This window comes from Emys orbicularis, chromosome 2, assembly GCF_028017835.1.
Source record: "Emys orbicularis isolate rEmyOrb1 chromosome 2, rEmyOrb1.hap1, whole genome shotgun sequence".
In the NCBI taxonomy this organism is placed as follows: domain Eukaryota; kingdom Metazoa; phylum Chordata; order Testudines; family Emydidae; genus Emys; species Emys orbicularis.
This window is the reverse complement of record NC_088684.1, coordinates 154,708,559-154,852,737: the sequence shown is the minus strand read 5'-3', so window position 1 is coordinate 154,852,737 and position 144,179 is coordinate 154,708,559. Positions and strand designations below refer to the sequence as shown.

General features: G+C 42.3%; 1 protein-coding gene across 1 annotated transcript; it reads left to right on the top strand.

The window, feature by feature from the left end:
• The first annotated feature begins 42,185 nt into the window (after nt 1-42,185).
• BASP1 (brain abundant membrane attached signal protein 1) lies at nt 42,186-111,906 on the top strand. Its single transcript, XM_065399973.1, has 2 exons — nt 42,186-42,232; nt 111,159-111,906. The coding sequence occupies exon 2, from the start codon at nt 111,169-111,171 to the stop codon at nt 111,904-111,906; it is 738 nt and encodes a 245-aa protein (XP_065256045.1). The 5' UTR covers nt 42,186-42,232; nt 111,159-111,168.
• Nucleotides 111,907-144,179: the final 32,273 nt, after the last annotated feature.

Here is a 144,179-nt window from a genome sequence, read left to right as displayed (position 1 = left end):
GAAAAGTGTGACTGTTTGACCGTGTGGTTGTTTGTTTGAAAAGTGTGAATTGGGAGTGCTTTGTTCCAGGTGGGCCTTGAGTGGTTGATTGGAGGGAAGGCTATGAGCCAGGGCAACACAGGAGAAGCAAATGGAGGAAGTTCGCCTGGGGGGAGTTCCCACAGAGTTTTTTTGCCTTTCAGGCTTCTGTGAGCAGTAAATACAACATCTGAAGAGGCTCTTAGAAGGAAGACAATATGGATAGTGAGCGATCAACTGTTGTGACCTGCACAGGATGTGGACGTTTGTCTTTCTCCCAGAGGATAGAAGCGACTTCATCTGTACAAAGTGCAAGCTGTTCTTCATATTGGAAGAGAAGGTTAAAGGACTAGAGACCCAAGTATCAAACCTGCATTGCATCAGAGAAAATGAAGACTTTCTGGATAAAAGTCAGTGTTTGGTACTGCAGGCACAGTATGGTGAAGAATCAGAGAGGGCAGTGCAGAACAGGGAAGAAATTGGCAGCATGTGACCTCCAGAAGGAAGAGGAGAACCCATGTACCCCCATACCCATGTATGCAGATAGAGGTGAGAAACCGTTTTCAGGCTCTCTATATAGGTACCACGGTGGAGAATGGTTTGGAAGAGTCATCTGAGGGAAGGGATCAGAAGAAGACCCCATCGACCAGAAGGCATGAGATGCATTGTCCTATGGATGGGGGTTCCACAACTACCACTCCCAAGAGAAGGAGGTGGTGGTGGGTGGGGACTCCCTCCTAAGGGGGATGGAGTCATCCATCTGCCATCCAGACCGGGAAACTCGAGAAGTGTGCTGCTTACCGGAAGATAGAATTTAGGATGTGTAGGAGTGTCTGCCGAGACTGATTAAGCCCTCGGACCACTACCCCTTCCAACTTCTCCATGTGGGCACCAATGATACTGCCAAGAATGCCCTTGAGCAGGTCACTGCAGACTATGTGGCTCTGGGAAGAAGGATAAAGGAGTTTGAGGCGCAAGTCATGTTCTCATTCATCCTCCATGTTGAAGGAAAAGGCCCAGGTAGGGACCATCGAATTGTGGAGGTAAATGTGTGGTTACGCAGGAGGTGTCGGAGAGAGGGCTTTGGATTCTTTGACCATGGGATGTTGTTCCAAGAAGAAGGATTGCTAGGAAGAGATGGAATCCACCTAACGAAGAGAGGGAAGAGCATCTTCGCAGGCAGGCTTGCTAACCTAGTGAGGAGGGCTTTAAACTAGGTTCGCCGGGAGATGGAGACCTAAGCCCTGAGGTAAGTGGGGAAGTGGGATACCAGGAGGAAACACAAGGAGGAAGGTGCCACAGGGGAGGCCTCCTGATTCACACTGAGAAAGTAGGGCAATTGGCTAATTATCTTAGATGCCTGTACACAAACGCAAGAAGCCTGGGAAACAAGCAGGAATAATTGGAAGTCCTGGCACAGTCAAGGAACTATGATGTGATTTGGAATAACAGAGACTTGGTAGGGTAATTCACATGACTGGAGCACTGTCATGGATGGGTATAAATTGTTCAGAAAGGACAGGCGGGGGAGAAAAGGTGGAGGAGTTGCACTATATGTAAGAGAGCAGTATGATTTCTCAGAGCTCCAGTATGAAACTGGAGAAAAGCCTGGTGAGAGTCTTTGGGTTACGTTTAGGGGCAAGAGCAACAGGGTGATGTCATGGTGGGCGTCTGCTATAGACCACCAGACCAGGAGGATGAGGTAAACAAGGCTTTCTTCGGACAGCTAACAGAAGTTTCCAGATCACAGGCCCTGGTTCTCATGGGAGATTTCAACCACCCTGACATCTGCTGGGAGAGCAATACAGCAATGCACAGACAATCCAGGAAGTTTTTGGAGAGTGTTGGGGACACCTTCCTGGTGCAAGTGCTGGAGGAACCAACTAGGGGCTGTGCTCCTCTTGACCTGCTGCTCACAAACCGGGAAGAATTAGTAGGGGAAGTAGAAGTGGGTGGGAACCTGGGAGGCAGTGACCATGAGATGGTTGAGTTCAGGATCCTGACAAAAGGAAGAAAGGAGAGCAGCAGAATATGGACCCTGGACTTCAGAAAAGAAGACTTTGACTCCCTCAGGGAACTGATGGGCAGGATCCCCTGGGAGGCTAATATGAGGTGGAAAGGAGTCCAGGAGAGCCGGCTGTGTTTTAAAGAACTGAGAAATCTTCGGTGAGCTTAAACACAAAAAGGAAGCTTACAAGAAGTGTAAACTTGGACAGATGACTAGGGAGGAGTATAAAAATATTGCTCAAGCATGCAGGGGTGTAATCAGGAAGGCCAAAGCACAATTGGATTTGCAGCTAGCAAGGGAAGTGAAGGGTTACAAGAAGGGTTTCTACAGATATGTTAGCAACAAGAAGAAGGTCAGGGAAAGTGTGGGACCCTTACTGAATGGGAGAGGCAACGTAATGACAGATGATGTGGAAAAAGCTGAAGTACTAAATGTTTTTTTTTTGCCTCAGTCTTCACAGACAAGGTCAGCTCCCAGACTGTTGCACTGGGCACCATAGTGAGCAGGTGGAGAAGGTGAGCAGCCCTCAGTGGTGAAAGAATAGGTTAAGGACTATTTAGAAAAGCTGGACATGCACAAGTCCATGGGGCTGGATGCAATGCATCTGAGGGTGCTGAGGGAGTTGGCTGATGTGATTGCAGAGCCACTGGCCATTATCTTTGAAAACTTGTGGCAATTGGGGGAAGTCCTGGAGGACTGGAAAAAGGCAAATATAGTGCCCATCTTTAATAAAGGGAAGAAGGGGAATCCGGGGAACTACAGACCGGTCAGCCTCACCTCAGTCCATGAAAAAAATCATGGAGCAGGTCCTCAAGGAATCCATTTTGAAGCACTTGGAGGAGAGGAAGGGGATCAGGAACAGTCAACATGGATTCACCAAGGGCAAGTCATGCCTGACCAACTTGATTGCCTTCTATGATGAGATAACTGGCTCTGTGTATATGGGGAAAGCGGTGGATGTGATATACCTTGACTTTAGCAAAGCTTTTGATATGGTCTCCCACAGTATTCTTGACAGCAAGTTAAAGAAGTATGGGCTGGATGAATGGACTATAAGGTGGATAGAAAGCTGGCTAGATTGTTGGGCTCAACGGGTAGTGATCAACAGCTCGATGTCTAGTAGGCAGCCAGTATCAAGTGGAGTGCTACAGGGGTCGGTACTGGGGCTGGTTTTGTTCAAGATCTTCATTAATGATCTGGATGATGAGATGGATTGCACCCTCAGCAACTTTGTGGATGACACTAAGCTGGGGGGAGAGGTATTTACACTGGAGGGTAGGGATAGGGTCCAGAGTGACCTAGACAAATTGGAGGATTGGGCCAAAAGAAATCTGATGAGGTTCAACAAGGACAAGTGCAGAGTCCTGCACTTAGGACGGAAGAATCCCATGCACTGTTACAGGCTGGGGACCGACTGGCTAAGCAGCAGTTCTGCAGAAAAGGACCTGGGGATTACAGTAGACGAGAAGCTGGATATGAGTCAACAGTGTGCCCTTGTTGCCAAGAAGGCTAACGGCTTATTGGGCTGCATTAGTAAGAGCATTGCCAGCAGATTGAGGGAAGTGATTATTCCCCTCTATTCAGCACTGGTGAGGCCATCACTGAAGTATTGTGTCCAGTTTTGGGCCCCCCACTACACAAAGGAAGTGGACAAATTGGAGAGAGTCCAGTGGAGGGCAACAGAAATGATTAGGGGGCTGGGAGTCATGACTTATGAGGAGACGCTGAGGGAACTGGGCTTATTTTGTCTGCAGAAAAGAAGAGTGAGGGGGGATTTGATAGCAGCCTTCAACTACCTGAAGGGGATTACAAAGAGGAGGGAGCTAGACTGTTCTCAGTGGTGGCAGATGACAGAACAAGAAGCAATGGTCTCAAGTTGCAGTGTGGGAGGTCTAGGTTGGATATTAGGAAAAACTTTTTCACTAGGAGGGTGGTGAAGCACTGGAATGGGTTACCTAGGTAGGTGGTGGAATCTCCATCCTTATAGGTTTTCAAGGCCTGGCTTGACAAAGCCCTGGCTGGGATGATTTAGTTGGTGTTGGTCCTGCTTTGAGCAGGGGGTTGGACTAGATGACCTCCTGAGGTCTCTTTCAACCCTAATCTTCTATGATTCTATGATATACCAGGCATCTTGTAGGAGATGCAATCAGTTTTGTGGCTACCGGGTTATTCCACGTGCTTAGAGTGGTGAAGAGCCTAGGCTTTTAATTCAGCAGTTGGTAGAAGGTTCTAGCTTTTGTACTGTAGATTAACAATTGCAGAACCTCAGATTGTTGCTGCCAAAGACCTTTGTGGTTTGCTGAAAATGCTTAAGAGAATTCTCCTTTGTTTCAGAACTTCACCCTGAAGCCTTTCTTCAGGCCCAGGTAAAACACTCCTTTTGATGTTGATGGAATTCTTGTCTGATTAGAAACTGAGGCCCAAATCATTGTTCCCCTGTAAAATGATATAAGTTATGTGGGGAAACTCCCTGTACCTAAATGGAGAGGTTCCAATGTATGATGTCTTCCAAGGAAGGAGTTTTCATTCCTGCAGACGGGACAAGGCCATGGTCCTCAAATTGCTTTGATATGCTTTGTCTCACCCAGACCACAAGATGTCTGCCTGGAGGATAAGCCCCTTCGGACTAGAGTCTAGGCACCTGCTTCACCACTGTTATTGAACAGTGAAAAAGTAGAGAAACCCAATAGTGAATTAGGTCCCACATCAGCACCCCCTGGCAATATGGTTTCTGCAGGAGCTGTATTGTTATTGGTCTGGCCATGCTTATGTCCTCTTCTTGCCCCACCTCTGTGGTAAAAGGTGAAAAACTAGGTGAAGAACTAGGTGTACACATCACTGCCTGGAGTATTCTGGGCCAATAATGCCTCTAATTTTTTTGAAGCACCAGCAACAGGTGAGATAAATTGTAGGAAATTATTCATATGATTGGTTAATCTCTCTGTTTTAAATGTATGCCTTATTTTTAGTCTGAATTTATCTTGCTTTATCTTCTAGTTATTGGATTTTGTATGCCTTTGTCTGCTAGATTAAAGTGACTTCTATTATAAAATCTTCCAATATAGATATTTATAGACTGTGGTCTACAGAGTGGGTACAAGATCAGATAAACAAGTCTTTGGAGAGTTTTGAGTTAGAGAAAAATGTTTGAAATGGATGTGGACATGGACAAGTAACTAGTGACAATGAAAGACGATTGGTCCCAGATAATGGAGCAAGGTAGGTCCCTTTAACTTTAGAGAGTAGGGAACTGTAAAGATCATGTAAGTGAGGATATCAGTGGTTGCAAAGAACAGAGATATATGAATAAGGCTTTCAAGCATTAGGGTAGGAGTAGAAACAATTTCTGGCAACATTCTGAAGACAAGGTTTACAGAAAAAAAGTTGTATGATTTCAGCAAGAAAATAAATATTTGCCAATAGAAGTAGCAATGCTTTGTGTTAAGTATTCTACACCAGAAGCTATTTGCAGTGCACAGCAGGTTTTATTAGTTCTACAAAGCCAAGAACTATGCTACATATTCTTCTTGAGTGCAGTCTACTGGCACCTTAACTACAGGATTAGTTGTTTAAGTGTTGTTACTGTCTGACTGTTCTTTTTCTTAGTGTGTGGTGTGGCAGGGCACCTCCTCTGTCTCCTCAGACTTAGCATGACTTCCCCCTAAATATCAGAGGGGTAGCTGTGTTAGTCTGTATCCACAAAAACAACGAGGAGTCCGGTGGCACCTTAAAGACTAACAGATTTATTTGGGCATAAGCTTTCGTTGGTAAAAAACCCACTTCTTCAGATGCATGGAGTGAAAATTACAGATACAGGCATAAATATACTGGCATATGAAGAGTAGGGAGTTACCTTACAAGTGGAGAACCAGTGTTGACAAGGCCAATTCAGTCAGGGTGGATGTGGTCCACTCCTAATAATTGATGAGGAGGTGTCAATACCAAGAGAGGGAAAATTGCTTTTGTAGTGAGCCAGCCACTCCCAGTCCCTATTCAAACCCAACCACATCAGGCACACCATCAGGGGCTCATTCACCTTCACATCTACTAATGCGATATATGCCATCATGTGCCAGCAATGTCCCTCTGCCATGTACATTGACCAAACTGGACAGTCTCTACATAAAAGAATAAATGAATAAACACAAAATGAGTAAACACAAATATATGAACACAAATAAACACAAAATAAAAGAATAAACACAAATCAGACATCAGGAATGGTAACATACAAAAGCCAGTAGGAGACCACTTCAATCTCCCTGGACATTCAGTAACAGATTTAAAAGTAGCCATCCTGCAACAAAAAACTTCAAAAACAGACGTCAAAGAGAAACTGCAGAGATACAATTCATTTGCAAACTTAACACCATTAATCTGGGCTTGAATAGGGACTGGGAGTGGCTGGCTCACTACAAAAGCAATTTCCCCTCTCTGGGTATTGACACCTCCTCATCAATTATTGGGAGTGGACCACATCCACCTGGCTGAATTGGCCTTGTCAACACTGGTTCTCCACTTGTAAGGTTACTCTCTTCTCTTTATGTGCCAGTATATTTATGCCTGTATCTGTAATTTTCACTCCATGCATCTGAAGAAGTAGGGTTTTTACCCACGAAAGCTTATGCCCAAATAAATCTGTTAAGTCTTTAAGGTGTCACCGGACTTCTCATTGTTCCCCCTAAACAGGCACTCAGTTCGGTTATTTCCCCTGTAGGGAAGAGAACAGCCTCTTACCCTGCTGCCACTAGTCCTGCAGGAACTTGTCTCTCCTCCTCCTCTCTCACCTGAGGAGGAGGTTTTTTGTTTTTTGTTTTGTTTTTTTTTAAGATCCCAGGCAGCTCTTAATTGGACTTAGGTGTCCCTAGTTGATTTAAAGTAACCCCTTGTCAGCTGATAGGGAAAAGGGCCCTTACCATTCTGAGACTAATATACCTGTTTTCCACCACTCTCTTACAGCTGTTCAGCCTGTCTTTGGCACAGTGGTCATATATTCAGCCTTGGGAAGACATGTATGACCCAAACAAAGGAAGGCAGCATTGCCAACTATCACAATTTTATCATGAGTCTCACAATTTTTGGCATTTTTCTTTCAATGCCAGCTCCTGGAATAATCCAATTACTTGAGAATTTGCAATTTCATTTTAAAATGAAAGCAAGTTTCTAGTCCTCAGGACTGGAGAAAAGTTGGAAAATGTGGCCCAAGTGCACCTTAATGGCTCCAAAACCAGAAAGCAAATAGAAATACACATTTTAATGCAACCAAATGCAAAATCAAACCTAGGAACAAAGAGTGTAAGTCACATTTAGAAGATGGGGGACTGTATCTTGGAATGCAGTGACACTGATAAGGATGTTGCATGTGAAAAAGTGGGTTTTTTACCCACGAAAGCTTATGCCCAAATAAATCTGTTAGACTTTAAGGTGCCACCGGACTCCTCATTGTTTTTGTGGATACAGACTAACATGGCTACCCCTCTGATAACTGATAAGAATTGGAGGCCTTGGTAGATAGCCAATTGAACATAAGCACCCTACAAGATACTGTAGCTAAAAAGGACAACATAACCTTGGATACATAAAACCTCCTGCTTATGAGTCATGAGAAGTAAGAGTTTGGAGGGGATATTACCCCAGCATGCATGAGTAATGAGATGCATGAGATACCATGTCCAGTTCTTGCATCCACACTTTTAAAAGGATGTGGATAAATTGGAAAGGGTTCAGGAAAGAGCGACAAGAATTATTTGAAGTCTGGAAAGCCACTTCTTGGCTTTTTCTGAGGTTTTTTTTGGTTCCAACCCTATGACTTTACTTCCACCATTAGGTTCTTTCATCATCCATACCACTTCATCTGTCTGGGAATTACTGACTCCTTCACTCCCATAGTCACGTCTCTTCTAATCTCAACTGCAAATTTACCTCTGTTTTAACTAGTAGTATGACTCAACCCCACCACAATCACTCTCATACATTCTTGCATTCTTCCCTTCCTAACTCATTGTAATAGGGTCTGACCCAAAGCCAACTGAAGTCAATAGAAAATCTTCCATTGGGCTCTATGGATTTTAGACCAGCCTTACAGTGTGCAGTTGTTCATTTATTCACTTTAATAATACTTCAATTACAGCTTCTCTCTTAGAGCTGTCCTACACTACCACGGTAAATCGATCTAAGTTATGCTAATTCAGTTACGTGAATAACATAGCTGAAGTCGACGCAGCTAGATCCACTTACCATGGTGTCTACACCATGCTGTATCGACAGGACATGCTCTCCTGTTGACTTCCCTTTCACTTCTTGGGGAGGTGGACACTCTCCCATCGATTTAAGCGTGTCTTCACCAGACACGCTAAATTGACACCACTGCATTGATTGCAGCAGTGCCAATTTAGCCGGTAGTGTAGACATGGCCTTATTCTGCTTCTTGTCCATATGACCTTCATCATGCTCAATGTATGAGTTGAATCTTTTCTTTAAATAATGTTCTCTTCTTACATTGGTGAAATTACTATTGACTGACACTAGTACAGGGGTTCTCAAACTGCATTGCACCATGACCCCCTTCTGACAACAAAAATTACTATATGACCCCCGAAAGGGGGACCGAAGCCTGAGCCCAGCTGAGGCCTGCCACCCTGGGTGGGGGCGAAGTTGAAGTCTGAGCCCCGCTGCCCCAGGTGGGGGGCCAAAGCCCAAGCCCCACTGCCCCGGATGGTGGGACTTGGGCTTCGACTTTGGCCCCTAGCCTCAGCAAGTTTAAGGTAAGCTATGGCGACTCCATTAATATGGGATCGTGCCCCACTTTGGGGTCCCGACCCACTGTTTGAGAACCGCTGCACTAGTATATGTGGGAAATCTGTTTCTGAAACTTAGCAGCATCCATATCCTCAACTAAAGAAAAATCTTGCTCTGTTTGGTTTGGGAAACATAAACTTTGACATCTTTGTAAGTGGTGCTTGGAATAAGATAGACCTATTATATCTAATTCTATTTAGGCATTTGATTTTGCTCCCACTGAAGTCCATAGCAACACAATGAGGCTCTTACGTAGGGTTACCAGATAGCAACTGTGAAAAAACGGGACGGGGGTGGGAAGTAATAGGCACCTATATAAGAAAAAGTCCCAAAAAACCGGACTGTCCCTTTAAAAATGGGACATCTGGTCACCCTACTCTTACTAAGCATGTGGAACTTGCATGTTTTGTCAGTGGAATAGGAAATCTGTAACTGAGTTTCCTTCTTTCATGAATCCTGAAAATGTGTTTTTATAAAATATTGAAAAATTCTAATTCAGATGAAGGAAACACTAAAAATTATCAACCAGTTTTCTTCAATGAGCTCTACAAAAACAAACAAACAAACAACTGCCCCCCCGCAACAAACCACAGCCTGCTGTTTAAAACGTTTCTCTCCTTTTATTTTTGTGTTATTTCAGCACAACATTTCTGGTCAGAGCATATGGGAAGTGTATATTTTTCATACCTGAATAATTAAAAAATAGCTCAACAGATTTTTCTCAAAATTTCTAAAAAAGAATCACTTTTGGGCTGAGATCAAGCATGGAAAATTGAAGCCCCAAAGGAGTTTGAGTTATAAGCAATGCAAAAAGGGGGGGTAGGATAGCAGCTGGATTTCAACATTAACTACCCATACTTACTATCATAAGATATTTTTCTTAATTATAATATTTGAACTTCCAAATAATATCCATTCAGAATATAGAAACAAATGTGAATTGTTCAACATTAACTACCCATACTTACTATCATAAGATATTTTTCTTAATTATAATATTTGAACTTCCAAATAATATCCATTCAGAATATAGAAACAAATGTGAATTGTTCAACATTAACTACCCATACTTACTATCATAAGATATTTTTCTTAATTATAATATTTGAACTTCCAAATAATATCCATTCAGAATATAGAAACAAATGTGAATAAGTGACATACTATCCCTAAATGTGGGTAAATGGTTGAAATTTTCAAAGACACAAATGGGCGTATCCTCCAAATATCGCAGTACATTTGCTGCATTAAATTGGCGATGGAAGAGTAAACTGTCACTGGGGAAAAAATGAAAGGAAAACCAAGCCTTTTGAGAAGCTAGATTTTACAAGATGCATCTGTAGAAAGTTTGACTATCACAAGAATTGGAATTATGGTGTTGTCCGGCTGGCTCCAATTAACTACGAATCCTTAGCAAAGCCCGCTGGCAGTGGGAGGGGCGTGGGGTCCTGTATAATACAGGCCCAGCTCAGTCCAAGGGTGACAGGAGGACAGGCAGTACAGGAGAAGGATGGGCTTCTGAGCGACTGCTAGGAGGAAACAGCTCCAAAGAGGAGAGAGAGTATTTGATTAGTGTCTGAGGAGAAACAAGGACTTAGAAAATAAGTTACTAGATTTGGAAGACTCTGGGGTTCACAGCATGGGGGAAAAGTTTGAATGCACTTTGGGCACACAGAACATGGAGAACCTATGGGAAATGTGGGACTAAAAGTAAACAACTGTAGATGGTGATAAAATGAAGGGGTGGAGTAGGGGCAGGGCCTGGGGCTGAGCAGGAGGTTTGGGGGTCCGCAAATTTTTTTAAAATGAAAATGGGGGTCCTTGGGTTGCTCAAGTTTGAGAACTGCTGACTTAGGAAATATAGTGCAAAGCTTACCAGAGTCCAGGGGCAGTATTGTATTTTCCACTGAGACCAGGGAGCTTCAGAAAATCTCCTCTTCACACTGTGGTCTAGGATCTCAGCTGTGCCCTGTATCTGCTGAGAATAGCCAACGCGGGTCTGGAAAGGAGGCCATTGTGGCTGCGGGATCTGCTGCAGCTATGGTATAGCTACACTGCGTTTTAAAACCCACAGCAGCAAGACTCAGAGTCTGGGTGTACAGACGTGGGCTTGCACGATGGTGCTAAAAACAGCTGTGTAGAAGTTGAGCTTGGGCTCTGAAGGCTGGTGAGAGGGGTGAGTTTCAGAGCTGAGCCACAACATTTACACTGCTGTTTTTAGCACTGTAGCATGAGCCTGAGTCTGTAGATCTGGGCTCTGAGACTTGCTGCCCCAGGTTTAAAACACAGTGTAGACACAAAAGGCAGCTGGCTATGACCTCAATGGGCTATCCAGTTGAGGACTGCTGCAGCACAGTAGCCCTTTGGCCATTCATTCTCCTGCACCCAACTTGTCCCTTATGCCAGGCTGTGTGTGTGTGGGGGGGGTGAGGTTGGGGGAGGGTGCAATGGGAATAACATAACTGGTTTATCCAGCTCCGCACCAGCTGAAGAGAACAAAGGAGCCAGAATCAACGGGAGATTCTGGCCCTATGAATATTTAGCCATAAGTTCATAAAACAAAAATAACAGGAAATTTGATACAGTATTCTACTGACATCTATATATGTTTCACAGTGATCAAAGTCTGACGTTTTTGTTTTACTCTGTTGTATCTTCCTCTCTACTCTCAGTCTCTCAAATTGAACAACCAAATGCTCATTGTACATGATTACAAACTGAGCATTCTTGTAGGGGAAATGTCACAATAAACTGAACATACACCCAACTTGCAACTGATTAGCATTCCATATGTGAAATTATTTTCTTTTAATCCATAAAGATTTGTTTTGTGTATGTTAACATTCCTTAGTACATTACCAAGTACAAACTTCCTTTGGTTATTCTAGTGGGGGAGGGGAGGGGAGTTGGAAGAAATGCAAAAGTAAGCCAAACTCCATTGTTAGACCAGTGTAAATCCAGAATAACGCTATTGAAGACAAGAGTAAATGTAACCTTCAGAGTAAATATTGGAATTTGGGCCATCATGTTTAATAAAAAACATGGCTTAAGTCCAGATTGGTTGAAGTCCAGCTGCATTCTTTATCGTTTGGATCTTAAAGATCTTTTGGTTTTAAAATAATCACTCCTGACTTCCTGTGGAAAGCCTGGTTTACTAACTCTATAGTGTTGTTGGATTAAGATTCTGTGAATGCCAGGCTCCTTATAGGCTTTTTTCCACCAGGAGGAATTCAGGGCTCTCATGTTTCTTTGTTCAGCTACAAATAGAACATATAGATCCTACAGTAATTTAACCTATTTTTGCGTGTTGAATCTGTCACTCTCTACAGCTGACTCTCCCGTTGAGTTCTCTGGTGTCTGGGATCTGTACTGCAGAGCGAGCTATATTGCATATTTTGGACATCCCCACCAGAATTTTTACTGCCAACAATGAGTTTCGTGATGATAATGTGTGCAGATTAAGCAATGGAGATCCACACTGTGTATTACCAAGAACAGAATTTATACTGAATTCAGTGTGGGGCTAAGAGGCAGACGGCCTGGGGTTTTTCCAAAATTGTCACTGACTCACCAGGTCAGATCCTCAGCGGATGTAAATCGTCATAGCTCTTAACTTCAGTGGAGTTTTGCTAACTGCCCCCTTTGAGGATGTGGTCCACTGTGTGATCCTGGAAAGTCACTTATCCTCTCAGGGTTTGTCTACACTGCATCTGGGAGCAAGCCTCCTACCCTGGATAGACAGACGTGCGCTAGCTGGGCTTGAGCTAGCACGCTATTTTGAGCAGTGTGGATGTTGCGGCACCGGTAGAGACACAGACGAGCCAGCCAAACTCATTCCCAGTTGCAATGTAGGGCCTGATTTTTAAAGGTATTTAGGTATCTAGGCACCTTTGAAAATGCCACTAGGAATCCATCTGCATCTTTAGGTGCCTAAGTACAGTTAAAAATCTGGCCTTCTGTGCCTCACTTTCCCCACCTATAAAATGGGAATAATACCCATCTCTTCATAGCACTGTGAGATCTACAGATAAAGTGATATAGTCTTATTAACTCATCATAACTACAGTACATAACTGGCAACAAATTTCTGTTCTTCCTGCTTCACTAGTAAGCTTACTTTAAATGCAATTAAAATGTATTGAGCCAACAGACCTGAAGCTGAGGAACTCTACTGAACTGCATACGGTAACATTAAAGCAGGGGTCGGCAACCTTTCAGAAGTGGTGTGCCGAGTCTTCATTTATTCACTCTGATTTAAGGTTTCGCGTGCCAGTAATACATTTTAACGTTTTTAGAAGGTCTCTTTCTATAAGTCTATAATATATAACTAAACTATTGTTGTATGTAAAGTAAATAAGGTTTTTAAAATGTTTAAGAAGCTTCATTTAAAATTAAAATAAAATGCAGAGCCCCCCGGATCAGTGGCCAGGACCCGGGCAGTGTGAGTGCCACTGAAAATCAGCTCGCGTGCCGCCTTCGGCACACGTGACATAGGTTGCCTACCCCTGCATTAAAGGATCATTATATTAGAATTTTTCAGTAGTCTACTGGAATGAGTTACGGAAGTTATGGGCCATAGTGTAGCACTAATGTTTGAGCAGAAATCACTGTTAATATCCCTGGGGATTTCAACTTTAACATTGGTGACAAGATCTGACCCCCCATTTGTAATAGTCCACGTAAAAAAAAATCAACATTGCAAAATTGGCTGTTTCTTACGCATTTCAGAGTGCCTACAGCTTCAGATTTTTGTGGTGAAAGCATAACCTTTCAAATACATTCCTGTTTCACAAACAACTGGCAGACTTCTGTCCTTTTCAGAAGCACATGAGATTTAAACATATCTATAAAAGTTGCCCTCAAAGCATTTCCTTTGGGTGAGTATGGAATGCTGACTATTCATTAAACCAGTAGTTGTATAAAGTAGTTTCTTGCCCCCCTGATCTGCTGAAGCTTTTGGCATGAACAGCTGCTTATCTCATGAATGGAATTTCCTGTTAGTATACTTCCAGCCTAACTGTTCACCAAAAGCACAGCAAATGTCAACAAATATAAATGTATTAGGCCCTAATTTCTTAAAGACAGTGGAGAAGTCGTATATGCTTCACTCTCTCTCTTTTTTTTTAATTTAAAGGGATCTCAGTTCTAGTAATGCACATGCTCTCATTTTTGTTGTCACAACCCATTCTTATGGCCTGCCTCTGATCTCGTTTACTTTGGTGACTCCATCAGTTTAAATGAAATCAGGCCCTTCGTGCCTTTGCAATGTTGTTTCCTGATATCGGATAATATACAGAGCCCTTTAAGAATGAAAGCTGAAATAACCGGGTTTATTGTTACAAAAAATGATGCTGCTCTTGCTAAATGACTGAGTCAAATTCTGCATCAGTTACACTGGAGTAAACCCACAATAACACCTCTGCTTGCTTCAGCTGAGTTAGTCTGAATTTGCACTGGCATAACTGGCCCATTAGCTTTTCAGTCAGGAAACTTGTCTCTGCTTGGCGCAGCCCCTCAGCTGACGGAGTTGATGTAGGTGCCAATGAAGTCAAGGGTGAAGTTGATGACACCAGTTGAGGAAAAGCCCCTGAAGTGCTGCTAACTCTTGGGGTGGACTGTGGTGACTGTTTAATGGCACGTGGAATCACTACATAAGAGTTTAAAGACAGGAAATAGAGAATATCAGATCCACATAGAGGGGAGCTGTTAGGACTTCAGTTTGAGGTCCCCTTCAAAAAGAGGCTGCCAGCACTGTGCTAGGACTCTGGTTCAGTAACTAAGGGCTGGTCTATGCTACAGCTGTAAGCAGGGCCGGCTCCAGGCACCAGCCGACCAAGCACGTGCTTGGGGTGGCACCTTGTAAGGGGAGGCCAATCTTCAGATGGCCGGGGGCGCTCGGGTTTTTTTTTTTTTTTTTTTTTTTTTGGTTCGGCGGGGCAGCGCTCGAGGTTTTTGTTGTTGTTGTTTTTGTTTCGGCGGTGTGGTGCTCGGGGGAGTGTTTCGGCGGGGCGGGGCGGCGCTTGCGGGGGTGTTTCGGTGGGGCGGCGCGGCGCGGCGCTCGGGGGCGGTTTCGGCGGGGCGGCGCTCGGGGGGGGGTTCGGCGGCACGGTGCTCGGGGGGGCTTGTTTCGGCGGCGCGGCGCAGCGCTCGGGGGGGTGTTTCGGCGGGGCGGCACGGCACTTGGGGGGGGGTTCGGCGGGGCAGGGCAGCGCGGCGCTCGGGGGGGTGTTTCGGCGGGGCGGTGCTCGGGGGGGTGTTACGGCGGGGTGGTGCGGCGCTGTGGGGGGTGTTACGGCGGAGCGGCCCTATTTTTTTTTGCTTGGGGCGGCAAAAAAGTTAGAGCCGGCCCTGGCTGTAAGTCAACCTAAGTTACGCTACCTAAATCGACGTAGCTTAGGTCGACTTACAGCAGTGTCCACACTATGCTGTGTCGACAGGAGACGCTCTCCTGTCAACTTCCCTTACGCTTCTCAGTGAGCCGGAGTACAGAAGTCAATGGGAGAGTGCTCTGCAATCGATTTAGCTTGTCTTCACCAGATGCACTAAATCGACACCACTGCATTGATCACAGCAGTGCTGATCTAGCTGTAAGTATAGACCTGGCCTAAGTCAGAGTGAAGAGTGCCACCTTTTGAATCACTAACATTACGGTCAGCAGCACCTGGCTTTTCCTTGGTAGTGTTGCATGGAAGGACTTTCCTCTCCTGACAATGCTTAGCTTATTAGATGGGAGAACAAACATACAACTGATGTTAGTCACATTGCTTAATGCACTGCTGGAAGATGCTCAGACACTACAGTGATGAATGTGGTATAAAAATCTTTATAGAACAGAATAGATCTGTCAAGGCCATGCACAGCCCATGGCAATATAGGTGTAGGCTGTGGATACCCTTGACTACTCTTGGTTATATTTTCAGTATCCAGTTATACGTCCCTCAAATCTCCTACATTAAATATCAGTAGCAAAAATGAGAACTGTTTAGAAATATAATACTAATGATAAGCTTTGCAGTGATATTTGGGAATAATCACTCAGCACTAGCTTTGACATGTTTATAATTTAAAACTTTGTCTGGGTTTTGTATAAGAAAAAAAATCTCCCTCAAGCAGAAGAGACAGTGGTGTATGTGGAGGGGCAGGTTTCCTTACTGCTGGCCATAGAGACTTGCTGCTGGGCAATACTGCTGGGCTCGGACATGAAACTTCCCCAGGCATATTAACAGGAGTGTGATATGTCAGAGGGTAGGGTAATTACCTCCTGTATACTTGGCACTGGTGAGGCCTCAGATGGAGTACTGTGTCCAATTCTTGGCACTACACTTTAAGAAAGATAGATATAAACTGTTCAGGAAGGACAGGCAGGGCAGAAGAGGTGGAGGAGTTGCACTGTATGCAAGAGAGCAGTATGACTGCTCAGAGCTCCAGTGTGAAACTGCAGAAAAACCTGAGTCTCTCTGGGTGATGTTGTGGTGGGAGTCTGCTATACACCACCAGACCGGGGGATGAGGTGGACGAGGCTTTCTTCTGGCAACTAACCGAAGTTATTAGATCACAGGTCCTGGTTCTCATGGGGGACTTCTCTCTGCTGGGAGAGAAATTCAGCGGTGCTCAGACAATCCAGGAAGTTTTTGGAAAGTGTAGGGAACAATTTCCTAGTGCAAGTGCTGGAGGAACCAACTAGGGGCAGAGCTCTTCTTGACCTGCTGCTCACAAACAGGGAAGAATTAGTAGGGGAAGCAAAAGTGGATGGGAACCTGGGAGGCAGTGACCAGGAGATGGTTGAGTTCAGGATCCTGACAAAAGGAAGAAAGGAGAGCAGCAAAATAGGACCCTGGACTTCAGAAAAGCAGACTTGGACTCCCTCAGGGAACTGATGGGCAGGATCCCCGGGAGAATAACATGAGGGGGAAAGGAGTCCAGGAGAGCTGGCTGTATTTTAAAGAATCCTTATTGAGGTTGTAGGAACAAACCATCCCAATGTGTAGAAAGAATAGTAAATATGGCAGGTGACCAGCTTGGCTTAACAGTGAAATCCTTGCTGATCTTAACACAAAAAAGAAGCTTACAAGAAGTGGAAGATTGGACAAATGACCAGGGGAATATAAAAATATTGCTCAGGCATGCAGGAGTGAAATCAGGAAGGCCAAATCACACTTGGAGTTGCAGCTAGCAAGAGATGTTAAGAGTAACAAGAAGGGTTTCTTCAAGTATGCTAGCAACAAGAAGAAACTCAAGGAAAGTGTGGGCAGCTTACTGAATGAGGGAGGCAACCTAGTGACAGAGGATGTGGAAAAAGCTAATGTACTCAATGCTTTTTTTGCCTCTGTCTTCATGAACAAGGTCAGCTCCCAGGCTGCTGCACTGGACAGCACAGCATAGGGAGGAGGTGACCAGCCCTCTGTGGAGAAAGAAGTGGTTCGGGACTATTTAGAAAAGCTGCATGAGCACAAGTCCATGGGGCCGGATGCGCTGCATCCGAGGGTGCTAAAGGAGTTGGCAGATGTGATTGCAGAGCCATTGGCCATTGTCTTTGAAAACTCATGGTGATCGGGGAGGTTCCGGATGACTGGAAAAAGGCTAATGTAGTGCCCATCTTTAAAAAAGGTAAGAAGGAGGATCCGGGGAACTACAGGTCAGTCAGCCTCACCTCAGTCCCTGGAAAAATCATGGAGCAGGTCCTCAAGGAATCAATTCTGATGCACTTAGAGGAGAGGAAAGTGATCAGGAACAGTCAGCATGGATTCACCAAGGGCAAGTCATGTCTGACTAACCTAATTGCCTTCTATGATGAGATAACTGGCTCTGTGGATGAGGGGAAAGCAGTGGACGTGTTATTCTTTGACTTTAGCAAAGCTTTTGATACTGTCTCCCACAGTATTCTTGCCGGCAAGTTAAAGAAGTATGGGCTGGATGAATGGACTATATGGTAGATAGAAAGCTGGCTAGATCGTCGGGCTCAACTGGTAGTGATCAATGGCTCCATGTCTAGTTCGCAGCCGGTATCAAGCGGAGTGCCCCAAGGGTCGGTCCTGGGGCCGGTTTTGTTCAATATCTTCCTTAATGACCTGGAGGATGGCGTGGACTGCACCCTCAGCAATTTTGCAGATGACACTAAACTGGGAGGAGTGATAGATACACTGGAGGGTAGGGATAAGATACAGAGGGACCTAGACAAATTAGAGGATTGGGCCAAAAGAAATCTGATGAGGTTCAACAAGGACAAGTGCAGAGTCCTGCACTTAGGACGGAAGAATCCCATGCAATGCTACAGACTAGGGACTAGGGCCGGCTCCAGCGTTTTTGCCACCCCAAGCAGCGGAAAAAAAAAAAAAAAAAAAAAAGCCGCGATCGGTGGCACTTCGGCGGCAGCTCTACCGCCGCCGCTTCATTCCTCAGTGGCAATTCGGCGGCAGGTCCTTCCCTCTGAGAGGGACTGAGGGACATGCCGCCGAATTGCCGCCAAAGAGCCGGATGTGCCGCCCCTTTCCGTTGGCTGCCCCAAGCACCTGCTTGCTGCGCTGGTGCCTGGAGCCGGCCCTGCTAGGGACCAAGTGGCTAGGCAGCAGTTCTGCAGAAAAGGACCTAGGGGTTACAGTGGACGAGAAGCTGGATATGAGTCAACAGTGTACCCTTGTTGCCAAGAAGGCTAATGGCATTTTGGGCTGTATAAGTAGGGCCACTGCCAGCAGATCAAGGGACGTGATCATTCCCCTCTATTCCGCATTGGTGAGGCCTCATCTGGAGTACTGTGTCCAGTTTTGGGCCCCACACTACAAGAAGGATGTGGAAAAATTGGAAAGAGTCCAGCAGAGGGCAACAAAAATGATTAGGGGGCTGGAGCACATGACTTATGAGGAGAGGCTGAGGGAACTGGGATTGTTTAGTCTGCAGAAGAGAAGAATGAGGGGGGATTTGATAGCTGCTTTCAACTACCTGAAAGAGGATGGATCTAGAGTGTTCTCAGTAGTACCAGATGACAGAACAAGGAGTAATGGTCTCAAGTTGCAGTGGGGGAGGTTTAGGTTGGATATTAGTGTAACTTCAGCGCCCTCGTGGCCGATGGAGTCTGCTCTGCAGGCAGCTCTGGCCAAGAGAAGGCGTGCACAGGAATGCAGCAGGATAAATCCCTTCCACCCCAGGGGCACCTGTTCCAAACCCCTCAGAGTGAACACACCCACCCACAGGAAAAGTACAATGGATATAACAAAGGTAAATATTTATTTACAGAGGGATGAGAGGAGAAATACAACAAGGGGAAATATAAGGGAGGGTAAAACAGGGTTGCATCCAAACCAAGGCCCCACGGGCCCAGTGGTAGCACAGTCTGGAAGGGCAGACACTGAGCAATGTGTCTGCACACAGAGTTCAGGAGTCCTGAGCAAAGTTCCAGTCCAGTGGTGAGTCTTGGGTGTTCCTGGTCGTCTTCGGCGCCAGTGAACTTTCCCCAACAAACCCCTCCGGTGCCCTCTTTTGCCGCTCTCTGCAAAGCCACACAGAGCGACAACCTCCCCACTTAACTATCTGGCAACCTCCCTCCTTGTTCCCAATTCAGAGTCACAAGCCCCAGTACTCACAGCCCCATGCAGCTCTGGGCAGCAGTGATACTGGGTCCAGATCCGGCCTGTCCTCTCGGGACGATTCCTCCCTGGCACAGTGCTCCTCCTGGCTCCTGTCCTGGGGTGTCCCCGATCGGCGGCCCTGGCCTTCCCAGGCTTCAGGCAGGTTCTCTCCAGCTTCCTTTGCCAAGGCCTGCAGGCTGCCCTCCTTTTTTCTCACTCTCTCCCCTCCCCTAGGAAAAAGTTTTAAAGGGGCCATGCTCTCTAAACCCCAAAGAGGTTACATTAGGAAAAACTTTTTCACTAGGAGGGTGGTGAAGCACTGGAATGGGTTACCTAGGGAGGTAGTGGAATCTCCTTCCTTAGAGGTTTTTAAGGTCAGGCTTGACGAAGGCCTGGCTGGGATGATTTAGTTGGGGGTTGGTCCTGCTTTGAGCAGGAGGTTGAACTAGATGACCTCCTGAGGTCCCTTCCAACCTTGATATTCTATGAAAGAAAAGAGGAGAGCAACAGAAATGATAAAAGGTTTAGAAAACGTGAACAATGAGGAAAAGTTTAAAAAAAAGGGCATGTTTAGTGTTGAGAAAAGACGACTGCTGTGGGGACCTGATAACAGACTTCAGATATGTTAAGGGCTGTTATAAAGAGGACGGTGATCAGTTGGTCTCCATATCTACTGACGGTAGGACAAGAAATAATGGCCTTAATCTGTAGCAAGGGAGATTTAGGTTAGATATCAGGAAAAGCTTTCTAACATAAGGATAGTTAAGCTCTGGAATTGGCTTCCAAGGAACACTATGGAATACCCATTATTGGAGGTTTCTAGGAACAGGTTGAACAAACACCTGTTAGGGATGGTCTAGGTTTACTTGGTCCTGCCTCAAAACAAGTGGCTGGACTTGATAACTTCGAGGTCCCTTCCAGCTCTACATTGCTATGATTATATGATTTTATGACAGGGAAACGAGTAGCTGCTCCTCCCAGAAACAAAAGGAAGATTTTTATTTTCAAAAGAAGAGGAAAAAGAGAGGGAGAGACAAAGTAAGGAATGCAAACCAAACAGAAAGGAGGAAAACCAGAAATCTAGAGGGTTGGAATTAAAGATAGAGGTGTGTGATGTTGCACTTTATATGATTTTATGAAAATATGCTAATGTAACTGGAATATGCTTTATACAAAAGGTCTCTTGTATGGTATCATTACAAAGCTTATAATCTACTGAGTGTGATCATCCTATTTGTATAAATGTACCACCCTTGTATCTGAAACTAGAAATATGAAATATAACTCTGAGGGCCTATTGTAATTATGCAAAGTGTGGGCCATTAATGGTAGTTTGGAATCTTGATGACTCCCATTAACCAGGACAATTGACTGCAGATGGCTCTGATTTACCTGTAAGTCTTCCTGTATACATGTGTGCTGGCAAGGGGTAATGAAGTCTTACAGTGACATGTGATCATGTCACCTGAACTGAAATCCATCTTTAACCTAGTGCTTTTCCATGGTGAAGCGGGGTGGGGGTGGGAACCCAGAGGGACAAAGGATTCCCGCCTTATGCAAAAGATATATAAATGGGTGGAACAGAGAAAAGAGGCAGCCATCATGAGGAATCCCCTAGCTACCACCTGAGCTGGAACAAGGGCTGTACCAGGGGAAAGACTAGGAAGATGTCCAGTCTGTGAAAGAAACTTATTGAAACATCTCTCAGGGTGAGATTTTATCTGTACTCAATTGTATTACTGTATTAGGTTTAGATTTGCGTGTTTTATTTTATTTTGCTTGGTAATTCACTTTGTTCTGTCTGTTACTACTTGGAACCACTTATATCCTACTTTCTGTATTTAATAAATAGTTTTTATTTATTAATTAACTCAGAGTATGTGTTAATAACTGGGTGGGCAAATAGCTGTGCATATCTCTCTATCAGTGTTAAAGAGGGCGAACGATTTATGAGTTTACCCTGTATAAGCTTTATACAGGGTAAAACGGATTTATTTGGGTTTAGACCACATTGGGAGTTGGGCATCTGAGTGTTAAAGATAAGAACACTTCTGTGAGGTGCTTTCAGGTAAGCCTACAGCTGTTAGGGGATGTGATTCAGACCTGGGTCTGGGTTTGCAGCAGTCCAGCGAGTCTGGCTCAAACCAGGCAGGGCACTGAAGTCCTAAGCTGACAGGGCAGGAAAGCAGGGGCAGAAGTAGTCTTGGCACATCAGGTGGCAGCTCCCAAGGGGGGTTCTGTGATCCAACCCATCGCAGGGTGGACAGAAGGGAATAAAGAACTATATACATGAAATGAAAAAGCAAAGAAAGATGCTGGCAGCTTTTTAGGTTAGCATAATTTATTTGTATTTCTTTCCCCTGGCAGGCATCCCGTGGGTCTGTACATTTTGGGGAAGGGGAATCCAAAATATCATTGGTATGGAGATTTGAATCTTACAGGGGAAGCATGGTCCAGTGGTTAGGGCATTAGCAAAGGACCTTGGAGATCTGGAATCACTGCTCTGCTACAGACTTCCTGTGAGACCTTGAGAAAGACACTTAAGCTCTTAAGTGACAAAGTCACTTTTGAAATGGAACCTAAGTCACGTAGGCCTTGTCTGCACTAGGAGGGTTTTGCTGGTACATTTATACCAATTAAGCTATACAACAAAACCCTGTAGCATGAATGAAGTTATAGTGGTATAAAAGTGTTTATATTGATTTGGCTTATGCTGACTTGGGGAACCAGCATAAGGTATACCAGTGTAACTACTTTTATACTAATATAAATGCAGCCACTCTATAGGGTTTTGCCTGTATAGCTATGCTGGTAAAAAAAATCACACCCTGAACAGACTTACATTTTACTGGAATAGTTAAGTGTAGACCAGCCTTTAGTCTCTCTCTCTGTGTGCCTCAGTTCCCCATATGTTCAATGGGATAATAGTACTTCCCTACTCAAAAGGGATGTTGTGATGCACCCAGATACTACATTAATGGGGGCCACATAAGCACCTTAGAGAGACTCATTCTGCTTTATGATAATTGTCGGAAATATATCTATACAAACCCATGCTGCTGCAGGTGTGTGGCATTATAAGAGGGAGCCTCAAAATAGCTGGTTGATGTTGGTTTGATTAGCAAGTGGCACTGCTGCCCTTCCTTTCCCCCCTCCCATTGCAATAATTCTGACATACACCAGTTAGAAAAAATAATGCCCTGGATTTTTTTCTCTCTATTAATGTGACCAGAGGGAGGGGAAATGCCATTTAAAATGCCAGAGTTTATACGGCTGTGTGAGTGGGTGGAAAGCTAATTATATTCTAACAAGTAACTAGGTTTCAATCCAATTTGGGTCCTGAATGCAGATTCCAAATTCCCCTCTAGTACAGTATGAGCCTCTCTCCAACCTATAGCTAAAAATTGACAGGCAGGTGCACTTTTTCTTGCATGTGTAGTGTACACCTGTAACTGGCTGATATAATGCTTGTGGTTAGACTATGAAAGATTCCTAAACTTTAGTTGTGTCCTGAAAAGGAAAAATAGTTTGGCTTGTGCCTTCTTTGCTTCTTTATGATGGATAAAGAAGTGTGCAAGGTTTTTTCATTTTGTTTTGAAAAAAAGGGGTGGGGTGAGAGCAAAAGTGGGGAGGGGCTTAGAAAGGAAGTGTGTGTGTGTGTGTGTGTCTGTCTGTCTCTGTGTGTGTATGTAAGAGACAGAAATGATAGAATTTGAGGTCTTACCTACCCTGAAAACTCTAGAGAATTAATAAATTACTTATCGCTAGAGACTGGCAGTTGAGCAGTTGAGAGGGAAAAGACATTTAGTCACTATTTTTTTAAACATCTACTTAACTTCAATGCCCAAGTAACAGTGTTGAAGAAAAATGGGCTTTGTTAAAGTTTCAGCACCTTTTCTGTTAAGGTGTAAGCGCTCACAATACACATCTCCTAAGGCTCTCAAGAACACCTCCAGTAAAATAAAGGCTGACTGTATTTGGCATTCTTGATATTTCTGAGGTGATAAAAATATTATGATTATTACTTATTTGTATTATTGTACCTCCTAGGGACCCAAAGATAAAACTATTTGTTTTGGAAAAACCTCTCTGCTTTTAACCATCATAAAAAAAAATCCAGACCCAACTTCTTAAACTCATTTGCAGATTGTCTTTAAAAGAGCTTTGTGGGTCTGGATAGTTGAAAGGATTGGTAATGGACTATGGAGCCTTTCCCCTGTAGCAGGGGTGCTGGAGCAATTTTTATAAAGGGGGTGCTGAGAGCCATTGAACCAAACTGTAAACCCTGTAAATGGTTGAAACCACTTCAAGGCCGGAGGTGCTGCAGCATCCCCTGCACTCCTAGTTTCAGCACCTTTGCCCTCTAGCCTTCTTTTTAAATTTGATTTAGGCATACAGTGACTGAATGTTAGTTACATTAGTTGGCTGTGTAGTGGCCTGAGGGAAATGAATTGGCAGTCTCAGTCCAGTTCCTGGACAGTAGCCTACATCACCATTGGCAGTGTCAGCAGAAAGGCCAAAGATCAAATGGACAGTGGATACTAAAATTCTCTCACCCCTAGAAGTAATTCCTTTAAATTAAGGCCTAGAATACCCTTAAAAAATTAGATTGACCTAACTATGCTGCTCATGGTTTGAACAATTTTGTGCCCTGAATGCTGTAGTTAGGTCGATCTAAACCCTGGTGTAGACACAGGTAGGTCATGGAAGAATTCATCTGTTGACCTAGCTACCATGTCTTGGAGAGGTAGATTAACTACAGCAACTGAAAAACCCTTTCCATCAATGTAGGAAACATCTACACTACTGTGTTACCATGGTACACCTGCAGCACTGTAGCTGTGCTACTGTGACAGCTGTAGTGTAGACTTGGCCTAAGTCAAGGTACTTGGCAGGGCAGTGCAGGGAAGCTTGTACTGCTGCCCCTGCTGTACTTGTTCTATGCTTAAATAGGGGATTTAATTTCCCAAGGCAGAAAAGTCCACTGCTGTCACAAGCATTAACGGCCCCCACCCCCGACCTGTAAATCCTATGTTGCCTCCTTCTTACAAACATGCTGCTTTTTACTCATGTACAAATAAAAGAAACACCCAAAGCTGCACAAACTAGCACAGGCAGAGCAAGAAAATAAAATCCATGTGTCAGTAGATTGTATTGGGCTAGCCAATATTCCTACATGGTTTGCATTACAGTTTAGTGAAGATTAGACCATCAAACCACACAAACATCAGGGCTGACTTGCTCGATGATGAATCCACGGTGGCTATCCAGAATGACTTGGCATTTCTCAGCATTGACCATGTCTCACCTCTAGTGGCAGGGCATAGTGTTCCCACACTGGAAACTTATACAGAGCCTGTTGGAGCATTAAAGATTGTCCCCCACCCCTTACTACTGGAGGGCTCTATGCAAGGGATAGGATCTAGTCACGCTTCCCCAGGAGCAGACCAGGGACCAGACTGAGACTTGGAGTCACATTCTGGCCCCTGGTTTCTCCCTTACTCCAAGGACAAAGTGATCTGTGCTAGTCCTGTAGCTAGTGCTGATTATTTCCCCCATCTGTGCTAATTTGGCTGTGTTGAAGGTAGAGCCAAGACTCCTCCCAGTACTCACCCATGTCCACCTGTTCCCTAGCCAGTTACACAGGAGGGAGAGTAACAACCCCATGGAAACTCATGTCCCTGACTCACCATATGCTTCTACTGGTGATACAGGGAGCCCTTAGGCCCAGATCCCCAAAGGTATTTAGGTTGCTAAATTCCATTGATTTCAATGGAATTTAGCAGTCAAAATACCTTTGAGGATCTGGGCTTTTATGACCCCTTACTTTTCTGTGTGGCTGTGTAGTCAGGATCATGCTTTTGCCTATTATTTATTTAGTTCTGCTAGTGCCCACTGTGATGTTGCACTCCATATGCTCTATGGAAATATGCTTATGAATATGACATAACTGGAATATGCTTTACGCTAAATACCCCTTGTATGGTGCCATTAGAAAGCTTGTAATCTACTAAGTGTGTTCATCCTATTTGTTTGCATGTATTATTTCTCTATCTGGAGTTAGGAGAATAAGATATAAACTTGCATCACTGATGTAAACATATTAAGTGGAAAGCAACAGAGGGTCCTGTGGCACCTTTAAGACTAACAGAAGTATTGGGAGCATAAGCTTTCGTGGGTAAGAACCTCACTTCTTCAGATGCAAGGGATGACTTGCATCTAAAGAAGTGAGGTTCTTAAAGGTGCCACAGGACCCTCTGTTGCTTTTTACAGATTCAGACTAACACGGCTACCCCTCTGATATTAAGTGGAGGCCATTAATACAATCAGTTGTAAATGGCGTTAGTTACTTGAAAGCCTTCCTGTGTACGTGTGGGCCAGCCCATGGGGAATGGAGACTAGGAGTCTTACAGTGACATGTGACCATGTCACCTGATAATGAAATCCATCTTAAATCTGGTACTTTTCCATTTAGAAGGAGGGGTGGGGACCCAGAGAGACAAAAGATTCCTGCCTTGTGCCAAAGCTATAAAAGGGGGTGGAGCAGGACAAAAGAGGCTGCCAGTCATAAGAAAACCCCTGCTTACCACCTAAGATGTCTGCTGGAACTAACAAGGACTGTACCAGGATAAAGGATTGGGCCCAGACTAGGAAGGAGTCTAGTCTGTGAAAGAAGCTTATTAGAACATCTCTGAGGGTGAGATATTACCTGTAATCAGTTTCTTAATGTATTAGGCTTAGACTTGCATGTTTTTGCTTTATTTTGTTGGTGACTTACTTTGTTCTGTCTGTTATTACTTGAAACCACTTAAATCCTACTTTTTATACTTAATAAAATCACTTTTGTTTATTAATAAATCCAGAGTAAGTGATTAATATCTGGGGAAGCAAACAGCTGTGCATATCTTTCTATCAGCGTTATAGAGAGCGGACAGTTTAGGAATTTACCCTGTATAAGCGTTATACAGAGTAAAATGGATTTATTTGGGGTTTGGATCCCATTGGGAACTGGGTGTCTGGGTGCTGGAGAGGTAACCTCGGAGGTGTTTTTGGTTAAAGTCTGCAGCTTTGGGGGCGTGGCCCAGACCCTGAGTCTGTGTTGCAGCAGGCTAGCGTGTCTGGCTCAACAAGACAGGGTTCTGGAGTCCCAAGCTGGCAGGGAAAACGGGCTCAGAGGTAATTTCAGCACATCAGGTGACAGTCCCAAGGGTATCCCTGTGACCGAACCCATCACACCCACAATGAGCCAAGTGCTGTATACGCATAAATGAATCCCCCACCCCAAAGAGCTCACACTTTAGGAAGACAGCAGAGACAAAGGTGGAAAGTTGGGAAAGGGGACCAAAACAACAAAGTGGCCAGGTGGTGACTGCAGACATTTGTGTCTGTATTATCAATTGCAGACTCGACCTCTCTGTAACCCAAGAACCTCTTAATGCCAACTGGCCAGGGAGTGTAGAGAAGTTAAAGAAATATCCTGAGTCTGGTGTGTTCATTCTAGTTCACCAAATAACGTCATGTTAGGTCTTAAATAAAAGTCTGTGTCATGCTGGTCATTGATAGCAGTGTGAAATGTATGTACGGCCACTATTTAAAGAGTTATGTATATATACTAAAAATGTTCTTAGAATCTGTGTAGGGAGGGTTGGTCACCAGCAATGGTGAAAAACAGGTTTTCTATCAGACAAAGAGATGTTTATGCACCTGCTTGTTTGAATAAATTGAGTATTGTCTCATTCACAGTGGGTCTCCAATCACCAGTCTGAATTGAATGCAAATGAAGGATTGTGGGAACTTCAGAAAGAAACTTACAGGAAGAGAAAAACAGCAGGGGAAAGAGGGGAGAGAACCTTATCTTGAGGTTTCCTTGACTATATCTGGGGGGAGGGGGAAGAAGAGAGGACACCTGGGTATTCCCCACCTTGGAGGTAAATGGATAGCAGATTTGCTTCATGAAAGTGTGATCTCAGCCAGGCTTGGTTGAAAATGCTGAGACCTTTGGGTGAGATAAGCTTCTTCAGCAGGAGAATAACTTGTTAGTTAAGTTTAGTCTCTAGAAAGCATGTTATGATTTTGTTCTATATGAAACCATTTGTTTCTAATATTCTCACTCACTGTCACTTGAATCTCTGTTCTTTGATAATAGATAAACTTATTCTTCTTTTCACTATAAATGTAAGTGCTGTGTGTTCAGCAGGGCTGAGTTGTGAGGTATAACTAGTAAGCTGTGGTGTACTGTTCCTTCAGGAGCAGCAGGCCTGGTAGTTCTGTTAGTGTTCAGCGGATAACGGGGGGACACTACAGGGAATGCTCAGAGGACTCGGGGGTTGGTGTGTGCCTATCACTACATGTACAGAGAAAGCGAGTCTTGCAGAGGCCTAGAAGGTGGTGCTTGTGTTGCCAGAGGCTGGTGGTTTCAGGGAGCTGATCCACAGCAGACACAAACAAGGCTGCTTCAGACTAAGGGCGAGTGGGAGTTAAGTGCCTCACAACCCTGGGTACCGTCACACTCTCCCAGTATAATGCTGAAACACAATATAAACACATATATATTACCAGTTTTGGGGATAAGAGCTTTGCTGACCTAAAGGGAGTGAAGGAGAAAAATGATAAGGGAGGGAAGGGTAAACAATAGGAAGGAAGAGTGAGGGTGAAGGCAAAGGCCAAAGGAATCTCTTAAGCTTTTATTTATTAAACACTTTACATTTCAGCAGATGTAGAGCCATTCTGGGTTATGTAGTTCTTACCCCTTCTTTCATTTTAATTTGGAAAGTTTAATTAAAAATATTAGTATTGTATAATAGCTGTTTGAGGGAACTTCCTTTTAACTCAGGAATAACCATATACTGGGCTAACAAATTCCTTTGCTTTGCTTTTAACTTTCAAATTGTTAATATAAACAGCTCAGCTTTAGGCTTTGGAGTTCATTCTGTGCAGAATACCATTATTATCTAATATAGACAAAGCACCTTTGAATGATAACTGTATTAACCTCATTTTACAGCTGGCTAAAGCAAGGCACAGACAATGACTTAATTGAGATTATAGAACAAGTAGGGCTGGTTGAAAATTTGGATAGTATTGTCACAAACTGTTATGATGGTGACACTTTATCGTCCAAATCTGAAACTTGGGAAAATGTTGACCTGCTCTAACAGTGAGTCAGCATATAGAACAGGAGAACCCTAGACGCTTGAGCCTAAGCTCTTGCTGTCCCTAGCTGATGCCAGCTCCTCTGTGTGTAGCTCTCTGAAGAAGCAGAGAAGGGCTCACAATTAGCAATTTTTATACAGGCGTTGGGTAAACAGTCCAGTGACATTGAAACCTCGTCTCTACAGAATGTTGTTATTCACGCTTTCTGTTCAAACAGAATGCTCCTTGAATGGGCTTTGCATCAGGCCTGAAAGACAATGAGAAACCTTCCAGCAACTTCAGTGGATTTTGTATTAGGCCCTAATTTCTTCGTCCTGTATCCATACAAACCAAATAAATGGAAACATTTGCTGCCATTTTTCAAAATCAAGCTTGGATGGTCTTGGCAATCAATTGACCTTGCCTGAGGGACCTAGTGGTGTTGGCAGCTTGTGCCTGCCATGAAGGCTGTTACCAGTCTCTCCCTATAAGTCCATCCATGTCACTGGGCAAGCAAACATCTGCCTTTGCGATGCACAGGCATGCAGGTCAGCAAGTTCTAATCGCTCAAGCAGTAGATACTTAGTGGTCCCTTCACTGTAGCTGAGTGCATCATCTGTTTCTCTATCTTCACAGACACCACTGGCTTCTCTCTCATTTCCTTTCTGAAGTTTTGTAGTATAGCTACAGGATAGTCATTTCTAGTGTGTATATAATACAAATATCTAATACTGAAAACAGCCTTGATCCTGCCATATGTTTTAGGCCTCCCCCATTTGTTCATTCATTTGTGGCATCCACACAAGTCACCTGATATAGGCAAAAGGTATAGCAATTAGATCCTCACTCAGTCAGAGATAGACAGCTGGTAGTACACATCTTCAAGATTCTTTAAAGCTCAAGTTCTTTCTCCCTCCATGGTCACTAAACTTAGCACATAAACAGATGAAAATAAACATCTCAAAAAAAATGGGGTAACATTTCAAAGCATGGCTCAGGAGACAGACAGCATGTCTCCCTATAACACAGACAAGAGTCCTGTGTCTAAATCCTTGGTGCACCACTGTGGGAATGTATCCTACTTAATGTGAGATAGCAAATTAACTTGTATGCAACCACACCTTAATGACCAATGTCCCTGTTGAAACTCAAGTCTCCCAGTTTGAAGGTCAGTAGAAAACAGCTATCTTCAGTGACCATTGTGCTATATACTCTTCAGAATCTTCTGCCAACATTTTCATTTAACAGAAGAGTCTCATAACTGTTGACTATTAATTTGCCAAACGAGAATTCCATTACCACATGGGAGCAATCTATATTACAGAATAATGTATTTTCTTGACACGGTTTAATGGTTATAGCTGAGGACTGACAGTCAGCATTCGCTGCTTTGCCAGCTTCTATGTGACTTTGGGTGAGTCACTTATTCCCAAATTTTAAAAATCTCTCCTTCAGTTTTAGATGCCTTCACTTTTGGGTGGTTAGCTTAATTTGATTGCTAGAGTTCAATTCCCAGCTGTGCCATGCTCATGCCCTAGGTGGATGTATGGTATATCCTTGTTTGCCCTCTTGGGTACTGAATTCTACAAAAATCAGATCTTTTGAATCACTTAGGCCCATAAACACTTGTGCCCTTGCTTAACTCTGTGCATGTGAACAGGTATGTTGATTTCAGCAGGACTGCTAATGTGCATGAAGTAAAGCATGTGCATAAGTTTTTGCAAATTCAGGGCCTTGATGCTATATAGGGGCTATGAAAGACCCATAGTGCAGTAAAACAAATGTGGTTCTTCTGGGCTACGGATAGGGTTGCCGGGTGTCCGATTTTTGACCAGAAAGTCCGGCTGAAAAGGGGACCTGGCAGTGTCCAGTCAGACATACTGACCAGACACCAGAAGTCTGGTTACCACTGGTGGGGAAAGGCACCAGGTCATCAACCCTCACCAGCCCCTGCTCAGCTAGGGCCACCTCCTACCTGCATCTTGTGGGCGGGCAGTCAGCAGACTTCATGTCAGGCTGCATCTCCTGTCCCAGCCCTGGAGCAGAGGGAGCCTAGCTGGAGGGAGGGGAAAAGGAGGTGGAGAGGATCCAGCGAGGTGGAAGGAGGGGGAGAGGAGCAAGTGATGAGGGAAGGAGGAGGAGTGAGTGGGGGCAGGGCCTAAAGGGAAGAGGTGGAACAGGGGGTGGGGTCTGGGGGAAGAGGTGGAGCAGGGGAGGTCCAGTTTTCAGAAAGTAGAAAGTTGGTACCCTAGCTATGGACCTGAATCTAGAGAGGTCACATCACTGAACATGGCAGCCTCCTGAATGGCACAAAGCCAATCGCTCTGGCAGAGCAGTCCACGGGAGCACAGAAGGAGGGGTGGGGAAGAAAGGGGATGGGCCTGTCCACACTATGCAGTAGTAACCACAGGGTGTCCACTATGGCAGACTGGGGCTGAGGATTGCCTTCTTCAGCGCCAAGTGCATGTGCATTCAGGTTGTGTGCTTTTTTCAGAATTTGGGATTTAGCCATATTGGAACAAGGATACTTGTATACATAAACATTCTGCTTCCAGGAATGGAGCAGGCAAATAGGGCCAGTCCCTGCAGACTTTTCTGATGTTATATTAATAAAAATCACATTCTTCTTCCTCTGGCCTGTCAATCAATCATCAAGTATTTGTATAATAAAGTGGAGAGATTTATGATGGAATTACTTAGATGTCAGATATCGCTCATGGGTGTGATATAAGAACCAAAATAGAATGGAATTTTTTGTGTATATATATATTGGAATAGCGCCCAAAATGTGCTCAGCACTTACAAACATATAGAAAGGCAAAGGCCCATATCTTCAAAGGTATGGAAGCTCCTAACTTCCATTGAAGCTAGGAGCCCAAATACCCTTGAGGAGCTGGGCCAAAGAACTTTTCACAGGAATTTGCAGGCAACACTCTTATAAGATCACATTGTGCTATGAGCTGTGTTGTTGTTATGTTAAGGCTGAGCCCCAGTGCTTTAGAAACAAGCCCCAGTAATGACTAAAAAATACAAAAGGTTTCAAATACAAAACTTGCGAAAATACCTCCCCCATACTTTAAGCTTTATGGGCCCCCACTCATCAGTGCCCTGAATGTGGGGTAGTTAGGTATACTTGTGTAGGTGTGCATGCAACCAGATTAGAATAGGGTTTTACTCCCAGTCTGCACCGATTTTGCACTGGTGTAAATGACTGCATGAAGTGCAGGTCAACAATGAATTGGACTTTTAATGCATTTTAAAATCCTCTTCAAAAAACGGAGTGACAGACTACTAGCAGTGGTGCATTGACCTTTGAAATCCCAACAGCAGTGCAGCGTTGATCATCATATGGAAAAGGACAAATGGTCATCATTACTTAGGGAAATCTCAGCATGAGTGAAAATGGTACAAGAATTGACTGCCTTTCCTTCCGTGAAGCGAGAAGTAAAGGCTTCTTCCTGAAGCATGCGATGAACTGAAAGCACCCCCTTGTGGCCAATTCATGGAAATACCTTTGCAAGTTGCTCAGAATGAAGGATCTTCCAGATGCCAGGCCACTGAGGCAGATGGTGCCGTCATAGTTGACAGATGCACAGTTTTGAGTTGGAATGGTGATGGGCCATTTCTTTTTTAGTTTTTATTTCTGATCACCCATAATCTAAATGGAAGGGGAGAAAGACTTTTTTCTCTTGCCATGCTACCCTCTTTCCAACATCTGGAGGAGGGGCAACTGGACATTTGTTCATCTCTTTGTTCTTGCTGACCTCTGCCAAGCATTTTGCCCCTTCCCCAGAGGGTAAAACTGAGGAGGAAAAGGGAAGAAACCTTCACTGTTTGCAAGCTCCTGCCACTGATTGCCAGTACAGATGTGTATGCAAGTGTATGCTGCAGACTGGGGCTGTAATCACTCCCACTTATGGTTAGGCAACAGCTGTATTTTCTTGGCATCTTCTTAAAGCTCCCAGGGGGCAGTAAGCTGCCACCAGTGGCTTTTCAATGTAACTGAAAGCAAACCATGTAGCCTAAGGCTTCCTAACACTTCTCCTGCTGACCCCTGCCTGTCCCTGCACACTTCCATTACTTGCAAGTAGAGTGTGTGTGTGTAAACGTTGTGGAATCTTTGCAGATTAGGCTGTAGCAAAGAAAGCGTGTGGGGGCTATGAGCAAAGAAATCCCTGCTGTCCCAGCCCACGCCACGCCCAGCTGTGCTGATTATCAGAGGTTAGACTGTAGCAGGGTTACTGAGGGGAGAGTGGCACACCAAGTGTGGGTTTGTGTTTGGTTTGGCCATGTGTCCTCAATTTGCATATCGTTCTATAAAGAAGATGGAGGGCTAATTAGTAAAGCACCTGCCTGGCATGCTTTCAGTTGTGCCCTCTAGCTAATTAGCTGAGAAAAGTCACTCTCCCAGGTGTGATAAAGGAAAACAAGTCAAAAAATATCCTGCAAAACCAGTAAAGGGGCAATTTTTGGCTTTGCCAGGCCTCTCCTTTGTTTGTCTTGCTCCCCCCCCTCCCGTATACTCAGCACATGTTGGTCTTTAATTCTCCAGGTGTGTTAGCTTCCATTTCATTCACTCTCCCTGCCCATTTTCCCCAAGATTATTCAATTGTGATTATTCAACCTATGAGATACCAGCTTTCCCTCCAACCTGTCATTGTGTGTGCTTCTATTATGAATAGGGCCCTATCCAGAGCTGGACTCTGAAGGTAGCACAGCCGCAGAACTTCCTGCAGCTGGGGGAGGTACCCAGAGGTGGGTCTGATCTCCCCCCGAAGAGTGGCCATGCAGGGGAAGCGGAAGTCCCATCCCTCTCCAGCCCCGGAGACTAGCAGCTGGAGCCTGGTGAACAGTAGGAGCTCCCAGCTGGGGTGCCCCCAGCTCTGCCCACTAATAGCTAGATTTCATGGGAGAGGTCTGATTTCATGGTCAGTGATGTGTTTTTCACAGCTGTGAATTTGGTAGGGCTCTAGTTTTGAAGGACAGGAGGGAGGAACAAATCCCTAAAGTTCTTTAGTCTCTCCCCCCCCTTTGTGTGATGGGCATACTGATGTAGGACTATACTAGAATCCCTACTTCATTGTTACATTGTGTCACTCTCTGCATTATCTGCTGATTGTCTGAGTGCATCATACAAAATGAGCACTGTTCTTTGTCAGCAACTCTTGAGACACCTGATAAATTCACTACACCCAACACATTGCTTTCATAGTATTTATCCAAAGAGGGTCCAGTGAGGTATCTAATAAAAGCTTATGTCAGACTGTTCCTCATAATTGTTGTGAGATGTATGCACAGATGATATTTAAGGAGTAATATGTAGGTACTGATGATAGGTTTAGAAACTGTGTCCCAAGCAGAGCTGACAAACAGGTTTCTTCCAGGCAGGAGATAAGATGTATATCTCTGCCTGGTTGTAAGTCAATACAATGGAAGCTCCATCTGCATGTGGCTCCAACAAGGCTCTGTGGGCTAGTCTACATTGGCAACGTTAAAGCGCTGTTAACATGGCTTGTGTGGTCGCGGCTCTAAAATAACCACTTCCACGAGGGGCGTAGCTAGCAGTGCTGGGAGCACGGCTCCCAGCGCTGGTGCACTATCTACACTGGCGCTTTACAGCGCTGAAACTTGCAGCATTCAGGGGGGTGTTTTTTCATACCCCTGAGCGAGACAGTTGCAGCGCTGTAAAGTGCCAGTGTAGACAAGCCCCAAAGGAAACCAACAGGGAAGAGTTCGCCAAAGAACAAACAACAGGAGAGCATTTCAAAGATTTACTGAACTATAATTGGGAGACAAGAAAGACATTTGTCATCCATTCACAGGGGAAACCCTTTGAAGGGTGTGGGGTGTTCAGTTCATGGAAGTTTGGATCCTGATTTTTGACTGGAAATCAACAGCTTTGTCAAGGACTGAATCCTTGGCAGAAAATCTCTTTTATTAATTAGGAAACATAATCATTAATAAGTGTAGGGCTAGGAGTGCATTATATGTTTTGTTTTATATTTGAAGCCATTTCTGTTTCCACTTATTATCCTTACTCACTGTCTCTTAAAAATTAAACCTTTGATAATAAACTTATGAGTATTCCACTAGAAATATATTTCAGTGCTGTAATGTTATAAAAGACCTGATCCTGAGTTGTGCCAGTCATGTATTGCACACAGTCTCTCCGGAGACAGCTTACCTGGTAATTTCTGTGAGTGTGTGATGGGCTGGAGATGATAGGGGGACACTTTCAGAGGGGTTCAAGGAATGGGGGGCACCTATTGTTAACCTGCAAGGCAAAGTAAGGGCTGGCAGAGTTCTGTGGAGATTGTTTGGATGGCTGACAGACTGCTAGCATCAGGGAGCTAAGTGCAAACAAGTCCCCTTCTTGCTGAGACAGGGATAACAAGGTGTCTCACAATTAGGGCACCCCAAGATAGCATCTCACACACTCCTTGTGGGATTCTGAATTCAGATTGAAGAAAGGAACATCACTGACTTTCTGTGAGCCTAAATAGAGCTTCCAAACTCTAAGCTCAGGGCACCCTCTAGAGGTCTGTGCTGATAAACTTACAAACTTACACTCTAGTTCAGGGATCTGCAACCTTTCAGAAGTGGTGTGCCGAGTCTTCGTTTATTCACTCTGATTTAAGGTTTTGCGTGCCAGTAATACATTTTAACGTTTTTAGAAGGTCTCTTTCTATAAGTCTATAATATATAACTAAACTATTGTTGTATGTTAAGTAAATAAGGTTTTTAAAATGTTTAAAAAGCTTCATTTAAAATTAAATTAAAATGCAGAGCCCCCCGGACCGGTGGCCAGGACCCGGGCAGTGTGAGTGCCACTGAAAATCAGCTCGCGTGCCGCCTTCGGCACACGTGCCATAGGTTGCCTACCCCTGCTCTAGTTCCTATGATACATACTGACTTTTTCTTTTAAAAGAAAATGGCACATGTAGATAATAGTGCACATTGACATTTATGAAGTCCTCAGGAAACACAACCATTTGTTAAAATTCTGAAGTTCATAAAGAGTTTATTCTTATGAACTGTAGTATTTCTTCAAGCCTGGGAAAAATACCTAGCTTACTTTATCAGTGTGCTCTAGGACTGTAACAATGGCTACTGCTATGTAAGGCATCTGTCTTCTCTTTAAATGGTGTGATTTGGTAAATAATGAATGCTATTGAATTATACTTGTTGAACGGCATATCATGTTTCACAATGCACCTGTTGTTTATTAATGAGAATTTTTTTGCAAGCGTATGAGAACCTGAAACCAAAATTGATTAAGGACTGGCTACTCACTGGATTTAATTATCCCAGGTGAAAAGTAAAGAACATCGTTTTGTGAAACACAGGCCAAATGCTTGTTTTGTAACTCCTTTAATAACCTAGTCTCTCTTCTAAGTTAGGTAACTTGTTTTTTTTTTAATTGAACAGTGCCCTCCTAAAACATACAATTTATGAACCTAGCTATGGATGTAGGTTTCACGTGGTGCATAGGTGAAAGGGAAAGCATGATGACTCTTCCCAGGAGAGGCTGGATCGCAACAAAAGCACGTTTCTCCCGTCCTTTTAAAAAAAAGGTAATTTTCTCTGTTGTCACTGCCATTAGTCATTTCCTCTTTATGTGCTCTTTAAACCAGCTTGCTCAGTAAAATTCACTGGGGAGAAGGAGAGAGAAATAAATATTTGAATACTAACAACTCTGGAGAAACTGCTTCTATGTAATATACCAATTAAAGTATACTACCCCCCAAATGGCATCCATTTGATTTGGAAAATGGATCCCCTTGCCAATAACTCACAACACAATTTTGACACCATATCAAGTAAGAGAGTTTAAATTTGATATCTTTTATAACTGATGAGAAATTTTCTTAAAGAACTTTTTTCCTTAAATCCTTGGGGCCAAATCCCTCTCTAAAGACCCAGGGGTTGCAGAGGAAATTACACAAATTGTAACATAAGAGTCTGGAGTTCTAGTTCAAAATACAGTATTTTGCTTTTTCTCCATACTCCTAGTATCTCAGGCTGTTTATTAATAACTGTAAGGGCATTAATCACCCTGCTGATGTTGAGAGGTCCATGAGTCTGACATGACTCTGGCCAGTTTAACACATTTTAGAGTAGGGTGACCAGATAGCAAGTGTGAAAAATCAGGATGGGGTTGGAGGGTAATAGGCACTTATATAAGACGAAGCCCTGAACATTGGGACTGTTCCTATAAAATCAGGATATATGGTCACCCTATTTTAGAGTAAAATCACTCATCTTTGGCTAAACAGAGTGTGACAGGTTGGATCACAGAAACCCCCTTGGGGCTGCCAACTGATGTGCCAAGACTACTTCTGCCCCTGCTTTCCCTGCCAGCTTGGGACTCCAGAGACCTGCCTTGTTGTGCCAGACACGCTTGCCGGCCACAAACACAGACCTAGGTCTGAAGCATGTCACACAAACTGCAAGCTTAAGTGAAAGCAATTTACAGAAGTGTTCCTGTCTTTAACACTCAGATACCCAACTCCCAATGGAGTCCAAACCCCAAATAAATCTGTTTTACCCTGTATAAAGCTTATACAGGGTAAACTCATAAATTGTTCACCCTCTATAATATATAAAGATATGCACAGTTGTTTGCCCCCCCCCCAGGTATTAATACATACTTCGGGATAAATAATAAGTAAAAAGTAATTTTATTAAATACAGAAAGTAGGATTTAAGTGGTTCCAAGTAGTAACCGACAGAACAAAGTGAATTACCAAGCAAAATAAAATATAACACGGATGTCTATGCCTAATACAGCAAGAAAACTGAATACCGATAAAACCTCACCCTCAGAGGTATTCCAGTAAGCTTCCTTTTACAGACTAGTCTCCTTCTAGTCTGGGTCCAGCAATCACTCACACCCCCTGTGGTTACTGTCCTTTGTTTCAGTTTCTTCCAGGTATCCTTTGGGGGTGGAGAGGCTATCTCTTGAGCCAGCTGAAGACAAAATGGAGGGGTCTCCCACGGGCTTAAATAGACTTTCTCTTGTGAGTGGAGACCCCCTCCTCTCTCCTATGCAAAGTCCAGCTCCAAGATGGAGTTTTGGAGTCACACGGGCAAGTCACATGTCCATGCACAACTCAGTTTTTACAGGCAGCAGCCATTGCCCACATGCTATCTTGAATGTCTCCAGGAAGACTTCTTATGTGGATTGGAACCTTCCAAGAGCCATTGTTCGTTAAGTGTTTCTTGACTGGGTACTTAATTTGCACATTCCTTTCTCAAGAAGCTGGCCAAATGCCTTACTAAGGCTATTTAAAATCAAACAAGTATATTGCCAATATTCATAACTTTGAATACAACAATGACATATGCATACAAATAGGATGAATATATTCAGTAGATCATAATTTTTACATAGATATGTTACATGGCATATGTAGCATAAAACATATTCCAGTTATGTCATAGATACATTCATAAGCATATTTCCATAAAGCCTGATGCGGTGCACCGTCACACAGAGTGCATAGGTTTGTTAATGCATTTGCCTATGATACACTAAAGAGATTTTGGTGTGTAGGGCCATTGTGTGTGTGATGCATTACTTACAATGTAAATATCAGTTGCATACATATCTGCACTAGCACCCCAGTAACCTTCCTATAAGTAACTTCATTTCTGACTTCCATTTTCTCCTCTGTTCAGTATGCCTTTAGGAGGAATATTTTTGAAATACTATGCACATTTACCTCATAACTGCATTTTCCTTTGGTATATATGGTCGAATCCTGTTAACCCTACAAATCATGAGTAGATTTAGGGCCATATACATGAATGAGCATGCATGTAAGAACTAGTGGCGCTCTGATTTCGTGAAGGCAGGAGTCCCACCTACCAACATTCAAATCACAGTCTGTTCAGAAGTTATGTACTCCTGTGGACATGGTATTTGTCCTACTGAAAAATAACTTGGAGAAACGGACACACGCACGTGTAATGTCTGTGGACCTCATTCTCCGCTTTCTTCTTGTGTAATCATTTATGCCTGTGCAAAGCCAATGTAAATTGCTACCACCATTCTGAGTGGACTACTCTGATTTGGCACTTTGCACTAGTATAACTGATGACACAAAATGGAGGGCAAAGGGGAATTGAACCCTATGTTTGCCCATATATATAGATGAGTGTAAATGATGTGCAAGGATTGTAGCAAGGCACTGCAATTCTGCCTCAGTCTCCCCGCTTTACTTTTTCTGATCTCCATGTGAATAAGCATATCTGATCAAAGGTCTCTTATGAAACACTGAGGGCCAAATCTCTTTCAGAAGAGGCTGTTTGAGTATTTTTAGTTCTGTAATTTTTTCACACTAAAACTAAGCAGTTCACTTTTGTTTCCCTGTCTATCTAATACACACTCCCTCCCCACCCCACTTCAACATCAGATTTCTGCACACAGCATGTCCGAAGCAGGTGCAGCAGCAGGGTAACTGTCTGATGCAAGTTTGTTTAATGTCACTCTCTGCAGGGCAATAATGTGAAACTGATCAGACTCAAGTCAGTTGCACTCTGGTTCAGGTGCCACAGGTGAACACATAGGTGCATGAGCACGAGCAGCAGTGGCCCTATACACCTAAAAGTGGACACCTCAAAATGTTTGAGAGTGAAGAAAAGCAACATTGGGCCCTTGCAATCAGGCACCAAATGTAACTGTACTGTCTCACCCTCTTTCTTGACAAACTCTGCTGGGTGTTAGGAGAATATTAGTCTGCTTAGTCAACATAGCCGTTCCTGCAGTGTCATTGTACCGAACTCCAACCTAACTTAATTGGAACTGCTGCTTTAACTTGGTGGAAAATCCCTGGTTACCAATTAACCAACCTCCTTTAACCAAACAGACTGGTTTCAAGGCTCTGCAGTCAATGAAATTAATGCAGAAAGGTGTCAAAAAGCCATTTTACATTACAGTATTTTGCCATTTCACCGTACCTAAATTGCAAATGATTGCTCAGTGGAAGAGGTGTGTCTGTATGTGTGTGTGTGTGAGAGAGAGAATATACTGTGATGTCTTCATACTGTCTGAAAAAGATTTAAAGGTTAGTAAGAAATCTCCGTAACTGTACACATTGGAAGCTGTCAGAAGACATTTTTACAAGTACTGAATTGTTCTTGGTTTACAGGCTTAAAGATATTAAGGGTGGCATTAGTTAAACACTGATTTATGGTAAGACTTTGAATATCGAGATTTGTTACGCTAATACAACCATTTAATCAGTGCATACGAAGAGTGCAGCATTTTTGATCTTGATAAGAACAGCTACTAGGAAACCACAAGCTGCTGTATTCTTGTGAATTTGCAGCTCTTAATCCCGATGCAGGCTCTCTCTCTAGTTTCTATGGTAACTTGTGGATCTATATTCCAATCGCGTTCTCTCGGGCTTGCTGTCCCCAGCGTGAAAGCGAGCCAGCAACACAGTCGTGTGGATTTCTTGACGCTTTCCATTTTTGGAAATGTACGGGAATGGCATAAACTATTGCATACTGGAAGAGGCAGATTAGCTAGATTGAAAGGACAAATTTGAAAGCGGAAATTTGCATGTCGGACACAGACTGTTGTATTTGAATTTCTACAAAACCCTGGCTCGTCGTTACTCCTGAAATATAGACAATGTATTGTACATAATACTCGAGTGCTATCACTTTAGCGAGATCTTTGGCTTATGCTCACTAACTCTCACCGTCTAGTGTATTTATGTAATTCTGTGTATTACAAAGTGTCCATTTCAGGAAAATGGGAACTGCATTAATTTCCTAGCTATGCGCGCCTCTCTAAACAGTGTGATCTATTGATTTGTGTACGATGTGTTTGGAGTGGGGCTGTATATACATATAAGTAGACCCTTCTTACAGACGTCTTCCATTCAACTTGACAGTAATCAGAAGTTCCTAATAGCCACAGCTTGTACCTTGTGGTACCCAGAAACAATTCATTTTACTACGTTATAAAACAAGTCCCGCTGTATTAGAGTTCACTAGACGTAGGTCTCCTTGCATATACCCCTGCAGCAAACCTGCTAGTATAGTCTGGTGTACTCAGATATTTATTCTCCTTGCCTCCAAGTCTGATATATTAGAAGATAATATTTTGGTTTCCTGCCTTTTAAAGTTCTGGCATACCTGTCAATTTCACTTCGTGACTATGAACCAGTCAGTCCCCCAGAGGAGATGCCACAGCCACTATTTTAACATTTTGTTCAATGAAACGGGTCCAGATTTACGATGTCCGATTCTTCTTCCCTTTCACTAGATCGCAAGATATACTCATCAACGCTGTAGCTAATCCTATCCCGTTACTTGTATTTACAAACTGTCCTGACTTCCTTTAAGGCGCAGAGGGCGTCAAAGTGCTGCAAATCAAAATATCAGGTGAATAGGGTTTTTTTTTTTTTTTTTTTTTTGGGTAGCAATTTCATTGACATGTAGACCCTTAATCAAATAAACAGCTGAGTTAACTGCAAATAAAGTTGTTCCCCTAAACTCTGTGTTTGGGGAAACACTGAAATTCCAGAATGCGTGTGGCATTCATTTTCATGTGTGTGTGTGTGGGGGGGGTGGGGTGGGGGGGTGGTGTATGATCCGAGGGCAGGATTGCCCCTACGGTCTATGCAAGCTCTGAACATGACAAGAACTGCGGTGAGGTCAGACCTTACAGAAACTTGCGATCTCCAGGCTAGCTCGGCAACTGCGGGAGCGATCGAGTCAAATCCTCTCCGTTCTCTTGAGAAACGAGTGGCCTTCGTGGGTTTTAAAGGGCAGACCTGGTCCTTAGCTTGTTAATGGAATACACGGCTGGTTAGAGCTCTCCTCATCTCCCCGTTATGCCCCTCACACCGGGCTTCTTTAATCTCCTCCAGCAAAGGTGACACTTGAGGCAGGCAGCCCAGCTTGCAACTGAACGGACCCATCGCGGCTCCCAACACCACAATGCAGCCTCCTGCTAAGGTTTGCCGAGCTCCGCCTAACTTTAGGAGGCCGCTGATCTGCGTGTACTCCTGTGAGCTGCTGGCCGGTCTGCCGCACAAGTGCAGTGTGTGGAAGGCTCTTTTGTTGATGTCTCCAGACGCAAATCCTGTGTTGGAAGTGGCGTAGGAGCTGCTGCTGGTAAGGAACAGCTTCGCCTCGCAAAGGGCACCTGCCTCCCTCCCTCTCTCTCTAGAGAGAGAGAGACGGGCTGTCAGAGATCTCTTTGGGCAGGAGGAACGGTTCCTCGGATCCAAACAACCCACCGCCAGGATCCTTTCTGGGATTCTATAATTGTACACGAAAAAGAGGGTGATGCACCTTCCCAACAAATCTTCCTCTAGCGTGCAAGCCTGTATTTAAAACCTTGGGTCAGGGCGCCCCCTACGCGTGAGCGTGGGCAAGCACCTCGCCTGCCTACGAGCTTCTTAAATAAATAAGGGTGCGTGTGGCTTTTGAACTGCCCACAGACTGTCACAGAGAGAGAGGGGGGTGGGGTGGGGGAGAGAGAGAGAGAAATGCAGAGGCAGCAGCAGCAGTAGCAGCGGCGGCGGCGGCATTGCTCCAACAAGCACTAGTCACTCCAGTCCCAGCAAGCGAGCAGGGGAGAGCCACACACCAACTCAGCCCAAGCCAAGCGGGCGCTAGGCTACCTAGGACTCTCCCTGTGACACCAGAGCACACAAACACACAAAGGGGGAGAGAGGAAAATATAAAAAAGGTAAGAAGCAGCGTCTCACTTATGCCATTTCCGTGGCAGACACCACGAGCTTTGCATTTGATTCTTTTCTGTCTAGATCTGTCTCAAATGTGGGGAAAGGATTAATTTTTTTTAAACAGCTCCAGTGGAGAAAGGATAGCAGATTTGGAGGTGCTTTAACACCCATCTCTCACCAGGCACGCTGTGAAGGCTTATATTCCTCGAAAGGGAGAGAACGTATGAATTCATGTGAGGCTCAAAAATGAATTTAAATCCAGTCCTTACATTTAAATGCCTGTTACCACGCTTTGGGGAGTGTGTGTGTGTGAGGGTGGGGGAACAGGGTGTTTGTAATACTGCGTAATTTTTAGTGGCTTGAATTTTCTTAGGAAGGTTGCTTTAAACAACACACCTCCAAACCTACTCATGAAATGAAGCACATAGAGAAGAAAATGCATCCATGTTAAGAACATGGAGGGGAGGAGGCGAAGAGACACCATAGCGAGATAACATATAGCTGCTACAAGGGCAATGTCCTAGATTTGGAAGGATGGTTTTCTATTTTACCTGTGGGGCATTTTGGCTTTTGGAATAGGATGAGATAGGGAATGTGTTTGATTAAAATAATAAATCTTGACGCAAACCCTCACTAACTGGGAGCTAGATCCTTTTAAATGGAAGCTCAGCCAGTTAACCTATTGTGGCTTTTAACAATGTGATTGTTCTTGATTAGGCAATAAAAGAGCTTGCTTATTGCTTTAACAATCACGGGTGTGCTTGAAAATGACAGCATACGAGGCAACAATTTTAATCCCCAGATTTGTCAATGCTTTATGCAAATTTTTGGAGGTTTAGCAGCGTTAGTTCTGTCTGGGCAGCAGCTAACAAACCAGACGTCCCACCAGGGAAAAAAAAGAGAGAGAGAGAGAGAGAAAGGACCATCTCCTCTCCTAATGCAGCCTGTATTTCAGTAAATGTGCATGACTCCTAAACGCATTTTCCCCATGAATATGCATCGAATGCTTTCTCTCTACTCCAACAGATCTTTTTTCCCCAGTCAAAGCTACGTGTCCATGTAATTTTTTTTTTGCCTTATTTTCTCCCTCCATCAACCCCTTTTGATGCAGGGAAGGATCACCTCACCACACACACAATATCTATTTACAATGAGAGACTCTCTCGCAACTAACTTCCAGATGTCTTTATTGTGTTTTTAGTGACTAATACCAACACACACACACAATCCGTCCGCCACATCTGGTGGGTGTGAATAAGCCCCATGGTATTGGTTCTCTTTGCTAACAGAGCAATACTGCAGTGAAAATGAATGAAACTGTACTGTAATTACCTATTCCTTTGTCTTTGCCTCACGCATGCGCCGGAGAGCAGGGTGTGGAGAGAGGGACAAGTCAGAAAGATCTCTCCATCATTAATCACGCTCATATCAGAATCAATGGAACAAAGGCATTCAGAGATGTTGCAATATACACATGGAAGCCAGGATGTTTGTAGATTTAATCCCCATCACATTCCTCTCCCACGAGCTCAAATAATGTTTTAAAGAGCATAATATTTTGCTAGGATCTTAATTTTTTTTTATTGGAGAATTTAAAGGGGGAATAAATTGCACACCCCTCCAATTCCATGTAATTTTTTTATCCCGGTAACTACGCCATTGTTACACTAAGGAAAATTTTACTGGTTTATTTTTTAATGGTACTAAACCTATGTTTTGGGCGGGGGCAACCTTCTTGCCTCCCAAATTTTGATCAAGAAAAAGTGACCATGAAAAATGAGGTTGCGGGTTTTGCAGAATTCGCTATCATTGAAATGTAAGTCTTCTAGCAAAATGGCCTTTCGAGGTCTGTGCTGCAAATGGGGTAACCATGTTCGGCTGGCATGTCTCTCAATGTTCAGTTTCTTGTGGGAACTGCTGTCTGGACAGCTCGTAGACAAAGGGGTATTATGTAGCAACACTAATGAGGCAGATCCATTTGTGAGTCCTCGTGGCTGAGGACGATTAAGTGGGTTTAATTTATCTACTGCAGTTAAAATCCACGTTAACGATCTTGTTTAAAAAAAAAAAAAAAAAAAAAGGCCATGCTGTGGGGGAGGGGGACACTTGCTGTGACAGCTCCTACCAAGACTCCATCAAGAGGGAGACTCTCGTGGTTTTTAAGGCAGTCTCCTAAAGCACCTCCCTCTATTTTACTGAGATTTCCATGAGACATTTTCTCTCATTCAGATTGTCGCATCTTGGCAGCTGATCTGGTATTTCTCTTTCCACTCTCCTCCGAACACACTCTTGTCAAGGATTATGATGCAGGCTATGCTTGTTTCCTGGTGGAAAACTCTTGGAGGTGGTGCAGATCTTGTAGGCTTTGTAAATTACGACTGTTTAGACGATGTGTCTACAGTTACAGAGCGAGTGGATCTGTATGATTAGCTTCTGCCAAAACGTGTTCTTTGTAGGCGACCCCCCCCCCCCCCCCAAAGCCGCAGTCATTCACCAGACCGATCTTGGCTGTGGATTTTATTACCTCTCCTCAAACCTCACTTATGAGCATTGGCTGGAAATCTCACATTCCCAGGCCTTCTGTCCCCAATGGATGATTACCTCGTACTCTTTAATACTGTCATTAAGGGCACTTGGGGGGGAGGGGGGGAAGCAGATGCACTGTCCATTATCAGAGCCTTTGAATTTGACTGGAGCCTGTGTACGCCTTGGAGTACAGACGCATGCCAGACACACTACCTGCAGGGCTGAACAGACTTCAGACACGCAGACGATTTTTAAGCACAACTGCTTCTCCCCTCCCACCTCCTCCAACAAAAGCCTCGCAGGAGAAGCAGCAGGAGGCTGGGGGCGTGGGTGGGGGGAGCTGTCAGTGAGGCCGCCGCGTCAGCTGCAGAGATGGAGTTTCCAGTAGAAGTACCTCTACCAGCAGCCTCTGTCAATTGGTTCTGGTGCTTAATATAGAGTGGGAGAAGGAGGGAGGAAAATACAACAATAATAATGAATTAATACAACTGGCTTTAAAAGGAGGTGGGAGTAGGGAGGGAGAAAAGGAACAAAGGTTCTTGCGTTTGCTGTCGCTCTATCGTTTCTTACAGGACAGGAACTTCCTATCAAGAAGATGCTTGATTTTATGATCTTCCTCCCTGCTGGATTAGTGAATGAGCAGTGTGTGTATGTAGGGGTTTCAGTTTCAGAGGGAGAATGTTAGCTACATTCCATGGTCTGGGGGGGAAAAAAAACCAAAAACACCCCATGCAGAGACAGGAAAATCATGGTGGTTCTTTCTCTTGGTGTGCCTTAATGTATAAAACAGCTGATTGTGTAATTCAGGGAATTTGTTAGTACATAGCTGCTGGAAGTGCACACCACACAGCATTTTTGTATCTAACTGAACCCCTGAGAATATCATAATTGTATCCCATTAAAATAAAATCTAGGTTAAAACATGAGACTATTCAGTTCTGTTTTTTCTGTGCAGTAATTTTTCTGCCTTTGCTTGTTTTCCTATGGATTTAAACGTGTTTTGTTTAAACAGTGTGTCAGCAAGATAAGTTAAGTGATATGTTATCCCTGTTAACTATTTCTGAAATGAAGATTTCAGTTTTTATCCTCCCACATACCTTGAAAATGTAACCCTGAAATTACATAAGGAGCATGCACTCCTTATGAATTTTGAACCTTCCTAAATTTCCATGAAAATATTTGTGTATAATCACCTTTAAACATGAAGCCACTGGAATAAATTGTATTATCTAACTAATGCTTCATGTATTTGTCCTATCTTCCATTTGTGGATTTTCCCCTAATACAACTAGTCCTGAAAACCTGCAACAGAGTGTTCTGCGTGCTGGACAACTTTTAGTCTGAAAAATACCATTCTGTGACTGTAAAACAGAGCCATTTTTTATTGGACACATCTTTACTGAAAACACCAGTATTACAAAAACCTTTCCTGCAGAACTTCCCCATCTCAACTTGTCTTTATCTCTTTAGCAAGATTACTTCCGGCTTAGTGGCTAAATCAGCTGATGAGACAGTTATCAACTATTTATACAATTAAGACTAACATACACTAATCAAACTTGCATTTCATAGGCCCAATATAGATATGTAGGATATCCTTTGATCAGTGTAGTTTCATTGCACTTTGGATGCTGAATCTTTTGATTTACCTAGAATATTTGTTCTTGTATCCAGTCTTATTACAGATGTATGAATTTATAGGCATTAATAAATATGAATTAGTAAATTAAATAATGTGTGAGAAGTAACATCTAAAAATGAACTGCAGCACCAAATGGCTTAGATTCTTTAATATACTGGAGACTACTCTGGTAACTGATGCAACGATCTTGGCTTTACTGGTCTTATCAGACAAAATTCCTTGAGATGTGCATAATGCTAGTTGCTCAGGTTTATTAGACGTTAGAAACATCAGTGTTCATATTACATAATTAATCAGGAAAGCTATATTTTGAAGAAGAGTTAAGACAGGCTCCTAAATCCATATTCATTCTTGGGCATCCATTTGGCCTTGGGGAGCTGGATCTTGGTTTAGGTCTCTAGATACTACTGTAATTTCTTCTATACTTCCTAAATCTAAAGACTAGATCTTAGTTTCTCAAGCAGGAAAATGGGCAGTAGTAATTGTTCAGATACAAAGAAGTGATGGCTACTTAGTTTTTTCAAAATCATTCTCTCTTCCCTTCCCTGCACAAAGAAGAGAGAGAGGAGGACCATAAAGGACCAAGACAGTTCCAAAGTGTAGATGTGATGGAATAGTTTCTTCCTTGATCAGAGTTTGAGAAACAGAATACTAAGGGGGAGACTCTGACAAGGAATAAGCCAACAAATCAGTGTGAATAGGAGTGAGCCAACAACCAGAGAAGTCAAAGAAGTAATTCCTGAAAGCATTAAAGCCCTGAAAATAGAAACCATATGCAACATAATGGAAGCTTAATGAATTAGGAAATACTTTCAAGACAAAATATTTAAAAAGTTTCTTATGGAGAATGAAAAGAACTTAAGATTCATGTCTAGCCTACAGCATTTTAACATCTTGCTAATCATAACTTTCTTGCTCAAAATAGTGATGCCAACTAAGCATCTTTTTTCAAAATGGAGAAACTTGGTTAGTAGAAACATGTAGATGTTGGTTTTCTGATGTAAAACTCATAACAATTTTTAAAATTGAAACTGATTATGTTTGGAAAAATGTGCACTATTCATATATGTAAAGGGATTTGTATAATAATTGGTGATTTGGTAGATTTTGAGAATTGCCCACTTCCCACAGGATGTCTATAAAATTTTTTTTCAGCACATCAGTAGATATAAAGAGAACTAATTTTCAACATGTGACATAGTCAGAATTTTCCTGAGAGCAAGATGTGTAGTAATTCCTACCTCAAATATGATTGAATGGACTTTAATTCTGGGGAAACAGTTTTAATAACAAAATCCTTCTGATTTAGATTTGCCTTCTTATCTAAGTACTGTCTTCTGATCTGTTTGGTACACTGCTCTGCAAAATGGACCTCGCTAGCTTGCATACATATATTATCCAACTTTCTTCTAGGTTGCAGACTGCTGTGTACCTTCACCATAACTGAAAGCCATATGGCACTGTCAGTTATATGCTACATAGTTTGAATTTTAAGCTGGAAACATAAGTGTCACATGATTTATGTGAGAATATCCTGCTGATCCCGGGATTTTTCATTTTAGTTGTGTCCACCACATAGGAAGTTGGATATCCTTTTGTAACTAACTCTATGTGAATCTCTCCTCTAGCTATTCAGAGAACAGCACCCATTTGGTGCTGTATACCATGGGCTCTGGCCAAGTGAATTTCAATATTAATTAATTATAGGCATAATCTCAAGGGACTCAGCACTAACACTGAAACTTTTAAATGTAATAAAATAATCAGATTTTCACCTCCCCTCTTCCCTCATTCTACAGGTATCTCATTACAGAATAATTACTTATAATGTGTTAGAATAACAACTATAGTGACTTTACTTGCTCTGAATAGGAGATACTTTAATGCTCCATTGAAGCATAACTCTCAACTACTGGCAAAAGTCAAGTGGCTACAATATAAATCCTGTAATGTTTCTTTAACAAGGATTCATTTTAATGGCAAAAATGTGTGCCATAAGCACCAAGTGAAAAATAGAAGTTGCTTTATGTGAAAGTAGTAAATTCAGTGACTAATATCCAGGTTACATTTAAATAAACCCTAAAATACTCAAAGGGAGGACTCTTTTGGTTGCGTAAGGCCTTATACCTTCACAGAAAATGCTAAATTGACAGTTGTAACTCTTCCTTTTATTTAATTGATGCCTTGATGGAAAAAGTAGAAATAGAGGCCTGTGTTCAACATTATATGTTGGAATTACTGACAAGTTTAGAATCAAACTAGTATTCAAACAGCAAGGTGCAATATGTGATCACATTCTAGACAAAGCTAAAATGGCTACAGGGGCACAGAGGGCAAACAAAACAAATCTACAGACACAACAGACTAACAATAACAGGGCTGCTACACATCTCTCCTTACTATCGGACTACTTAGTAAATATGCAGAATGTGATCACCAACTGGGAGGTAGAAATGCAGAGCATTATGAATGGGTAGTAAGCATGCCAGAGACTGAAACCAAATCGCAGCACCCAGATCCATCTCGTCTGTCCCAGATACCCAGGAATGCAAGAGACGTACTTCTTCAAACTCTCAGAAATAATAACACTTCCTCAAAGCAGAGAAGAGTATAATTGTGGGAGAAAGCACAATAGTATAGAGTAAATTGCTACTGAACTGGCAATGGACATTGACCAAAAAAGAGAGGACAATTCACTATTAGTATTAAGGGCTTTACTGGGCAAATGTTTGATGTACTGAGGAATTGCACACAAATACCTCAAAGCAATTTTTTTTGTTTTGCTGACTGGGAAATGTATGCAACTATTGGCAGATGTGTGTGTTAGTTGATTACTGCTGTGAATGACTTATTTGCTCCATGCTTGTTCTGAGGGGAGCAAAATTACACTGGATAGGGAGGAAGGAGAGAATGGGCAGAGGGGAAAGCAGTCCCTCTGGGAATCTCACCTTCTCCTAATGTGACTGAGGTAAATGGGGACGACCTAGTTAATAGCTGCTCTAACAGTATGGCTCTGTGTGCAGACTGAAGCTGGCAGGGTAGGGGCATCCTACTTAGAGCAGCATCAGTTAGTTCTGTGCACGCACTCACATCAGAGTAGGCATGGCCCATGCTGCCACTGCTGGGAATATGTGCCTGGCTGTGGCATGGGCTAGAGTTTCCTGTGGATCTCTGCTTTTTTCTCTTTTTCTTCATGTCTGCCAGCATTTTGCACTGGGATGCATTTTCTGTTTTGCTTCAAAGACTGGAAATAAAGATCCTGTCTCTTTATACAGCTACTTAGTCTCTGCCATAATCTAAGAGGGAGGATGGAGATGGGAGCATGCTGCTGACTAATCATTTGCAGTGTGCATGCAATCACTTTGGCCGGGACTGTCCTTTCATAGGTTTCTTCACTACCAAAGCTGAAAGGGTGGTGATGTGGTGTAGTGCTGCCTTGTGGCATTCTCTCTTTCCCTGTCACATTGCAGAAGCTCTTCTATGATTCTGCACAGAAGCTGCTTGACTAGGTTTGTGGAGAGATGTCTTGGGGCAGTAAAGAGCAGGTCACTGGTCATATTCCATGTTCTCTGTGGACTGGCTAGATTTTGGTGTCAGATTTAATGCAACTGTTAATGGCATTAACACTCTGCCTTCCCTCCATGATTTCTACTGAGCACCTCCAGGGGGCCTAGCCAATGGCACCATGGCACTTCCAGAGCCATGTTGCCAGAATGAAGAGCGTGCAGCTGAGCAGTTTGGAGATACAAGTCATCCATGTAGATGACTTATCTCTATGGATCTGGTATTGTCCTTCCTGTGGATATGAGAGTCTGGGAGGCCTGGTCCCCTTCTCACGCCACATTCCTACCTCCAGAAAGATTTTTTCCATATTAAAGAGGCAATTTACAGTTTAGAGATCTCAGTAGGATCACCCACAAAAAACCTGGAATCTAGCTTGTGTGAATACATTACTTTACCTGTTTAATTCATTCTTATGTAGAGGGCTTCCTGTAAATGCTATCTCTTGCTTCTTAGGATGCAGGAGTTGAGGAACATCACATCATCTCAGAATAGAAAGCTGGAAGATCCAATTTTAAGCCCAATTGCCCCACCTTAATTGCACTGTCCCAATGAACAATATATTTTTCAGAACTGACGTCAGTAATTGCTGGCAGGCTCAGTCAAGTACTGTAGTTCACTAGAAGGTATTCAAGAGTTCTGTTCATAGAACATTGAATAAAGTCACTAGAATAGCTCCAGAAAATGAACAGCACAGTAGCTTTTTTCATAGGCATTTGAGTAATTATTAGGTCATAGAAAGTTCAGCTGTCAATGCTCTCTCTAGATGAGTCACGTACTGACAAACAGATATATAAACAAACTATTGATAGTTATGGAAAGAGAAGTGTGGAGTTCCTCATAGCAACTCAAACTTTGCTGAACGGTGTACAGTATTGACAGAGTCCTTTAAGGCATGACATCTAAGTTCTTGTGGTAATGGGTCACTTCCCGCAGTTGGTAGCTTGTTTCCAAGTGCTCAAACTTCGCTGCATAACATTTGAAGGTATTTCTTTGTGTGAACTTCTCTTTTAATAGTACTGTCACCAAGCAATATAGCCAAGCACAAACATCTCCAGGTTAACAAACCACTAGACATTTTTGTAAGGTCTCTCTTGTATAGCTGCTATAAGAGCATTGTGGAGTTAGACTTGGGCCCAAATGTTCCCCTCTGTTTGGAGCCAATATGTGGAAGCAGCTCAAAAGTTGGGGGGAAGGAGTGGAGTTTATATTGCATGTTCCTCCACAGCTATTTGGGAATAAAGTTGGTTATGTGGGGCAAGAAGTTGAATAGCCCTCTAGTCACTACCCCCCCCAAAGGAAGAAAAAAATTCCCCCAAACAACCTGAATCCTGTAAAAGGACAGGAACTGCAATCCAGAGGAACTCCAGTAAAGAAATACACTGGGGAACCCTGACAGTGTCTCCATAGGCTGATAATAGAAATGTTTCCTTCAGCAGCTTCCCCGAACTTTCTGTAAAGAGCTCTCTTTGGCATGAAAGCTCAGGCTTCCTCCTAGTTAAAGGATAACGTCTTAGGTAAAGTGTGCGCCAGAGTGTCATGCTTCACAAAAATTTGTTCTGTGGTGATATGCCTTGGTCTTCCCACCCACCCAACTACCATATACTTTGTGGCAGAATGGTGATGTTTTTGTACATATGAAGACCAATGCATTTTTATTTAAAATATTCATTGGTCTTCAACAAAACCTAGGTGCACATGACTTTTTAAAACATTTGAAAAGGCTGGGTGGTTAATCTTGGAGTTACTACTACTAATAAAGAGCTTCATGAAGTCTCTAGCAACTATAAATTCTTCAGGAATGTGTAACCTACTCTCTAAACTCCATAAAACTAAGTAGCTCTTCTTTAAGGAGCTTACAGCAGACATTTTATCAACATGCTGAACAGAGCCCAACAGCAGTTCTGAAAGAAATTGATTGCCTCTGAGTGGTAAGGTTGTAAGTCTGCAGGCTTTGCTGGCAGAGCTTACAATGCCTGCTGGTGCAACCCATCCTATGGCTCCCTGTGCAAGGTGCTGACCACCATGGATGTTACAAGGTACTCTGATTTTATCTACAGAGTTCCTTCTCAAAGTCTACACACTCTATAGTGATCATGAGAGTAGGGCAAATAACTGATTTTTTTTCAGTTTGTTGGCAATTTCAGAAAAATCAAAAACAATTTGTTCTGGGATAGACCGAACACAAACATATTTTAAATTTTTTTGGCAAATTGAAAAGTTGAGAAATTCATTTTGTGGTGAACAAAACATTTTGTTCAGCTCAAAATGAAACCCTTTTCAAGCTTTTTTTTACATTTTTTAAAAAAACTTTAAAATAAAATTAAACAAAATTTCAAAATGAAAAGTTGTTTCATACCAAAAATCAAAATGTGTTTTGTTTTGAAAATGTCAAAGTGAAAAAGTATTGGATTTTTTTTAAAATGAACAGTTCAGTGAAACTTACATGAATTCATGAAATATTCACTATCACCAAATCTGCTTTAAAAAAAAAAATTTGGTAAGTAAAATTTTGTTGGGCTCCATTGACCACTTCAGAGTCCTTTCAACTCTTGCAGAGCTGGGCCTGTGGACCTTTTCCTGTTTATGTGACGCACTTGCTACAAATGAAAGAACCACATGTGCCAAAATAGGCTCAGGTTTTACTGTCTCCCCACAAGGGTGGGGAGGAGGAGACAGCAGCCAGCGGTTGTGTAGAATGTAATAAGATGTTGTTGTTTATAGTAAACAAAATGGACAGCTTTTCTTGTATAACATTAATATACTTGTATATCCATGTGACAGGCAGGGATATGGGATTAGAATTAAACCTTAATTCTGATTTCATTTCCATTCTAAACTCTAAACAAGAGTTGTTAGATCATAGTAGTAAGTGTGTGTGCGTTAACGTCTAACTCAATTCTCTAGGTTATGATATTGTCAACTTAAATGCTTTAAATTCCATTTAAGAGCAAGCTAACACTTCTAACAAAATGTAGAAATCTTTCACCCCTTCAATCAGCATAAAGGTTTCTGCATCTCTAATCTTTTAGAATTTGAGGACATGTTAATTGTGAGTAATCCTTACTGATTGAAGATGTTCAGGGAACAGCATTTTGATTTTTTTCCTTCCCTTTCTAAAACTGATTTTGGTTTTTAAGGGTAACGTGGTGGCTTGCCTATACCGACACTTTCTAATTTCCAGAACAATCAGACCTCTGTGATTCTTGTGGTGTATTAAACAAATCGCTGAATTAGTGAATATATATCACGATGAATGGCAATTGCTTTCCAAAGTGCCTGTGTAGTGGGAATCGACATCATATTACAATGGGTATGGGTTGTTTGGCAAGCTTGTTCAGGGTAGCTATTAAGTAAAGGGCTCCATCCTGTTTGCCTTATATTGCTTGCACTAAAGCAGGTAGCACACTTTCTTTGGATTTGTTTTAACTGCTTGAAACTGCCATCGTGCTTGATTAGAGTACAGCATCTATAGATGATGGGTGACATTCGCATGACTGCTCTGAGAATTCATTATGAATGCTGTCTAGACAAATGCCATGCTTGGGCCAAATGAATTCATGATGGCAAACTTCTACAGTAAACATTTCCCAGCTACTTCTGATTGAGATAAATAAATTGAAGATAGAAGGCAAAATTCTGATTTCAGTTACAATCTTGCGACCACATTGGCTTCAGTGCGATTGTTCCCAAGCATAGCACTTGGTCCAGCATGCTTGGCATTGTCTGCTGTGGTAAATCAGAGAGTCAGTAGCAATGTCGGATGAATACTTGCATCGTATAGTAAACCTGATGGTTAACAATTAAAAAAGAAATACTGTAAATGCTTTGGCAAACTTTAATTAAACCAGCTTTGTGATTCTGGTCCCTGATTTAATTAGCTGGGGAGGCAGTTAAATATAATCCTGTGATTCTGGACTACTTTGGCTCCCCAGCTAGTTAAATCCACTTGCAGTTCCTAAGAGACTAAGTTGTCAACGTTAAATATCAAGGTTTAGAACACTTCCTAGCTAATTTTACTGCACGTTTGCCAGAAATACAAATGTGCCACTTTAATCTTAAATATTGCATCTAGCACTCTTGTAAAAGTGCTTTACAAAAGCTGGTAGGTATTTTCCCTGTTCTCTGGGTGGAGAAACTGGCAAATAATTGTATTTCCAGTTACTGACTGGTATTATGGCTTCCATCATTTGAGAGGATGCACGCAGCCTTAAGACTTCCTAGTGTGGACTCTGCACAGAATAGGTTAAGCTCCAAATCTGAGGTAGATTCTGTCCCCCTCCCACATTCAATTTAATCAAATTTAACTGATTAATACGGGGTGTAAGGCAGTGCGAAAGGGAGAGAGTAATTTGTGAGAGAGTTCAAGTAATTCAAAATAATCTTTAAATTTGATTTATAAACTCTCTTGGTGAGATATAGACATTCCCCTATGATGGGCCAGATACTCTGCTTTGCTAACAGCTCTTTGCACCACCAGGAAAGCGCAAAGGAATCTTAAATCTGTCCAAAATGAGCAGCTGAGGATTCCTCTGGCTTGTTTTTGCTATTTAATATTCAAAATGTGTTACTTAGTTGTGATGGGTCACAAGCCACATGAAACAGAAGTGTTGTCCTAATGCATGAGCATGCAAATGTGTCTGATGCAAACACACGGGTGACTTTGGTATTTGAGAACTTTTGAGTTATCATCTTGCTCTAATGTTCACAGAACTTCAGGCACAATTGAAGAAAGCGTGGGTGAAGTACATTAACTTTACAAATTGAATGACCATCGGTAAAATTTTCAAAAGCACATAAGCCCCATTTTCAAAAGTTCCTGAGGCACTTAGGCCCCTAAGTCTCATTTCAAGTCAATGGAATTTAGTGTCTGAAGTCACTTAGGTGCCATTGAAAAATTTTACACCATCACACATTGGACCCCAGAATGAAGTCTAGTATTGTACACTTGTGCAGTGTTGACTTGAAAGGGCAACAGTAGCATACACTGTAGCCTAAACTATAGGCTGCAGAAATGTATTCTTGGGATGGTCCATAGAGCAACAAGAGAATTAAACGATACACAAAGATTTGCAACACATGGTTGGTCAAAATTAATAGTGTCATAAGAATAGTTTTGAAGATTGAGCCTGGTACAGGTTTTGGCTAAGCCTAAAGAAATCCCTCGTTTGTGTTTTTAAATTGTTTGAACAGGCTCAACGCTTGGCAGAACAAACACCGTTTTCTGTGCAGGTAAGTGGCTGAAGTGATATTTCCAGTCGCATACCACAGGCTAACCAGGCTGCAGCTGCACAGCACTACACAATTGACAAAAATTGTAAACCTTTTGTCCCTGAAGTAGACCTGATATTTATTTAATTTCCGTACCTGCCCTTGTTTGCTTACTGGAAATTTGCAGCATGCTCTTAAACATTTACAGGATTCACATGGTATAAGAAAGCAAAGATTCGTGTGCATTTGCCAATGTCTTAGTTTCACTGGAGGTGGGAAGTGTTCACCTATATGCCAGTTTCTAACAACGAAAATATTAAGCTGTCTAGTCTCTGAGGCATGCACAAAAGAGTTGTGATAGCATTACTTCCATGTATTAGGGCTACTAATTTGACTGTAAAGATTGCATTCAGATCCATATGTATGTGTGTCTGGGGCGGGGGGAGAGAAATAGAAGACGCTACAGGCTTGACCCTGATTTTATTTATGCCATTGTAAGTCATGACTATTTCCATTGAAGCCAGTTGAGTTATACCAGTATAAACAAGTGCAAATAAAATCAAAATGAGGTCTCAGAGCTACAGTTGAATTTTGGATGAATAGAAAGAAACTGTCTGAAATAGTCACTGGGCATGCTCAGTACTGATATGAGTACAAAATATATTCGTTTGTTTGTAACCACAATATACAGACACTTGCAATAAAGCTAAAGAAAAAGAAACTTGCTTATCTTCATCCAACACACTGACTCCTGTGCATCTTTCTCTTCTCCCTCCCCCACAATATTTATTTTAGTGGATTGACTCTTTGCACAAAAGGTTCCTACATTAACTTGTAACAGGACAGTCTCTAGTAGGTTCAAATATACTAGTTCTGTTCATGGTCCTTCATTTATTCCAGTACACTAAATGCAAAGTCAAAGAAAAACTAATATAGTAGTCCAATACTGATTCCATTGAAGTTAGGGTCAAAAGTCTCATTGATGACAGCAGAAGCAAGGTTGGCTCCTTTATCTCTAGAGGACACCTATCTGTAGCAATGCAATTGCGCCATGATGGGCAGTTAGGTCAGGAAAAGCCATAACTTAGAACAAAGCTGCTGTAGGACGGGATTCTTCTGAGCAGTGGCAAAAGTCTCCTGCACCATGCCCACACAGTCACTTCCTAGTATTAGATTTGAAGGCCCATATAACGGGTATAAAGGGGCTGTAGGGCACACATAAACCCCTTCCTCTCAAATACCCCAGTGCAGGGGGCCTGTATACTAGGAACAGAGGTGATGGTGGTGTGTATTGAAGGAAGGGGAGTGTATAGCAGGAGAATAGGGGGTGTGGGCAGGGTAATCCACATCGCTGCAATAGACTTCTGCACAGAGGCCATTGAAGCAGGGGTGTGTGTTAGATTAGCCTCAGGGCTGCTCTAGCTTGCGCCTGGGGCTGCCTCAACCTCCTGTGACTAGAGTGGGTGACATTGTTTGCCTGAAACTTTTTTTGCTGAAAAATGCAGATTTGGGTTGACCGAAACAGTTCACAAAGCCATGTTAGTTTCCGCTATTATTATTATTATTACCTAAGCAAACAGAAATGGTTCGACATTTCTGGAATAAACCATTTAGCTTTTTTTAGGCTACATTCACAAGGAAACCACTGACATTCACAAAATAAGGGTTGTGGTGGTAGTGCCCTGTAGCCCAATGGTTAGTGCACCTAGCTGGGAGTGGGGAAACCCAGGTTTGAATCCCAACTCTGGAGCCAGGAACTTGGGCTCAGATTTGCCACCTGCCAGATGAATGCCCTAACCATCAGACTATTGGGCATTCTGGGGGTATTTGGGTATTCTGGGGTCAGCTGCTCTCAATGTCTCCTGTTGAAGCTATTCCACTTTGTATAAATATTAACTGGAACCTGTCCTGTCCAAGGCTATTGTCATTGTCTATCTGTCTCTCTCCCTCTGGATCAATAAATATTGAAGTATTTCATGCTTCAGTAGGAGTGATGAAAAGAGATCTGTCCCAGAATATCCAATATCCCACTGATTTGGGCACTCACCTGGAAGTGGGGGGAGTTCTGAGTTCAAATACTTCCTCCAGAGTGGGGATTCAAACCTGGGTTTCCCACATGCAAGGTGAGTGCCCAACAGTTTGGTGATAGGGTATAGTGGGGGCACCATTTTGTGAATGCCAGGGGTTCCTAAATCTCCTTGGCAGTCCAGCACCTTTTTATTTAAAAGGGGGGAAAATGCCAAACACAAAATAATTTTTCCCAAACGCTTTGATTTGCTTAAATTCTGAAAATATTTGATTTCAGGTTCCGCCCAACTCCCCCCCAATCCACCCAACTTCCAGAACTGCCAGTAAACTGAAAAATGAGTTAGGCCTGGTCTACACTACCCCCCAAATTCGAACTAAGGTACGCAACTTCAGCTATGTGAATAACGTAGCTGAAGTCGACATACCTTAGTTCGAACTTACCGCGGTTCAGACGCGGTCCACACGCGGCAGGCAGGCTCCCCGTCGACTCCGCGGTACTCCTCTCGCCGAGCTGGAGTACCGCAGTCGACGGCGAGCACATCCGGGATCGATTTATCGCGTCCAGACCAGACGCGATAAATCGAACCCGGAAGTTCGATTGCCAGCTGTCGAACTACCGCGGTAGTGTAGACCTGGCCTTAGTAGCACACTTCTAACAGCAGCCACCCATCTGTCCATATGCTGGCCTGAGCAGTGGTGCAGCAAATGAATCTGGCCTGGGATGAACTGCCTGTGTGTTCATAAGAAGTCCAATCAGGTTTTAGTAAGTGCTACTGGAGAGCTGTAGCACAAGCAACAGGAGTGTAGGATGAAGTGCTAAAAATGCTTGTCAGAATTGAATTCAGAGTTAACATGCCCTAGGAAATTTCTGCATTTCCCCACAACGTATTATGTGAATGCTGAAGATTAAACTCTAGAGCTAAGCAGCACTGATTTTTCATAGGAAACGTCTGACACGTATAACCCAGTTATATTTGACATAATTGGTGTGCCCCTACCAAAGCCTTTTCTGCCAAGAGACAGAAAATAAACATGAACTTTAGAATCAACCCTGAAGTTTATACTGAAGGATTAAAATGTACTTTCATCTGCAGCAGTTGAGAGGGAAAAATTGTCTCCACTTTCCAGCATGATGTGACTAGCCACTTTCCACAATTCCATCTTCGTGGGGGCTTTGGGATGCAAGGCCTTGAAACTTGCAACACTGCACAATCCTTAAGGGCTAATGAGGATTTGTGGAAAACCAAAAGAGCCCAGCAGTATGACAGCTCATGGGATACAATGACTATACTGTGAATTATTTTAAAATTGAATAATTCTAGTGGGTATTTGGTGGCATCCCTTATAGCCCCAAGTCTTCCATACTTGTTCTCTGATCAAATGGGGGATTTTTGAGGGAGGCAAATTTGTCTAAAATCTCATCAACAGTTTTGAGTGCAGTAGTGATATAAAAATACTTATTTTAAATTCTATTTATTTATTTATTTATTTAATTTATTAAGAGGGCTATAGCCAAAAAAGCTTGAGATTTGAAACTTGGCAATGACATCGTCTTAAAGGCTAATGGCTTTGCTTGGATTTGTAAATCAAATTCCTATCCAGGCATATATTTCCCTCACTCCCTCTTCAAAAATACCATGAATGTTTGAAAATAGCAAGCTGAACACACTCAGAAGATGTTTTTCCAATAAAATCTGTAGGTGTATCCTTAGCTATACTGTGTATGTTTAGCTAAGGACTTGATACTGCTTCAGTTTAAGTAAATGGCAAAACATGAGTTGAAGTCCTGCCTCCCCCTCCCCACCCAAAAACGTCTGTGGCCAGAATTTCACTCTGTTTCTAGAACTTCTAGGATTTTTTTTTTTTTTTTTGGTAATTCAATCCCTTTTTGGACTCAAAATGTTTATTGAAAAATGTGACCTTAAAAAAATTATAAAACTTTTTATCAAAAACTTTCATTTCTTTTTTTTCCAAATTTGTGTTTAAAAAAATTAATTTTGAAAAGACCTTGTGATGTTTAGTGTGTCCTAGTTACATTGTGGAATTTTTGAAAAATATTTCACTTAAAAAAAACTTATTTTGCAAATTAAAACCAGTAAATGAAAACTTTCCGTAAAAAAAGTTCTGTTACAAAGACTAACACAATGAAAATGATTTCAAAATGTTTGAATTTTTTAAGAAAACTGTTTTGATCAGCTCTGCTATTGACTTACCAAGAGTGCACTAAGGTTTCAAAGACCAAATTTGTAAGTCAAATGATAACTTGCTTCAGAAGGTGAAGTATAGAGCTTGCTTTGATCTGCCGCAACTCTTGGTTTCCAATGGACATTAGCTTATTCAAAGTATACTGCTTGATAAAACTAAACAAGATCAGTGATCAATAAATGAACATATTAAAATATTTGAATTAAAAACAATCACTATCTTTGTGTGCTGATACATAACAAACTCAACATAGATGAACCAAATAATGTAACATACTCCTTAGTCTACATACATCTGATTCATTATGAAAGATTCCAAAACTTTTAGTAAAGAAGGGTCTGATCTTGAAAATATTGTTAAGCATAGGGCTTAGTAGTTTTGATTCACTCTGCTTAGAAGCATTTCTAGGATTGGTCCTAGATAAATTCAGGTATTACACAGCCACCCCTAGAATAGAATGTCAGCCATTTTGGTCCAGCAACACCATGCAAATCTCTCTTAAGAAGGGAAGTGAAGAATATTAACTAGGCAGGATATAGTTACCTAAACTTAAGTCTGGCCTTGGCACTGAGGCAATACCCCTACCCTTGTGAAACATTCTACTCTGTTATGAGGCTGATCAAGCAATTACATGCCCATCTCTTCTAATAACTCATCAGTCATGTCTACCCTACAATGACACCCAGTGCTAGATCTCTTCTACATATGTACAGAGACTAGATTTTTAAAAAATATTACTACTGCTGTAATTTTTGAGAAACCAATTAGGAGCAAGCCTTCCTGTTCCAAACAATGGGTGAAAGCTGGACAACAGTTGGAAATATCCTAGCCTAGTAAATTTAGGCCTCTGTCCATTCATTTTCTTTGAAGTCATTAAAATGAGTATCAATGTTTCAATACTAATAACGGCTGCATAATACAGACTATTGAATGTCTTTATTCAGTTGTTTAAACTGAATAAAAAAGTACTGTACATAATCCAGCTGTGAGTGTTGCATAGACGTGTAATGCAAAATACGTTGAATGCGTCTTCTCTAATTTTATTTAAATGCTTTGATTTAGTGAGCTTAGCTCTCTATAAATGGCTATACATTCTAAGTTCTTAAAATGAGTCTGAACTTTTAAATTACTGAATACTTAAAATTTGTATCCATATGTTGACTTGAGAAATTGCAGGAGAGGGGTCTTGTTCTATCCAGCTCATTCATTATATTAGACTTGGACAGGTGCACAGGTCTTGTATAAATGAATGACATGAGTGATTTTCAATCTCTAATATAAATGTTGACTTCGCAGGAGTCAGTTCTCTAATATGGATCACATATATGCAATACTGTTATATCATATCATAATGGTGTTTTAAGACTTTGGCTCCAAATCACTTGAGGCGCTAGTCACTAATTGATAGTACTGCCTATCCGTAAAACACATTTTGCTTGGCTCCCAAAGAATAAGGGAACTTAATCATGTTAATGATACAGTGTAATTTTATATTCAGATAACAAGTACTGTATAGATGAGCATATTTGTTTCCATTATGTTTGTCAGGGATATGAATCTATTAATAATAATGGTCTAAGATGAAATTAAAGTTTTGCGAATAACGTTTCAGGAGATTGTGATCAGATGGAGTAATCCAGTCTACTGCTTGATTAAGGCAATGTGAATGCCCTTTAGGTCTGAGCTCAGATGGTTAGCCTGAGCTACGGCCTGTGCCACAATGTCCACACTGCTATTTTTAGTGTGTGAGCTCGAGCTAAGATAGTGCAAGTCTGTCTACCCAGGCTGAGACACCTCTCAGCTGCAGTGTAGAGATACCCTTAAGGGCAGGGCCGGCTTTAGGCCAATTCCCCCGAATCGGGCCCTGCGCCCACGCCTAACAGGGCCACGTGCCCTAAAGAAGAGTGCCTAACTTAGGCGCCTTTTAAATTTTTACTCACCCGGCGGTGGTCCGGGTCTTCGACGGCACTTCGGTGGCGGGTCCTTCACTCGCTCCGGGTCTTCAGTGGCATTTCGGCGGCGGGTCCTTCAGTGCCACGGAAGACCCGGAATGAGTGAAGGACCTGCCGCCGAAGACCCGGACCGCCGCCGGGTATTCGAATCGGGCCCCGCACTTCTTAAAGCCGACCCTGCTTAAGGGCCTCATTCAAAACTTGAAATCAGTAGAAAGACTTCTATTGACTTCAGTGGGTTTTTGATCAGGCCCAAAGGGCTGCTATGGCTTATCATAGTAAGAAAGTTGGGTGTGTGAAAGGAGCCTTTTGTGAGAACTGGAAGATACAGATTCTATATTAATTTTGTAGCAGAACTCCATTTTAATAGTATCTGGTCACTACAAAAATCTAGTGTGGATGTTAACAGTCCCCTGCACTCTTCTGGAACGACAAACCTTTCTTTCTAAATTGCAACAAAGTGAGTTTCCAGTGTGGGTCAAATGCAAATCTTGTTTATGAAAAAGCTGCTAAAGACAACTTCATTTTTAATTTCAATGAAAGAGGCTCTTTGGTGACCTTTGAAGACACGCCAATGGAATCTTCCAGCACATGCCTCAGTAAACAACAAATGATTCAGTGAGGTGCTCTAACAAGGATTGATGTGTCCACCCAATTAGAGGGATATAAAGAGTTCTCCGTTGAACTTCTGAGTTCATTTAGGTTGCTCTGTCATTTCCACAAACTAATGCTGAAGCACTGCTTGAAGGATATTGTTGGCATCAACAACTGACTTGTGCGTTAATTCTTATGTATAACAAGTGTTATTCTGTCCATGCTGAAACAGCTACTTTTTTTTTTTTAAATCTGAATATTGGAATGAAGCCAGCCATTACTCTCAACTCAAGGACTTAAGTACAAGAGCTTCTCTAAATATAGCATAACTATAAAAACATCTGAGAAGGCTCTTAAACTGTAAACATCTATTTTCAGGTGTTTATAACTTTCAAAATTTACTTTTTGGAGACCAAGTTTTTCATGCCAAAATTATGTGGTTTTGGTTTTTGTGCGTGGAATGCTCTTGGTACAACGAGGTTATCTCCAGTGGTCAGATGGAGCAATGCATGGAAAGTTCATCAAGAACTTTCAGACTGTTTCCTTTTTCTTTTGGAACATTTCTTCCATTTTCCATTTTAGCCCAAAGTGTTGACTTGTATTGCTTCAGAATGAGTTTCCTCATGCCATCTTAATATAAAATGAGAAACAAAGGCCATTTTCTCCAACTATAGAGAATTTCCATTCCTGAACAAGCACACTATGTGTCTTTTATAGAACAATATTTAAAGCAGTCATATGAGGGACATTAGGCAGGACATTACCAAAATACAACAAACCACACAGAGATCAGGTTACATTTTGTTATTTCAGCCAGGTACTCAGTGGTGTGACTCCTACATTAGTGCCTGAAGCACTTCAGGGTATGCTCTTAAGTCTTGTAGACACTATTTAAGCCTTCACTGTGACAAAATGTTGCAATTAAAGATGTACTACCTTAACTACAGTTCCAGCAAAAGAAAAGTACATCATGTGCTGTACAGGGTGCACTGAAAGTTCAGAAATACATGACATTGGCATGTGTGTAATTCTGTTTCCCAGACTATAAATGAAACACTAATTTATGAAGCAAATAATCTAAATCTAGCAGCAAACCATTACAATATAGCACATCAAAAGAAGAGCAGCTGTTCTGCTTTTTACTTGTAAACCTGTGAGGAGCCAGCATACATGTAGGAGGATGGACCTGTTGGGTTGTAACGGATAGATGTGTGGACCTCATCTCTGCAGAGAATGATTTAACTATTTCCATGGGGTTTTTTTATGGGCAGTTCTTCCCTTAATTATGATCATCAGTGATTTAATTCAGATACAATTATAAATGTTTCATATGCATAGCATTTTGCAGGACCAGCTAACATAAAGTCTTTGACTGTTTAAAAAAAAGAACAAACACATTTTTCCTAAGAGAAAATCTACCAGGTCTCTTCTGAACCCTTTTGTCATAATGTGTATTTGGCTTTACAAGGGAAGAGGAAATTAATACTCCAAAACACATCATCAACATTTAATGAAAGGCCCTAATATCTCATTTTATTACTTACAGATTATAGAGAAGTTTAACACTTAAATGATAAACCATCACTTCCTTTATGCAGCAACATGAAAACTAAACGTGAGATAAACAGAAAGAAAGATATACTGTAATATATAGTCCTTACCTTTTCATACAATAAAAGTTCTAAATATATCAGTGTGATGGGGTATACAACCCCACACTGGGCTGGAAAGGGTTAAAGGACAGTACTGGGCCCAGGTTGCCCCACACCTCTGGCCCTGCACATTATTAACTGGGTTGAAAAAGGGAGCAGCCCAGCTCAGAACGGGGAGGCTGGAGCAGAAGGTTCCTGAGAAAGGGGCTGGAGAAGCCTCCCTGAGGGAACAGTACTATACGCTGAGCGTAATTGGGGTTGATCGTTTGGTTTCTTTTTCTTTTACCTTATCTGGGACCAGAAGCTGAGGGAGGAAAGCAGCAGGAGGAGGTGACCCAGGGAGGGTAACCCTTTAGAGGCTAAACATCTAGGGCCCTGGGTCAGATCCTGGTGGAGCAGGCAGGCCTTGGCTCCCCTACCACTGCCCCAACTACTGGGTGGCCGCCAGTCACTAGGCTACCCAGCCCTCCAAGGACCCTATTGCAATTATACAATATAAAAACAATTCACTTTACTTAAAAAAAAAAAAAAAAGGAGGGGTGGGGGAGGGAAAGAACTGACATGTTAAAAGTAAGTTAATTGAAGCCAGCAATTGTAAAGCCTGATGTAGGCTTTCTCCTGAACAAGCTTAGCCTACTTTGCTTGGATTGGCCTACTCTTGATTTTAAGTTCAACAGAAGACTATCGTGTTAATGAATTCCCTATGTGTGAGATTATTTTGTTTAACTTTTTTGTGTGTCCATTGTTTATGGAGTTTTGGGTCACTGACCCACTAGCAATTCAATAGTATACAATTCAGAGGTCCAAAGTGTACATATCGGTCTTGTCATTGGCCTTTGTGTCCATAAACTTATTTGCTGTTGTCTAGTCACAATCATGGTTGCCAAGTATGCCTGCATGCCAAAGCCTTGAGTATATAAATGAACCAATATGTGTTTAATATTGAGGTTTTTTTGTTTAAGGCTTTGGCACAGGAAAATGCTGAAACTAAAATTCTGAATTAATTTCAGTAACACCATATTGTAGTGGTGACTGAAATACCATCTTTAAAGAATGAATAATTCTAATAGAATCAGATTGAACATTCAGTAGGGTGGAAGAACTGAGTTGGAATTCGTGCATCTGATGCTACTTCACTGCTCTTCACATTCATTTAGAAAATACTTACACTTAGAGGTCTTGTCTCTTTTGTCTCTATATATTACTTGCTTACATGTGTTATTTCCTACTGCATCACACCTTCCCGTCCCTGAAGATATAGTAATGAGTGCACTGTTACCTGGTAGGCATACAATTAAATGCCTTAACAATTGCAGAGTATCCTGGACCAAGCAGCTGCTCTTTTTAGTTGGCCAGTGCCACTTTGTTAACTGGAACTTGTTGAAATTCTCTTGTGGGTCAGTTAACCCCCTGGGTTTGATTTTTTTTCTACTTATGGTTAATTATTTTCTAAATGAATACCTCAGAGCAGGAGTTTCAAATCCTCTATAGGATTTGGATTAGCCCCATTATTGGAGTTTTAATTTGTAAATGCCTTGTTTTTAAATATTTGGAGGAAAATTCTTTCATATACATTTCATTATGTGCCCCCAAATCTTGGGCTGGACACACTGTGTAAGCTTGAATGTTTAAAATAGAACTTAACCACTTTAGTTTATAAACTCTGCTGCATGCAAAAGTTTATAATTTTTATAAAAAAACAGGAGTACTTGTGGCACCTTAGAGACTAACAAATTTATTAGAGCATAAGCTTTCGTGGGCTACAACCCATTTCTTCGGATGCATATAGAGTGAAACATATATTGAGGAGATATATATACACACATACAGAGAGCATGAACAGGTGGGAGTTGTCTTACCAAGTCTGAGAGGCCAATTAAGTAAGAGAAAAAAAACTTTTGAAGTGATAATCAAGATAGCCCAGTAAAGACAGTTTGATAAGAAGCAAGTGTGAGAATGCTTACAAGGGGAGATAGATTCAATGTTTGTAATGGCTCAGCCATTCCCAATCCCTATTTAGCCCTGAGTTGATTGTGTCTAGTTTGCATATCAATTCCAGCTCAGCAGTCTCTCTTTGGAGTCTGTTTTTGAAGTTTTTCTGTTTTAAGATAGCCACCCGCAGGTCTGTCAAAGAATGGCCAGACAGGTTAAACACGGCTGCTACTAACACGGCTGCTACTCTGAAACCTATAATTTTTATATTTCAGCTTATACTTCTAATATAAAATTCTAACTGAGGCTCTAGGCATCATTTAACTCCACTTTGTCAATTACAATCTCTTTCCCTAGAGCAGCTTTTGTTCCTCCAAGAGGACATTTACTGCAGCAGATCTCTCTTTTTGCACCTTGGCTTTCATTTTCCATCGGCAGGAGCAGGGGCCACTCTACCTAGAGGCAAACTAGGCTAGCACATTCTTCTTGAGGAAGTTGGGCCAAACCTGAATGGTGCTGTGATCCCGTGCACCAGGGTGCAGTGCCACTCTCATTCTTGACAGAGGGTTGGCTGGGTCAAACCTGAGTGAGTGGTGGTATGACCTGGCGCTTGGTGCTCCCACTTCTACCATAACCACAGAACCATCAGAAGGCTTGCTGTGCCTCCCCACCCCTGAAAGTCTGACATGCCCCCATGTTTGAGGAACCTCTCTTCTCAGGATAAATAAAAAGTTTTGCCTAGGCAGCCTTTGGTCAGGAATGACTGACATCATCAGACATGCAAACTCTTGTCATTTTCCTTTTTTTTAAACCAAACCCATTGCTGCAGTTGTCATGGTCAAGCAGGGTGGATTGATGTAAATCAAAATGATTTAAATAATCAATTTTAATCATGATTTAAATATTCACTTTTTAATTGTGTTTATTTGTACTTTTTAGCTATTTTTCTAAAGAAAGTTTGATTCTCACTGGTTGGTAACCATTACAATATGTTGATTTGCCACTAAAACATAGCCTTTACACTAAATTTGGTGCTTCTTTTTACTAATCAGGAAGAGACATTAAATGTGTACACATTTTATATAAGCAGTTATATAGCTTAACTTATATTTATTCAGCTTCTCAATTTTTACATGGTGAATGATGCATTTTTTATTTACTAGATAATGAACTTGGTTTTTTTGTGATTTGTGTCAAGTTCTATTTGGATGGAAATTAAAATTCAATTAATGCACAAAATCAGGATTTAAATTTTTTAAAATTAAATAAAAGCACCTTAAATTAGCTGGATACATGAGGAAAAAAGTTTATCTAAACATGTTTTGCATGTTATCTGTAGTTACTGAATTGAACTGATTGTTTCTGATAACCATGTCCTTCAAAATTTTCAAACTAGTAGATCTCATCCTTTCACACCTAGGTTTTTATTCACAGATTGGAAAAGGAAAAGAATCTTTCCTGCTTTTTCAACTCTCAATTGGTTTTTCAACTTTCATTGAACTAGGCACTACACTGAATTAGTTGAATAAACTGAAATGAAAAAAAATATTCTCTGCACATGCAGAACAGGTTGATGTCAAAAGCTGATTTAGCACTTCAACGAACTCTGTTTTCAGGTGCTTAGCTAGTGACTGCCACCAGTTCAGTGGTTTGACTTTCTTTAAAACTTGGCAGCAAACACATATTGCTTAATATTATTTTTGGATGTAATAGATTATAATAAATTTAGGCTTTAACATATGTTGTCAATTTCAAATTTAATTTTAAATAGGTTTATTCTTAAATAAGTCTATATTTAATTTAAATAAAACAAATCTGATTTAAATAAAAAATCATGTATCTTTTATCCACCCTGTTGTCTGGTACCAGTAAGTTTTTCCTCAAAAACTTTGTCTGCAGTGAGTGGTTTAATCTTTCTTCAGACTTTGGATGCTATTGACCATTTTTTGGTAAAGGAATTTATATTTTTTTCCCAATGCTCACAAAAAGCTAGGGGGAAGAGAAAAATATAGAGCTATTAGAACAAAAAGACCTCAGCTTGGTCAAAGCAGTTTGGCTGGCTTCCTCAATATAAAATGGATGTAAGCTGTGTTTGTATCATTAGCTTATCACTCTTCAGTTCGTTGCTGCCCACATAAGAAATCTAAATCAGAGATCTCAAGTTGGCAAACTTGCAATGCGTACATTTTTCTGATAAGTAACATGATGTTACAGAAACTTGAGTAACCTAGCTGGTTGCTGAGGGGAGGACAGTGTTTTAGCAAAGGTGCTGATGCTTCATACTATTGCTTCCTCATCAACACAGGCTTTGACTCCGCTAACACCACTCACCTCCAGCTATTGGCTACCCATTACCTGATTATTTGGGAGCTGAGAGTCGATTAGGTTCTGCTCAGGTCCCCTCCAGCAGTGGGCAAGGGTAGGGTACACGTCAACCAAAGCGGATGAAGCAAGAAGAGCTGGCTGGCGTTCTGTACTGGCACGTTGGGCAGCCGGACCAGATTTGAGTGGTGTTATGACCCGGCACATGGACTCCTGCTCCCAGTCCTGGGTTGCACTCCATGAGTTTTCATGAGATAAGCATGAGTATGTGAGACAGGGTTCAAATGCATGAATCTCACAACTCAGTTGTGAGACCTCAGGTGTTTGCTGAGTGCACTTAGAAGTTGTAACCCATTATAAACCATTTGTCCCTTCTGTTAGGATATGGATTAGTGATCTAACCTCCCAGGCTGAATCTGTGATCTGCACACAGTTCTTACAAAACCTTTCAGTTGAGGTTTATTCTCCTATTGAGTGGCAGCTGTACCAAAGTCATAAACTGTCTTATCTGCTACTTGATTACATTGACCCACATCTATCAAATTTATAGGCTTCCATTTGGAAGTTGGAGCCAGAGTGTGACAATAGTAGGGCAATGGAGCCTTAGTTTTGGAGACACTTTGAAAATATATAATGACTAGTGCTGGAGTGGATTTGATGTCCTGGCATGAAAACAAGACTGTCCTACTAGCTCATGCTAAGTCAGTTCAAGCACTAATAGTTGTATTTATTATAGTAGATCAGGAATGCCAAACACAAGCCTGGCTCCAGCTACTAAGTACTTCAATCTGGACTGGATTGCCAAGCAGTTATAAATTCTTTCTCTGGCTTCCAGGCTGCTGTTGCATTGACTTTGCACTGCTGGAGGCAAGGCCATCTAGCATGTGACTGAGAGAAAGCCTAAACCTTTCCCCAAACCATTAATTCTGCTGGGAATGCACAATTCAGATGGAGAGGGAGCCTTCATTAATTTATTTCAAAGCCCAGAAGATACAGTTTAAGGAGTAGACTTACTGCAGAATGGAAGAAACATGCTCCTAGATCTGGCCAGCTACTAACTTCAGTGAAGCAAAAGTAGCAGTTGGCTTAAATAAGATTGGTGCCTTCGCAATAGTGTGTGGCAATTTGTAGTTAAGATCTCTGGAGTTTCTTTTAGTTCTATTTGTGTCTGAGTATAACAACTGATTTTTTGACAAGCTCTTGTTTCTGGGCTGCTCAGAACTGATGATTTATTCACTTATTTTTTGGTCATCTTACTACTGTTCTTTGCTTTGGAAACCAATTTACACAGGTGGTCTTCATATTGAGAAGAAATAACATTGTCATTCCCTTCTCCTAGCAGCCCTAACGAAGTCCAAGGCTGAAGTATTTTTCGCTTTCACACTTCTATTGGCAGGTGCTGACAATGTGGCTTGCCAATCAGGTAGAAATAGTTTTCTTCTGCTGCTGCCCCTACTTTTCTCTCTTTGGTATGACCAGTGTATGGGAAGGAAACCTGTGTTCTTTTGCAATCTGGGATTGGTTTGTTTGTTTCATGAGACTCTTAGCTACAAGGTCTGTCTGTGCCAATGCCAGAGCCAACCAAAGCGGAGCCAGGCGAGGTACTGAGAATTTAACTTAATTGTTTATATGACAGATTTTTAATTATGGAAGACTGTAAATTTTGTGGAACTATTTGGGAAAAAAAGTATTATTTGTCACTTAGCTTGTTCCCTCTCCTTGGAGATCCTGATGGGAAAAGTTGCAAATATGCTACCAGTACTGAAGCTTACTTTCTCCCAGGATCCACTAAACACAGCTCACTAGCCTGTGAATCCTCCCTTTCTACTTCCTCATGCTTTCAAAATGCAGTAACGCGTGAAACGTAACTTGTATACTTGTTTAGAGACTGAATTAAACTTCATGATCTTGATCTGAAAAATACTTGTACTTTTTTTTGCTACTGGCACTAGAATCCTCACTGCTTGGGCTTTGACAAATATTTCCACTTTGCTTTGGGAGTCCACTTAGAAAGGTTAGGCACTTAGGAAGTATCATCTATGTGTGTGGAAAGTTGTAATGTGCACCAAATCTAGTTGATATAAAAGCATCCCATCTAGTATAGTTCAAGAGTGATATGCCACTTTAACTTGTCAAGAGTCCATGGTGATTGTGTGTTTGAAGATGTGTGGGAGCTGTAGAAATGTGACTTTACCGGGCCATTCCTTACACAGATATGTATGTACTTCAGTACTTGAATGGTAGTACAACATTAGGATTAATGATTACCGAATGACCTACATGAGTCTTATTCTGTTAGACTGCTCTTAAAAAGTGCTGGGCTAAAACAGGTTTTTGCAAAGTGTTAGGGCTTGTGTATTAAGGCTGTTTATGAAAATAAAACTGGTTGAGTTAAATGAAATGTCCAGAATATCAACCTGTTTGGGCCATCTATGAAATTATTTAAATCTAAAATCCAGTGGTGTCCCCAGGTTTTGAATTTTTTTCTTTAACTTGCATTTATATTTTTTCCTCTCACTATGTAGTGAATATTATCAGCTTGAACTTCCTTTACCACTTTTCAATTAGCTTGTACACAGCTACATAGCAGAAACCACAAATGTACAGTAAGATTACTTCATTGGCATCCAATTGCTTGCATTGACCCAATACTACATTATCTTTCTGCACAGGCATTTGGCTGTGAATCTCTCCTCTTTATGAACTATGCTCTGGGGAATGAACAAGAGGTAGCCATGTTGTAATGCTAAGAAAAACAGCAATTTAAAATGTCTTTGTCTCTAAAACATTCCTAGCTCTCAATCTGATTATTCTGATTATCTTCTTGAAAACAGGTTGAAGGTTGGACTAAGGTGCTATTGTTTGTTCATTTATTTTAACTTTGACTATCCCTTAACTCCTTGGTGCTTGAAATCACATGGCCACCTTAAAAAGCCCTTCAGAATTTCACTTATGTGCAAACTTGAAAGATAACATTCCTGCATAACAGGATCCTTGTGTAAATTGTAAGGTTAGGCAGACTTGGAATGGGAGACGACTGGAAGTTGTCTATTTGTGGCAAAATAGGAGGGGATGAATAACTGGCATAGCCAAGGCAGGTACTGTCTCTTTTACTGAAAACACTTGTGTGTTTGAATTAAAACAAGGTCATGTTAACGTACAAGTTCTGATTGTAGGGTAATACTGGGTTCTTAGGAATTATTACGCTTCAGGTTATAAATTATCTGAATCACAACCAATACTAATGTGCAATCTTGTCCTCATCCTTTTTGCAGGTCAAAAAACTTCACATAGATTGAGCCTAGGCTATTTTCTCACCTAGAGCTGGTGCATCCAGAACAGCAATGTGATACATAGTTGGGGCCTGAACCAAAGTCCATTGAAGTCAATAGGAAAACTCCTGTTGACTTTAATGTCCCCTTGGCGAGAGGGAAGATTGCACAGTCACTACCTATGCTGTATCTGTTCTGTGCAGGAACAGAAGACTTCATTCTTTGGTGATGTCAATTGAACATCTTTTGCAAGTATTAAAAATTCATGTATGAACCTTTCATGTATCCACACAACCCAAACTTAGCAATGACAATGCAATTGTTAAACATTTGTGCCACACATGGGTTTATGAGCTTGCATAAACTGTTGTGTTAGTAATACTTCAATATGTACAGTTTGATTCTGCTATCATCCTGGAATGTCATAAGGATACTTCTGAGAGTTCTTTTTTTTTACTGAGGATTTGTTTTTAAATACATTAAACTTTTCTTCAGATTACTGCTAATTTGTGTTTACAGACTAATTTGAAATCCTACCTCTGTTCTATAATATGTAGTGGTTAAGGTGTGGCTTAATCTATTTATTGTTAAGGCGGGAATCGAACACTCAAGTGATCTACTGATTTTTTTTCTTTAAACAGTTATATTTGATGTGAGGGTGTAATTAGGTTGTTCATGAAAAGTAGGTTATTCGTCAATATCCTCAACAGCTGATTTTTAGGTCCTGATCCTGCAACATCTTTGGCAGGGCAGACTCCCTTTGAAGTCAATAGTATTATGGTATGGTATGGTATTTATGTTGCAGGACTAAAGGCCTTAAGAACCAGGCTAAATCTTATTGAAATGGATAGACTCCTATTGACTACAGTAGAAACTGGATTGGGGCCCTAAATCAGAATCCATTACAGTAGGTTGAACTTTACACTGTTCAACAGCAGTAAGATTATATAGAAACTGTACTCTTGGCTTGCCAAACATTATCCAATTAGCTGACTCACAACATATTGAAGATCAAAAGGCTCTATACTTGAGACAATGTATTCTGTGTTTGGTGAAATATTTGATGAGGCTCATCTTGCTCTCTTAGTCACTGTTGGAAATAAGCATATTTGAAGTGAGGAACACAAAATTGCCACTAAAAATTGTAAATATTCTGAGAAGCATTGTCTGGGAATGATTTTGGGGAGAGAGCATGGGAAAAAGGGGGAAACATACATGGATATAAGGAGGGTTGATTGACCCCCTGCCTCCCCCCCAAAAAAAGGGGGGGGTGTACTGTGTGGTAGTTATTTCTGCTGCAGCTTGATTGACTTAGTTACCCGCCCAGTGAGCAAAATAAAAACAACAGCGAATCTGTCAGGAATAGCCTTTAGTGAGAAGCACTACTGCTCATTTGGATTGGAATTGGAATGATGGGACCTGAAAAAGAACCTGGACTACCAGAAGCCACAGGCCTATAGCCTGTTGGTAATCATGTCTCCACCCATGAAACAGCCCTCCCTTGTAAACAAAGCATAGTCAGTCTCCAGTTGGTGTGGAAAGAGAAATCATAGGAATAGGCAACTTGTATACTCCATAAGGGAGTGGGTGGGTATGTAAGAGGAGGGGCTGGTTTTCTATTATAGTACTGTAGTTAGAAACAGTGGGATTATTAATCCTTTAGAATAATTTCACTTAACCAAAATACCTAGATTTATCTTTCTCGGTAAATTGAGGGAAAATACAGTTTACTATATTGTGAATCTTTAAGTTGACATGGATGCTGGTTTTCCTTGTTGCTATGGGAACAGTGCTAATGGATGCTGCAAAAAGATCAGAAACATCAGTATTTGATTTGAATCCTTTTCTAGAAGCCTGACACCATGTCCACTGAGGACTTGCGTCTCTGGAGCCTGAAGCTCTAAGACTCTTTTAAGATTGTCTCACTGGTACAGACTCCTTCCCAAAACAAGTCAGTCCCTTTCCCCTGTATGTTTGGCCTTTCATCCAAATGCCAGCAGAGCTCTGTCCATAATGGCTTTCCTGGTTACCATATCTTGGCTTGGCTAAATAAGATGCAGTTATAGAACTTGGGAAACAAAATAAAAATGGAATGATCAGAAATAGCTTTACTATTACAGCTTAATATGATCTTCACGCTATCAGAAAATTTTGTCACAGAGTGACATAGGCACTCACATACTAGAGTGGCAAAGACCATGTAGCTCCCTGGAGAGAGTGGATTAACAAAATAAATCCTAAAAACAAATGCTTGTGTTCCTTTATTTCTTGCAGTTGCCAGTTAGCTTTTTGGAAGTGATGGAGCTGGAAGAAGAAAATACTTCCTAAATATGTAATGTTCAAACTCAATGGTAAATATATATACAAGTGCTTGAAAGTTACCTTTTTATCTAAATATAAAGAGAAATGCCCAATTTACTATAAGAAGTCTTGTCAGCATAAAATTTAAATTTTGACTGTTAAATATAAGTTGACGTTTAGATGGTGTCCTGCATTATACTATTGGTGTCTCAAATACACTATACTCTGCATTGCTGTCCCTCCCTCCCTCAAGAACTGTGGCAAAACAAAATGTATGTCTTATGAGACTACCCTCATCAGAACAATCTTAAATAAATATGGGGTGGGTGTGTGTGTTGCGGGGAGAAGTAACAAATTTTACCCTATCAAAGTGTAACATATCAAGAAGTATGAGGCTGGTGTTTATGATATTACTGTTTACAAAATGAGCCTCTCAGACTTTGGCATAACAAACTATAAACAACTCACTGAAGAGAACAGGAGGACACAGGATAACCAGAGTCCATTCTTAGCATGCTCATGAATTATGGACAAAATACTGCATTAGGAAAGACCTATGGAATGGGATTATACACTTACATCCTGTGAAAAGAAGATCTAACTCATAATCTTCAATTTGGGTAGGAATTTTGGTAGAGATCAACCCAAAACAAGACCACACATATATTCACAACCTATTCTTCCTGTTTCGGTGGGGAGAAGGGTTGGGTTTGAATTGCCAGAACCAAATCCAGCTGTATGATATTTGGGTGTGGGTCAGATCCATAACCAGAAATATCCTGTTTCCTGGAAAATAAATGTTTGCAGCTATCATCCATAAAGTCTGATATGCTGTTCCTTGTTTCTGAATATAGTCTACAGCAAAGGGATTTCTTATTAAAAATCACCAAGGATACAGGATCCCTGTAATCTTGCAAGACCTCTACTGATTGTCTACAGCTGCAAAAGTTAAACTCTGTGCTTAGAACTGCAACAATGTTGACATGGATTTTTCCTCCAAAATTACAGTGAAGGCCTTAATAAAATGAGCTGAAAATCAGCTGAGGAAGGAGGGAAGGGAGCACTCAGATGGATAGGATGTTTGTGGGGTCTCAACCTATGACAGTAAGACCAGCTTGTGGCCCAGTCTCTTAAGCAGTGTGCATTGGCAGGGAGGGGAAGATTTTTGCATTGATACACTTCTTTCCTTTTTCTTCCAATCATATCATTGGGGATGGGAAAGTGCAGTTTGCCCATAAACTGCTGGGTTATTGTGGGGTGCCCGAAAGACTAGTGTGCTGAACAGAACTGGTTGGAACATTTTCAATAAAATTTCATCTAAACTTACATCCCCACAAAACATTTATCTGTCTTATCAGTCTTGATTGGGAAGAAGTTTTTGGATCCAGTGTTCTTTGGTCATTTTTGATGGGAAAGAGAGAGACTTTCTCACACACACCCTGATGGTTAGGGCACTATGCTGGTGTGGGAAAACCAAGTCCTTTCTCTGTCTGATTTGCAGCAAAGTTTTTCATCCCAGATCATACTGAATCCATCAGAGCAGGGACTTGAACCTGGATTAGCCTCATCCCAAGCTAGTTCCCGAACCATCAGGCTATCAGCATATGGAAGCATGTCTTTTCAGAAGTGACTGTCTGGAACCACTCCCAGTTTCTCAAATTGAAAAGCTCATGTTTTAGTATAGGATTCTTAGAGGCCCACTCAGTACTCCCCATCAGTCAGAAAAGGTAGTTAATGGCTCAACAGGTTAGCCAACTATTGCATATGTTATCTCTTAGGAATCAAAATGCCACCATAGGAGAAAGGGGCTGTCATTACCTGTCCCGTTACTGCCTCTCAAATAGATGGCTGTGAGTTTTCATGTACACTAGTGCTCCTCTTAGTCAGTCTGCCCTTAATGAACAAACTAGAAATATTAGGCCAGATCTCAGATGGAGTAAATCCATAATCAACATTATGATACACACCAGCTGGAAATCTGGCCCATTATGTTCCTGCAGTGAAAAATCAGACAGCACCTTCTGGGTTCTAGGTCACATTGGGTACTTGACCAAATGGTAATGAGGGAGGCATAGATGAGATTATCTTGGTTAAGTATTTGGAGCAGAATTGTCTTACATCTATATACCTTCAAAGATAGTACAAAAGGCTTGCATTGATGAGCTGATAGCAAGATTCTTCAACTCTAACTCTTACCAACAAGTTTTTCTAAAACTGTCCGTGGCAATGCATAGCAGCAGCTATACTCTAAACCAGCTATGTTTAAACAGTGGGATTAGTCTTTCCAACATATGGAATGTTGGAGGTGCAAGTGTGAGAATATAACAAAGCAATGAAGCAGGAAATGCTAATAGATGGGAAAGTATCAGAAGTTCTCTGGCTGATTCTAAAATCCTGCACACTTCTGATTTGTAAATTTGTCAATAAATGTGAGCTGTACATGAAATGGAAGGATATTTTGAGCCAAAATGTGATTATGGCAAGTGTAGTGAACAGGGGAAAACTGTGGCTTTAATCAAGAATGCATATTACATAAGGGTTGCTGGTCTACACATAGTTCTTGTACTCATTTAAGCGTAGAAACCTATATGAAACTAAACTGGTGTAACCATCTAGTGTAAACACAGTTATGCCAGTAGAAAGGTGTAGTATAGTGTAGTATTTTAGTACAGTATAGTATTCAATAGCATATAGTATTTCAGTAAAATTAATCTCACATGCTCTTTAAAAAACAAACAAAAAAAGTTCTCGAACAATGGCTGTGTTGCCAAATCTAAAGTTATTAAATTTATGCCTAAGGTTATTTAATTTAAATGCTATGGATGAAATTAAGGCTGAGAATTTTTAAAATGATGTAAAGGATTTTTATACCCATTTTCCATTAACTCTGGGAGATCTGATGGCAACGGAGCATCCTAATCCCTTAGGCAGCTTTGAAAATCTAAACCCGAAGGCATAATATTGTTAGTTGTACCATTGCCATTAACAGAAGGAGTGAACATGCATACTCTAGCTTCCCATGAACTCCGCTGCAAACTTGCACTTAGATGTCTTTTTTGCAGGTACTTGTTCTAATGTAATTGATGCCACCCCACTGCCAATAAATGTAATTCAACAGCCAACCTTCTAAAAGAGGCAGATTAAAGTATTTTAATGTTGCCAGTGCTGAAACAAATATGCTAAGACTGCAAAGTGCTTTTCCCCAATGCCGGAAGTGCTACTGACCAGTCTACAAGATTAATAATGCCTTCATGTTTAAACTTGTATGTTTCTCATCCAACTATTTTGATTGTAAGCTGTCTAGGTTAGGGAACTGCTTTCCTGTGTTTTTGTGCAGTGCCTAGCACAATGAAGCCATTATTCCACTTGGCTCCATGGATTGTGGGTACTCTTCACGTACTGAACTCCTACACAATAGGGAGGTGCGCGCTGCCTTTGTGGGCTGAATATAACTTATCTGTGTGTGAGGAGGGAGATGGGCAGGCCTACTAGCTGCATTTCACTCCTACCTCCAGCAACCAGTGGAGAACCCACTTAGGCTGTGTCTATGCTACACACCACTTTTGGTGGCATATAGGGTGCAGGACTGGATTAACTTTTTGCGGGCCCGGCGCCAAACATATTTGTGGGCCCCCATGGGGCAAGGGGCAGGGGGGCAGTCTCCAGCGGAGCCGGCTCCAGCTTTTTTGCCACCCCAAGTGGCGAAGGAAAAAAAAAAAAAAAAAGCTGCGATCGGCGGCACTTTGGCGGCTGCTCTACTGCGCTGCTTCATTCTTCGGCGGCAATTCGGTGGACGGTCCTTCCCTCTGAGGAACTGAGGGACCCGCCGCCCAATTGCCGCCGAAGACCCGGACGTGCCGCCCCCTTCCATGGGCCGCCCCAAGCACCTGCTTGCTGCGCTGGTGCCTGGAGCTGGCCCTGGTCTCCAGAGTGAAGGGCGGGCTGGGGTTAATGAGGCACAGCGTGGCAGGAGCAGCCCCGTTCTGCACAGCCCAGCAGGAGGGCACTGTTTACAAACCTGCAGCTGCCAGACGCACACTGGCCTGCCCAGCCCTGTGCTGCCAGCATGCCCCTTCCCCTTGAGGGCGGGCCCGCACCACACCGCCCCCCTGCCCAGTACCCCACCCTTATGCCCAGTGCCCCCTCGCCCAGAGACCTCCACCACAGATCTCTATGCCCAGCCCCCACCCGTCCTAGAGATCTCCCCCGCTGGCCTCCCACCACAACTGCACAGCACCCTGCACATCACACTGGTCGCCCAATGCCCCCCACCCATAGACCTCCCCACTGCCCACCACCTTCCTCACAGTCCCACCATCACAGCTGCACAGCACCCCATTTTCCTGAGGGGATTCTGCACCAAAAAATTAAAAATTCTGTGCACAATATTTTAAAATTCTGCAAATTTTATTTGTTAAAAAATAAATGTGGAGGCAAAACATGGCAGTGGGAAGCACAGGCCACTGGTTGCATGGAGGTGGGAGATCACCCTGCAACCTCCCCCCACCCCACCCTGGGACAGGGACTCGGCAGTGAGGCTGCACCCGACCCTGACACAGTGCAAGGGCCAGGCCTGCCCCAGAAACACCCTGGGGCCCTCCCCCCGTGTGCCAGGCACACCAGGTGTGGGTGAGCAGGCTCAGCCCGGCAGCAGGATCCAAGTGCAGAGGGACTTAGTGTGGGGGGATCCAGGTGGGGGTAAGAGAGTTCTCTGTGGGGCAATATGGGTGCGGGCGGCTCAGTGGGAGATCTGGATGCACAGAAGCTCATTGGGGGGTTCAAGGTGCAGGGGCAATGGGACTCTGCAGGGGATCCAGGTGAAGGTGTTTGAGGCTCAGTGGGGGGTCCTAGGTGCAGGGAAGGTGGAGTTCATTTGGCTGGGGGTCCAGGTGCAGGTGGTTGGGGCTCAGTGGGGAGGGTGTGTGTGGGGGGCTCATTGGGGTGGTACAGATGCAGGGGACCTGGGGCTTGTCAGGGTGAGGGTTGGATGGGCCTGCTTAACAGGGGAGCCCCAACTTCTGCTAAGGGGATGCTGCATGCTGGGCTCCAGATTCCCCCATCCCCTTCTCTTCCCCATCCCATGCCCCTTCCCCACCGCTCCATCTCCTCCCCAGGCTTGGGGGGCAGGGGGAAACCGCCCCCCAGCACGAGCCGGCAGAGCGGACTGGGGCCGGGTCGCTCCACTTCCTGCTGTCCGGTGAGTGCAGGGCGGGCCCGACCCCTGCTGCAGTCCCCACAGGATGCGTAGCTCGGGGGGTTGGGGGGAGCTTGGGAGGGAAGGGGCGGGGACGGAGCAGGGGCGGGGGCGGAGCAAAGGCGGCTCAGCTTGCTGGGGGATCGGACTGGCCAGGGCCCCTTCTGACTCTGGGCCTGGTGCCATGGTAAACCCGGTACTGCACATATCTACACATTGCAGTGAAAAGCAACCTGCGTCCACGCTGTGGTGTGTAGCTACGCATGTCAGTGAAAGGCTCTGGCAGAGGGAGGCAGCAGGGAAAGGCTTCAGCAGCTCCCTGCTGCCGCCCCTGTGCCAGAGTCTTTCCCTTCTGCTGGACCCTTTCCCTCTGGAAGGGGAAGGCTCTAGCAGCAGGGAGCTGGTGAAGCCTTTCCCTGCTGCTGGAGCCTTTCCGTGCAGGGGGGAGGCAGTGGGACACTACACTGCTAAAAATAGCACTGTAGCTGGGGAGATACAGCTTGGGCGAGTAGAGAGAGACATGTAGGGCATGTACATGGGTACATACCCACACCCTTCAGGCGTGTCTTTACTCACCTAAGCCGTGCCTCACTGTCTACACTGCTACTTAAACCCTTGCAGGGAGGCTACCCGCGTACATACTCTATATGCCGCTGAAAGAAGCATGCAGTATAGATGTAACCTAACACAAATAAAACCTTTGGTTTTCCCTCTCGTGTAGAACCTCTGGTCTCAATTTCCCACTGCCCTGTACTTTTATATAGGGATTTATGCCAATGCAAAGTGAATGTAAAATTATATTGTTTGGTGTGGGCAGAAGAGAATCAGGCTTTTCATATGCTGTGAGTTACACAGAAAGCATCCAGTGGTGAGGGGAGACCATTATTGGCATGGTGTAGAGCTGTGATTATTGGGGCAGTGGAGGGGGAAATGGTTGGGGATGGGGCTTTAGGAAGTCACAAGGAAACATATATCTGCAGGCCCTCTGTATGCATGGGTGTGGCCTCTGACGGAGATGGAGATGAGAGGAGGTCTTAGCAGAGCTCAGGGCTGAACTTCTGCCTACTCTGTGTGAGGCACAAGATGGAATGACCTGTCGAAAACTCCACAAGGAAGACCTCATTGGATTTTCCTTCCTCAGGTCCTTTCCCCATATTTTTGCCATGGGAGGGGTGATCTGGCTTGTGACAGTGTTTGATATAAAACAAGAGATGGGATATAGCCCTTCTAGGAATATTCTCCAGAGACTAGGCTCTCTTCCCCCCTAAAAACAACCAACAAACAAACATAACCCCCCAAATGAGACCAAAACCATACAAAACTTTACTGCACACTACTCTCAGTTTTTAAGTTACCCTCTGTTGTTTAGCAACCAATTGGCTTCTACAAAAATCAGTGGTGTCTGAAAGCCTTGGTGGGCTGCAAAGATGTACCTTTGACTTAATGCTTAGAAAATCACTGAATAATGAAAATGACAATGCTTTTGGCATAAAACCCCCAGAAATATCAGTGCTAATCTGATATAATTTATCTGACATTAACTAATTACACATTCAATTCACTTTCTGTAGAGAATCTTGCAAAATGGAACTTCAGTTTCTAGAAGCATACTGATCAATGCACATTCATCCTTCACAATAGACTAGCCACAGCACCAATATACAGCTTTAGTTTAGTCTCTGTTCAGAACTTCTTTTTAGTTTTGTAACCCAGCACCATCAAATCTTTTGCCTTCAAGTTCAACACACATGATTTTCTTGGCAACCAATCCTCTTCTAGTGTCCAGCTGTGACCCCAAATGGCTTAATATGCTTGACATCCGAAACACAATGCTGTAGGTAACAGAGCCAGAATGCTTCAATAGACGAGTGTAAAACAGAAAACTGTGGGAAAAGTAGAAAGTAGACAAAATGAGTTCAATCATCTAACCAAATTATGCAAAAAGTCCACTGGTTTCATTACAAACATGAAACTCCAGCTAGGTTTCTAAGCCTGTGGGATGGGCTATTTTTCTTATGAGGGGTGGGGGAAATAAACTCAGGCAAAAGTGGTTTTGGTTGTATTTTGATTTCAGAGTGTAGTTGAAACTTTAAATCTGAGTGGGAGTGGGGGTTGCTTGAGAAGACAGAAACCCACATAGACCTATAATACTCATGTTAGCACTTAAGTATCTGATAAGGATTAGTCTTGCCTAGCTTTATGGAGACCTGCTAGTAATTCATGAAGAATGATACATAACTAAAGCTTGAATATGTCCATGCACTAAGTTTGAGGAAATGGCTTAGTGACCATTGTTTCAGTATGGAATAGATGTTTTAGTCTTTGACTGGAAGTTCTGCCTATAAAGCTGAATAAATGGTCTTTAGGAGTGATAATACCTCACCTTTGTGAAAGGATGGGTGATGAGATATGGAACCTTTCAAACAGTGCTTAATTTGCAATGAAAGAGGTGCTGGGGCTCAAGCAATTTTTTTTTACTTTCTGAACTGACGCAGCAAACCTAGAGGTGTCGGTAATTGGTAATCCTGGCTGGTTAGGGTGTAGCTGGAAAGTAACAGCCAATAGTTCTTTGGATATTTGTGATACCCCCTATTGCTCTCAGCCCATTCCTGATCAGCAGGTGTGTACATAACAACTGGCATGTTTCAACTTCTAAACAGAGAGGCCAAGGACTCTGCATGGGAATGCAGAATTAACTTTGCTCTACTCCTAAAGTGAATAGCTTCAGGTCAGATTTGAGGCAAAATGGCAAGATAGCTTGAGGAAGCTTGCTGCACCATTCCCATACTGAACTTGCTCTATAGAGAGGGAACAACGTTTTCCAGTACAGTAGCTTTGTTTCCTTCTTACAAAATTTAAGTGCCCTTTAGATAATGGAAAACTTTCTTTCCTGGTAAATCTAATCTCAGCCGTGGTCTTGTATTTCCATTGATTAAAATACAAAATATGTCTGACAAAAGCTACTCTCCATCAGCCCCTAATCCTTTTTATTAGCAGATCTACCAATAGCCCAGTCATGTTATCTGAAGGAGGATTGGGCTTTGTTTCTCTAGTTCAGCTCAGTATTTATTTTCCATGAGAAAGTTCAGACTGTAAATGAAGTCAGGTTTTTAATTTTGCCATCTGATGGCACTGTAGTATTCCACACACTGTGACTTATATATCTCTGGAAGGTCAGATGTGATGTGGCCTCATAGTAAACGCTTTAGTTACACATACTTTTTAAACAATTACTCTGAATTTGTATGTCTGATAACACTTTGCAGCATATTGCTGAGATGTTTGCTGAGGCAGTGTTGTAATTCACAATGTTTGTCAATGTAACTCTCTGAAATATGCGCCCTGGTTCTACAATGGGAAAGTAACCCTCTAGAGTTGTAAAACTTGTTTTCTTTGGCTACTAGCTTGCAGGGAGCAGATCTTGGTCTTCATCTAGGTACAGCATTTTGGTATTTGAGTCCTCTCATCGGAGCCTATCTCCAACAACTGAGGATCCTGAACTGTATCTGTGGATATGACATGTTGGTATGCAATACCCTGGTGACCTTTTGGTAAATTTGTTAAATCTAGAGTTTAGTAAAGCAAAACCAACTATAGTGTCTTTGAACTAGTATTCCTAATTCACAGCCCATAATTCAGTTATCCAACCTGACACATCAAGTCTTCTGGGTCTCCTTGTGCCCCTATTGGCCTCAGCCAGCTTCCTTATTAAGGTGATTGGAAGGGGCTGTCATTGACAGAACCCAAGCCAGTAATCCACTCCTGACTCATCCTTTCCTGAGAGCAGAGTCTATTCTCCTCCTCTTTTCTGAACTAGGGACACTGGCCCCCAGCCCTGTAAAGCTACTCTGTGTGGGCAGACCTCCGTGAAGTCAATGGGGCTCTGCCTGTGCAGAGGTCCCTCCCCTACATGCTGCTTACAGTAGTCGGCACCATCAATTCTAAAGCATCCAACCTTGAACAAAACACTGGGGGCTTATTCTAAGGTCCCAGTTAAAATTCAGTCTTCTAAATTTTGAATCATCACCCTTTGAAACAGTTCCCTTAAAATGACAGAATTGCATCCTTTTGTCACCGATTACTGAAATGTGTGTTTAGCATTGCTAACAACTTTTACTATTTGAGTTAAGCAACGCAGTTATTCTTAACGGAGTCCTTTTGTAAAGGCCGTATTTCAGCTTTGCAATATTAACTGTATAACCAGTAAGGCAGGTGGGAAGAACTGTACCGATCATGGCTAAAATTTTCAAAAGCACTTAAGTCCTAAAGATTTTGGCACACAAGTCTTTGGGACTTAGGCTAAACAGTGACTGAAGTGCTTTTGAAATTTCCCCACTATATAAATAAAAATGAGTACTTCAAAAAACAAATTAATCTTTCCTCTCTTCCTTATGTGGAAAAACCCGGCTCTCTGTTGCAGCATTGTAATAACACATTGATTTATACATTAGTTACCTAGTGAAGAGGATAATACATAATACAAACATGCCATTTAGAAGTGGCAACAGTACTCTGAACAGATTTCAGAACTTTTTTTTTCTACTCTAGACAATAGAAAGCAGCTACTTGTAGCAAAACAGATTTGCTGATTAACTAATAATTGTAGTGTAATCAGGTGGGGGGAGGAATGGAGATGAATGTCTGGAACAAACTGTCAAAATGGCCTACCAAGCAGCTAATTTCAAGTTCCCATAGATTCAATTGTGGTTCCTTTATGCTCCATAACTAATTAACGTGGCAGTAAATTTCAAATGACTAATGTATTAAAATGCTCTAAGAAAACTAAGAGAGCAACAGAAAGTGCAAGTGAACAATGAAAGGCATATAGTAACAGACTCTTAAAAACTCAGAAGACTGATGGATGAGAATGAATTATGTATGCAATCTTGCAGTGATTACAATAACTAGTTAGTAGATTACCTTATCAATGTCACAAAAGTGAGGGATGGTAAGACTCAACTGGTGTTGAGTCTCTGCTCCCCCAGAGACTTAAGGATCTCTGATTCAAGACTAAAAAATTCATATCTTTCTAGAAATTATAGTCACTTGAGAGTGATGTCTTTTTAAGATCTGCTCATGTTAATTTGAGGATGAAAAATTGGTAAGCGTGTTCTTTCTTTAGGCTAGCATCAGCGACATTGGCAGCCTCTCTCTTCTTCCACACTTTTGAACATATCATGTACAGGGCACTTCAGCTTCCTTTTCTCCATTCCCACCCCTTCTTTGTGGCCTTATTCAGAGGTTCTTTGTCAGGCTTGTTTCTACTGACAAGGAATGATACCAGCTGCGTCTGAATCTTGAATGCAGAGGTTAATTAATTCTTTAGCTTGCTTCATTTTACTTGGTGCTCATCTCAAGAGAAACAGAGGCATATGTAGTCTATACATATGGATTCTAAATAGTTGACTAGTTAATTAGCACATTATTTGTGCTTTGCAATATTCTACTGAATGACAGGTTAGTAGTGATAGTGTCTCTGTGTAAAAACATTAATATATCCAATTCACTTTTTATGAAGGTTCCACATGTTTTCCTCCTCTCCCCCATATGCATGCAGCATTGCCAACCCTAAGCATTCAAAAATTAGTCATAGCTACAAGAATCATGAGTAGCTTAAAAATCATGAGACTTCAATTGAAAAAAACCCTATATATTTCTTTTCTGTGTTTTTTTTTAACCTTTTAAGGTTCCTGATTTCAAAGTTTTCTCTGCAACTATAAGGTCTAGAAATGAAAGCTGAGATTATTTTGTAATGACTCCTGGAGCTAGTCTTTAAGAAAAACTCCAGATTTCATGATAAAATCCTGTGGTGACATTGTGCATGTGTTTTTAATATAACCGCATAGAATTCACATGGAACTGAACACCACAGTTATAATACAAGCTGATTTGCAGTCCGAACTCCATGTTCTCACTTACTCAAGAACCTCTACAAATTCTTTTTGATATGCACGACATTCTCCATGCTTGTCTCTGACTTTTTCATCCATGTTTGTAACTTTCCCTCAGTTTAAAAAAAAAAAAGTCTACTTTTTTTTTTTTAATTATCTTTTGCACTTACACAACACAGATGGCTGAACCTGGAAATTTGACCTGCAAATAGTGCTTATTTTTGAAGCCTATTCAAATTTTAAAAAAGAATTTGACTGTCTAGCTGGCAACTGGAAAGTAAGTTCTGAATATGCTCAGTAAATGCTTAGGATGGGATTTTCAAAAGCATTTTGTTGGCCTAACTCTGCTCCCATTGACTTTAATGGGAGTAGAGTTAGGCCAAAGTTGTGTAATTTTGAAAATCTTATCCCCGATGGTTTTTTTTTAATAGAGTCCAAACAAGAAATGCATTTCTTGACTTTTTTAAACTGTGCAGATTTAAGTTTGCAGTAACTGTCTTTGCAGTCATACAAAAATACCCGCTACTTGTATGTAAAAAGAAATATATTTTATGTCAAAATTTCAGGCCCAATTTTAATAGAATCATAGAAGTAGGACTGGAAGGAACCTTGAGAGGTCAATTAGCGCAGTCCCCTGCTCTCATGGAAGGACTATGTAATGACAAGACCATTCCTGGTAGGTGTTTGTCTAACCTGTTCTTAAAAACCTCTAGTGATGGAGATTCAACAGTGTCCCTAGGCAATTTGTTTCAGTGCTTAACCACCCTGACAGGAAGTTTTTTCCTAATGTCCAACCAAAACCTCCCTTGCTGCAATTTAAGCCCATTGCTTCTTGACCTATTCTCAGAGGTTAAGGAGAACAATTTTTCTCCTCCTCCTTGTAACAACATTTTATGTACTTGAAAACTGTTATCATGTCTCCCCTTAGCTTTCTTTTCTCCAGACTAAACAAACCCAATTTCTTCAATCTTTCCTCATAGGTCATGTTATTTAGACCTTAAATCATTTTTGTTGCTCTCCTCTGGACTTTCTCCAATTTGTCCATATCTTTCTTGAAATGTGGTGCCCAGAACTGTATACAGTACTCCAGATGAGGCCTAATCAGCGCTGAGTAGAGCAGAAGAATTACTTCTTGTGTCATGCTTACAACACTTCTACTTTTATATAAAGTCAAAGGGGAAGAAGAGACTTAGAGGTTCCCTAAGTTGACCCTTGGTTTAGAGCTGAATACATCTCAGAAAGTTCATTTGAAACTTCACAGCTGCAGGTTTTAAAAGCATAGACCTTTATATCCTGTGGCTGTTCATATTTAACTGCTTGGGAGTTGGGGTTTCCAAGCAAGATTTGCTGCTTTCCAGGTCTACCAATACTATTCTCTAATTCAACATATATGGACTGCTCACTTAGGGCTGGTCCACACTAACCCCCCAGTTCGAACTAAGATACGCAACTTCAGCTACGTGAATAACGTAGCTGAAGTCGAAGTACCTTAGTTCGAACTTAAAGGTACTTACCAAAGGTCCACACGCGGCAGGCAGGCTCCCCCGTCGACTCCGCCTACTTCTCTCGCAGAGCAGGAGTACCGGCGTCGACGGCGAGCACTTCCGGGATTGATCCAGGATCGATTTATCGCGTCTAGACAAGACGCGATAAATCGATCCCAGAAGATCGATTGCTTACCTCCGAACCCGGAGGTAAGTATAGACGTACCCTTACATACAGGTCAAAGCTTTTAAAATGGATATTCAAATTGGGAGTGGAGAGGGTATGTGAAAACATACAGTAACATTTCTGCTGCTCCTTAAAGCAATTTATCCAGGTTCTCAGGGTTGAGCCAGTGCATTACAAATCAACAGAGCCAGAAGTGTACCCAGAAGCCTCGTGCAAGCCCAAGAAAGAAACCAGCAGAACTCCACTGGCCATCACCTACAGTCCCCAGCTAAAACCTCTCCAATGCATCATCAGTGATCTACAACCCATCCTGGACAACGACCCCTCGCTTTCACAGGCCTTGGGAGGCAGGCCAGTCCTGGCCCACAGACAAACCACCAATCTTAAGCATATTCTCACCAGCAACCACACAACGCACCATAACAACTCTAACTCAGGAACCAATCCATGCAACAAACCTTGATGCCAACTCTGCCCACATATCTACACCAGCGACACCATCACAGGACCTAACCAGATCAGCCACATTTACCTGCACGTCCACCAATGTAATATACGCCATCATGTGCCAGCAATGCCCCTCTGCTATGTACATTGGCCAAACTGGACAGTCCCTACGTAAAAGGATAAATGGACGCAAGTCAGATATTTGGAATGGCAATATACAAAAACCTGTAGGAGAACACTTCAACCTCCCTGGACACCCAATAGCAGATTTAAAGGTAGCCATCCTGCAGCAAAAAAACGTCAGGACCAGACTTCAAAGAGAAACTGCTGAGCTTCAGTTCATTTGCAAATTTGGCACTATCAGCTCAGGATTAAACAAAGACTGTGAATGGCTAGCCAACTACAAAAGTAGTTTCTCCTCCCTTGGTGTTCACACCTCAACTGCTAGAAGAGGGTCTCATCCTCCCCGATTGAACTAACCTTGTTATCTCTAGACTGATTCTTGCCTGCATATTTATACCTGCCTCTGGAAATTTCCACTACATTCATCTAACGAAGTGGGTATTCACCCATGAAAGCTTATGCTCCAATACGTCTGTTAGTCTATAAGGTGCCACAGGACTCTTTGTCGCTTTTTACAGATCCAGACTAACATGGCTACCCCTCTGATACTTGCATTGCAACAGAAATTTCAGTTCCTTGTTCTGTAGCTACATGGTAAAGCATCTCTTCTAGCAGCCTTGTGGCATATCCACAGCAATGCTACATTGATTGCTGTGGATATATAATGCACTTGCTGATCCCTCCACATGAGCTGAGGTGTTGAAGGCTGTCTAAGCAATGAAAACTAACCAGCCTCCTGGTTCTGATGTCATTCCAGCTGAAGTTTTCAAACACAGAGGAAATTTTCTCATTGACAAGCTTTTTGAATTCTTTTCACATGTCTGGCTTCAAGAAATCATACCACAACAACTGATAGATGCCAACATTGTCACTATCTATAAGCACAAAGGCTCAAAAAGCTATTGTGGTAATTACCGCAGCATGTCCTTGCTCTCTGTGGCCAGTAGGATTCTTGCACAGATCTTCTTGAACCAGCTCCTGGCCCAAATCAGAGTTACAGGGCAGCTTTTGTGCTTAGCGGAGCATTGTTGACATAATTTCATCACTGGACAATTACAGGAAAAATGTCACAAATAGCATCAAACTTTGTACATTGTGTTTCTTGATCTAACCAATCTTCACTGCAATGCTAGAGGAAGCCCTCCATGGCTCTTCAAATGACGTCTTTATATGCTTTTGCACTGGCAAGCTTTTTAATCTCTCTCGTCTACGTGTAAATACCAAGGTGATTGAAGTGTTGATCCAGGAACTGCTCTACACTGATGGTTTCCTTTTGGTGGCACACTCTGAAGCAGCACTAAAGATATTACAAACTGCTTTGCTGTGGCGGCTTGTAACTTTTCTTTACCATCAGTTAAACAAAAACGGAAGCTTTGTACCAGCCAGCTTCTCAACAACCTTAGCAAGATCTATCAAAATGTTTGGAAGTTACCACATTCCAAGCAGTCAAACTGTTTCCTTATCTTGGCAGCATGTAAAACAATGAAATGACAATCACTTATGAAGTAGACATGTGAATTAAGAAAGCCAGCACTGCATATGGTCGCCTTTATCACCAAATCTGGAAGCAATACCAAATCTGCCTATAAACAAAAATCAAAGCATATAATGCTGTTGTTTCACAACCACAGAGCAATGCCGTTACAACATGGACCTGTTATCAACAACACATTAAAAGACGTGACAGTTTCCATTTGTGACATCTACAATTGCTGGGCATCAAATGGTGGGACCGGGTGTCCAACATGGAAGTCTTGGCCAAAGCTGGTTCAGTCAGTATTGAGATTCATTTGATTTGATTTGCCCGGACATGTAATTCATATGCCCGAGACCTGTCTGTCCAAACAAATTCTATATTCCAAATTAAGTTCTGGCAACTGTAAGCACGGAGGGCAGATGAAATGCTTCAAAGATACCCTGAAACAAAAGCTGCACAAGACAAATATTTCTGATTTGATCTTTGAGCAACTGATAATTGATCATATTGCCTGGCGCTGCGCTGTAAGGGTGGGTGTCCATGACTTTGCACAAAGCTGTTCTTCTCAGTTGGAAGTGCAGCACCAGGTAAGGAAATAACATGCAGCTTAAGCAACGCAACCAGGCAAATGACTGTGGTCAGTGCAGTAAATGTTGTAGTTCTTCCCAAATTGGTCTCTGGAGCAGTGCAAAGACCGATTAGTACAAACTGTGACTGTTGTTGATGTTGTTGTCCTTGAAATCGGGGTGACTAGTGTTGCATTGCTGCATCTGTACTGTTGAGATTTTAATTACTTAAATGGAGGAAAGTTTAAAACTTCTGGTTTTCAAAATGATTCTGCCTTATTGCAAGTATGGAGTAGCTACAACTCAACACCTTATGCAGGAGAAAAGCTGCTATATGCAGCTTTGAATTTCCTAACTTGTGTGATTTTTAACATTTGTGTTGATATGGAATTTAAAAAAGAAGGAATCTTGAAGCACTTCTGAACTTCCTCATACAACTCTGCCTGTATTCAAATGATCGTTCTGAAACAAATGTCTTTTGAATATAGAGTTGTGAACTTCTACAGGTATAAACATCCATACAGCATAGCACTGTTCACAACCTCTCCACTTGATTCCTGGAAACATAAGGAAAGCAGCTTACTGTGGATGTGTCATAGTTTATTCTCAAACATTCAGAACTTCATATCTGAACAAAATCACTTCAGCCTCCTTATGTCCATAGTCCTCAGTAAGGGCTAGTGGAATGTAACAACATGACTTATGCACTTGAGCTTTCTTAACTTGTGAAAACATCCCTCTTTTCTAGTGCAGAACTAAAAGCTGATAGAAATGTGTGTATTTGCAGTTTTAAACTGAAATTTGCATGCATAGATTTGCCTGTGGGCCAAGAACAAGTAGGAAAAAGCTCAACTCCAAAGGCAACTTTACAGAAGCATCTGAAAACCTTGAGCTGCTATGTGTCTCTATATTGTGACTTGCATCATTAATGCAATATTACTAGCATGGAAAGTGCTTAATTAGATTTTATCATGACTAGAGTAAATTTGATTGCTAAATATGCACAGTAATAATAAATCAATGCAACTATAATGTTTGGATTGTAAGTAGCACATTACATTGTTCCTAGACCCTTTCTCACAGAACACGGTGCTTGTATCAATAGCTATGCATACTCCATACAGAGGTGTTCTCAGAAGTGGGGTCAAAATGTGCAACTTTTAACTCTGACCATGTGGTGTGGTTAGAAAACAAGGGATTTTTTAAATGAATAGAATTATGTGGGTCTTTCAGCTAGAAATAGGTCGTTAAAAAAAAAAAAGTCAGTAGCTCTTATATAACAGTTCTCATGAGTTACCTGCCTTTGTAAAGTACTTTGAAAGCAAGTAACACTATAGGGAAACTGAGGCACGGAGCGGTGAGGTGGCCTGCCAAATGTTGATGCAGGTCAGTGATAGAGTTGGGATTAGAACCCAGGCCCTTGACTCCCCCTTCAGTGCTCTGTTTGGATCAGTGCTTAAAAGCAGAAAGTAATAGGGGAGCCATAATGAGGACTGGGAAATCCTATTTACTAATTTGAATTATGGTAGCCCCTGGAGGTTACAGTAAGGGAATAGAGCCCTATTATGTTGGTACTGCGTGTATATATGCACACACTGGAAAGATGGTTCCTGCCCCAAATGTGGGTGGAGGAGTAGATCGAGGAGTGGGGATGTGTGCGGGGTACGCTAGACAGCAGGGTTGTGAGGCAATATTGAACTTTGGACTCTATTGCGGGGGTGGGGAATTGAGCTGAGATAGGTTCGGTCTGTGACGAAGCTTAGGGGAGAGTAATTACATTCTGACACCCCCCCTGAGGATCATCAAAGTACAACTCCACATGCCCACCCAGTCCCTTTAGCTCCCCCTTTACATGGTTGCGCACCCCAGGGCTGCTTGGTGATGATTTGAGAAGGATAAATAGGGATGTGGTATGGAGCAGAGTGGGGAGCAGGGTTCTGAGGTGGTGCATGGGGAAGAATTGGGGCTTAAGTTGCAAAGGTGGGAAGTGAAGAGGAACTCTGATCTAATGAAGCAGAGGTCACAGCTGGCATCTACAGGCAAACCATAGGCTTCACGCACAGTGCTCACCTACAAATCTTCTACTGCCCAATCTCATTCCTTCCCCCCACCTGCCCATTGTCCCTCTGAGAAGTGGCAGGCGAGAATGGGAGTAGATGATGGAACTTGATGGTGACTTTGGTAGTCTTGGCTTAATGCAGTTGGGTTATCCTTAATAAGGGGAATAACTCCCAATGCATCTAATTTTAGCACTTCAAAAGTAGTTTATGCCCAATAGTTATTTACGGGTGGGGGAAGGGTGGAGAGAGAGATTTTTGGAGTTTGAGGATTGTGATGGTTTAGTTAGTAACCCCCACCAAAGCAATAAGAGGAAACAAGGCAAATTTTCCAAAAAGAAACATTTAAAAATCTTTCCGCTGAAAAAGTTAGAAGCTGTTATTCTAGCAGGATTAAAATTGTCCTTTGAAGAGTTAGTGGGCCAAATTTGGAGAGTAATGCAATCACTTAAATACAAGGGATTTTTGTCCTGCTTTAAATGCAAATTGCACAACACTATGGAGTTACTGCCAGTCCCTCCATGATTAGAAACACCCTTCTTAGAATCTCTAAGTAGTACATGGGACAAATGCAAATTATGTGTTTGAGTTAGGGGGCTTCTAAAATGGTCCTATTTCTCATTCCTATAAATTGGCTCACTTCTTTAATTTGCACTGAAGCAGTTTGAGGCTCTTAGGCATCCACATTTGGAAATATTGGCTCAGCTTTATGCACATGAATCATATCTAACTTTAGGCTCCCAGTGTGGGAAGTGTTGATCTTAGTGCTTAAACTGGATGTAAATAGGGTGACCATATTTTCCCTGCCCAGCGCTCCCCCTCCCCCTCTGCAGGGCCCGTCCCAGCCCTCCCTGGCTCCCACCCACAAGGCTGGGCTGAGGTCCCCGAGCCTCCCCGCCGCACCCCCCAGCCCGCCCCCGCACATGGGCTGCCTGTGGCCACCCTCCCCCTCCCCCCGCACATGTGGGGCTGGCCAAAGCCCTTCCTGCCTCCCGCCCATGTGGGACCAGCCTGAAATCCCCCTCCCCACTGGTGCCCGGGGACAGCCCAAGCCTGCCCGTCCACCTGCACCCTTCTTCCCCCTCACAGTCCTGGTCCAAGCCCCCCCACTGCCTGCCTGTGCATGGGGCTGGTCCTCCAAGCCCCCTCCCACCCCGCTGCCCACCCATGTGCAGTGAAAATGCTGCTCGCAGCCTGATTCCCCTGCCAGAGGGCTAGTGGAGCCTCTCTGCCCGGGGAAGCAGGGATCCTCCTGCCGGGGCTTAGCAGGGACCCTCTTTCCTGTGGGCTGCCCCAGGTGCTGGGCAGGGGGCACATCAGGTGCGTGGAGGGTGGGGAGCACGCCATGCCCCGGCTATTCACCTGTGCAAGGTGGGAACTGGTGGGGATGTGGTAGGGGTGCTGCCCGGGGGGGCGGCGGGACAGGAGCAGCAGTGGGAGTTGGGGGGGGTGCTCTTGCTGCCCATCCCTGCTGCTGCTGCTGTTACTGGAGGAGGTGGCAAGGAAGACTCCGGTGCGTGCGTGCGCTGGGGGAACCAAAGGGGGTGGGCAGGGCCGCTTGCTGCTCCCCGCTGCCGACTCGGTACCACGATCCCTCCACAGTACCTTCCTGCCCGTCAGCCCAGCCCCAACTGTTTCGGTGCCCCTGCAGTCAGCAACTGAATTTTGGGTGTCCCGTCACTGTTTCTGACCAGACACTGTCAGGTGCCCTTTTCGACTGGACTTTTCAGACAACCCTACACACACCTATACCCCTCTCTAACACATGGGGGTTGGGGGGGGTGACTGACCGATCAAACCCTCCCTGACTGGTGCCCTCCTAGCCCCGCTGGGTCCCCGGACAGGCCCACCTCTCCCAGTACCTGGTGTTGCATCTTCCCAGCCAGAGTCTGCCACCTGCTCCCATTGACCAGCTGCCACAGCTCGCAGCACACAGCCAGCATTAGCGGGAAACAGGATGGGGGTTGGGGGGCTGTGCTGACAGACCAGCTTGGGGAGCCCCCTGACCGCACATGCTGCAGCTTCCTGCCACCAGCCTTGCACACCCACCCCCATCGTCGACCCCCCACCCTCCCCCTCACTCACCACTGGTTGGGACACCTGGAAGAGGGCTTAAATACAGGACTGTCTCGTTAAAAACAGGACGTCTGGTCACCCTAGATAACTGCAGTGAATAGACTGGTTGTTTGTGGGTGTTACTCCTGTAGTGCTGTGTGCTCTTTTTACTGGTGGCAGGCTGTTTTTCCATCACAGGAAGCATACTTTTTTGCCCCAAAACAGCTCACCCAGAACTAATTTTCTCTCTTTTCATCCCTCTACTGCTAAATGAAACAGAAGGATGGAGGAACAGGAGTCACCATTTACTATCACTTCCCTAATCCCCATATTGCCTATAATAGAGCAGGCCCGAGGAGTTGTCAATGCCCACACATACAATTGATCAGGAGGGATATTTTGGTGGAGCCATGCTGCTGGATCTCTCGCTGCCTTGAGTGGGCGGCAGGAGAAAGGGTGAAGCAGAACACTGCTCAGTACAATAATTTCTGCTTTGCCATTCAGAGTCAATTCTAAACAAGCTTAGGGAAATGCATATGGAATCTTCTCTAAAATGAATATCTAAAATGGATAATAGGGGAGAATTTGCAGTTAGGTGCTTAACTCCCATTGAAAGTTGGTGGTATTTAGGTACTTTCCTTCCTTTTGTTCCTTTAGAACACTGTAGGAGATTTTCAAAGTGACACTGGTAACTATCGTAGTTCAGATAGAAAATGTAGGTTTCGTAATTTTTTTCAAAACTCAGTATGAATCAAAATCTAAAAAATGGAAACAGGATTGTTTTTTCTGCGGTGCTGGAATTACACAAACATGTATGAGAACCAGAAATGAAATGCACCAAATAGACTAGCGTAATATAATTGACCTCGCTAAAGTGAAGTGAAAAATGGAAACAGATCAAATGATTGCTGGGAAACATAAATGTAAAACTTTTTTTTTTCAAAGATCTTAATAACCTAAGATGTTAAGATTTCTGACTTGCATCTTTCTCGGTATCTTTGGCCTTGTCTTACAAAACTTTATTAGAACGCAACTGTGTAAGTTGAGGAAGCTAATATGATGCTGACCCTTGATGATGTCATCACAAAGCTGAGTGGTATTTAGCATCGTGTAAACTACTTATGATTCAATCCAGATCCCAGTAAGGCTTAATTGCAAGTAGTTTTATATAATGCAGAACATGACTTGCCTTGTGTACACCTAATTCATTGCTGCATTCTAGCACAAAATTTTGTACTGAAGACAGGCCTAAAAGGCTAAGGATTTTATTCCAAAGATGAAATGTAAGCCTCTTCAGAGTCTGTATAGCATATAAATCCCACTGTATGGTTAAATTACCACTTAATGGTGCATAGACTTTGTGCTAGCCCTCTGCAGAGGTGTAAATTTCAACATGGATGCACATGAAGCACTCAACAGTATTACAAGCACACAACAGTACTGTGTATGTATGTGTAAATAGCATGATATATAGCCTCATTCTGAAGCCCTAACTATATCCTGCCTTCCTAAGAAACTATTATTTAAGGACAAAGGTTAGCTTCCATGAGCTATCGATTAGCTTAATGGTCTCTGAGGACTAAGGCAGAGCATATTCCAATAATTAAACCAATTATTTGGGATAATTATTAATAATCCCATATTAACTGGAAGAGGGACATGGCTTAATTCTGTGACACTGCATCTGTTTTAATTATGTAAGACTCTTCCATTTTGTGTTCAGGGGTGAAGAGCATTCACATGAAGGTTGGTGTCTAAGAACCGTCCTTCTTTTCCCGCGTCTCTTTCCCTCCTTCTCTGTGGTACAGCTATGATGTCAGTATGCTGGAGTCAGGAGTGCTGATTTGTAATATAATTGGAGTCAAATTCTGCCTGTGGATACACATGTGGCTCCCACTGGCTGCAATGGGAGTGCCATGTATTAGAATATAGATATTCAGGCCTACCTGTAAAGGCCTATACTCTAAGAACTCAGGTGTATTTTTATCACTCAGGCCTTGGCTACACTCAGGACTTCCCAGCGCTGCTGTGGCAGCGCTGTGAAGCGCGAGTGTAGTTGCGCCGCCAGCACTGCGAGAGCTCTCTCGCAGCGCTGTAAGTACTCCACCTCTCCGAGGGGAATAGCTTGCAGCGCTGCAAGCGAGCGTGCAGCGCTGCAGGCTCTGATTACACTGGCGCTTTACAGTGCTGTACTCGCTGCGCTCAGGGGGGGGCGTTTTCACACCACTGAGCGCAGCAAGTTGCAGCGCTGTACAGCGCCAGTGTAGCCAAGGCCTTAGCTAGTTACAGGGGTATAAAAACAAAGAATCAAAATCGCAGTTCGCCTGTATATGGGCCTTCTCTCACTAGGATAGTCTAAGGCCTTGGCTACACTTGCAAGTTACAGCGCTGTAAAGCCTCCCCCAGCGCTGTAACTCACTCCCCGTCCACACTGGCAGGGCACTTACAGCGCTGTATCTCCCTGGGTACTCCACATCTCCGAGAGGAATAACAGCTGCAGCGGAGTGGTTACGACTCACGGGTGTGAGTGTAAACGCTTGCAGCGCTGTACTAATCACCTTGTCAAGTGGCCAATCCTCTCCATTGTTGTGACCGGCTGCAGGAATGCGGAAGTGCCGGTTTCAAAGCTCGTACCACAGAGAAAAGCAAACAGTTTGCAGCTTGCTTTGAGTGAGTGAATGAATGAGCAGGGGGCCGGGAGTTCGGAACTTGCAAAATAGAGTGCTGACATGCTCCAAAAAGCACTCTCTCTCCCCCCACACTCTCTGTCACAATCCACCCCACCCCCCCATTTGGAAAAGCACGTTGCAGCCACATGAATGCTGGGATAGCTGCCCATAATGCACCGCTCCCAACACAGCTGCAAATGTTGCAAGTGTGGCCACACCACTGCGCTGGCAGCTGTCAGTGTGGACAGACTGCAGCGCTTTTCCCTACTCAGCTGTACGAAGATAGGTTTACCTCACAGCGCTGTACTAGGGTTACCATATTTCAGCAAGCAAAAAAGAGGACAGGAGGAGCCCCGCCCCTGCCCCTCCCACTTCCTGCCCCCCTCAGAACCCCCAACCCTCTCCCCGTTCCTTGTCCCCTGACTGCCCCCTCCTGGGACCCCTGCCCCTAACTGCCCCCCAGGACTCCACCCCCTACCTAAGCCTCCCTGCCTCTTGTCCCCTGACTGCCCCCTCCTGAGACCCTCCCCCCATCCTAACTGGCCCCCTAGAACCCTACCCCCTACCTGTACCCTGACTGCCCCAACCCTTATCCACCCCCCCACCCCCAGACAGACCCCTGGGACTCCCACGCCCCATCCAACCACTCCCCACCCCCTGACCAGCCCCCCCCCAGAACTCCCGACCCATCTAAACCCCTCTGCTCCCTGTCCCCTGACTGCTCCGATCCCTCTCCCCACCCCTGCCACCTGACAGCCCCCCCCCCCAGAACTCCCAAACACCCCCCCCCGCTCCTTGTCCCCTGACTGCCCCCTCCTGGGACCCCTGCTCCTAACTGCCCTCCAGAACCCCACCCCCTATTTATGTACAGGCGTGACTACCTGCCCTTTCCTGGTTATTATACGCGGCCAGTCCGCATCCATATCCAGTAATTAAATAAACTAATAATTTAAATTGGAATTTCATCCATTAATAAGTATTTATTATATAATTAAGCCTCCCTGTTCCTTGTCCCCTAACTGCCCCCCAGGACCCTACCCCCTACCTGTACCCTGACTGCCCAAAAACCTTATCCACCCCCCGCAAAAAGCCCCCCCCGAACTCCCGACCCCCCCCCCCCCCCCGTCTCTTGACTGCCGCCTCCAAAATCTCCCTGCCCCTTCTCCTGCCCCCTGGCCCCCTTACCCTGCCGCTCAGAACATGGTGTTGGGCTCTGTGCGGAGCCAGACACGTGGCTGCGCTCCCCAGCGCAACACACAACCCGGTCCCACCCCACCCAGTGCTGCCGGAGCGGGGCGCTGGGCAGCAGGGGAGGAGGAGCTGCCGAGGCCCGATGCAAACGGCCTGGCAGGCCGGCCGGCTCAGAGTGCGGGGGGGGGGGGGGGGGCGGGGAGGAGGAGCTCTACAGCTGCTCCGGAGTCCAGCCCGGCAAGCTGCGGGGGAAGGGCTCTGGCTGCCAGAGCCCCATGCGAGCGGCTGAATTTCCTGCAGCCCTCCCAGCCGCGCCTCGCTTTGCATGGGGGGGAAATCCCGGACATTTTTAGTGATTTGCAAATTCCCCCCCGGACGCTATTTTTAACACAAAAAGGAGGACATGTCCGGGTAAATCCAGACGAATGGTAACCCTAGCTGTACAGCTGCAAGTGTAGCCAAGGCCTGAGGCTTTGTTCTTAGGCTAAGGCCTTTGGCTAAGCAGCAGGGGCAGCCATAAGATGGGAAGCGTACGGTCACATCCTCACATCCCAAACCAGTCAAATTGAAATAAGGTGGTATTGGGCTGTTAGGAAGACGATCCTGTCCTGATAGTGCCCATCACCACCAGATAAAGAAACAGATCTTAAGATGGTTAAAGAAAACTTAGTTTGATAGCATCCTATCTGGCAAGAAATCACTTATCAATGGTTGTGGTTGTGAAACCCTCATTTCTGTATGTTTTATCTTTATGGCCCCCACTTTTCTATTGTTAATCTGTCTGGTTCTCTAATTGTTTCTGTCTGCTGTATAATTAATTTTGCTAGGTGTAAGTTAATTAGGGTAGTGGGATATAATTGGTTAGAGAATTATGTTACAATATGCTAGGATTGGTTAGTTAAATTTCAGTAAATGATTGGTTAAGGAATAGCTAAGACTATTACTATATAAACTAGGGTCAAACAGGAAGTGGGAAGAAGGGCAATTGGAATCATGTTTGCTGAGAGGGGGAACGGGGAACGGGGAACAGGGACACAGGCAAGGCTCTGCGGTGTCAGAGCTGGGAAGGGGGACACGGGGTAAATGCTCTGCGGTGTCAGAGCTGGGAAGGGGGACACTGGGGAATAGACTCTATCAGTGTATAGAGATAAGCCCAACTGGTGTGAAGGGCTTTGAAATATGCTTACTTGGAAACTAACCCCAATAAACATTGCATTGTCTGCACTTCGAACTTCTGGTCTTTTGCTGCTTGCTGTCTGCGTGACAAGAACCAGGGAAGTGGGAGGGTTGAGGGAAAGCCCTCTAAAACTATGCACAAATGAGAAGAAAAAATATAGTTTGAAGAGTCTTGGGAGCTATTGCAAGTATTCACTACCTCTTTGTAATCCTAGTCCCAGTTACTGGCTCCATCTCCTTATCGTGTGCTCACACATGACATTTTCAGGCAACCAGCATTGTACGAGAGCAGACTGTAGTCAGAAAGGAAAAGTCTCTGTAAGAACTTAATAATTACTTTGAAAATCTAAAATTATATTCCACAACTAATTTTTCCACTTGAAATCTGAGAAAAAAAATGAAATGATTACTTTACAGTATTGTGCCAAAGTTTATATTCCAAGAACTCTGCCTAAGCTGATGCAGAAAGTAGAATGGTGTAGCTCAGTGGTCTCCAAAGTGGGGTGCGCAAGAGGATCCTTGGGGGTGCGCGGCAGGAGGAGCGGTTTTTTTGGTTTTTGGTTTTTGCTTAGCCAGGCGGGAGTCTGAGCGGCTTTTTTGCCCTTTTTTTGTTTGCTTTGGCGCAGCAGGGAGTGTGTGCTCAAAATTTTTTTACTGATAGGGGTGCGCGATCAAAAAAGTTTGGAGACCACTGGTCTAGCTAGTAAATACATAAAGTTACATATAGTTGTAAGTGAGAAACATTAAAGGGATATAATAACAAATTACTTAGATCCCAAAACATACATTATTTTGAGGGAACGGTTATTAACATAACTTTCTAAAAAAGCTTGTGTATTGTATTTGTGGGCTGAGTTAAGACTACACATCGGTTGCTCAGGATGAGGGTAGGGAAATGTGGGCAGTGTGTGCTGAAAGTGCTGCCCTCATTTTCCAGCACACAGAGGCACCAGAGTGCTCTGAGGAGTCCCTCAAGAACTGAAGTCTTCACCACATCTCTGCTCTTCCCCAGTGCTGCATCCCACAACTTCCTGTTCAGCTCTGGCTGTTGCCTGGACCCAAGCCTTATACTGTATTTTCAAAAGTGACTAGTGATTTTGGGTGCCCAATTTCAGACATCCAAAAGATAAGATTGGCAAGTACATATTATAGACGTGTCAATAAATGTGGGCACAGGATATATGGGAGGGACACAATATGAATAGAATACTTGTGACGATGGAATTGCCCGAAGCATTGAGGATCTTGTTATCTTAAATATTTCTTTAGCTAGACATTTGGATTGTATATTAAGTATTAGAGAGGTGGTTTGGCCATAAATGGAAGCTGGCCTGGAACCCTGTCTGGTTTCCAGAGGAACTTTGTTGAAATATGTCTCTGTGGAATGTTTTGATTTTGACAAATCAGCAAATAGACAAAAAACTGTTTCATCGGAATTTTTCTGACCAGTTCTATTTTTCACAACTAATTGTGAAAATTCTTTGGATCTGAACCATATTGGGAGCTCTGGGTGTTCAACACCTCTGAAAACCAGGCCATTTCTATTTAGAAGTCCAAATACAGATTTAGGTGCCTAATATTAGGCATCAAGGTTTGAAAGCTTTGGCTAATGTTGTGAAATTATTGAACAATATTTCTTGGGGAGAAATGCACACTAAACAAACCAATATGGCAGCTTGTAATTAGTATGCAAAAGGAATGTGCCAATTTTTGGCTGTTGTTTTAGTTTATTGTTAAAGACCTGGAAAAAAAATTGTTTTCAGAAAGGTTTTCTTATAAAATCTATTTCTATTAAAATCATCTGAAAAGAAGGAGTTTGTCAAAACCCTTTCTTCCAGTTGTGAACAATGGTGTGATTAAGATCTCTGGTCTGGGGCAGACTGACTTTTTGCAATCCATTTTTGCAATGTTTAATTTGGTGCAAAGGTCCCTTTTATTGGAAGCTGACAAAAGAAAATGATCCCGCAACCTGAAACATCCAGTACTGTAGCCAACGTCTTGCATAGCTGATGGCAAGCTGGACCTCCATTGTGTAGCAAGTTTCCTAAATTCTGCAGCACTCTGATGTAGCAAACTGAAAATTCTGTAGCTGCTTGTTTTAAATTAAAAAGGGAAGTTTTGAATGAATTAAACATGAAGATGAATAATTCAGCCAGTGCGCAGTATTTGTTAAAATAATCTCTTATGCTGTTCCTTCACTTTACAGTTTTCCATGTGCCAAATCTTTTGTGTGGACAACGCATAACTGCCTTGTGGAAATTATGGAGGAGGAAATTGGAGTCTTTGGCAGTTGTGCAGGGGACAGTTGGTGCATTTTTGGCACATGGAGAGTCACTGGAGGCAGTTTGGGATTGCATGGCAAACACATTAGTTGATTCTGTTTAAAATCCACAGTAGTGCAATAGTTAACAATGGTGACGTTTAAAGATGACTTCTCTGTTGTAGAAAATGCAGTGAGGTTAATGCAGCAGTTCACACCTAGCAGAGCTGTTGTTTCAGAGTGCCTGTGAGCTCAGGAAGGCACATTGGTTTACACTGTGTTCACGTATTCAAGGTTTTCTTTGCAACCATAAGGCTAGAAACATAACCTTTTTTTATAGACCACTGTGTATCATGCTGACCAATATAGTTTCATTGCTTCTTTTTACCCCCCTGTAATCCTTCTGTTCTTGTTTTATACTTTGATTGTAAGCTCTTTGAGGCAGGGATTGTTTTTTATTGTTTGTGTAATATCTACCACAATCTGGTCCTGGTCCAAAAATGAATAGTAATAAATGATGGGTTACATTCTGGAGTACAATTCTACAACAAGTTGTGGATTCTGCAACAAATGATGTGATCAGAGAAAACAGGGCCCAGGCTGTACAGTACCAGACCAATATGACTTGAATACAAGGTGACAAATAATATGAAACCACAAAATCAAACACCTTGAGCTTTTGGTTTCCTCTGATAGAATCAAACATGCTTGCTTGTTTCTATGGCTACTCCTAAAACCAAAATAGTTTGAGTGTCTGAAGCCAAGTATATTATGTCTTCAGTGACCATACGGGCTACAATATTCAGCTATTCCATTAAAACGCCTCCTGAAACGTGAACGGTGTTGGGAAAACTAAACGACCTTGCAGCATTAGGCCAACAAGCCATGTTACATGGAGCAGAACAACCTATTAGCAAGGCTTGAAGAATGTTGCTATTTGAGCCAAGGCTACCATAATCTGAAATACATATGTATATTTAACTAATTTAATTCCACTCCAACACTTCATATTGAAGTAACACACTTGATCAGTATATCTTGAAATATTTCAGTCACTTAATTGATCAATTATACTTTATTTGAGTACTTTCTAGCTGGCTGGTTTTCTCCAGATGTGGCGATGAACATGACTCATTCGAGCAGATTACATGTGATTTCAGTTTGGTGCTAATTGGATGTGGTGGTTTTGGCAAGTCTAGTGTTTTTAATGAATCTGCTGGCCCTGAGACAGAGTTTCATCTCTGTTCTTTGAATAATAGATTCCTCACCTATTTTTCATTACTGTATCAACAAGTATCTGAGATCAAGTATTTCAAGTAAATGTGGACAATATCTCATGTATTTTTTTCCCTTTTTGACCTGTTCCCACAATATTGATAGTTTTGCCATGTGTGTGGGTTTTTTATTTTGGTTTATAGCTATAATTGTCCATTCCCAGCTGGGCTGGTTATTCAGTACCTTGTGGATATTGTTCTATGAAGAGACATTGTGTTTGGACTAACAGAACTTGGCAAATTCTTGAAACTCTGCATTTGACAGTTGGGGTCTATTGTCAATAATCAGAACTTCTGATAGTCCATTTCTTCCATGAATTTGGAATATCTCTTAACAGAATCTTTTTGGCCATATCCAAATAAATCCTCACTCAGCCTTTTCCATAATATACAAGGGATTACATGACCCTGCCCTGGCTATTCTGTTGGTATTTTTCAGAAGAAATTAAATGTATCGCAGTGCGTTAGTCTGGGGGGGGGTAGTGGAATAGTAAATTACCTTCAATCATTAATCGGAGCTGTATTTTTAAAAATTATGGGGGAGACACACTCCACTTCTACAAGGAGAGACGTAAGAGTGAAATGTATCCATCTGAGAGCTAAACACCTAGACTTGAGATACTACCTGCTGGTAGTGCCATGTTGGCTTGCACATAAAAAAAAAAAGTCAGCTTCGATAAGGAACAAAGGATGGCCTATATCTGCTTAATATGGCATGTGGGAAATTAGGTGACCACTGCTTTTGTATTTTAAGGGATATCTCCCCTTACAATAGAGTTCCTTACCAGACGTGGAAATTAATGACGTTTTTGAAACAGTGCCCATGAGGAAGAGGGGAGAGAGTACCAGCAGCAGGAGTGTATGTAGCCTGAGGAAGCGCAAAAAAGATCTTTGTGGCCAATATAAGAAACAGGCTGACCCTTTACTCAATGATGGCCAAAGTCAAGAATCTCCCATTTTATTATCCTATTTCCCACTGCAATAAACAAATGCAATTGCTAGATTTTAAGAACTTAAATTGAACAATTTGGGGCATCTGGAGACTGCTGGCCACCTTCTGTTCTGTTACATCCATGTAATTAACTCCACTGATGTTGATGGATTTATTTCATATATACATCAATGTAATAAGAGCCAAATTTGGTCATATACCTCCAGACTTTGATAACTAAAATTTCCCAAAGCCGCTTAATTTCTTTGTCTTAAGAAGCCTGAACTTGAGCTAGGGCCACCTTAATCATGTCCATCATGTTAAGCAATTAGGTCAGGGTTAGCATAAGGGTGATTGAGGATAAATGTGAATGGGTGGGGAACCATGGGCTTTTGGCTAAGGACTGGGAATCTGACTCTGACAGACTTCTGTTGACTTTGGACTAGCCCAGAGGTAGGCGAACTACGGCCCATGGGACCGTCTAGTCCTGCTGTTGAGCTCCCGGCCGGGAAGGCTAGCCCCTCCCCTGCTGTCTCCCCTCCCCCTCAGCCTCAGCTCGCTGTGCCATCAGCGCTCTGGGTGGTGGGGCTGTGAGCTCCTGCCGGGCAGCAAGGCTGCGAGAGCTGCTGGCCTGCCCCGGTGCTCTAGACTGTGCGGTGGCGTGGCTGGCTCCGGCCGGGTGGCATGGCTGCTGATCCTGGTGCTCTGAGCGGCATGGTAAGGGGGCAGGAAGTGGGGGGGTTGGATAAGGGGCTGGGGGTCCCGAGGGGCTGTCAGGGGACAGGGAACAGGGGGCAGTTGAATAGGCATGGGAGTCCCGGGGGGCCTGTCAGGGGGCAGGGGTGTGGATAGGGATCAGGGCAGTCAGGAGACAGGGAGCGGGGGGGGGGGGGGTGTTGGATAGGGGATGGGGTTCCAGGGGGGTGGTTAGGGGTGGGGGGTCCCGGGAGGGGGCAGTCAGGAGACAAGGAGCAGGGGGGTTTGGATCAGTCGGGGGTTCTGAGGTGGGCGGGAAGTGGGAGGGGGCAGATAGGGGGCAGGCCAGGCTGTTTGGGGAGGCACAGCCTTCCCTACCCAGCCCCCCATACAGTTTCGGAACCCCAATGTGGCCCTCAGGCCAAAAAGTTTGCCCACTCCTGGACTAGTCACTTCATCTCCCTGTACTGGTGGTGGTGGGAATTTCAGAAAGACTCGTTGGTACTTTAACCTAGGTTTTGTTGTGAAACAACAAGTTAGTAATTTTTCCCCCTATTGCAATGGAAGTAGACCATCGGGATCCCAATTTTCAGATTTTCAAAAGTGTGAAGTGGGAGCTGTTGGGTGCTGAGGTACTTGTGAAAATCTGCCCCTAAATGTATATGTAACTCTACTTCTTGACTAAATGCTTTAAACACTAGAACTAAGTTCTTAATACGCACACTTTTTTTTATGTTAAACTTCTATGGCTTTTTCTAAAAACATGAGTACACAAGTCATTGAATTACTGAGCTCCATCAATGTTTGATTACTTACAGTTTGTTGCAATGCCTTTATTAAATGGCAGTTGGCTGGGTAACCTGCAGGAAGGGTACCTATCTATTTATTTTGCAATGTTGAAATTCTGCTTTGAATTGTAGACTTTTGTTGTACAATACTTAAAGCTGGGAATGAGATGGGAAGTATCTGATGCTGAGGTAGCTCGGCAGCTGATTTTTGTAGTTGGTATAACTGAGACTGACCTGTTACTTCTGCCAAATAATCTGTTGAAGCTTACTTTCATTCTTCTATGGTATGCCAAATGTGCTAGTTTAGGCCTCAGTTACTTAAGCACATGCTTAAGTCCCATGGACTTCAATGGGATTTAAGTATATTCTTAAGTGCTTTTCTGAAGTGGGGTTTGGGGCTTAATGTTTGGCAGTGCTGAGCACCCCACACTCCCATTGAAGTTGAGTGGGAACTCTGGGTGTGTAGTTTCTTCTCAGAAGCAGACTCTTAGTTTATGGGGTCGTAGCCTTTCCAGCCTGTAGTCTTTCTAGCCTTCCATCCATCCTGGAAATGTACAGTTCTCTCTATTAAGGATGTTGGTAATGGTCAGTCCTAGTCTGGTCGCTCATTAAATGATCTGACCCTTTGCTGCAATGTGAAGGCTTTTACTAAATGATGCTTTATATAAAATATGTATGTGTATACAGGAAGTCATAACTTTATAGATGAAACCCTGAAACAGATGGTTATATAAAGAGATAGGTCTATTGACTTTTTTCAGAAGGATGCAATTTCATTAGAGAGGCACAATTTAATTATGACTCTTAAAAACTGTTCAGTCAGATTTTTATACTGTACTTTTTCCCAGGGTCTGTTATATTGGCCTATTTAAAGACCAGTTGAATTTTTTAAACATTATGTTCTGTGAATACATTACTGTAATCCATGATCTTAGATTTAAAATTTTGTGACGCTGTCATCCTAGGTATCCAGCTAATCATGTATATTCCATCTTGGGGGAGTGTTTGACAGTATGTAGTGGGGAGGGGGGAAGGATAGTTGCTAATTTACTGATATAGAAATGATTTTTTAAAATAAACTGTGAAGGATACTCAATTCTGGTGCTACTTTCTGGGAGTGATAGAAAACCTCAGGGTGAGTACTTTAATGCAGAGGACAAAGTCCCAGATTTTAAAAAATTTGGCCCAAGCAGCTTTTAGAAGGAGTTGAACAAAGCCTATACATATACACTGATCTTCTTTTAGAACATCTTCATTCTAATATCTGCATACAGGTTATTTTTTCTTAATGTTTCCTCTACCTTTGGATGAACACTACAGTGAAAAAATTCTGAATGGATTGAAATGCTTTTTATCTCCGGTGCAACTTGTAAGTCTTTTACTTCACTCTACTTGGCTGAACTACTGCTTTGGAACCTCAGAAAATTATTGCTGTTCACTACTCATACAGAAACAGCCTATATACTACTTTGCTTTTCCTATTTCTCTCCAGCGATGGAAGAGCACAGATATCAAAATTCAAGGGACCTCTTCACAATAATACAAACTGGCCCTCTCTTTGAGAGTGTTTGATTACACAAATTAAATTTCACCACATTCAGCTGGTAACAGCTAGAGAGAGTTCCAAAACCAAACTTTGGATTTTGCGTACCCCTCAAAGTTTGGGAGTGTTTTGATCCAAACATATCTTTTGAGGCTTGAGGCTCATATCTTTCAACTGTAGCTCAAGCAGTTATGATATTAACCTCTATAGATTTGTAAACTCTTCAAGGACCATCTTCCCAGATACATAGACAGTGTTTAGCATATTGTGGATGCTACCACAATACAAGTACACTATAATACATTTACTTGCGTTGAATGTAGCTCTCCATATTTTTCTCATTCTTTTGAAATTGAAAAATTAAACAAAACCAAATGGGCTACACAGTTGGCACACTGGAAAGTGCAGGGCAAAGGCCTCTACATGTACATGTGCATCAGCTTTCTCCCACCTTTATTTGGGGTGGTTTTGATCCTTGAGTCAACATGATCTAATAGATTATTCTTTAGAATAGATTGTTTTTCTTTCCATAATGTCATGTGGCACATTTTTCAGCGTAGTCAGTTGGGCCTAGATTTTTGAACCTGGTTGCCTAAATTTAGGCACTCAAACCCACATTAAGAATTGCAGTAAGTGGTCAGACTTTTAGCAAAGCTGAGCACTCATATCTCCCACTTAGGTCAATGGAAGCTATGAATGTGTCTCTGAATATACACCATTTTCTTTACCTAAACATGAAAACAATACCAATACAAAGGACTGTCTTTTGCTCCTGCCTCTCATAATGAGGCCATCTAAAACCAGCGTTATTTCCATAAATGAGTCTTTTCTCCTCCTTTTCTCTCTCATACCAGAAGGGACTCTGTGTGGTGGCCAAAAATAAAGCAAACCTTGGTATGTTGTCATTAAATTTAAGATTTAAGATGTTGTCATTAAATTTAAGGGTATATTTAAGGAATCTTTTTTGCCTTTGGTTTGAATTGACCCAAATATGCATATTAAAGCTGGTATTTGACCCTTCAATAGTACAATACTCTATGGGAATGGCCTCAAGAGGAAGCCTTGTATATACATTAGACACATGGTTACATGGCACCAGACATCATGGGCTCTGCTGTAGTCTCTTTCTTCTGTAGTCTCTTACCAACAGACCAGTCTTGAATTCTGCTTGCTAAGTTTCTTCCCTTCTGGTTCCTGCTCCAAACATTTTTTTTTAAATATTCTGTTCAATTATGTGCAGCAGGAGCCTTTTGTGTCTGATGTACCACAGGATGCTTTACACTAGATACTGAGAGCCTTCTTTGAAGCATGGCTAGAATGGTGGTAAGCGTTCTGGGGATAATAGCACCCACTTCAGACAATGGTAACAGAAATAAAGACCCACTTCTGGAGGAGGAAATCAGAGACAGAAAGCGAGAGGGGACTTGGTGCATTGAGAGAAAGAGTAATTGACTGGAAGGTAGGATGGGTTGGGGAGAAGAACATCAAATCCCATCTTTACCTACAGCACAAATACACCTCCATGGTAGCACTGATGGTTCCTATGTCCTCATTTTGTGTTATACCTTGATAAGCCAGGAAAGGAAAAGCAACAGTTCATCTGGTTATAAAATGAATAGAAACAAGGCAACTGGAAAACTTACTGAGAGGATGAGTGATCTTCATGCAGCACTTTCAGTTAAGTAAATGACCGTTACTGCATGACTGGTAACAACACCTACTAGCTTAGGAAACAGCTGTCTAATAAGCTGGCCTACAAGTTCCAGAGTGATCTGTCTTTTTTAAAAAAACCCTTATCTGCTTTGGTTAGCTTATTCTCAAGGTTGGAAAGTAGCAGTCCATTTTTAACTCTAAGCATCTATAAATAGATCTGAAAATAGTTTGTACATCGTTCCCCCTCCTTTCTGTCCTAATGCATAATACCGATTGGCTGCAGGTAAATCTGGGGCACAGGAACCACACAGAAAATACATCAGAACAAATAAAATCTATTTCATAGGTTCTTGAGCATGTATTTTTCTTTTAAGCATGTATATCTGCTTCTTGAAGGACCTCTACCCTAGAGCATTTTGTGACTAGCAGTATTCAGAGCAAAATAATTTGTATTAAAAAAGCAAGGTTGGCAAATTGCAATACATGTTATAGTAAAATCTGGAAAAATACAGAAGGTGCAGAAAATGAAATTAGGCTCATGGTATTTGGGCACTAGTATTGGAAAACAAATAGAGGTTTAGTTAGGGATTGGAAATCTGGAAGTGCACACAGCTCTGGTATAAATCTCTGTTCCTGCTGAATTGCAGAAACCCTCTGAAGCTCATCAGTTGTACAAGCGTGTAAACCGCCTTTTGTTTCTATAAGAAGTGCTGGAGCTGAAATCAATGGACTAGACTAAGAAGTAGTGAGAATTGGGGAGGCCATGATGTTATCAGACAGCAAACAAAGTCCTTGGCCTTTTTTTTAAATAACTAAGAGGTTGAACTTCCTTCAACAAAAGTAGTCCTTAGAATCCTCCAGTATTGTTCAACTAGGGTTAGAATCCTTTTACAGTGGTTCACCCTTCAATCTCTTTGGGAATAGCATATTACTTCTCAGCATAAGGCTCTTAAGATACATTACCATTGCGGGACTCCACATTTCCCCGTTACCCACATAAATAGTTTCCTTGTGATTACTCTCCTGTTTGAGGCTTGCGACCTGACAGGTCACTGTCGATCATAATTTCCAATTTCAACTGAACATATACAGGGGAGCCACTGTTAGACTGTGCATATGCCTTGTTGATACAGCAGCAGGAAATCTACCTCTCTGCAGAAAGGTCCCTTGTCCAGGCTGCTGAAAACAAATGGTCTCCATCGAGATCAGTGGTAATATGCTAATCCAAAGAAATGAGGACTGAAATGGCATATCAGTGCTACTTGTCAAGTAATGTACTAATTAATGGGGGTTGCATTTCAAAATCTGATAGGAAATGGGTAGAACATCACCAGATGGTGTGTAACTTGAGTGTATGATGGATATTTTGGCCACCATGCAGAAGGATGGAATGGATTATCCCCTCCCCGCAGTTGATGCTATCGCTATTTTGGTAAATTTGATATAGAGTGCTGTTGTATCTTAAAGGGACACTCATAGTTCAACTTCTGCCCTAAAATTAGATTTGTGTTTGCAGTAAAATGCTAATAGAAAGATGTCAAGGAAACAACATATTGCAGTCTTTACAATATAAACATTGCAGGATTGTACTAGAATAGAATTTGACTAGTCAGTTTCACTTTCATTTTTTTCTAGGTTATCTTCATTTCCCAAGCTAGGAGAAATACAAAAAGAGTATAGGTGGTGCAAATTAAATTAGATTTTTGTAAATGGAATTTCAGGAAGATTAAGATGTTAAAGGGACATAGTTAACTTGAAAGGTAGTGATTTTAAAAAATGGCTTAAGAGTAATTCCTGATATTATATCTGCCCCTGATTTTCCCTAATAATTGTGAATGTAAAAATACAAAAAAATTCATATATATTTTTTCTCCCCTATAGCTGTGTGAAAGAACCACCCAAACAAGGGAAACTTAGTAATTTGACTCTACAGAGGAAACTCTGAAATGGAACATGTATTTGACAGTACATTTGATTGTTCGCTGTCTTCTAAATATAAAACTGAAAGAGAGAATTTCCCCGCTCTAATCTTTCATTTATGATGCTCTCCAGTTTGCAACGGTAGTATTACTGGTAACAATAATGGGTAAATATTTTTCAGACAGAGTGTGGATTTTCAAGTTGGGGGCCCATTAATAAGGACATCACCTTTCAATCTCTCCTTTGTTTTAACCAGACCAAATTTGTGTTTCAATGTACAGTTCAGGAGTAAAGATCTTGTTAGCTAAGACTTGAGTCTTTACTCCTTACCAAGGAGATATAAATCCTCACATCAAATACAGAGGTACACACCTATTGACAGAAGCCAAAATTTTCAGAAATGATGAGTGATGTTGGTTGTCTTCGCTTTTGCATGTCCAGCTTGAGGCATATTTTAAAGGGGCCTGACTAAGGGTGGGGACTTGGGGGTTCTGAAAGTTGGGTCTCTTTAAGGTGACAGGTTGGGGATCCAATCACTAGTACATCTAAAAATCTTGGCGAGAAGCTGTAAGAAAGAGGTATAACATTTTAAACATGTTAAATAGATTATATTACATTGTGTACTACATATAAACCTGCATGTAAAAAATCCCCACATTGGGTTTGTTTCTCTCTATTAGAAGAGCGGTAATAGCCTTGCTATATTTCAGCTTGTCAGTGTTGCTGTTTCTTAACTCAACCTGCTGTGCCCAAGTATTGCAGCTCATAAGGTTCCTTATGTGACAGAATTAAAACAGTGGGAGATTTTTACATACCATATGTGCTGCAATATGAAGGAACAACAGGATAAATTGCACAATAAGCCAGGTCAGTCCTTATTCCAAAGTCCTTCCTGATTCTTGATTCCATTTTAATTTTGAATGTATTGGACATGTCCACTTAATCAAACTTGAATTTGTGTACACATTTTTGTCCTCTGTGCATACACACCCAGTGGACAATCTGCCTTCTTAGTGGGAATGAACTATGTAAGTCACAGGACATTGTTGTGAAGTATATGCAGTCTTTTATGTTGGGTAAAACATAAATCCGTTCAGTGTCACTGTTAGTTGGGTCAGCACTTTCATTCTAAAACAGTTTGAATCAGTTTATAGCTTGGCTGTAAAAAACAACAACAAAAAATTCTTTCTAGGCTAAAACTTGGCCTGTGGTCTCAGCTCTGGATCAAAATATAAATAGCCGAGTTATTAACATGTGAAATCTGGCTACTGAACATGCACTATTTGTTTGCGGTTTTTGTTATACCAAGCACCCCTAGTATGGATCAGTGCTGTCAAGTTGCTTGTATGTGATGGATTCATTTCAATCACTGAGAAGCAATGACCACTTTTATTCTCAAGGCCTCTAAAAGCATTTCTGGGGACTAGTAAATCCATAACAAGTTTTGCTAGGGACTGAGTAATAGTGGACTTTCGTGCTAGCCAGAGATGGATATAGCAGCTAGGGTTTGTAAGGATTCAAATTTAGTATTTGTCTAACTTGAATGGTACTCCTGAGCTCTTCTTCTTTTATTCCTCTTGAATATAGGGTGACCAGACGTCCCGATATTTAGGCGTTTGTCCCACATCCCGACCGATGTTTGGTCGGGACGCAATTTGTCCCGATATTTCGCAGCACTTCACTTTTTTTGTGTGTGTGCTCCTTTCGGTGACCCCCCCCCCCATGTGTCCTGATATTTTCTTCCTCTCATCTGGTCACCCTACTTGAATACCTTTCCGAGACATAAGAGGATAGGGTTGCATGCTTCCTCTTCCTCCCTTTTCAGTTCCTCCTGACATAAATTGGAAGGTGGAGGGGTAAATAGCACTAGCAGATGATTCTTCTTGACTTCATGGGGTGATGATTTAAGGATCTGGTGGCACAAGTATTGCAGGGCCTCTGGGGCAGGGCAGATAGTGCCCTGATAGGTGTTTGGCAAGCTAGTGGATCATTGTGTTCAGTAGCTAATCACTGATCAAGTTCCTGCATTCTCTGCTGGAATAGCCAGCACCCAAACTTTCCAGCTGCTGGTGTGAGAAGTAGTAAGGAATTTAGCTTTGAGGAGGCGAGGTAGAGGTTTTTGTTAAACGTCTTTTTTCTCTTTTTTTGCAGAACTCCAAACATGGGAGGCAAACTTAGCAAGAAGAAGAAGGGGTACAATGTGAATGACGAAAAAGCTAAAGACAAGGACAAGAAGGCTGAGGGAGCAGCTACTGAGGAAGAGGAGACTCCAAAACAGAATGAGGATGCCCAGCAAACCACAGAGACCGCAGAAGTGAAGGAGAACAACAAGGAGGAGAAGGGTGATAAAGAGTCCCAGGTTGCTGCCAATAAGACAGAAGACAAAGAAGGGGAAAAAGAAAAAGCCGTGAGCCAGGAAGAAGTCCAGAAATCTGAACCAGAGAAGCCAGAGGCCGTTGTCGACGCAAAAGTGGAGCCACAGAAGAACAATGAACAACTGGCATCTAAGCAAGAGGAACAGACTTCAGCCTCTGCTCCTGCTGCCAGTAGTGAAGCACCTAAAACTTCTGAGCCCAGCAATGATGCAAAAGTTTCCCAGCCTTCAGAAGCCACAGCTACTAGTAAAGCAGATGACAAGAGCAAAGAGGAAGGGGAAGCCAAAAAGACTGAGGCTCCCGCAGCACCTGCAGCGCAAGAAACTAAAAGTGATGTGGCCCCAGCTTCAGACTCAAAACCTAGCAGCAGCGAGGCTGCACCTTCTTCCAAGGAGACCCCAGCAGCAACAGAAGCACCTAGTTCTACTCCCAAGGCTTCAGCACCTGCAGCCCCACCAGAGGAAGCGAAATCTTCTGAAGTTCCAGCGACTAATTCGGATCAAACCATAGCAGTGCAAGATTAAATTGGACAGCCTGTTGAAATTAACCACTTAAAACAACCTGTGTCTTTTTTTTTTTTAATTTTTTCAGCTATACTAATTTGTTTCCGATCTGAAATAACAATATGTATTGCCCAGGGGGGAAAAAAAGGATGTCCCATCAAGTTGGGAGGGAGCAAGGGAGGGGGGAAGAATCCAAATAGTATTTTTGTGGGGAAATATCTAATATACTTTCTGCCAGGATTTAAAAATAATAATGAAAAATATGGATGTCTGAAAGTACAGCACATCTTTTGTATCTGAACTGCTGTAAATGCACTCCACCAATGTATCAAAATCTTTTTTTGGTTCTGTAATGGGGTTTGGGAGTGATGCGTTTGATTCTGCCCGCTGGGCTTGTGCCAAGGCAATCAGATCTTTATGAAAGCAGTATTTTCTGTGGGTGTTTTTTTTTTTTTATTTACAGCCTCTTATTTTGATATATTTTTTATGCAGTGGATGAATGCCAACTTTCAGACAAAACCCACTTAGCTGTCCACATTTTTCTCAATGCCAATCCTCCAATTCTTCTTCCTCTCCAAATATTTTTGGGAGTAAACAGCATTCTCATCCTACTTAGCCTACCTAGATTTCTCATGACGAGTTAATGCATGTCTGTGGTTGGGTGCACCTGTAGTTCTGTTTATTGGTCAGTGGAAATGAAAAAGTCTGCGTTCATTGCAGTTCCAGTTTCTCTTCCATTCTGTGTCACAGACACCAACACACCACTCATTGGAAAACAAATGAAAAACAAAATGTACAATGGATGCATTGAAATTATATGTAATTGTATAAATGGTGCAACAGTAATAAAAGTTAAATAATTTAAAAAAAATAAAGGTGTAAAGATTGATAGTTTATTTAGACTAATTCTTCATATTTACCCCTGACAGCCTGGCATCCACAATCCACATATTCAGAGGAAAAGGATGATTATTTGAGGGCAAATCAAAATCACTGTGGTCAGGATTCAGCTACCCACATTCACAATTAGTACCAGTATAAAGTGCTACTCAGCATCAGTAAGGATATTCGAATCTGACCCTAGAGATATTTTGCCATAAACTCTCACATGTGGCACAGAGCTCCATGAGAGATAGTGAACAGGAAATACTTTATATCCTATGCATAAGCAGAATATAAAGTCTGTCATATGCCAATGCCATTTTTAGTAAAAATAATGGCTTTTGAATATGCTCACTTGCTATTATACACAGCTACAGGTGTCCTGGTTGATTTTAAGTTTTACTTGGTGTAAGATGAATAATCCATCAGGAAAAAAAAATGATACAATACATTTTTTTTGTAAAAGATGCATCTTTTAAAATGATGCAATAGAGCTTAATCCTAGATTAGTTGGAGTCCCATTAAAATACTTCTTTCACTATTAAATTTGGTTAACTTCTCAACGCTGCTATGCAGCAGATGACCTTGAGCTCATGACTTACAGTAAGCCAAATGCTGCTTCCTTCAAATATGGCTATAGGTGTGTAAGTGAATAGAATTTATCAAATCTTTCTTTCAATAGAATTTTCCATGTCATGTCATTTTTAAAATCAGTCTGAACTGCAAGATAATCACAGGCAAGGTGTCCCTGTCTGATGCAGCTCAAGATTACCATATGCAATCTAGAGTTCATAAAACAAGGTTTAGAAAGATTCCTGCTCTGGGATATTATTCAGGGGCATCATAGTCTGTCATTCACCATACTCAATCTGCTGTTCAGTGATAATGAGAGAAGCAGGGCAGTAGTAAATAAAAACAGAGTAACTTTTAGACCTACCACATGCATGAATGGATATGTTAAACAGGAATCTTGTTTTAAAGGTAATATAGATAATACACACACAATCCAAATATCAGAAATCATGACTCAACATGCTTCCTTTGGGTTTATCCTTGAAGGGTTTACACAGAGAAAGGAGGGGGCGGGGTTCATTTCTTAAAATTGCATTCAGAACATGTTGTAGGGTTTATGTATTTCATTCACATAGAGGGGACAAAGCACCATGGGCCTGATGCAAAGCCCATTGGAGTCAACAGAAGTTAGTCTTATTGACTACTGACTTTTGATCTGGCTCCAGAGACTTAAGTGGAACTTAAGGCCAACACAAGCCCAATGCATCCTTGTGCACATTGGTGAATTTCACTCCTAGTGTGTCAAGATCAGATTTGCTTTTTCATGTACCAAAACTTCAAACAACTCACTGTTGATTACTTTTTAAAAATTCAAAGTAAATGTGTCTTCTACTGAATGACAATACCTAAAGAATAGCAGAGTTCAAGCAGCCAGTGTGCAAGTTAGTCCACCAAGTTCTGTCAATACACCTGCCACATCCTTTCCTTGTCAATCTTTAGGGTTCCCTGCAAAGTCTATTGCACCAACGTGGATACATTTTTGGAGATTTTTTAAATTCTCTCCAGCACTCATCGCCATAATATCCGAGCATCTTCCAGTAGTGCATTAATCAATGTGACTATACATCTTGTCATGTGGTGTTTGTTCTGTCCTGGAGATGGAGAAGCTAAAACAAGAACCCCAAACTATTTTTTCTTACCTTGGTTGAAACTAATTCAAGATAGAAAGAGGTAATGCACTGAATCTAGCAGACAAAGGTACAGAAAGACCCAATGGCTGAAAGCTGATGCTAGCCAAATTCAGACACTAAATAAGGTGCACATTGTTCAGCAGTGAGGGTAATTAACCCCTGGAACAACTTACTGAGGGTTGTGGTAGATTCTTTGTCACTGGATATTTTTATGTCAAGATTGGCTTTTTCCCTGCCCAAAAGCTATATTCTAGTTTAAACAGGAATTAATTCAGAGAAGTCTTATGGCCTATGTTATACAGAAGGTCAGATCAGAATGATCACAATGGTCTCTTCTGGCCTTAATCTTTGAATTCTCTTAGTTATCTTTGTTAATGTAGTATGTGAATCAACCTGGATTTATTGGGACAAAATCTGCACTCTGACCCTGCTGCCTTTGAATGGGAAAGCGGATGCTGAAGCAGAATAGGTATGTAACTTGTTGACTATGGTGATATTCAAATAAGCATATTCCTTCTTCAAACGTGTCACCTCATGGCTGGTAACAGTCATACTCCAGCACTACACTGTCACCTTCTATATAATGTATAGAAAAGCATTTTAATCTCTCCCAACTTCATACAGCCTGAACAAATACTTTAGCTTTTGATTGACCCTGGGATATAGAGCAATTAGAAGAACTCAGATGATTCCTCACATTAATGCTTCATTAGTGATGGGAGACAAATGAAGTAAACCCAAACACTCCACAGCAGTATCCACATCAGACAGACTCAGCAACACTTGGCAGTAAATCTACCCACAAATTCCACAGACTTTGCAGTATGGCTTTTCCTCCTTATCTTGTAGATGACAATGGGTATGAGGTACTTTTGCGGACAGTTAATCACGAGACATGTGCAAAGAAAGCAAACACATGCTTGCACTTGAAAAATGGGGAGGGGTGGAGGGAAATGCAACCACAAGTAGGTGTTTTAACTAACCTGAAATGGCTGGGCACTTCTTTTGCTATTGTACATATGGTTACAAAATTGATTCTGTCACTGCAGTCAAAACTTTTGGTGACTTGTATTTATTATACTAACACCTAGACACCCCACCAGAGATCTGGGCTCCATTGTGTACTCTTGCATTAAGAGACAGCCCCTGCCCCAAAGAGCATACACGCTGAGCAGACATCGGATGGGGAAAAAGGAATTGGTTTTCCTCTGGGAACCTGAAGCACAGCGATTGATATGCCTATGGTTACAGATAGGGTGACCAGATGTCCCAATTTTATAGGGACAGTTCCGATATTTGGGACTTTGTCTTATATAGGCACCTATTACCTCCCATCCCTTGTCTGATTTTTCACACTTGCTGTCTGGTCACCCTAGTTACAGATGTGTCTTGTGCAGGTAGTGTGACATGCTCCTTAGCTAAACCACTACATTACTTTGGGCATCAATCAAGGACAGATTTCATTTGGGGGGAGGGATAGCTCAGTGGTTTGCGCATTGGCCTGCTAAACCCAGGGTTGAGAGTTCAATCCTTGAGGGGGCCAGTTGGGGATTGATCCTGCTTTAAGCAGGGGGTTGGACTAGATGATCTCCTGCGGTCCCTTCCAACCCTAATAATCTATGATTCTATGAAAATAAAATCCTATATAGCAGTATGTTAGAGGTGTACCATAACATGTGTCAATGAGACTTTTGCTGTACCTAGAACCTACATAGCCTAAAAATGGGTTGTCATGTTTAGGGAAGGGTTGGGAAAATGTCAAAAGATTTGGCAAAGCATCAAAATATTGAGATGGATTAATGCGTACCAGTTGGATCTTGCTCTGCATTTTAATACGTATGGGCCAAATTCTGCTCTGTCACCCATGGGTAATTCTGAAATAACCCCATTGAAATGTTCATACCAATGACAGCAAAATTTGTCACTATAGTAAGGTCTTGGAATTGTCATCATACTCTGTACAACTGCATTTTCAATGGCTCCTGTGTTTCAAACTGGTGTGCCAAATTTTTGGCAAACAAAAGGTGTGTTTCAGTATCTGTCCATTACGGAATTAACTTTGGTATAAGTTACAAGTGACAGACTGAATCTGGAACATAAGTGAATCGCACTGGGTTCTTTTCAAAGGGATGGGGAGGGGAGTATGTCCTATCATTCACTTTTAAATCCTATCATTTTTCAATGTGTATTCATATTTTTATACCCTGAATTCATTTTTAAATAGTTCTTCTGGACCGTCAGCAATACTCTGTGGTGCTGCCATTTTGTAATGTAGGTTGTTATGTTGATTATGGGGCAGTGAAGCACTTGGCAAAGTCACAATAGCATGCACAGTCTCATGCCTTTACTACTATCATTTACTCAGAGACTTTGAGGAAATCTAGAGCCCAATCCAGTTCCCATTTAAAGTTAATGTGGGACTATTTCTATTTACTTTAATGGGAGGCCTATCAGGCCCATAATGTCAGGTATACACAGTTTTACCTGAAAGTTTGGTGTAAATTCAGGAATAACCCAGCATACTGTGAAGAGGTTAAAAAATGTGAACACACCAATGTTACCAAAATGTACTTACCATCTGTTAAGTGTCTTGGGAACCAAAGTGAAATGAGTTGGTGATCACATTCCAGTTCCTTGTGGGCAGTAGAACCAGAGACCATCAAGGTAAACAGAACTGGTTTACAATCACAGCTAGAGCTGGGCAGGAAACAGTTTTCTCATCCCATGAGAATTTAAGATTTCAAAAATTTTCCCCGTCCCAAATCTGGACAAAAAATGGAATTCTCAAAAATATTCACTAACTGAAAATTGGAACAAGTGCTGCCCACACTGTAAATCCTATAGCATTAGAATGGTGGAGGCTCTTAATATTTAGTGTTTTGAATACAATCCACAAAGTGGCTCTCTGAAAAATGGGTTGTTTACCTACAGTACTTCCCAGAGGAAATCTACAACTGAGATTGACTTCTGTACCTGAGACCACAAAAGAGACTCAATGTAACTAGACTAGAAGGTGGGCTTACGGTCCTATATTTCAACTACATGTGATCGGAGAATTCCATGATACCTACCCTCCACTAATTAGATTTTTCCCTGCTTCTCAATTGTGTTTGGACAATTTCAGTGACCTAGGATTTGGGACCAATGAGATCTCACACAATTCATCAATCAAATGTGGCTAAATGGATCTAGTGGGCTGGACAGGTCACAGATTTTTATATTGATGAAAATTGGTACAAGGTTGAAAGAGCAAACCTTTTGTTTTACAATAGCCCTGGATTCTGAAATGGAATGCTGTAAGCTAAAAGACCCTGCATAGATTTCAAAAGATATCACGTCTGTGTGCTAAACACATTGTTGTTTTAAGCTCCGCTGCCCTATCTGATTATCGTAATTTTGTCAGCTGCACTTTATTTTTATTTTTAAATAAAAGGAAGTATTACCAAGCGAGCCTTTTGTGTTTCAAAAGACAAACTACAGTAGCTCATAATCAGTATGGTGCACAGGAACAATTTCAATCCCATTAAACCTTAAATAACCTTTCATAGTATAAGAACTTCTAAAATGTATTATTTAAATATTTTATCTGACATTTAAAACATGTTCATTGTTGACTGAAGCTTCAATGGTACTGATCAATCCATAAAAAGGCAAATTTTCAAAGATTAGTCATAGTTAAGCATTTGACAATCCATTTAGCATCTTACTAATTAGATTCTGAGCCAGATCCTCAGCTGCTGTAAATGGGTGTAATTTCAGTCAAGTCACAGGAGCTACACTGTTTACACCAACTCAGTATCTGGCCCCCTGTACTCAAGACTTGTCCTCCATTTTAGTTTAATGAGCTTAGAGTGACCAGATGTCCCGATTTTATAGGGACAGTCCCGATTTTTGGGTCTTTTTCTTATATAGGCTCCTATTATCCCCCACCCCCTGTCCTGATTTTTCACACTTGCTGTCTGGTCACCCTAAATGAGCTATTTCACACAATTGTGCAAAAATATTCTCGTAACTATCATTTTGCATTACAATACGCTGTCAGTCACAGGATGCTAGAGAATTAAACTCTTATTCTTGGTGATAACTTAATTACTGATAAATTTGGATCTGAATTGCAGTTGTTTACTGAGTACTAATTATATGAATGTGCACAAAGTCTCATAGCAGATTTCAGAGCTTATTCAAGACTTTTCATAATCTGCTTTTTATGAACACTGAAAATTGTATATATCTATGAAATTAGTGGGAAAAATTAAGGATACAAATGCATGCACACAGAGTGAGGGGAGAAAATTCATAATATAAAGGGAAGAAAGTGATATAATTTTTTTTAAAGGTATGAGTTGTAGGATGGCTGTATTATTTGAGCAGTGAAGCTGTAATTAGTACTCCAGGTTTGAATTTTACCCCACTCCACCTGCTACGTTTTGTCATAGCTTACCTGTACAATACATATTGGACCAGATCCTCAGGTGGAATTTTGATATTGTCTTCCCAAAACATCTTTAGTTCAAGTAAATGGTACAGTTATGGTTCTGTGACAAATAACGGGAGAGAAGTTAACGTGCATTGAAAGAAGAGAAAAGAGAAGTGTTTGGGAATTTGATTAAATTGATCATTAATGAAGCAGAGAGGCACTGTAAGAAGGTTCTGGACAGTAGAAGATGCAGGAGAAAATAGTCTTTCACCACAGTAGTAAGATTGCATGGAGGTAGAGAGAAGAGACCACGACATGAATGGCTAGAGGAGCTAGGAAAAAAAAGGTCTGTCAGATGCTGCAACAAGTTCATGGAGAGCTTTTAAAAAAACATTAGGGCAATCTGGAAAATGAATGAGAAGCCAGTGAAGTAATTTGACATAGGAAGCAACATTCTGCACATGCTGCCACCTGGAGAGGACTAGGATCTGGGGAAGCCTTAGATGAAGAAATTACAATAGTTAAGATGAGAAATTAAAGCCTGCATTCTGATTTCAGCAAAACTGGAATTAGGGCAGTGAGTGTCATACATGGATGACTCCAAACACAGGACAAGTGATGGTAATTCAAAGGTTTGACCTGAGGAGAGAGTTCCTTTGGGAAAGACGAATAGCACATTCGGTATCTCAAATGTTTACTGGAGAAGCCACAAATTTACTTGGTCAAGGCAAGCAGAGAACAGACAGGGAAGAATCATGAAAGCCATCATAGGTAGTTGGGTATTAGTGCAAAAGTGACAATTTAGGTTAAAGATAGACTTAAAAATGAAGATGTAGAATGTATGTAGAGAAAAACAGAAGGGTAAACATTGACTCTTGTGTGATGCTACAAAGGAGGACTCCTGGTGCTGAGATGTAGCAATCTTGAGAAAGAGAAATGACAGTTACATAGGAGCAGAACTATGCTGTCTGCATAGCCCCAATGAGGTCTATGGGGACGCAGGGATATACTCACACCTTCAGTCAATTGCAGCATTAGGAGCCAGATTTGAAGCCTACCAACAGGTTTTCCAGTTGAGGGCTTAAATTTTCTAAAATTGACCGTTTCATGTAAAATCTGAAAATTTTGCACACTGAAGCCACTTTAATTTTGCACACTGATTAAAGGAGTTGGCCTTATTTGAGATTTAATTGACAAATGTCATGCCCACGGGAGAATTCATCTATTCAAATAGATCAGTGTGACACACATGGTTACAACAACACTGCACACGATGCAACACATGCCATTTTGACAAAAAGAAAATTTTCTGCACCATGAAATGCCAGAAATGAAATTACAATGATGTTTCTCAGGAAAATCTGTGGGGGATGGGAGGTGTCATTTTTGCAGACAGTGATCAGAATGATCACTGCCAACTGATCAGCTGAAATAAATAGAAGCTAGTTACTTTTGAGGATCTGGGGCCCAAATCATTTTGAAAATGAGATGTAGGATATTAAGCCAATTAGGCACTGAAATATTTTTAAAAATTGGGCCTTGTAATATTATCAGTGGAATTGGAGTCAGAGAGCCCATGTTTATGGGCGGGGGGGGGGGGGGCGACTGTTAGTGATGAGATAGCAAGATAACAGAGAAGATGGGGAATTAGACTGGAAGCAGCTCAAGCTACATGGACAGAACAGTCCATGGGGTTTAATAATGTTCTGCTTGTTCAATTTAATCTGCATTCAGCTTCCTTCTTTGTGAATGATGCCTGGTGGCAGTGGGTGAGTTGTTTGCAGTGCAGCACCTGGCAAGGTGAGCTATGGAACTCAGTCTGAAACTTCCCCGAGGCCTGGATTTTGCAGGCACAAACTTAGGAGGAGGAGTTAGAACTTTGTACAGACCTAGCCACGCAGGAGGACGACAGCAACAGAAAAGTAAAACTCCTCTTTTACTTCATTGGGGAACAAGGAAGAGAGGTCTGTGCTAATCTGAAGCTCATCACTGCCTAAAACCACACAGCTGTCCTAGCAGCCTTGGGGGACTATTGTTCCAAAAAAAAAAAAAAGCAGAATGAAACTGCGCAGTGACACAGGTTTTTCGCTCGATACCAATCCAAAGGGGATGGGATAGAGTCATCTGTTACTGCCGAGTGCTATGTGCAATTTGGGGATTTAACAGACTCCCTAATTTGGGACAGGATAGTCTGCCACACTTGAGATCACCACCCGCGGGAGTGGCTGCTCTGGTAAGGCAAGCTCACGTTAGACAACACTTAGACATGAGGCATGGAGTGGAAGCCTCAAGAGAAAGGATGAAAGCCCTAGGAGGCCCCTCACCCTCAGAAGTACATGTAGTGAGACAACAGCAAAGGAGAGCAGGGGGCCAGAGTTCCATGTCCATAGTAAGATGCATTTCCTGTGAGAGAGAATATGAATGGGGAAAAGAGAAGTGCTCCCACGAGTACAACATTGCAAGCAATAGGGCAAGTTGAACCATTTCAGGAGAGTGTGTAAGAGCTGAGGAAGGTCTTGGGAAGATTCAGTCAGACTTGTACAAGAGGGGGCAGACACATCAGACATCTTGACTCTCTCCAAGAGCATGTCAGGTTCAGACTGTCAGGAAAGGAAAGCAACAAGGACCAATATTAACCTCCATGCATGCAGCAATGTTAATAGGGAAATACCTTGTGCTATTTGAACTGGATACTGGGGCCTTCTGCAGTGTGATTCCTTGGGGTGAATTGGACTCGAACACACCCATTACAAAGAGCATCCACAGTCCAATAATGTACAATGAAAGCATAATGCAGCCTGTAGGAAAACTTAACCTCATAATAGCTAACCTGAATAACAGACTGTTCCTTCATGGGGAATACAGTCATACAAGCCATGGATCTGATCAGGGCATATCATCAGAATTTTATAGCTAGAGTGCAAGAAGCGAAAGGGGGAATCTCATGGACAATGGAGACAATTTTAAAAGTATATGGGGATGTTTTCACAGGTGATGAGTGCCTCAAAGGAAAGCTATGACTGGAAGTAGATGCCACAGTGGAACCTGTGTGCTTACCATAAGGAAAATTCCAGTGGCACTATGTAATCCAGCACTTAGGCAGCTCAAAATTCTGCAAGGCAGGGATATCATAGCACCCATCAAGGCCAGAACAGCCTGGGTAAGCAGCATGCTGGTGATAAGGAAACCATCAGGCAAATTATGTATCTGCATAGACCCAAAGCCACTGAACTGGGTATTGAAAAGATGTCACTATCCAGTCTATGATGTGAGGAATTGTTTGTGACACATAAGCCTGGATAAAGAGTCCCGCACGCTGACAACCTTTGAAACTCTGGCATGCACAGCCTTCTGCAGTGACCAAACAATGTGCATAAGCCCAGCACCAGAGGTGTTTCAGAGAAGATTCATCCGAGTGCTGGAAGGACTGCCTGGCGTGAACATACTTGCACATGATAGTCTTATTGTAAGTGAATGGACCAGTGATAAAGAAGTTGAACGAGACCATGACAGAAAACAACAAGCTTTTCTTCAGCGATAGAAGGACAAGAACATAAAACTCAACTCAGAAAAAGCGTAGCTCAGATAGCATGAGGCGACATACATTGGATGTCAGCTTGCAGCAGAGGGACTGAACGCAGAGCCCAACAAGATCAAAGCAGGCAGCTCCAGTAGATGTGACAGGATAACAGCAATTCAATTTCTGTCGAAGTTCTGTCCACACCTGGCTGCAGTAGTGGAATACGTATGTGAGCTCAGAAGGCAGGGCTGTTGAGTGGGGCTGGGCAGGTCCCCAAAGAAAACATCAGACATGCTGTAACAAATTATACCAACCAGGACAGTAATTGATGCTCCAGTATGATACATGAGAGAAAGGACTGGGTGTAACTCTTTTGCAGTGGCAGTCGATCGCTTATGTCCTGTCAGAGACTGAACAGGGGTAAGCCCAAATGGAAAAAGAGCTTCTGGCTGTGGTATTTGGAATGAAGCAATTCCATCAGTACACCTCTGGCTGCCCACTAATAGTTAAATCAGACCACAAACCCCAAGACTTAACAATGGCAAGACCCTTTCATAGTGCTCCAAAGAGATTGCAGCACATGTTGATCAGCCTCCCACACTACTAGGTATAAATCAGATATTGTGGAGGATGATTACTGGTGTTAGCTGACACCCTGAGCAGGGCATATATAGCCAGCATCTGTGAGTTGGAGGAAGACAATCAAGACATGGAATCTATTACAATGCTGCACTTGCTCCCAGTTTCAACAGCAAAACTGTTGGAAATCTAAGAGGCTAAAAAAAAAAATAGGCCATTCAACTACAGGCAGTCAAGGAAGCAACAGCAGGGTTGCCAGAAGACAAAAGCCAAGTAGGAGCAGATCCATATTTTCAAATTAAAGAGGAGCTGAGTGTACAGGATGTAATAATATTTTGAGGACAGAAAGCTGTTGTCCCCACCTCATTACCTAAGGATGTCATGGAAATAAATACATGCCTCACATCTGGGCATTAAAAGCAATCTTACATGGACTCAAGAATGTGTTTACTGGCCAGGAATGAATACACAGCTATCAATGTTCACAAAGGGTATGACATCTGCTGGTCATGTGCTAACTATCAGCAGAGAGAGAATTATCACATAAGCTGCCCAACTGACCAGAGGAAAAGGTGGGAGTGGACTGACTTACTGTCAAGGAAAAGCAGTACTTGATTTATAGTGGATTAATCAATTTTTGGGGGATGTTGATGCCCTGCCTGATACAAGAAGCACATCAGGGACTAGAAAACTGAAGGCCCATTTTGCAAGATATGGAATTCCAGACACTGTATTCACTGACAACGGACTCCATTTTGCCTCAGAAGAATTTGCACGCAAATGGGAGTTTGAGCACCACACCCCAGAGTAATGGTAAGATGACTCACCTTTGAAAAAAGCTAAAAGACTGATACACAAGGATGTTTCTTCCGGTTCAGATCCCTTCTTAGCATTTTTGATAAACTGCAATACCCCATCGCGGCGGGGGGGAGGGGGCGGCAAAGCAGCCCAGCACAGGCCCTGATAGGATGAAGGCTCAAAATCTTACTACTAATGAGGGCAGACCTGTTGCAAACTGAAGGATGGAGACATCAGCAAGAGGAGACGGCCATGAATCAGAGAAAGCAGGCACTAGAGTACCACAGGTCAGCCAAGGACCTCCTGGCCCTGGAGACAGGTACTCCTGTGAGAATCCAGCCACTAGAGAGACACCAAAAGAAGTGCACTAAAGGAGTCATGAAATGGCACTCAGGTCATACAAGGTGATTACACAAGAGGGGCAAGTGATCCAAAGGAGCAGGAGATATGAGCGTATACACACAACACTGAGAGAGAGTCTATAGAGATCACCATAGAATGGAGAGATGGAGAACCATCTGGAGGCCAACACCACTGGCAGGGAGGAGACTCCACACAGAGAGAGTTTGCTAGACTAGAAAAGAAGTGACAGAGAGAGGTCATTGCTGGTGTCATTGCCTGTTGAGGAGACCAAACTATGTAATCAGCTGAGTCTGTGGTAAAGAGGAGATTCCAACATGGCTATGTGCTAACAACCTCTGGCTGAAGGGACACAGGATGGGGGTCTGCGTGTCAATTATGTGGCTTTAATGCTTTATTAAAATGTTTGTAAAATAGGGAAAATGTATCATGATCAGTGGATCTAAAGTCAGAGGGCCCTTGTTCCCTGGAGGGATTGTTATTAATATTAATGAGATACCAGGAAAACAGGGAATGTTGGGAGGTAGGATGGAAGCAATGCAGCGACATGGACAGCATTTAATAAAGTTTCACAGGTTCAACTTAACTTGCATTCAGTGTCACACTTTGTAAAAAAGCAGGCTTAGCACTTGGCCAGCTATCTGGGCATTCCCATGTGTACGGGGAATTGTTGGGTGACATAGTAGCTCTATGTAACCTCCAACGCCACCCTTGTCACTGAGGTATGGTTAGGGAAAAGGGTGCATGGCTGGAGCCTCACTCTGCTTTGGCAATCATCATTAGGGTCCTAAGTAGCAATCTTGATTAGCAGGGCATAATTTAGAACACACCTGAGGCTGCTTTAATCTGCTGGCAAACTGGCTGGCAGATGGATGTGGGACTGAGAAGTGACAAAGGAAGTGCAAAGTCACCTTTGTCGCCCCACTTCCTGTGGTCCTGCAGCAAGTGCTGTTGGGCCAAACAGCCTGTGTGCTTTCCACAGATGTAGGCTCACGAGGCACAAAGTTCGGTTTCCATAGATTTTGTATAGAGCCCCTGCAGATCCTGTCTTCTTCATGAAGAGGCCCAGGTTTCAGGAACCGAGGGAAATGTCTTTTTGCAGAGTAGGAATCACTCCTCTTAATTCAAGCAGAACCACGTACTGATTTTTTTGGGGTAATAAATAATGACCCAGATTCTGTTCACTGGTTGATTTTAAAAGTAGTTGCTCAAGACCTACACTGAGGTAAATGAGATCTGAATCTCTCCCCTCGGGTTTTAAACTGTTCCATGAGTATGCTGCTTTGTGAGGAAGGTAAATGCTGCTGGCACCTTCCATTGTGTGGAAAGATGCCAACAGAGAGAGTGAGTGAGTCTGTAAGTAACAGAAAAACCTGCATGCAATTTATCATACATTTCTCTCCACTCCCTTTCTGCATCTCTGAAGGCAGAGGAGGGAGAAGGGACAGGGCTGCCAGTACATGTCCACAGCTGGCATGATACTAATTTGCATTTTGGAACTCTTAAAGGGCCCAATGGAGATTGGGACCCATTAAACTAGGTACTGTACAAATGTATAATGAGAGAGAGAGAGTCGAGGCCCTGAGGAGCTGACCCTGAATTCCTGCAGTGTTGCTGTAGGTCTCAACCAGGGCTGGCAAGACTGACCTTGTATTTGGCATGACACATATTGGCAGCCCTTTTCATGCATTCTCCTGCTTTCAGCTGGCCTCTGGGCAAGGAGCTGCAGTTGCTCCTCCTGGCCAATGCAGTGCCTGGCTTCAGGAAGCTGGGACCTCTGCTTCTCCACACCCTCACCCGCACTGCTGGTTCTAAGTCAACATCAGCCTATGGGGCACGGGAAGTGGCTGCTGCTAAGGAGGTGAAGGAACCAGTAGAGAGGACAGGCTGGAGGGTAGTGAGGAACAGAGGACAGAATGGGGGTCAGAAATGGGGAATCTGGCCCAGATTCCTCCATCCCCAAACTCCTTCCTCCCTAGGGCCCAGACACTGTCTACCTCCAACACTCCCCTCTCCAGGCTGCCCCATGTTTGCGCCCTCCTTCCCACTAACACTGTCTCTTCTACGCCAACCCCCCATTCAGCATTCCAGCTCCCTCCAAAACTGTGGTTCTCACTGATTTCCCAAGTGCCTTGGTTACCTTCCATGCCCTTGAGGTGCCTGGGGAATAGGTTCCTGCCTTCCCACATTGGCTGCCACTGACTGGGGGAACCTGGAGGGGCAATCAGTGATTTTTTCCCCGGACACATGGAGCTGCACAAAATTTGGCAGTTGTTCATCACCCACACGTGTGTGTGCAGATACACAGTTGGGTGCAGTGCACAGTGGATCTCTCCTTTCCCTGTCAACAGCATTTGTCTAGAGGAGCTCACTTCTCTCAGAGGCTCCTGATTTTCTCCTTGTTTATTATTATGTAGTATTTGTATTACCATTGCATTAGGAGCCTTAGTTATGGACCAGAACCCCATTTCGCCAGGCTTTGTACAAACACAAAACAAAGACAGTCCCAGTCCCAAAGAGCTTACAAGCTCAGTATAAGAGAGCAGACAACAGATGGTTATAGCCCAAAGAGGGAGTATGAAGAAACATTGAGACAGAGTTGTCAGCATTATAGGCAGTAGTCTCAGCACACTAGTGGCTTAACAGTTGTTGTTTGTTGCAGGCAACATGGAAAGAAGGGGTTTGAAGGAGTTTTGTGGACGTTTATGGGGAGCTCCTCCCAAGTGTGAGGGTGAGCCTGGGAGAAAGCACAAAATGTGAGAAATGGGTGCTGGAGGCTGGCATCTCATTACTGATTGAGGGATGATAGATGGCGGGGAGGGTGGGGGAAGCCGTAGAGGGCTTGGAAAGTGAAGACAAGCAGCTTACATTTAATGCAATAGAGATGGGGAAGTCAGCAGAGGGCTGCAAAGAGAGGAGGGACATGGTCAAAGAGATGGGCTGGGAGAATGATCTCAGCAGCAGCATTCTGAATGGGCATGAGCAGGGCAAGCTTGCGTTTTGTCACGGACCGAGACGAGGCTGTTGAAGTAACTGAGATGAGAGCCTGGATGAGAGTTTTAGCTGTGTGGATGGTTTGGAAAGGCTGTATCTTAGGGTATGTCTACACCCAGCCGCTAGTTCGGCGGCTGGGAATCGAAGTTCTGGGTTCGACTTATCGCGTCTTGTCTGGACGCGATAAGTCGAACCAGGAAGTGATCGCCGTCGACTGCGGTACTCCAGCTGGACGAGAGGAGTACCGCGGAGTCGACGGGGGAGCCTGCCTGCCGCGTGTGGACCGAGGTAAGTTCGAACTAAGGTACTTAGAACTTCAGCTACGTTATTCACGTAGCTGAAGTTGCGTACCTTAGTTCGATTTGGGGGTTTAGTGTAGACCAAGCCTTAGAGATGTTATGCAGAAGGAATAGGCAAGATTTAGACATAGCCTGGGCATGAGGACCTAGAGAGAGATCTGAGTCGAAGATAAGGCCCAGGTTATGGGCCTGAGTGACAGGCAGGATGGTGCTGTTGTCCACGGTGATTGAGAAAGGAAGTTGGGGTGAGGGCTTAAGGTGGGGAAGACCAAGCGCTTCCTGCCTTCCCTGTCCTCAGTGACACCTCCTCCTCAGACATTCTCTAATTTCACCCACCTAATTAGATGACAGCAATGCTGCTGTTTCCTCTCAAACTCCCTACGTATATGGCAGATTTCCCTTGCTTCAGTACTACAAAATCTATTTGCTTGCCTTTCCTTCCTTCCCCCAGTCCAGCTTCTATCAGCTCCCTCCAACTCTTTATGACATTATTTTCTCTCCTCTCCCTAAGGTGCACACAGCTTTACGCATGCCAGACAGCATTTTCCTCAATTGCTCAGTGCTTATATCTGGAGAGAAGAGCATGCTGTGACAGGTATTACAACCTCCTGCAGTGTCTTGGTGGGGACCATATTGCAATCTATGTTTAAAACACGAAAACCTCAAAAAAACATTATTTTGAGATGGGCCAGATGGTGTGAGCTGTAGAGTATTCATAGCCCTTTGGGCTGATGCAGGTGATGTGTATTTGTGTGTTCCTAGAATCACTAGGGGGCAATTAAGTCAAAATCCCAAGGCTGGCTTTGAAGCTTGTCCTCCTGTGGAATAAAGGGAGGGAAGGTTTATCTGTTTTCAAGAGACTAGGAGACAAAGCAAGAGTTTTGGTATAAAAGTCTGAGTTTGGTTCTGTACCATACCCTCCTCCCACTCCCTCGCCTTCCTGACTGACAATTCTTTTCTACTTCAATTGAATCCTCCAAATACACCACAACTAAAATATTCCTTTCCCCACACTGACCATGTGTCCCTACTGGTTCGCTTTATGTTTCTGCAGCAAAGACATAATCATTTTAGACTCTTGTACCTCAGGAATTGAAAGAATGTCAGGAGGAGAGAAAAATTTTTCAGTAAAAGTAGATCTGAACAAGGGAGATATGGGAACAAATGAGGCCAATAGAGAACAGGTGAATAGCACATCTTTTTGGTGTTAGCTAGATGCCTGGTCACTAGTTATTGATGGGACAGTTTGGGAAGTGGTTGTAAGAGCGAAATAGATTTATTAGGCCCAAAGCCAACAAAAGAGGCATAAGTCAGAGGTTTAGAAACATGGCTCACATTTACTGAGTTCTTAGAAAAGGAATGAAAATATTTTGAAGTACAAGGTCATAATGGTAAACTGATGGATCTATTGATTTCTCGTTGTATGGCCTTTTCATGAAACCTTGAATACGGGGACTTGACTGCTTTCTCTGCATGAAAAAGGAGTAGCTGGGTTTTGTGAGGACAATTATAAGATTCCAGTTAAGTTGTTTTGCTTCACACTCTAGAAGGATCCACTGTACTTTATTATATGATCCATTACCCTCTGAACTGTCAATATTTGTTCTATTCTGTATTATGTGGTACTTCTTTGTACAATGAATAAAGACTAAGTGGCCTAACCCTTCAACCATTAAGATCCATGGGAGTTTCGCCATTGCTTTCAACAGCAGCAACATGAGGTCCTTATAAACTAGGGTCTGATTCTTCACCCTGGTGGTCAGTGGAAGTGTAGCCACTGATTTTAGTGGGTGGCAGAACAATCCCTAAGTCTCATAAAATAAGGAATTTTACAAGCACCATTTTTTATTTGCTAGTGAAGTCTAGTTGAACTACAGTTGTGAACAAAGTGGAGGGCACTAAGGGTTAATGGAGGAGGACAGAGTGCTTAAAAGAGTTGATTGCCAAATTCCTTTGACCTTTACCTCAGGGAATAGCTGATGCTCATTTCATTGTCACAGTGAAAGGCAAAACAAATAGATAAGTACTATGCCTGCCTGGACAATGATATGTAGAAATCTGAATTAATGTGCAGAATAACCACAGTTGTCATTTGATTACTTATTACAGTCTGTCATATGATGGGCCATCAGCTGATCAGGACCGCATGTATTCTGCAGGACTGGAATCCATTCATCAATTTGGAATTAGGATCCAGAATCTTATCTTTCAATTTTTTAAAAAAAATTGTTTCTAGCCTTCATGGTTGTGAAGAAAATCTTAAAAATATGAACTAATGTGCATTGTAGCAAAGTTGTTTTCTGCAAACAGCCTTTAACAATAACTCTGAGAGTTGAGAACTGCCGCATTCATTTCAGTGATATAACAGTGAATATATATATATATATATATATAACAGGCAATTTAAATATCAGCATAGTGTAATATTTCACTGATCATTTTAGCAGAAGTATTCAGTTACTGTGGTTTTTCTTCAATCTCAAACCACCTCCCACACCTTCTTGGATGCTAAGAGCCCCAACTGCCCCATGCCCAACTGCCAAAACCTTTAGCTTCCTCTTGACAACTTCTCTGATGTGGTAATGCATTATCTATACCAAAAAAAAAAAAAAAAAAGTTGGCACATTGAAAATGTGGGGACAGTGCAAATGAAATTGAATCTCATATCATAACATGTGATTTCATATTTAATTAAATGAATCCTCAACTGCTGTAAATCAATATAGCTCCACTGACTTCAGAGGTATGCCAGTTGACATCAGCTCAGGATCTGACCTTTAATTCAATTGCTACAGAATTACCATTAGGCCCCAGAAACAGGGGCCCTTCCTGAAGAATTTAACTTGGCTTGCCACATTTTACACAGAGCCGTGGCAATACCACTTATATACCTACCTTGTAAGAGGTATTTGAAAATTAATAAAGTACTTTGAAGATTTATGACACTGTACAAGTGATATTTTTACTTTATTATTAATCATCCAAATGGCCCTACCACCAATCTCTGGGGTTTGAGATTTATCAATCCCTATTTATGAGTTTCCATTGAACACGAATATCTGATGCACCATATCTTGTTTGAACACAGGAAATTATTGTTGCCTTTAAAAGGCAAGATTAGTTTGTGAACACTGAGAAACCTGGCAAGGGGGGGACTGTATTTATACAATGGGCGTATGTTGTAAATGTGGGTGTTGAAAATTAGATTTCCATGTTTGCTGATTACAGTAACTAGAAGGAACAGCAGATATTAATTGCATAGCTCAGTGGTTCCCAAACTTGTTCTGCCGCTTGTGCAAGGAAAGCCCCTGGCGGGCCGGGCCGGTTTGTGTACCTGCCGCGTCCACAGGTTCCACCGATCACGGCTCCCAGTGGCCGCGGTTCGCTGCTCCAGGCTCCAATGGGAGCTGTTGGAAGCGGCGGCCAGTAAGTCCCTCGGCCTGCGCCACTTCCAGCAGCTCCCATTGGCCTGGAGCAGCAAACTGCGGCCAGTCGGCGGCGCGATCGGCTGAACCTGCGGACGCGGCAGGTAAACAAACCGGCCTGGCCCGCCAGGGGCTTTCCCTGCACAAGCGGCAGAACAAGTTTGGGAACCACTGGCATAGCTTCTTCCTAACAATCCCTTAGTAGAGCTGGTTGGAAAACAGAATTTCCATTCTGCAGAAAGTTCTGACATGTTGAAATTTGTTGTTGTTCTCAATCAGAACAAAAAATTTCCAGAGACAAGAAAATTCTGAAAAAAATTGATATGGAAACATCAATGTTTCATTTTGATACTATCAAAATATTAGAGAAGATCAAATTTTAGAATTAATATTTTGATATAAAGTAGGTGCAAAATTAATTGAAATGATAAAGTGGAAGCAAAATGTTAACATTATTGAAAAAAAGAGCCCAAATGATTAGTTTTTATTCCCCCCCCCATCAAAAGTTTGCCAAAAATCAACACATCCCTGTGAAACATTTAGATTTTAATTCAACTCTTTTTCCATGGAAAAGGGTTCCACTGAAAGTTTTTCAACCAACTCCATCCCTTAGATAGTTGTATATTCCTTTGCTAATAGATGGCAAAGTAAATAAACAGAGAGCATGTTTTAGGGCAAGAACTAAAGACCAAGAGAAATGCTGAGCACTCACAAAATTCATTGACTTCACTAACTGTGCATGTACTCAGAACAGTGCTTTTCTGAAAGGGGAAGTTTTGCTGAATCAGAGTCTTAATGAGGGTCTATCTAATGGTTAACTACTACAGGACAATGATAAGAAAAATTCTTGGCATAATGGTGGAAAAATCCTTAGTTCAATTGCACAATGAGCTGAAAGCTTTAAGTGAAGGTACTGAGCTACACTGTTTAAAGGAACCATTAAAAAGAAAAACACATAATATTATTTTTGGCATATAAATCATATTTAAATTCACTTGAACTTCTCTGTCCCCTGCATAGTAGTAACTGACATTTTAGAAAAAAAATTAGGTTCTTTTTTGAGGCGGTAAGAGGTGAGGAGCAAAATGTAAAAAAGTGACCATGAAGATATCAGATTTTCAACGTATTAAATCTAAATTTATGGTGCATCAGCAATTAAAAGGTCAGATCCTCAGGTGATGTGAATTAGCATATGTCCATTTACACCAGCTGAAGATCTGACCCACAGTATCTCTGCCCTGGAAGAAAACAGAGTTTTGGCTACTTCACAGAAACATTTATACCTGAGAAAGACCCAAGGAGTTAGAGATGCCCTAAGCAAAATAACTAACTATGAAAACATGAATCGGGGCAAAATTGTCGAAGTAGAAAAAGAATGAGTGCTTAAGCAAAATACGGCTCATATGGCTGTCAGTAACAAGGTGTTCACCAAGCTAAAATAAATGACAATGTTCCAGGGGACAAACATTTCATTTTTTAAAAAAGGGATATGTTTGAAAAAGAAAGGAAAAATAGAAACAAGGTTAACAGGAAGTGGAGATGGGACCAATCAAAATCCCAGATCAGGGTTAGAGTTTACATTTCAAATCCTTTGAAGGACTCCTGCGCTCTGTTAGCACAATGTCTGATTACTGTCAGGGCCCTATTACTGCTAATACCTGTTGGGCAAAAAAGCCAGTTCCTGATAGCAGTGGAATTTTTGTTCTCATGATTCATTTAAGTGGTATTGACTCATTGTTCTGGTGCAAGCATGTTTGGTGTGTGACAAAATTAGTTGTTTTACAGATTAAGCATTAACACAAATATACAACAGGATCTCCCAACACCACGTTACATAACTCTGCAAGCACAGTCACCATTTTAGTGCCCTATTTATTTAGTAACAAAAGCATTTATGCAACGTTATCACAGCACCCAGAATGAGCCATTGGCAACCCCCTAGAAGAAGCTGCCATCAGTTATTGTTATTTTCTAGAATGGCAGTTCAGCAATGTAAAACCTAAGAAACAATAAACCCAGAATAAAAAAAATCCAGCCTTGGCAGGCTCTCATTTTGAGGTCAGGTGACTCATTTAAAGGGCAATCCAATTCAGTCATGAGACATTTTTTGTAGCCACAGCAGCTTTCCAGCATTTGCTGCAGCTCCCAAGTGTTCATTGTGTTATTCATCAGATTTATGAATGCATTGTTCAGAGTTTTAAATTACAACCCTTGGAGAGCATCATGTTCATACAGATACCCCAGTGGCAAATGGTAGGCAACTCTTAGCAGAACAAACAAGTTAAATGGAGGCTCTCTTTCTTCACTACAGGAAATTGTTCACTTAAAATACCTCTGTTTTAAAAGAATATCTTAATGTCCCAGTTGTGTGTCTTTATGTGCAGGTAGCTAACTCATATTTCCTAGCTCTGAACACTCTTCTGTCAGGGGAAAAGTTTACATCTGGAGCCAAATTGTGGGCCAGACCTTATAGCACAAGGATTCTGAACCAGAACCCTGATACTGACTCAAGGTTCAGAAGCATTATGTAAAACTTGGCTTGGAAAGAGTCGGCTCCCATTTTGGACTCATTGCTATGTTTTAATTAGCATTACTAAGGCTAAGGCTATTAATAGCTTCCAGTGGCAAAGATCATTTAGCAAGCCATGGCTATACTTTCCTTCCATCATGCACAGAAATCCAACTATCATCAGTGGAAGTTCTGGCACAGATTGAGAGCAGTGATATGTGGACTTTTGTATGGAAATAAATCAGCTGTAGGTTTGCATTACTGGAAAAGGAGTCTTTAGGGATTCCCAGTGTTAGAAAGGCCTTTTTATTGTTCTTTACACTCCGGAGAGAATCTTCTTGGCAGTCTCAAATGAAATTCTAAGGAGTGACTGGACATAGAAACTGACCGATCCTCTCATCTACAGGTAGACCCTCCAGAATATTCATGAGGCACACTGATGGAATAGTGAGCACAGGCACATTTTCCTTCTTCAGCGACAGCCTTTCTACAAGGTGAGTTTGAATACAGAGCCTAAGCTTTCCAAGGTACTACCCTCAAATATAATTAGGCATTTATAAAGTTTTTACCCTACACCACATCAGGGATAGCTCAGTGGTTTGAGCATTGACCTGCTAAACCCAGGGTTGTGAGCTCAATCCTTGAGGGGGCCTTTTAGGGGATCTGGGGCAAAAATCTGTCTTGGGATTGGTCTTGCTCTAAGCAGGGGGTTGGATTAGATGACCTCCTGAGGTCCCTTCCAACGCTGATATTCTATTTGAAAGTTAGGGCTGAGGCAAGGAGGCATTGGTCAAACCTCGATTAGGTTCATGCTTGGCTCTTGAATGAGGGCTAAGATTTGAATTTAGGTTTATGCAGTGCTAAAATCTTCCACTCTGGTCTCGTGAGATTATGGCCCCTAATGGCAAAGTTCTTGTGAGATCAATTGTTCATGCAAGATCTTTGCTATTCTGGCCACAACATAAATCAGATTTAAAGTTAGACGACTTTGCTTTTGGATCTGAACCAGAATCAAAGTTGTGCAGATTGGTTTGGATCAAGGGTTTCAGATGTGAACCCCCACAAAATTGGGTAGGGCTCTGAATTGAGACCTTGTTTGAGCTCCTCTGTCATTAGGAGCAGGGAGAACCAGGGGGTGTTGGTTGGTATAAAGCTAAATGGTTATTCATCTCCAAGAGAAATGGGAAGGTACACACCAAATGCAGGATGTGATGTGCAGAACTGGTTTCTCCTTTCCTTGGAACGAATAGATTTATGCTGGAGGAGCGAGGTTGGCACCTTGGAACTGCAGATGACTGCAGAGAGACTCCACTTTGAGTAGGGTGGAAGGGGCTGATTGATCAGAGCCGGAAGGGAAGGGACTAGGTGTGATAAATCGGGCCCTACCAAATTCATGGTCCATTTTGGTCAATTTCACGGTCATAGGATTTAAAAAATCATAAATTTCATGATTTCAGCTATTTAAATCTAAAATTTCACAGTGTTGTAATTGTAGGGGTTCTTACCCAAAAAAGAGTTGTGGGGGGTGGGAGTCATAAGGTTATTGTAGAGGGTGTTGCGGTACTGCTACTCTTACTTCTGTGCTGCTGTTGGAGAGTGGTGGCTGCTGGCCGGGATCCCAGCTCTGAAGGCAGAGCTGCCGCCAGCAGCAGCACAGAAGTAAGGATGGCATGGTATGGTATTGACACCCTTACTTCTCCACTGCTGTTGGTGGGGCTCTGCCTTCAGAGCTGGGCGCCTGGCCAACAGCTGCCGTTCTGTGGCCGCCCAGTTCTGAAGGCAGTGCAGAAGTAGGGGTGGCAATACTGTGACCCCCCCTAAAATAACCTTGTGACCCCCTTGCAACTCCCTTTTGGGTCAGGACCCCCAATTTGAGAAATACTGGTCTCCCCTCGTGAAATCTGTATAGTATAGGGTAAAAGCACACAAAAGACCAGATTTCATGGGAGGAGAACAGATTTCACAGTTTGTGACGTGTTTTTCATGGCTGTGAATTTGGTAGGGCCCTAGTTATAAAGCCTGCTTCAGTTTTAAAAGAGTGTAGCCTGGGAGCTTAGTATAGACGGAGGGCTGCTCTAGCTTGGGAATGAAGTTGGCCTTTAAAGTCTAGTTTAGGCAGTGCCCTGACCAGCTTGAAAGATTTGTTCCAGTCCTGAAAGACTTTGATTAACCTGGAAGTCTGGCTTAGGCGCAGGCTTGTTCCAGTTTTTTTAATACATTCCTGCCTGGATGTCTGATTTAAGAGAGGAGCCTGCTGCTCTAGATTTTACAGAACAGAGATTATTTGGGAAATCTGGCAAAGGCAGAGTCCTGCTTCCATTATGAAACATTGCTTACCTGGGAATTTAACCTAAGATTCAGTCTAACCTGGGGATTTAACTGAAGCAGAAGCTTGCTCTAGTCTACCAGGGGAAGCTTGATTTAAGGCAGATGCCGGTACTGGCCTGAAAACATTTTGCTTAGCCTGGACAAAAGCTTGCTCTAATTCTGAGTGGTGTTTTTTTTGTTTTTTGTTTTTTGCTTTACCTGGGAGCTACATTGTCATTAACTTGTATTGGCATTTTTGTAACCTGAACTATTTCAGTTCCCATGGATCTTAAAATTAAGAGGATTTTTTCTACGCTCCTAAGTCTTTTCTGTCTCTTTTTCTCTTCATGAGACCTGCGTCGGAATTTCATATGTGTCAGATTGCTATGTGTGATTCCCTTTCTAGCAGAAAGATGGGAATTCAATTTCCAAAGTTTTTCTTTTAAAATAAATTAAGAAACTTGTTGGTTAGGAGAACAAAACCATAGTAATGGAGAGGAAAATCTTCGTGGACTAGCATTATATTGCATGAAAGAGAAGGAGAAAGATGATTACAATAAGGATTGTAGGCTCTGGACTAAAGAGAACTGAAATAGGATAAAAATGATATACCTGTCTCTGAAGAGCAGATGGTGGTCTTAGTATTCTGCACCAATCAGCTGTATCAGATATATTGGCCAGAGCTTGGCTACCAAGGTTACAAATGGCTCAGAACTAAAGCTCATTGAAATCTTATGAACAAAATATTTTTTTGTTGGAAAGAATGTTTGCTTTTTTTTAAAAAAAAGATGATATTTTTGCAAAATTTTATTTTATTTTCCACTTTTTAATGATACCCAAACCCAATTTTAAAAACCACATTCTTCTTTTTAAATTTTTTGTTTTATTTTCAGTCCCTTTTCTGTGGTAGAGGGGAGGAAGGGGGAAAAACAAACCAAAAAGTATTAAAAACTTGAACTCTCCAAAAGTGGAAATTCTTATGAAAAATGTTGAATAAAACTAAAAATCAATCCTCTGAAATCTGCCAAATGAAGTTTATTTTGAAACTTTTTCATGAAAACTCCTCAGTAGTTTCTTCTCAGAACCCAGCAGTCATTGATTGATTCCTAATGATTCTGTCAGAACATATGGAGCAAAGTGTTCTCTCAGTAGCTTCTACCCACTCCTTTCTGTGGACCGAGCTATGGTCCTGCTATCAACGCCACCTGAAAAACTAATTTAATTAGTCTGGGCTGCACCACTTTAAATCTCAACTGGTTGCTGGTGGAGGCAGGCCAAAAAACCAGCAGTATTTAAATACAGGATAACGTTTTGAGTTATATAACACTTTCCAACTGAAGCGCTCAATATAATTTACAAATATTGAGCTTCACATCACAGCACACCTGAGAATAGAGCTGTAGGAAAATGGAATTTTCCCACCTCATGGAAAACTTTGACTTTGCCAAAAAACGGAGTGTTTTTGAGACAAGATAAAAAAGCATTCTCAGTTTTCCAATGAAAAAAATCAAAATTGTTCTAGGAAAGCAAATACTTTGAGGGAAAAAATTAGTTTAGTCAAAAACAGTTTTCCCTTGAACAAGATTTTGATAGAAAAATTTCAGCCAGCCCTATCTGAGCGGTATTTTAAAGATGGGACAAATAAGATTCAGAGATCTTAAGTGAGTTGCCTGAATTCCCACAGGAAGTCTGTGGCAGACTAAGAATAGTACCTATATCTCCATACTGACATAGACTCCTGTTCCTCAACCACAAGACCACCCTGCCTCTTTAAAAAGAACTGCCCTAATTATGGCTGTTCTGTGATATTTTTTAAAAACCTGATATAAGCTTCAAAATGCAGCCTCAAGTTGTGGGAGCCCTGTAGACTTGGCAGGCATAGAATTCTCCTATTACGTTTAGAAGAGGCACTTTCTGACTTCCACCTGAGATGGCAGTGGCCAGCAAGAAGCAGCAGTGGGTGGGAGAGGGCAGAGGCCATAAAAGAATTGCACTTCAAAGGAAAGAGAAAATGGCCAAGCTTTGCAGCAGCACTGAAACTTTTATGAAAAATGAGGAAACCTCCTGTCAGAGTTATCCCTTCAGTGCACTATGAAATGGATAAATCTAGGACTGTCAAACTAGATTAAAGAGACTTGATGGTATTTACCTTACAAGGAAAAGCTTGACTTTCATAAGACCTGTAGGACCATTGATTTCATGGTGTTCTGCAAATAACACCATGGAAATACCTGAGCTATTTTCCAGAAAATTGTGACCAGTGTAGAAATATTTTGAATTAACCTGAAATGTGATGAGTTGTAGCTAAGGGTTTAGTCAAATGTTTTTGAAAAGTTGTTTACCTTGGTGTCCTTGGCCCATGTTCTGCTCTTGATTGCACTGGTGTGAATCCAGAGTACAATCCCTTGAAATCAACGGAATTATTGCAACAGAGTAGAATTTGGTCCATTAACTAGACTCTCTTTGAATCTGCATATAACATTAAGGGCTGAATTCAGTGGAGCTCTGCCAGTTTACACAAGTAGAGAATTTAAACTATATGTCAACAATCCAACTAAGTAAAACCCCCCTAATACATCTGAAAAACCCTCAGTGCAACAAATACAATAAAGCATATGAGTCATCAGTACTTATGTTTGTGAACAAATATGAAATAAACAGATGGTTTTACTTTAATTTACTGCTATTACTTTACACATTCACTGTAATTTCTGGAACAGAGAGGAACTACTACAGAAGACTCTACTCTTCTAAATGGGAGTGGGATTTCTAATATGTCGACTTAACCAGGGCCGGCTCCAGGTTTTCTGCCACTCCAAGCGGCAAAAAAACTCCCAAAAAAGCCGATGGGCGGCACTTCAGCGGCAGTTCGGCGGCGGGTCCTTCACTCCCTCTCTTCCTCTTCGGCAGCACTTCAGCGGCAGCTCAAAGAGGAAGAGAGGGACTGAGGGACCCGCCACCGAATTCCTGCCGAAGACCCGGATGGGCCGCCCCAATAGCAGACAGAGTGCCGTCCCTTTGTATTGGCTGCCCTAAGCTCCTGCTTCCTTAGCTGGTTCCTGGAGCCAGCCCTGCACTTAGCTGTTGGGAAACACTGAAGCCTGTTCAATGCACATATCCATAGCCATCCCGCCAAAGGCAAAACTCTTAGGAATAACAAGAAAATTATGGAGGGCCTGATTCAGCTCTAACTTACAGCAGTGTAAATTGGTAGTAGGTCCATTGGTGAATGGATTGACATAAGTGCAAAGCCAGTATCAGTAAAAGCAGAATCAGGCTTAGACTCTCCACTTGCTTTTATACCCACCAATGAAATGATGTCACCTCTTATCCAACTGAAATGATCTTAAGCCTACTACTGCTACCAGATAATGGAGTTACTTCTTTAACTCAAGAAGTACAGACCTATACTTTTGGTGCTAGAGAGCCCAGATTCTATTCTTGGTGGTGGCAAATGAGGAGGGATTTTACATAAAGACTGGAGTGACTATCAGAAGCCTTAACAGATCAGAAAGGGTTGCTAGAGGAAGGAGTAGAGGGGGGCTGATAAGAAAGTTGCTGTAGTGTTTCCTGGGCAGAGTTAGTCTTATTATGTTTTTCTAAGTGCAACGTTATATGTAGTCAGATTGGCCTGTATTATATATGTATCAAGAGAACTACAAAACTAAAAAAAAGAAAAGTAAGATCTCCATTAGTGAGTGCCTGGTGTCTACCTGCACAGGAGCTATTTACATGGAACTCTATCTCCCCAAATGGCTGCCTGCAGCTGCAGACAGCAGACTCCTAGGACCAGAAGGACCAGCCCAATGGTAGTAGTGGGTGGCTTTATGCCACCTGTGCACCACCAAGATTCTGGGCTGCCACAGAGACCAAAATGTTCTCCAGGGTAAGTTAGAGCAGCCCCAAAGGATGCCCTAACTTATGGCAGTTGATCCCATAATATCTTCTGCCCAAACTCTCCATAGCACTGAGCTTTGCGGCTACTCCCTCTCCCACCCAGTATACTAGTGGTTGCGAAGAGGTCAGCATAGGGCCGCTTACTTCAGCCCCACACTGCTCCTGTGGCAGGATGTCGTGATGTATGCACACCCCATTCCCCTTTTGGGCAGGGTAGTCTCCCTGGTGGCTCTTGGGGCAGCTGCAGTACGGCCCAGAGGCCGAGGTTACAGCCTAATGGAGATACCACTCGTTCACCCTCCCTGAGTCACTTCCTACCGTAATTCCAGAAGCTGCTGTCCATGGGGCATCAAGGTCTCCGAGCTCCTCAGCGTGGATGGTCCTCTGGGGCTCCTTGGGCTCCAGGCCTCCAATACGTCTCGCAGGGTCTCTGGCTCTTGCAGGCAAAGGCTGTGGCAGCTCTTCAGCTGGAGCTTCGGCCAAAGGTGCTTCCCCTCCAGCAATTAGCCCAGAATGAGCTGGACTGCTCCCTTTTATACTGAGGCAGCAGTTGGCGCATGCCCAGCACTGCCTGAGGGGCGGGACTTCCACCGCCCATAGTGTGGGGTTAACCATTTTCTCTCTAGTGCAAGGTATGCACACCCCGTCACACAGGGGAAATATCCCCTGGCCCTTTGTGGCTCATTTACAGCCCTATTTTCCACTAGAGCAGTGTATGGGGCCAGGATCACACCTCTGCCAGAGACTGAAAGGTGCAATACACAGAAAATGAGTAATGATAACAGATACAAACTACATACACCACCGTTAGGCAGGAAAAATGGATCCTTTTGTTCAGGATTGATGCACTGACATTTACATGGCTGGAGCATTTTTATATTTCTGCTCTTCAAAGGCCTGTTACTGTGCCTAATGATGTCAATGGCAAAAGCTTCCATTGACTTCAGAGATGCAGAATCAAGCCTCATATAATTATTTTTTTAAAACTAGGTGTAGCAGAGATTTTGATTCCCTAACATATCACATTATAATATTAGACGTTAAAGACAAGTTTAGAAGGAATGTGTGCTTCTGGCATTACAATCATGTCAGATTTTACATGACATAAAATGGAAAATTGTCATTAAAATTGGTAAACTGATAACACTGTTGTGGCAAATATTTCTAGGATTAACAGCTGGTAAATTTCAGAAAGTCCCCTCCAAGCAGTGGAATAGCAAAACAACACATTTCAAACATTAAGATAAAGCTAAGGAGTCTCAGCATTGTTGCTTATGCACTGCATTTAAAAAAGACTGTTGTGGATTCTGAAAATACAGTCCTAGCTCCTCACCCCTCTGCATTTCAGTGAATGCTTCCTCCTCCTTCACACTGCCTGAATGACTGAGGTGTGAAGGAGGAGGAAGGTCACTGAGCACAGGAAAGACAGGCTCCCTCCTCTCAGTTCCCATGCCTGACACCACAGTAGCCCTGCCAGGTACAATTGCAGGGAAAGTCGCTCTCAGCCCCTGTAGACCTGGGTTGGCACATGCTCAGTGCAGATGCAATCTTCTGAGAATTTAGTACTCAAACAGTAACAAGTCTCTATTGAGCGTGTGTGAACTGAAATAGTTAGAGGCTCATAAATTGGTCACATTTGGGTGGATTTTCATGGCGATGGTAAAAACCCCTGACACCAGGGTGACCCATCTGCCAGATAATTAAGTCACTGCTCCAAAGCATGAAGGTGTTAGAGTTTTCAATGAAATGGCTTGGGGAATTTTTTATCATGGGCAAAACAATGTATTTTTCACTAACTTGGTTCTGAGAAACAATCTTTTCCCTGAAATTTCCAATAATAATAATATTTATTATTATTATTAACAATTATTATTATTATTAATAATAAATAAATTAATAATTACTAATATTCAGCCCGAGGCAGGCACACAGCATGGAAAATTTCAGCCCAATGATTAACATCTGGCAAAGTTATAAGGAACTGAAAACACGACCTTATAACAAAAAGTGTCTGATAACTTCAAGTATAGGCAGAGTTACCTGTGCCTCCCATAATGTATATAGTTTTGAAGTCAGGTCTTGCAGCATGGAATACTAGCTTGAGATAAAGTGTCCTGAATGAAAAAGGTCTGTGAGAAAATAAAATCCACCCACACTGGTTGCTATTACAATGTGGAGTAAGGTGTTTTGGGTGGTTTTGTTTTTTTGTCCTAGCTAATGAAAAACTATTTGTTAGAGCAGATTGAAGTCAAATATGAGATACTAAAGTGCCCCAGTATCATTCTTTCCTAATATCTCAACATTCCAACAGGGGGCAATTGCCACATGCACTGGAGACTAGAGTGGAACCTCCACTTTGAAGTTAGCTGAAGTTTCAGGTTTAATTGGACATTAGAGCTTTGGGCATATTTTGTTTATTTAAGTGTTCCTGTCAATACACGTACAGGCTGACAGGATAATGACACAGATACAAATTCAAGTTTCTTATCAGACAGAAAAATGCTTCCATCCCTGTTTTGGAGAAAGAAAGAAGAAAAATACTCCAAATCATCATATTTTTGTTAGCTCTCTCCCCTGGTTGTTGCAGTCCTTTTTTGAGTTTAATATTTACAGCATGTTAACAACAAAAGAGGGTAAATGTCATGGACTGTGCAGTTTACTGCACTCTTCATTATAAAGCTGTCTTCTAACTTTGCTGTGATTAAGGGTTTGCCCGCATACCCAAAAGAGCACTCTTTTTTTTACAGGGAGTTTTCTGTGACCCTTGGAGAACTGTTACTGGGCTGAAATTCAATTTAATAGATTTTAAAGCCTAAAGGGACCATTAGGATTCTCTAGTCTGACCTCTTGCATGACACAGGCTATGGAATTTCACTCAGTGATATATGCAAGGTTCAGTATGGGAAGTTCATAGTTCTTTACACCTAATTTGGTTTAACTTGGTTCTCTTAACTTAAAAAAAACCCTATATAGAGCTAAAATATAAAAATGGCAAATGTGGCTGTTCAATAATTTCTTGGTTCTGCCTCACCAGGAATCCTATTAGAATTGTCTTTCTAGGAATATTTCAGTCCTGTTTATAGAGCCTTCAGTAATCTCCATGAGGCCATTTAGAGGTAACCCAGGCCTCATCCCAGCCTGTCCACTCCTCCCCGGCCTGTCCATTCTCCATTCCCTCTTCCCTTGTGGATACCCAGCCTCTAGCACCAGAGCCTCTAGCACCAGTAGTCATTGACTACTGAGCGTCACTTCTGCACAAAAGGGACTCTTCTCACAGGACTCATAGGATGTTATTAGACCCAATGTTATTACACCAGGTTAACCAATGATGTCTTGGTATTATTTCTTGAGTAAAAAATTCCACTCTTTGGCAGGACCATCATAATGAGGAATGACAGAGCACTCCAGATACCAAAGTATGAGACATTTGGGTGGGTTGGAAGAGGAGCAGGCATGGAATAATTTTTTTGTCTGTTGACTATGAAGGGTAAATACTTTGTGAGCTATTCATATGTTATAACTGAAAAATTAAGAGAAGAATAAAATGGGTATTTTTTCATCAGATATATACCCACAATGTGCATGATTAGAGTTAAGATGCGAAGATGTTTTCATTATAAAAGTCAGTCTATTCAGAGAAGAGCTTCACTTTAGGATGAAACTACACTTATGATACTGTCATCTGAGAGCTACTTTTCCTTTCTTTTTATCCCATCTAATTAAAACACAATGGGTAAAATCCATGAAGTCAATGGGAGTTTTGATTTCAGTGGAGCCAGGATTTCTCCCCATATTTTTTATGTTGTTTAATTTCAAAATTTTACAACAATGTGAGTAAAAAGAGAGACGTCAGTACAAAGTTAAAGGTTAAGAATAATAGATTTAAAAATACTCTTACCATTTTAATAGAACCGTAGATTAATAAACTTAAACTTCTGATTAAACTTTTCATTATTTATTTTGTTTGTTTAACTTTTGCGATTTTTGAACATGGAGAATAGATGAGTCAGTTTTATTTTTATTCCCAGTTTTGGGGGTGGGGGTGGGGGGAAGATTCTAAGTTTCACCTATTAGCAATGTGCTGCAAAGTTTGTTCTTATATTTATTTTTCCTCCCAGTGGTAATTTATTTTTATAAAAAGCATGCAAAGATTTCTGTTACAAATTTGGGTCCAGATTTGCTCTGTCAGTGTCCCTTTAACTAGCTAAGGATTCTTTTTTTGTGTTTCTGTAAGTCAAAATGGCTTTGATTTTAAATAAGAAGTTTTACAATTCATCCATAATATGTTCTAATCTCTCTCGTTCTTTCTTTGGCCTCATTGACTCTGCTAATTCAGTCTCTGTTGTGGAAAAATGCTTTGACAATATTTCCAGCTGGATACAATACAGCTATCTTGTCCTCACTTATAGGAAAACAGAAATTGTGTTTTGATGGGGAGAAGTAGCTGTTATGTGAATGTTTTTTCTTCTTTCATGTCCTGGGTTATCGATATTGAGAAGAATTGGTCAGAAGTAGCAGGTAAATTTCAACCATATTCTTTGGACCATGTTTCCTCCATAGAGTGTGTTGCACATTGTCTGAAAGTCTTACTGTCAAATATATAA

What these genes read in the sequence shown, in the direction of transcription:
- BASP1 (XM_065399973.1), top strand. Translation starts at nt 111,169, where the DNA reads ATGGGAGGCAAACTTAGCAAGAAGAAGAAGGGGTACAATGTGAATGAC.